The 123,813-nt window shown below is 42.9% G+C and overlaps 1 protein-coding gene across 2 annotated transcripts; it reads left to right on the top strand.

The window, feature by feature from the left end:
* Window positions 1-19,113: 19,113 nt before the first annotated feature.
* On the top strand, window positions 19,114-123,193 carry LOC139226299 (clathrin heavy chain 1). Of its 2 annotated transcripts, XM_070856950.1 has the most exons (34): window positions 19,114-19,222; window positions 19,362-19,557; window positions 59,072-59,279; window positions 65,781-66,049; window positions 66,630-66,791; window positions 67,758-67,871; window positions 69,942-70,115; window positions 76,109-76,306; window positions 76,825-77,025; window positions 79,129-79,281; window positions 81,522-81,644; window positions 83,039-83,176; window positions 84,413-84,577; window positions 84,718-84,898; window positions 86,199-86,362; window positions 90,319-90,444; window positions 90,698-90,840; window positions 91,500-91,734; window positions 92,367-92,489; window positions 93,732-93,877; window positions 95,053-95,236; window positions 95,337-95,529; window positions 96,164-96,321; window positions 97,971-98,135; window positions 102,083-102,190; window positions 102,561-102,728; window positions 102,806-102,955; window positions 103,843-103,974; window positions 105,194-105,304; window positions 105,675-105,845; window positions 110,202-110,423; window positions 113,220-113,240; window positions 120,942-121,017; window positions 122,163-123,193. In XM_070856950.1, the coding sequence occupies exons 2-34, from the start codon at window positions 19,516-19,518 to the stop codon at window positions 122,282-122,284; spliced, it is 5,046 nt and encodes a 1,681-aa protein (XP_070713051.1). In that variant the 5' UTR covers window positions 19,114-19,222; window positions 19,362-19,515; the 3' UTR covers window positions 122,285-123,193. The 2 variants fall into 2 exon arrangements, with proteins under 2 accessions (XP_070713051.1, XP_070713052.1); XM_070856951.1 differs by lacking the exon at window positions 113,220-113,240.
* The last annotated feature ends 620 nt before the right edge of the window (window positions 123,194-123,813 follow it).

The raw sequence follows: 123,813 nt of genomic DNA, 5'->3' as shown, positions 1-123,813 counted from the left end.
ACATTTTTAACTTAAAGAATTGCATTTATGTAGCGCCTTTTATGACTACCGGATCATGAAGTACTTTACAGCCAATGAAGTACTTTTGGAGTGTAGTCACTAGTTGTAGGAAACGCGGCAGCCAACTTGCGCACAGCAAGCTCCCACAAACAGCAATGTGATAATGACCAGATAATCTATTTTACCGACGTTGATTGAGGGATAAATATTGGCCCCAGGTCACTGGGGATAACTCCCCTGCTCTTCTTCAAAATAGTGCCGTGGGATCTTTTACGTCCACCTGAGAGAGCAGACGGGTCCTCGGTTTAACGTCTCATCCAAAAGACGACATCTGATAGTTATCAGCACAATACTCTAAACTATGTATAATTAAGCCCCACGGTCTGGAATTCTCTCCGTTAACCACTCCACCTCTCTTTTCTCCTTTAAAACCTACCTCTTTGACCAAGATTTGGGTCACCAGGCCTAATACCTCCTTGGGTGCTCGGTATCAAATTTTGTTTGAGAACGCACCTGTAAAGCGCCGTGGGATGTTTTACGAACTTAAAGGCACTAGATAAATGCAAGTTATGTCCCTGCAACAATACAAGGTCCTCTCTGCTGTGAGTGTCTGTTCTTGATTCTCCCACAGACTCTATTCCAGTCTAGGCTGGGCTGCCGAGGAGGGGGAGGTGGGTGGGCGGAAGAGAGAGTGGGGAGAGGTGGTGGCGGGGAGAAGGGAAGGGACAGAGTGGAGGTGCGGGGGGGGGAAGGGGAGAGGTGGTGGGAGGGGAAGGGAAGGGAGAGAGTGGGGAGAGGTTGGGGGGGAAGGGACAGGGTGGGAGGGGAGTGGGGAGAGGTCGGGGGGAGGAAAGGAGAGAGTGGGGGGAGGTCGGGGGAAGGGAGAGAGCGGGGGGAGAAGGGAAGGGAGAGTGGGGAGAGGTCGGGGGGGGGGAAGGGAGAGAATGGGGGGAGGTGGTGGCAGGAAGCGACGGTTCTTCACACAGCAATGAAGAGACTATCGGAAGACAAGTCAAACTGCTCCACTCTTGTGCAACTGGTTAGCGGGGCCTGTGCTGGGTGTCGGCCAGTTGCTTGTCCTTTCAGTTGGTGGATTAGTCCTGCCACAGGGTGAGCTAACAAGGTAGGTGAGGAATACAAACAAAGAAATGAAGATTAATGCTGTGGTTCATTCACACACAAATTGAAGCTTGTGCCAGCGGAAGGGTAAATCTATGGTTTGCAAGTATTTAAAATTCCATTGGTGTATTTATTTACGCATGTTAAGCATATTTAGATTGCAAATATTATGTGATCACAAGCATATGCAAAGAGTAGTGTTTTATTTACAAGCCTATTGGGTTTACAGTGTAACGATCAATGTAACTGCACACAGGCGAGAGACCTTGCCTGTATCTGGAGCAGCCAGGCTTGTACAGACCTTTGGAATTGACTCTGAAATGATTTTTTTTTAAAAGACAAAATCCAATCCATAGTAAATCTGGCAGAAATGTGTTGCAACAGCAATCTTTAAAAAAAAAAAGAAAAAAAATTTGACTGCCTCCTTTCATCAGACCAGGGATTGAATGCAACCTGTTCCAGTGTTTTGACTAGTGGCTATAGTTACTTGTAGCCATTGAAGTCTGTCTTAGAACATAAGAATTAGGAACAGGAGTAGACCATCTAGCCCCTTGAGCCTGCTTTGCCATTCAACAAGATCATGGCTGATCTGGCTGTGGACTCGGTTCCACTTACCCGCTCGCTCCCCATAACCCTTAATTCCCTTATTGGTTAAAAATCTATCTATCTGTGATTTGAATACATTCAATGAGCTAGCCTCAACTGCTTCCTTGGGCAGAGAATTCCACAGATTCACAACCCTCTGGGAGAAGAAATTCCTTCTCAACTCGGTTTTAAATTGGCTCCCCCATATTTTGAGGCTGTGCCCCCTAGTTCTAGTCTCCCCGACCAGTGGAAATAACCTCTCTGCCTCTATCTTGTCTAGGCCTTTCATTATTTTAAATGTTTCTATAAGATCACCCCTCATCCTTCTGAACTCCAACGAGTAAAGACCCAGTCTACTCAATCTATCATCACCCTTATCTCCGGAATCAACCTCGTGAATCGTCTCTGTACTCCCTCCAAAGCGAGTATATCCTTCCTTAAGTAAGATGACCAAAACTGCACGCAGTACTCCAGGTGCGGCCTCACCAATACCCTGTACAGTTGCAGCAGGACCTCCCTGCTTTTGTACTCCATCCCTCTCGCAATGAAGGCCAACATTCCATTCGCCTTCCTGATTACCTGCTGCACCTGCAAACTAACTTTTTTTTGGGATTCATTCACAAGGGGCCGGCGCCTCACAACTTGAGCCGCCTCGGGGAAATCCCCTCCGTGCCTTTCAGTTCCGCGCGGAGGGGTTTCCTGTACGGGCTGCTCCTGCACACCCTCAACTTTGCCATCCTCGCCGGCCGTCCGGACACGCCATGGCGTACCATCTAGCCGTCCGGAGGAGGCGGGGGTCCCCGATGGAGGGCACTCTACGCAGGGGTCCTCCCACTATTCATCGGGGACTTGGCCTGGAGGGTGGTGCACGGAGCAGTGCCGTGCAACAAATTTTTAAGCCGGTTCACGGACTCCCAGGCCGCCTGCAATTTCTGCGGTCTGGAGGAGTCCGTGTTCCATGTTTTTATTGAGTGCACGAGGTTGCAGCCCCTGTTCCATTATTTGAAGGGGCTGCTCCTGAAATTCTGGCTGCACTTCAGTCCCACCCTCCTGATCTTTGGGCACCCTGTGCGGAGGGGAGCGGGTAGGTCCGAAGGCCTCCTCGTAGGACTGCTCCTGGGCACAGCCAAGGGTGCCATCAGCCGGTCCAGGCAGCGGGCGGTCGAGGGGGTCGTTCAACCTGACTGCCTGCCTCTCTTCCGCTCTTACATCCGGTCCAGGGTGTCCTTGGAGATGGAGCACGCGGTGTCCACCGGTACGCTCGCGGCCTTCCGCGAGAGGTGGGCACCGGAGGGACTGGAGTGCATCATCACGCCCGGCAACCAAATTCTAATTTGATTTTACGTTTTAAAGTTTAATTTGTTTTAATTGCCGGTGCTTTTAGTGTCCCCTTCCCTTTTATAGGGGGCACCGGAGAAATTGTGATTTTAGTGCCCAAAAAAAAACAAAAAAAAACAAAAAAAGGAAAAAAAGGGCCTTGTAAATGTCTGGTGTGTCACCCAGGTCGGGTGGCACAGTTTAATGTTTATGTTTTGCAGGTAGACTCTAAAAGAGTTTCATTCACAAGGGCCCCCAGGTCCCTCTGCACAGCAGCATGTTGTAATTTCTCCCCATTCAAATAATATTCCCTTTTACTGTTTTTTTTTCCAAGGTGGATGACCTCACATTTTCCGACATTGTATTCCATCTGCCAAACTTTAGCCCATTCGCTTAACCTATCTAAATCTCTTTGCAGCCTCTACACAACCCGCTTTCCCACTAATCTTTGTGTCATCTGCAAATTTTGTTACACTACACTCTGTCCCCTCTTCCAGGTCATCTATGTATATTGTAAACAGTTGTGGTCCCCAGCACCGATCCCTGTGGCACACCACTAACCACCGACTTCCAACCCGAAAAGGACCCATTTATCCCAATTCTCTGCTTTCTGTTAGCCAGCCAATTCTCTATCCATGCTAATACATTTCCTCTGACTCCGCGTACCTTTATCTTCTGCAGTAACCTTTTGTGTAGCACCTTATCGAATGCCTTTTGGAAATCTAAATACACCACATCCATCGGTACACCTTTATCCACCATGCTCATTATATCCTCAAAGAATTCCAGTAAATTAGTTAAACATGATTTCCCCTTCATGAATCCATGTTGCGTCTGCTTGATTGCACTATTTCTATCTAGATGTCCCGCTATTTCTTCCTTAATGATAGCTTCAAGCATTTTCCCCACTACAGATGTTAAACTAACCGGCCTATAGTTGCCTGCCTTTTGTCTGCCCCCTTTTTTCAACAGAGGCGTTACATGTTTCTATGAGCTGCTTTCCAATCCGCTGGTACCTCCCCAGAGTCCAGAGAATTTTGGTAGATTATAACGACTGCATCTGCTATAACTTCCGCCACCTCTTTTAATACCCTGGGATGCATTTCATCAGGACCAGGGGACTTGTCTATCTTGAGTCCCATTAGCCTGTCCAACACTACCCCCCTAGTGATAGTGATTATCTCAAGGTCCTCCCTTCCCACATTCCCGTGACCAGCAATTTTTGGCATGGTTTTTGTGTCTTCCACTGTGAAGACCGAAGCAAAATAATTCTTTAAGGTCTCAGCCATTTCCACATTTCCCATTATTAAATCCCCCTTCTCATCTTCTAAGGGACCAATATTTACTTTAGTCACTCTTTTCCGTTTTATATATCGGTAAAAGCTGTTACTATCTGTTATGGTTTGTGCAAGTTTACTTTCGTAATCTATCTTTCCTTTCTTTATTGCTTTCTTAGTCATTCTTTGCTGTTGTTTAAAATTTTCCCAATCTTCTAGTTTCCCACGAACCTTGGCCACCTTATACGCATTGGTTTTTAATTTGATATTCTCCTTTATTTCCCTGGTTATCCACGGCTGGTTATCCCTTCTCTTACCACCCTTCTTTTTCACTGGAATATATTTTTGTTGAGCACTATGAAAGAGCTCCTTAAAAGTCCTCCACTGTTCCTCAATTGTGCCACCGTTTAGTCTGTGTTTTCAGTCTACTTTAGCCAACTCTGCCCTCATTCCACTGTGGTCCCCTTTGTTTAAGCATAGTACACTCGTTTGAGACACTACTTCCTCACCCTCAATCTGTATTACAAATTCAACCATACTGTGATCACTCATTCCGAGAGGATCTTTTACGAGGAGATTGTTTATTATTCCTGTCTCATTCCACAGGACCAGATCTAAGATAGCTTGCTCCCTTGTAGGTTCTGTAACATACTGTTCTAAGAAACAATCCCGTATGCATTCTATGAATTCTTCCTCAAGGCTACCCTGTGCGATTTGGTTTGACCAATCGATATGTAGGTTAAAATCCCCCATGATTACTGCCGTTCCTTTTTCACATGCCTCCATTATTCCCTTGATTATTGCCCACCCCACCGTGAAGTTATTATTTGGGGGCCTATAAACTACGCCCACCAGTGACTTTTTCCCCTTACTATCTCTAATCTCCACCCACAATGATTCAACATTTTGTTCATTAGAGCCAATATCATCTCTCACAACTGCCCTGATATCATCCTTTATTAACAGAGCTACCCCACCTCATTTCCCTTCTTGTCTATCTTTCCGAATTGTCAGATACCCCTGTATGTTTAATTCCCAGTCTTGGCCACCCTGCAACCACGTTTCTGTAATGGCCACCAAATCATACTCATTTGTAATGATTTGTGCCGTCAACTCATTTACTTTATTTTGAATGCTGCGTGCGTTTAGGTAGTGTTTTAATACTAGTTTTTAAACCATGATTTTTAGTTTTGACCCCTCCTGCAGCCCCTTTATATTCATACATATTGTCCCTTCCTATCACCTTGTGGTTTACACTTACCCCAGTGCTACTCTGCTCTGTTGCCTCCTGCCTTTTGCATTCTTTCTTGGGGTCCTGTTCATCTGAGCTCGCACCCACTCTAACTAGCTCAGAGCCCTCTCCTGGGTTCCAAATACTCCTTGCATTGAGGCACCGAGCTTTCATGCTTGCCTTTTTATTACACTTTGACCCTTTAGAATTTTGCTGTACAGTGGCCCTTTTTGTTTTTTGCCTTGGGTTTCTCTGCCCTCCACTTTTACTCATCTCCTTTCTGTCTTTTGCTTCTGTCTCCATTTTGTTTCCCTCTGTCTCCCTGCATTGGTTCCCATCCCCCTGCCATATTAGTTTAACTCCTCCCCAACAGCACTAGCAAACACTCCCCCTCGGACATTGGTTCTGGTCCTGCCCAGGTGCAGACCATCCGGTTTGTACTGATCCCACCTCCCCCAGAACCGGTTCCAATGCCCCAGGAATTTGAATCCCTCCCTGCTGCACCACTGCTCAAGCCACCTTTTCATCTGAGCTATCCTGCGATTCCTACTCTGACTAGCACGTGGCACTGGTAGCAATCCCGAGATTACTACTTTTGAGGTCCTACGTTTTAATTTAGCTCCTAGCTCCTTAAATTCGTCTCGTAGGACCTCATCCCTTTTTTTTACCTATATCGTTGGTACCAATGTGCACCACGACAACTGGCTGTTCACCTTCCCTTTTCAGAATGTCCTGCACCCGCTCCGAGACATCCTTGACCCTTGCACCAGGGAGGCAACATACCATCCTGGAGTCTCGGTTGCGGCCGCAGAAACGCCTATCTATTCCCCTTACAATGGAATCCCCTGTCACTATCGCTCTCCCACTCTTTTTCCTGCCCTTCTGTGCAGCAGAGCCAGCCACAGTGCCATGAATTTGGCTGCTGTTGCCCTCCCCTGATGAGTCATCCCCCTCAACAGTACTCAAAGCGGTGTATCTGTTTTGCAGGGGGATGACCGCAGGGGACCCCTGCACTACCTTCCTCGCACTGCTCTTCCTGCTGGTCTTCCATTCCCTATCTGGCTTTGGACCCTTCACCTGCGGTAAGACCAACTCGCTACACGTGCTACTCACGCCATTCTCAGCATCGTGGCTGTTCCAGAGTAAATCCACCCTCAGCTCCAATTCTGCAACGCGGACCGTCAGGAGCTGGAGGCGGATACACTTTCCGCACACGTAGTCGTCTGAGTTCCCAAATGGTACAGGAGGAGCATATCACGTGACCGAGCTCTCCTGCCATGACTCAACCCTTAGATGCACTTAAATTGGCAACAACAATGCTAAAGTTAACTCATTGTTATAGAAGAGAAAACAGAAAAACTACTCACCAATCACCAGCCAATCATTTACCCCCTTGGCTGTGACGTCACCTTTCTGTTTCTTTCTACTTTTTTGCCTTCTCCCTGTAGCTGCACAAGCCACGCCTCTCCACGCTCCTCCTGACTGCCGCCGCTTTGGGCCTTTTATAGGTCTCTCGCCGACCCCAGACTCACGCACCTCCGACGCTGCTTATCCTCTTATCGTTTAAGAAACTAACTTCTGTCTTAAATTTATTCAATGACCCAGCCTCCACAGCTCTCTGAGGCAGCGAATTCCACAGATTTACAACCCTTTGAGAGAAGAAATTCCTCCTCCTCTCAGTTTTAAATGGGCGGCCCCTTAAATGGATGGCCCCTTATTCTCAGATTATGCCCTCTCGTTCTAGTCTCCCGTTTCAGAGGAAACATCCTCTCTGCATCCACCTTGTCAAGCCCCCTCATAATCATATACGTTTCGATAAGATCTCCTCACATTCTTCTGAATTCCAATGAGTAGAGGCCCAACCCACTCAACCTTTCCTCATAAGTCAACCCCCTCATCTCCGGAATCAACCGAGTGAACCTTCTCTGAACTGCCTCCAAAGCAAGTATATCCTTTCGTAAATATGGAAACAAAAACTGCACGCAGTATTCCAGGTGTGGCCTCACCAATACCTTGTATAGCTGTAGCAAGACTTTCCTGCTTTTATACTCCATCCCCTTTGCAATAAAGGCTAAGATTCCATTGGACTTCCTGATCACTTGCTATACCTGCATACTAACCTTTTGTGTTTTATGCACAAGTACCCCTAGGTCCTGCTGTACTGCAGCACTTTGCAATTTTTCTCCATTTAAATAATAACTTGCTCTTTGATTTTTTTCTGCCAAAGTGCATGACCTCACACTTTCCAACATTATACTCCATCTGCCAAATTTTTGCCCACTCACTTAGCCTGTCTATGTCCTTGTGCAGATTTTTTTTGTCCTCCCCACACATTGCTTTTCCTCCCATCTTTGTGTCGTCAGCAAACTTGGCTACATTACACTCAGTCCTTTCTTCCAAGTCATTAATATAGATTGTAAATAGTTGGGGTCCCAGCACTGATCCCTGCGGCACCCCACTAGTTACTGATTGCCAACCAGAGAATGAACCATTTATCCCGACTCTCTGTTTTCTGTTAGTTAGCCAATCCTCTATCCATGCTAGTATATTACCCCCAACCTCATGAACTTTTATCTTGTGCAGTAACCTTTTATGTGGCACCTTGTCAAATGCCTTCTTGAAGTCCAAATACACCACATCCACTGGTTCCCCTTTATCCACCCTGCTCGTTGCATCCTCAAAGAATTCCAGCAAATTTGTCAAACATGACTTCCCCTTCATAAATCCATGCTAACTCTGCCTGACTGAATTATGTTTTTCCAAATGTCCTGCTACTGCTTCTTTAATAATGGACTCCAACAGTTTCCCAACCACAGATGTTTGGCTAATTGGTCAATAGTTTCCTGCTTTTTGTCTGCAGGCGGCCTCTGTGGAGAGAGGGTAAAAGGTCATTGCCTTGAAACATTAGCTCGGTTTCTCCACAGGTGCTGATTACTAGACTTTCCATTAACATCTTCTGGGCGATATTTCTGGCGTTCGTGGTTTTGTTATTTTTCGGGATCGCCGGAATATCGGCCATTGTAAAAATTGTTAGCTTCGTTTTTTTAATTTGGGCGTTAGCCGAGCAGTGTGAAATGGGCGATCGCGATTTATTCCATTGTGCAAGGCTGGCATCCATAGCAACGGCCGTTCTGCACATGCGTATTTCTTTTGAGGTGATTATTTTTTCCCCGCGATTCCTGAGGTCAGGGGTCATCTGCACATGCGCAGAACATTTGAAAGAGAGAGTCATGAGAGAAAAGCAAGTGAAAGAAGTGTTGATTTTTTGAAAGCAGAATTATTAAAAAAAACAATGGAGTCAGGATTAAGTGATGTTGGTGAGGTGGTGGAGGTGGGTGAAGGGAGTGATGGGGCAGAGATGGGTGGGAGAAGGCATGCTAAAAGATTTTCTGGAGAGGCAAATGAGTGTTTCCAGCATTCTTGGTTTTTATTTTGGATTTCCAGCATCCGCAGTATTTTACAATCCTAAATCGCTCCATTTCTGAGCTGTGCTGCGACACAGTTGTATGGATGCCAGCACTGATGCCAGCACTGATGCCAGCACTGATGCCAGCACTGTTGGGATTCCAGCTGGTGAGTCACAGCAGGATCTATAAGTGTGCATAGCATCTGAGCGAACGTTCCAGAGGGGGTGGGTGGTCATCAGTCTTTCGGATGAGACATTAAACTGAGGCCCCGCCTGCTCTCTCAGGTGGACGTAAAGGATCCCACGACACTATTTGGAAGAAGAGCAGGGGAGCTATCCCCGGTGTCCTGGGGCAATATTTATCCCTCAATCAACAGCACTTAAACAGATTATCTGCTCATTATCACATTGCTGTTTGTGGGAGCTTGCTGTGCAGAAATTGACTACTACGTTTCCTACATTACAACAGTGACTACACTTCTCAAAAAGCACTTCATTGGCTGTAAAGCGCTTTGGGACGGCATGAGGTGGTGAAAAGCACTATATAAATGCAAATCTTGCTTCTTTCTATTGGACAGCAATCAGGAGTGGGAACCTCCTGGCTGATTTCCCCCTCGCCCAGCACAGGAGTTGTTGGAGTGGGAGATTTACACAGAGTTAATTGAGGGTGGATGGTTTTTCAGCAGGAGAAGATAGGCTGCTGCAGTGGATCAGGGCACCAACATCCTGACTAGGGAGTAATAGACTTTTAAAAATTCGTTCCAAGGATGTGGGCGTCGCTGGCAAGGCTGACATTTATTGCCCATCCCCAACTGCCCTGGAGAAGGTGGTGGTGAGCCGCTTTCTTGCACCGCTGCAGTCCGTGTGCTGAAAGTGCTCCCACAGTGCTGCTAGGGAGGGAGTTCCAGGGTTTTGACCCAGCGATGATGGAGGTGGTGGTGTTCCCATGCACCTGCCACCCTTGTCCTTCTAGGTGGTAGAGGTCGTGAGTTTGGGAGGCCATGCCGAAGAAGCCTTGGCGAGTTGCTGCAGCGCATCTTGTAGGAGGTACACTCCGTAGCCACGGTGCGCCGGTGGTGGAGGGAGAGAATGCTTAATGCTGGTTTGTGTTTGAGATTCTCTCAGCCCGCCTGAGCCAAGCTGCTAATCTTCTGGGAGCGAGGAGAAATTTGCCAGCCGAGTTTCTTGATTGTTGAGTTCCTTCTATTGGACGGATACAGAGGAACAGGTCGGTTCCGAATCCCCTGGAGAACGGTTTGCTCAGGTGGATTGGACGGGGCCCCAAGTCAATCATTTCTAAATCCAATTGTAAAATATATTGGTCCCACGGTTTACAACTCATCATTTCAGAAGTTCCTTCCATCTGAGCAGGTTACCAAAGCAAACATTAGGTGCCGTGAGTGAGGACAAGGGGAGGCTTTTCCCTGCAGTCCGAATAATCTTAGAAGAAAGAGAGAGACCCATATTAGGGCACATATGGGTCACAATACTTAATTCTGGTCTGGTGCAGATCCATACTGGAGAAAACTAAGATTGATTGGAGATTACTCAATGCTGAAGCCATAGCTGCTCCAACGCAGTATCGTACCAAGGGAGTCAGAGATGCCGGTTATTATATCTGTTATGTATTGTCCAAGTACATTAAATGTATAAGTACCATGGTGCGCCCACAGAGGGCGCTGTGGTGGGAGACCTGAAAGTACCTGCAAGACATTCTGGAGTTACACAATAAAGAACTACGGTCACAGCAGTTACTACAAACATCACAATATCCGTAATGTACTTATGTCTACGAGGCAATATGTTGTACTCAAACTGTAGTGACCTTGGTCCTTTATTCCAAACTCCAGTGAGGCACAAGCATGGTGGGCAGCCTTTTATACTGGGCCCTGCCACCAGGGCAGGAAACCCCTGGTCTCCACCAGTTGCACCCTCTTGTGGTGCCAGCATGTATATACACAGTGTAAACCTTATTGAAAGTACATCAGCTAAACAAGTCTCCATCTTATGCAACCACACGGTGATTACACAGAGAGTACATCCATAGTCTGCATATACAACACCATCCTTTGAATGAGACATTAAACTGAGGTCCCTTATGGTGGTTCAGGAGAACATTGAAGATATCATTGTGCTATTTGAAGAAGAGCAGGTTATTCTTCCAGTGTCCTGGCTAACCTTCCTCCTTTCGGATGAGACGTTAAACCGAGGCCCCCTCTGCTCCCTCAGGTGGACATAAAAGATCCCATGGCACTATTTCGAAGAAGAACAGGGGAGTTATCCCCGGTGTCCTGGCAAATATTTATCCCTTAATCAACATAACAAAAAAACAGATTATCTGGTCATTATCACATTGCTGTTTGTGGGAGCTTGCTGTGCGCAAATTGGCTGCCGCGTTTCTCACATTACAACAGTGACTACACTTCAAAAGTACTTCATTGGCTGTAAAGCGTTTGAGACGTCCAGTGGTTGTGAGAGGCGCTATATAATTGCAAGTCTTTCTTTATTAGCACTATAAACTGGAAAATTGAGGGCTATCTAGTGCTTATGCACGTGTTTCCTCCATTTCTGTTAATACCCCCTCCCAAGGTATAAACAAAGGCCAGGAGGCAGAAAGCCAAACTGATTCTACTCACTCCACAGTGGATGCAGATATCGAGGTTTTCTCCCGTCCATGGCTCTTGGACCCACCAGATCTAGGACACCCTCTCGCTCCCAGAAGTGGAGTGAGCTTTGGTACTCAATCCAAACCAGTGTGTCGTGATGGCCTGGCTATTTCACCAAGACAGGCCAGGCTTCTCCAGTCGTACAGCTGGTTAAGGCAGTCACTGTGCCTTACCTACCAGACGTGGCCCAGGTTCAACCTCACAGCAGCTGACCTGAGCTGCGGGAGGGGTAGGACTGTGACATTTGGTCTTGCTGCTCCTGGTTTAGGAAGGGGAACACTGGGCAGGGTTCCCACTCCTGATCACTATTCAGTGACCACCTGAGGGAAATGCTTCTGTGCAAGTGTCGGCTGTGGCTCAGTGGGTCAAGTAGTTGTGGGTTCGAGTCCCACTCCAGAAACTTGAGCACAAAAATGCAGGCCGACACTCCCAGTGCCGTGCTGAAGGGAGTGCTGCACTGCCGGAGCTACCGTCTTTCGGATGAGACGTTAAACCGAGGCCCAGTCTGCTTTCTCGGGTGGACGTAAAAGATCCCGTGGCACTATTTCGAAGAAAAGCTGGGGAATTATTCCCGGTGTCCTGGGCCAATATTTATCCCTCAATCAACATCACTAAAAAACAGATTATCTGGTCATTATCACATTGCTGTTTGTGGGAGCTTGCTGTGCACAAATTGGCTGCTACGTTTCCTACATTACAGCAGTGACTACACTCGAAACGTACTTCATTGGCTGTAAAGCGCTTTGGGATCCCCTGAGGTAGTGAAAGGCGCTATATAAATGCAAGTCTCTTAGCTATTGGGTGAAGACAGGCTTGGGCTTGGCTGCTTTGGTCAAGTGACCTTGAGTGTCCAGGCTTACCCATGAAGAATGGGTAAGGACCTTGTGGAACTGAACCCCCACCCCCCCGCCCCAACAAGGAACCAACAATCTTAGGAAGGAGTGGAGGAAAATTGAAGATAAAAAGACTTAAACCGAATTTGGTTTCGTTGCATAGAACTATCAGATCTGCTTTTAATTCTCGAGTAAAATTTGAACCCAATGCTTTTGTAAAGAAAGGGTTAATCAGACTGTCCTGAAGTCTGCTATTGTTATACTGCTATTGATTTCTTTTTACGTTGTAGTACAGAAGATCATAAGAAATCGGAGCAGGAGTAGGCCAGTCGGCCTCTCGAGCCTGTTCCACCATTCAATAAGATCTTGGCTGATTATTGAACTCAACTCCACTTTCCTGCTCGATCACCATATCCTCGCTTCCCCTAGGGTCCAAAAATCTATCGATCTCAGCCTTGAATATATTCAATGACTCAGCATCCACAACCCTCTGGGGCAGAGAATTCCAAAGATTCACAACCCTCTGAGTGAAGAAATTCCTCCTCATCTCTGTCTTAAATGGCCAACCCCTTATCCTGAGACTGTGCCCCCTGGTTCTAGACTCTCCAGGCCGGGGTAAACAAACTCTCAGCATCTACCCTGTCAATCCCTCTCAGAATCTTGTATGTTTCAATGAGGTCACCTCTCATTCTTCTAAACTCCAGAGAGTATAGGCCCAATCTACTCAATCTCTCATAAGAACATAAGAAATAGGAAAAGGAGTAGGCCATATGGCCCCTCGAGCCTGCTCCGCCATTCGATAAGATCATGGCTGATCTGATCATGGACTCAGCTCCACTTCCCCGCCCGCTCCCCATAACCCTTTATCCCCTTATCGTTTAAGAAACTGTCTATTTCTGTCTTAAATTTATTTAATGTCCCAGCTACCACAGCTCTCTGAGGCAGCGAATTCCACAGATTTACAACCCTCTGAGAGAAGAAATTTTTCCTCATCTCAGTTTTAAATGGATGGCCCCTTATTCTAAGATCATGCCCTCGAGTTCTAGTCTTCCCCATCAGTGGAAACATCCTCTCTGCATCCACCTTGTCAAGCCCCCTCATAATCTTATACGTTTCGATAAGATCACCTCTCTTTTTTTCTGAATTCCAATGAGTAGAGGCCCAACCTACTCAAACTTTCCTCAAAAGTCAACCCCCTCATCCCCGGAATCAACCGAGTGAACCTTCTCTGAACTGCCTCCAAAGCAAGTATATCCTTTCGTAAATATGGAAACAAAAACTGCACGCAGTACTCCAGGTGTGGCCTCACCAATACCTTGTATAGCTGTAGCAAGACTTTCCTGCTTTTATACTCTATCCCCTTTGCAATAAAGGCCAAGATTCCATTGGGCTTCCTGATCACTAGCTGTACCTGCATACTAACCTTTTGTGTTTCATGCACAAGTACCCCATGGTCCCTCTGTAATGTGGCACTTTGCAATCTTTCTCCATTTAAATAATAACTTGCTTTTTGATTTTTTTTCTGCCAAAGTGCATGACCTCACACTTTCCAACATTATACTCCATCTGCCAAATTTTTGCCCACTCACTTAGCCTGTCTCTGTCCTTTTGCAGAAAATTTGTGTCCTCCCCACACATTGCTTTTCCTCCCATCTTTGTATCGTCAGCAAACTTGGCTACATTACACTCAGTCCCTTCTTCCAAGTCGTTTATATAGATTGTAAATAGTTGGGGTAGTTGTCATAGGACAACCATCTCATCCCGGGAATCAATCTGGTGAACCTTTGTTGCACCACCTCTAAGGCAAGTATATCCTTCCTCAGATAAGGAGACCGAGACTGTGCACAGTACTCCAGGTGTGGTCTCAGCAAAGTGCTGTGCCATTGTATAATTGTAGCAAGACTTCCTTATTCTTGTACTCCAGCCCCAGTAAGGTCAGCCAGAGCTGTCAATGCAACGGTTCGATTAGTCACTTCAGTAAACCTGATTAAAAGACACAGGGCTGGATTTTTGGCTTTGATGATTTCGGGGCGGTAATGGCGGTAAAAGTTTGTGTCCGGGATCAGATTACGCCTCAGTAAGTAACATTGGGCAGCTGGGCCCCGGGTCAGGGGGCACAGCGCTAAGGGAGGCGTTGTACTCCTCTATCAGGGCGCTAGGATGGGAAACTCCCGAGCTAAAGAGCCGGGCCGGGAGCGCTCCGAGAGACGCCTGGGGAGAAATTAAAGCTAAAAAAGACCCACAAAAACATTCCCAATACATAGCCCACCGCCACCACAACATAAATCACAAAAAGAATTAAAAGCAAAAACAATCACACTTACCTTAGGACGGTGTTACTCGCCTCTCTGCAGCCGGTTTCGGTTGGACTGCCTGATTTCCCAGGCGGTCACTGCGGGGTGCGCTGCGGGGCGGACGGGTTGGGCGGGAATCAAAAAGCGCGGCGGTGTTGCGACCAGGTGCGTCGCACGCCGGGCGCAGCTGTTCCGGGGGTGCTGCTCTGTGCCGCCGCAAAACCGGCCCTGCAACGAGACCTGGGTGTCATGGTACATCAGTCATTGAAAGTTGGCATGCAGGTACAGCAGATGGTAAAGAAGGCAAATGGCATGTTGGCCTTCATAGCGAGGGGATTTGAGTACAGGGGCAGGGAGGGCTTACTGCAGTTGTACAGGGCCTTGGTGAGGCCACAACTGGAATATTGTGTATAGTTTTTGTCTCCTGATCTGAGGAAGGACATTCTTGCTATTGCGGGAGTGCAGCGAAGGTTCACCAGACTGATTCCCGGGATGGCAGGACTGACATATGAAGAAAGACTGGATCGACTAGACTTATATTCACTGGAATTTAGAAGAATGAGAGGGGATCTCATAGAAACATATAAAATTCTGATGGGTTTAGACAGGTTAGATGCAGGAAGAATGTTCCCGATGTTGGGGAAGTCCAGAGCCAGGGGTCACAGTCTAAGGATAAGGGGTAAGCCATTTAGGACCGAGATGAGGAGAAACTTCTTCACTCAGAGAATTGTGAACCTGTGGAATTCTCTACCACAGAAAGTTGCTGAGGCCAATTCACTAAATATATTCAAAAGGGAGTTAGATGTGGCTCTTACTGCTAAAGGGATCAAGGGGTATAGAGAGAAAGCAGGAATGGAGTACTGAAGTTGCATGATCAGCCATGAACTCATTGAATGGCGGTGCAGGCTCGAAGGGCCGAATGGCCTACTCCTGCACCTATTTTCTATGTTTCTATGTTTCTATGAAACCCCCCCGCGGGGTGCTGGAGGCTGACCGCCCGCCCAGAACACCTCACCGCCGCCATTGCCGCCGCTCCGGGGCGAAAAACGGAGCGCAAAGGGCCAGAAAATCCGCCCCATGTTGTTGAATAACGATTTCAGTTGATAACAAGTGCAGGAAAAACAATTAGATCTGAAAAAGAAAGACATCTGGGTGTGCCTCATCCTCTTTAATTGAGATTTCTGTTGAAGCAGGAGATTGAATGGTACAGAATGCTGCCAAATAAAAGACAGACTTATAATTTACGTTGCACTTGGTGGGATGGCAAATATAGAAGACACAAAATAAGGGAACTGTCTGTGCTGGTCGATGAAAAATAAAGCTTGTTTGGTAAGAAAAATGAAAGTTATTGATCAGAGTTAAACCAATTAAATTCTTATATGGAGTTGTATTTTAATTCAGAATTGTAATTGTAATTCAGAATTGCGCAGATTGTGTAGGGAGTGAGAAAAATGTTTACAAATTGGCTGTTTGTAATGTGTACAGGATTAGTAAAGGCCAAAGTTACTGAGCTCATAGCTGTAACACATCTCAGTCCTTCAACTGCACCAGCAAGGTTCTGTTATACCTACTGCCTTTTAAGTGTATGCTTAAGTACTATTGTATTTGTGCTGTCTACTTAATTGATCCGCCGAATGTTTGTGGCGGAGGAGCGGTGGGAGATCATGGCGGTGGTGTGACAAATAAGTGTAAAGGGGGCCAGAAGAAGGCCCAGGGGCAGCACGGGCCAGCCCACACTGCGATATGTGTGCGCACTAGATAAAGGCCACTGGTGCAGCAGAGCAGGTCTCCAGTCGTCCTGGTTAACCCTTGCCCCTGGATAAAGGCCTGGCTCTGTCAAGCCCGTGTGGTGGCTGGTGTGCAACGGTCACACCACGTTAAAAAAATCCACGCACAGGCATCTTCCACCCTTTCAACTGGAGTTCAGGACTGGAACATCGGGTCCTTCATTGAAACATCTATGAACCCATGTGGAAGCAAGTCATCCTCGTTAGATGAGGTCCTTACTACTAGGGGGATCAAGGGGTATGGCGAGAAAGCAGGAATGGGGTACTGAAGTTGAATGTTCAGCCATGAACTCATTGAATGGCGGTGCAGGCTAGAAGGGCCGAATGGCCTACTCCTGCACCTATTTTCTATGTTTCTATATCTGAGTGACCGCCGATGGTGATGATGATGTATACTTAATAAATCTGTCAAGCGTGATTTTCAATGTTTAGAACCTTATTTACTTTCGGATTAAATTATAAATAAAAACCTCTCCTCTGACACTTTCACAATCTTGTGCAGTCATCCTTTGACTTATGGTTACTGTAGTCCGTTGGTACTTCTACCAAAGTCATTTCTGCTTATTGTTTATATTGCCCTAAATCTGTGCATCTCTAACTCTCATTTTTCCTTTAGGACGCTCCTTAATACCTACCGCTTTGACCAAGCTATAAGCAATCTATCCTAATATCCCATTATGTGGCTCGATGTCAAATTTGTTTGATGACGCTCCTTGGAAGCACTTCGGGATGTTTTACTACATTAAAGGCGCTATATAAATACGTTGCTGTTGTTAGGTTGAACTGATGAAAGGTGGTGAAATATATAAGGATGAACTTGAGAAACCTGGAATTTTAGCAGGCTTATGAAATCTAGTCACTATTGTGACTACAAGTCAACTATATTGCTCTGGTCAGATCACACACTGAGAGCTGGGTTCAGTTCTAGACACCAAGACACAAAGGAGACATTCAAACCCTGGAGATGATGCAGGGACGAGCTAATTAACTGATCCCGAGCAGAAAAGTCGGGGTTATAAGGATTAACCAGCGAAAGTTGAGTTTTTCCAGTCCTGAATGAGCCTAACTTTCCTCCAGTTAAATATTGGGAAAACTGAAGACTATGTCTTCAAACCCCACCACAAACTCCGTTCCCTAGCCACCGATTCCAGCCCCCTCACTGGCCTCTGTCTCAGGCTGAATTAGGCCATTTGCAATCTTGGCATCCTATATGACCCTGACCGCTGCTTCTGACCCCATATCAATCATAGAAATTTATAGCATAGGAGGCCATTCGGCCGATCGTGTCCATCCATATTCTCCCCAACTCAAAGACCACCTGCCCCCACCTCCATGTTACCCATCTCCACCCTGCCTCAGTCCATCTGCTGCTGAAACTCTCATCTATGCTTTTGTTACCTCCAGACTCGACTATTCCAACGCTCTCCTGGCCGGCCTCCCATCTTCCATAAACCTAAAACTCATCCAAAACACTGCAGCGCGTATCCGAACACACACCAAGCCACGTTCACTCATCACCCTTGTGCTCACTGACCTACATTGGTTCCCAGTCCACTAAAGCCTCAATTTTAAAATTCTCATAGTTTTCAAATCCCTCCGAGGTTTCAACTCTCACTATCTCTGAAATCTCCTCCAGTCCCACAACCCACCGAGAATTTTACACGAGATGTTAAACTGAGACTTTGTCTGCCCTCTCAGGTGGGCGTGGAAGATCCCTTGGCTCTATTTGAAGAGCAGGGCAGTTCTCCCAGTTCACCTGGCCAATATTTATCCCTCAACCAACATCACTGAAAAAGATTGTCTGGTCGTTTATCTCATTGCTGTTTGTGGGAGCTTGCTGTGCACAAACTGGCTGCTGCGTTTCCCACATTACAACAGTGACTGCACCCCAAAAGTACCTAATTGGCTGAAAAACATTATTTGAGATACCCCGAGGCTGTGAAAGGCGCTATGCAAATGCAAGTGCTTTCTTTAACAGGTGATAAGACTGGAAGATAAATGCACAAAAATCCATCACCCTATGCAATTTATTTGCAAAGCACTCTTTGGAGGACGTACTTATTTAATAACTGTAACAAAAACATCTTCAAAAGGGTAAATCTGCTAAGAGAGGACATGACAGCCTTTCAACACCCAGCTGCAGCAGCGTCAGCTTCTCAATGAATGAAGCCAACAGGCGGAAGTGGGTCGGGGAGGAGAGGGAGAGGGAGAGAGGAGGGGGGGGAAAGAAACCCGGAAGCCCCGGCGGAAGTGACGTCACATCACGTGCCAATGATGTGGCAGAAAAAAATCCTTCAGCTGAAACCTCCGCCGAACAAAAATAATCCCTCTTCCCCCCCCCCCCCCCCCCTGAGGGAGAGAAAAAAATCAACAACTAAAGCACAACCCAGCCCCTTTGATAAGAAATTAATTTAAAAAGAGGTGTTATTAAAGCAAAGTTGAAAATGGGACAATGGGGAGGGAGGGGGGGGGGGGAAATAATATATATTTTTCCAAGCCTCAGCACTCCCCGCCCCCCAAACTTTCCCTCGGCCTGGACGCCCCTGGCGGCGGATCACCGGCGGGGCGGGCGCGCTGGCTGGTGTAGCGCTCCGCCGGCCCGCTGTTTCCGGCTGTCCGCCATTGCGGGGCTTTCGCTGCGGCTCATTGCTCGGACGGTTTATAAGGCGAGCGGAGGGCGAGCGAAGGTAGCGCCGCCGGAGGACAGGTGAGGATCCGAGGGGAGGGGAGGATTGGCCTTCTAGCCAAGGCTGAGCGCGCGTGTGTTTTGAGAGCATTCTGTCATTGATTTTTGTTGTGAGGTAAAAAAAAAAATGTTTTAATAATTTTTTTTTTCTCACACACAGATCCACAACAACAACACCCCCCCTCCCTCTCGGTTCCTCATCGACGCCGCATTTATTTTGCCCCCCCGCCCCTCCTTTCCACACGCAAGAGCTGACTTCACCCATCCAGCGACCGACAGGTCCCCCCCCCCCCCCCTCCACAACGACTTCGACCATGGCTCAGATTCTGCCCATCCGCTTCCAGGAGCACTTGCAGGTAAAAACATTTGTTTTCAATAAACCCAACAACCTCCTTCCTTCTTCTCCCCCCACCCCCCGAGCCCTCGGCCTAACTTGAGCCCAGCCCTGGGCAAATGTCATCCCCCACCCACACAGGCTGGCTGCAGCCTTTTTCCCCCCCCCCCCCCTAGTGCAAAGGCTTCACTATTTAATCTCTGTCTGCCCAAAATGTCAATTGTTAATCCGGATTTGTCTGTTTTTCCCCCTCTAATCCCTTCATTTTTTTTTTCCTTTTTTAAAAAAAAAATATCTTGCTGAGTTTCTGGGGGAAGATTACACTGTGTATGTTTTTTTTTCCCCCTCTAATCCTTTCAAAATATATATTTACACCCCCCTTCAAAATATATATTTCCCCCCCCGCACTCCAAAATATATTGGGAGTGTTTCTGGAGGAAGGTTCAACCTTGAGTTGCACTGTGGCAGAGTTCCACAATGTCACCCGTATGAGGAAATGTGTTGTGAATGATACCACACACATACATATTTTTTTTTAAACTCTGGCTAATGTTTTATTTCCTCCACCTCACCCCTGGTATAATTGTTCACCTGCCTGGCGGCTGAGGAAGTGCTGACATTGCCATCAGATGGTGTTTATCAGTGGAGTTAGGCGGTGAATATTTTTTTGGCTAATTGCTGGTGCCCATTTAGTTCCCACCCATACATGTTTTTGCAGCTTGATGATGCAAAAGATGTGAAACTGGAATATTTCCCAACAGACTTAAATTACCTGCATACTTTAATCTGTAGTCCACCTTTTCCTGTAACTGAATTGATAGGTGGCAGATTTTTAATCCCTTGTGTTAATTTGCTAATGCCATTATTGGAGTGAAATGACTGCTTTTGATGTGTGATTTAAAAAAAAAATGGTGCCTGCAATGTACTGTTTAAAGATTGTAAATTAACAATGCAGTTGTGTACTTTAAAAGTTTTTTTTAATGAAATTGGTGGACTTTAAACATTTTGAAGAGTTTGTAGTTTTAATGTTGGCTTACATGGTAAATTTTTTATGGATAGGCAGTTTCAATATTGAAATATGAATACTGATGTCTATATTGGAAATCCTTGGTTTGAAATGTTTTAACTTTAAATTGTATGTTGTTTCATGTAGTTGCATTGAGCTCACAATGTCTTGACTCGCCAATAGATGTTGGAGGCATTTCCTTGATCTCCAGTAACCAGGTGTTTATGGCTTGGTTGCTCATCCATTAATTACTTGACTCTAAACTAATCTGTAATTTAGATTTATAAACTGCAAACAATCTTTGAAAACAAAATTTAAGTCAATTTATTCTCATTTACAATGACTACACTTAATATGTAGAGTTGCTGCAACTAAAATCAATTTGTTGGCTTGGTGATACAGAAGTTGTTTGAAGTGTGAAAGCTCATGTCTTGTAGCACTACCTTCATGATCTAGTTTTATGGCATGCATGTAATTTGGAATTGGATTTATCGTGTTGTGAAATTGTCTGTTAACCCTAAAACTGAACTCTTGGTCTTGAGTAGGTGGAAGTGTTTGACATGTCACTTGATATCTGCATTTCACTGAAAATAACCCAATGGGATTTAAAAAAAACTTAATCTACTAACAAAAACACTATAATTCTGAAAGTATACATTCAAACATTAACATGTCTTGTCTGATGCTGACAGACCAGCTATATATTTCAAAAATTTTCTGTTTCTAAAATTGTGAGCCAGTATTTTTTGTAAATGGGTTGCCAGTTGTTTTACCTTGTCACTTGGGGTGCCATTGATCCATTGAGCTGTGATGCTAATAGTTTTGCTTCAATTACAAACTCATAATTCATTGGGCTACCCCCCCACTTTTAATGTCACACTTGTAAGTTTGAGTGTAGGGACACTTCTGAGCTAGGTTCAGAAATGTGGGTGAAAATTACAAATTTTGATCAACTTGCTCTCTGCTATGTAATGTAATTGTGTCCTTTTTAGCAAGAGGTCAAACTCTTACTGCTGAGAACTTTTAGTATGCCAGAGGGGCAGTGATTGCTGGGACTCTCCACTCTTGTATATTGTGTCAGTCCATTAAATTTAAAATGCTGGTGACATTCTTCAAAATTGAGTTAGGAGAGAAACTATGCTGGCTTATTATAAGCTCTTTGGACTTTACGCAACTTTTCACTAGGTCCAAAAGGACATTGAGTGGGGGTGGGTGATAGAGAATTGCAGTCTACTTGGTCAGTTGGATGCGAACTTGCATGCAGCTGTTTTATAGATGACATTAACATGCTGGGACATGCATGCTCTTGTGACCATCCTGTAAGATGGTTGGTGCGGTATTGTTCAACCATTACTGCATGCAGCAAATATGATATATTTAATATGCAAGTACATATAGGGCAGAATCACATAGCATTTTTTTCAGGTTGACTATTTGGTTGCTTTCCAGCTGCAGAAAATTGAAATTTAAAACTAAATCCTCAGTTCGTGAGCTCGAACTGTCTGGTATAGACACATCACTAGGTTGGGATGTTTTAAACCTGTGCAGTTTATGAACTTTATTGCTAATTAGCTATTTCCAAGATGAGGGTGGACAGCCAGTAGCTTGGGGTAGTTCATAGTCCAATGTCTCGTAGCCTCTGCCCAACCCCCACCCCCTGCCACAGTACACCCCACATGCCATACCTTTTCCTGAACTTAAAACTTTAAGGAAGTGTAGTCTAAGTTCAAGTCTCCAGTTTCTAATCTAGTGGCTATCAAACTTTATGAGGAAGACTGACCTCCCTGGCAAAGAAAGCAAGTATCTACAACTGCCTGAATGAAAAACCATAATTACAGAAAATGTTAAAATGCTGCAGCAAACATGCTCACAGGTTGTCAGTTGGAAAAGTTACATCAATGATTCCCCTCGTGGATCCTGGTATGAAAATGTACATAGTATCTGACTAGTCAATTTACTGCCCTCTAGCAGTGTTGGCGTGCAACCAAGCTGTACTACCTGGAGCTTTTAAATTGTGTATATAACTTGAGTCACACTGATCATCATGCAAATCTTGATTTTACACTGAGTAGCCTTTGCTACTGTACTGTAGTACTTCAGATCAGAGCCCAGCACAATGAAGGCTGGGCTTTGACTCTGGGTGCTTTCCAAGTTGATACTGCCAGCTAAAAGGAGAATGCTCTGTTGATCGATAAGCATGTCCAGATTAAGGAAATGTAACTCCAAAGTAATGAAGCAAATCACAGCTATAAGCAGGTGACCTTGGTTCTACCTGTTCAAATCCTTGTTGGGGAAAGTAACTTGCTCGCTCATTTCACACAGTGCAGATCCGTATCTGTTTGCACATTTATAAAACTGCTCCCACATGTTGGATTGGAACTTGAATTTGTTTCGTTCCAATCTTTTCAATTAAACTACAGCCAAGTTGCATGGTTAATTTTGATCATTACAAGGTAGAGAATGCACTCCAACCTACACTCCATCCATGCAAAGAGCAGTAGCCTTTCAAGTGACATGTATTTCTGATGCATCCCTGACTGGTGACAAGCTTGTTAAGTCACATTGTAGCTTGTTGAATCCTGTTGGATCAACTATCCTTTCGGGTACTTTCCTGTATTTACCTGAACTCCATATTGACATGTTTGGTTAAATGTCATTGTACTGTAGCAATTCTTTAAAAAAAATTAAAAATGAAATTGTAACCAGTTGAACTATCTGGTGCATATGGGTGGAGGTAGGAATGCTTGTGTTGAGTAACTCCTCAAGTTGAGTTGTAACTGTTGCTGTTCGGCTGACTAGCATCAAGCAATGAATGGGCTGACTTGTTTTGCAGCTGAACATTGACAAAACCAAAACCATTGTATTTTACCCTGACAAAAAATGTAATCTCCACCCCCTCCTCCTCCCTCCCCCCCCCCCCCCCCCAACTGACACTTGTGCAACTTCATCAACCTGTATCCTGATTGTTCAATCGTCATAGTCACTCATTCTCCAGGACTGCTGACTTTCACCTTTTTTGACAAGATCCCAGTTGAGATTAGTGTGCAGAATTAAAGCTCATGGTATTGGGGGTAATGTATTAATGTGGATGGAGAACTGGTTGGCAGATAGGAAGCAAAAAATAGGAATAAATGGGTCCTTTTTCAGAATGGCAGGCAGTGACTAGTGGGGTACTGCAAGGTTCAGTGCTGGGACCCCAGCAATTTACAATATACATTCAATTCCTTTGTCTATATCATGAATGTAGTATCTCCAAGTTTGCAGATGACACTAAGCTGGGTGGCAATGTAAGCTGTGAGGAGGGTGCTAAGAGGCTGCAGGGTGACTTGGACAGGTTAGGTGAGTGGGCAAATGCATAGCAGATGCAGTATAATGTAGATAAATGAGGTTATCCACTTTGGTGGCAAAAACAGGAAGGCAGAATATTAGAATGTTGACAGATTAGGAAAAAGGGAGGTGCAATGAGACCTGGGTGTCATGGTACATCAGTCATTAAAAGTTGGCATGCAAGGACAGCAGGCAATAAAGGTGGTAAATGGCATGTTGCCTTCATAGCAAGAGGAATTGAGTATAGGAGCAGGGAGGTTTTAATGCAGTTGTACAGAGCCTTGGTGAAGCCCCACCTGGAATATTGTGTACAGTTTTGGTCTCTTAATCTGAGGAAGGACATTCTTGCTATTGAGGGAGTGCAGTGAAGGTTCACCAGACTGATTCCTGGGATGGCAGGACTGACATATGAAAGACTGGATGGACTAGGCTTGTATTCACTGGAATTTAGAAGAATGAGAGGGGATCTCATAGAAACATATAAAATTCTGACAGGTTAGATGCAGGAAGAATGTTCCCGATGTTGGAAGTCCAGAACCAGGGTCAGTCATTTTAAGGGTTAAGCCATTTAGGACTGATGAAGAAAAACTTCTTCACTCAGAATTGTGAACCTGTGGAATTCTCTACCAGAGTTGTTGAGGCCAGTTCATTAGATATATTCAAAAGGGAGTTAGATATGGCCCTTACGACTAAAGGAATCAAGAAGTATGGAGAGAAAGTGGGAATGGGGTACTGAAGTTGCATGATCAGCCATGATATTGAATGGTGGTGCAGGCTCAAAGGGCTGAATGGCCTGCTCCTGCACCTATTTTCTATGTTTCACCTGGAAATATTGTAGCTTGACTGCTGCTTAACCTCCATGTCTGCCAATGTGGCAAATTTAACAATGTGCTCCTCATGGGCTCTTGAGCTCAACATAAACTCATAGCTGTGTAATGTTTACTGACCTCCACTTTGCTTCTATTTGAACCCCAGTGCATTAGCTTTTTTAAAAAAAAACCCTACCTTTTTTTGGAGCTTTCTCCACGCTGGTGATCCTGCCAGCAACCCATTAACCATCATATACTTCTCCCATCCACCATGCTCCTCCCCCCCCCCATATGTTTTGGCTGCATGTGAACTCATCATTTTGTTGCATCACTCCACCAACTTCAGAAACCTTCAACTTGCTACATCCTGGTTCTCCCTAGTTCTGTTTCAGTGTTGTGAAATACCTTGATGTTTTGCTGCACTAGGGGATCTCTAGAAATGGAAGTTGTTTTGTTGCTGCAAACCTGTCTGTTTTGCTCTGGCTGACACACAGCCTGCTGTGTAAGACCAGATGGGATAGTGTTTTTTCCCATCTTCTATCAGCTTCTTAAATTGGCTCTTTAATTGCACCGTCACTTTTTTAAAACCTGTTTTGTGTTGGTTGTGGGGAAAGATGGTTCCTGTTGTGTACAATCCACTAAATCTCTGCAGGTACTTGGAGTGTTTGATACCTTCCATTTTAACTGGATACTAGCTGACAGGGTAACCATGTAAAGATTTGAGTGCCTGGTCACTTGCACCTTGATTGATGTGCCACAGGCAAATTTCACAACCCTGCACTTGCTGTCCTATTAAGTGATGTGACACTCAATGTTGGGTTGTTTGAATTAATTCAGATTTGTAGAGCATGTCTAGTGCTGCAGATTTGTGGTCCCCTGGATTTGATGCCTACAAAAAAATAATTGTAGTGTATTTATATTGAACACATTATTTACTAAGTACAATAGGCTTGTTGGTGAGCTTTCAAATCTATCAAATGAGTAAGCTTTCATGTTAAATTTACTTGGGATGGCTAGCTAATAAAATTGATTTAAATCCTCCCAGAAGCTTAATGTAGCCATCCTATTTGAAAAGCACATAGAATAGTTAGTTATATCTGCAAATTTTCAGCTACCATTCTTTAATCTTGCCTCAGCTCTCATTGAATTGTGGTTGTTACCCCCAAATGTATCTGACGAATCTGATTTGAACCTAGTAAACTAGCTTCTTATCAAACACCCACTTCCGGTAAGTGTCTGGTACAGAAACGGTGGATTTTTAAATGACTAGACTTCCTGTGTTGTAGTTTGAAAGTACAAGTGCAGTATTAATGTTTCCAGCTGTACTTTGTTTTAATTCCTCACTGGCTGTAGTATTTACTGACTAGCTCTTTATATTGGCACTGAGATGCTGCAGCAGTGTTAGTATTTATCTGAAGTTATAGCTGGTTCCCTTGGCAGCTGATGATTTTGGAAATCAAACCATGGCTCTTGAATTGGGATAAACCAAACTGTTTCCTTCATTCTTGTGATGTAAAAGGCACATCAGTACTGTCTTTAAACATGTGCAGATGGGATAATTTTGAGAATCAGCTGCCTGCATAGTGATTTTAATGTCCTGGCTTTCAGCTGCATTGTACAGTATTGGTGCATGTGTTGGACTAATTTTGAACCCACTTTTTTTTTTTTGCTTTCAGGCAGTTGTGTAAATGACTTTTTTTTAATAAAAATTGAGTGGCTTTAGCTCTTGAGCAGTTTTGTACTCTGTGCAAAGGCTTAAAATGGAACTTTGTACTGGGAATGTTTTAGTATTGGAGCCCCTTTTTAAAATTTTTGGAACAAAGCATTTATATAGTGCCTTTCATGACCACTGGACATTTCAAAGTGCTTTACAGCCAATGAAGTCCTTTTTGGAGTCTAATCGTTATGTGGGAAACACAGCAGCCAACTCCCACAAACTGTAATATGATCAGATAATCTGTTTGCGTTGACTGACTGCAAAAGCTTCTAGATATGTAAAGAGAAAAAGATTAGTGAAGACAAATGTAGGTCCCTTGCAGTTGGATTCAGGTGAATTTATAATGGGGAACAAAGATGGCAGACCAATTGAATAAATACTTTCCTTCTGACTTCACGAAGGAAGACACAAATAACCTTCTGGATGTACTAGGGGACAGAGGGTCGAGTGAGAAGGAGGAACTGAAAGATATCCTTATTGGGTGGGAAATTGAAGGACAATAAATCCCCAGGGCCTGATAGTCTGCATCCCAGAGTACTTAAGGAAGTGGCCCTAGAAATAGTGGATGCATTGGTGATTATTTTCCAACAGTCTATCGACTCGATCAGTTCCTATGGACTGGAGGGTAGCTAATGGAACACCACTTTTTTTAAAAAAAGAAGTGAACAGATAATTATATGACAACAGTAGTGGGGAAAATGTTGGAATCAATTATTAAAGATGACATCAGTGTATTTGGAAAGCAGTGATAGGATTGGTCCAAGTCAGCATGGATTTATGAAAGGGAAATCATGCTTGACAAATCTTCTAGAATTTTTTGAGGCTGTAACTAATCTAGTGGATGAGGTGTATTTGGACTTTCAAAAGGCTTTTGACAAGGTCCCACACAAGAGATTGGTGTGCAAAATCAAAGCGCATGATATTGGGGGTAATGTACTGATGTGGATAGAGAACTGGTTGGCAGACAGGAAGCAGAGAGTCAGGATAAACTGGTCCTTTTCAGAATGGCAGGCAGTGACTAATGGGGTGCTGCACAGGGCTCCGTGCTGGGACCCCAGCTGTTTACAATATACATTAATGATTTGGATGAAGGAATTGAGTAATATATCCAAGTTTGCAGATGACACTAAACTGGGTGGTGGTGTGAGGAGGACACTAAGAGGCTGCAGGGTGACTTGGACAAGTTAGGTGAGTGGGCAAATGCATGGCAGATGCAGTATAATGTGGATAAATGTGAGGTTATCCACTTTTGGGGCAAAAACACGCAGGTAGAATATTATCTGTATGGTGGCAGATTAGGAAAAGGGGAGGTGCAATGAGACCTGGGTGTCATGGTTCATCAGTCATTGAAAGTTGGCATGCAGGCAGTGAAGGTGGCAAATGGTATGTTGGCCTTCATAACTAGGGGATTTTAGTATAGGAGCAGGGAGGTCTTGCTGCAGTTGTACAGGGCCTTGGTGAGACCTCACCTGGAATATTCAGTTTTGGTCTCTTAATCCTGAGGAAGGACGTACTTGCTATTGAGGGAGTACAGCAAAGGTTCACTAGCCTTGATTCCAGGGATGGCTGGACTGTCACAAGGAGACTCTAGATCAACTGGGCCTTTATACACTGGTGTTTAGAAGGATGAGGGGATCTCAGAAACATAAGATTCTGACAGGACTGGACAGGTTAGATATGGGAAGAATGTTCCCGATGTTGGGGAAGTCCAGAACCAGGGGACACAGTCTTAGGATAAGAGGTAGGCCTTTCAGGACTGATGAGAAAGTTCTTCACTGAGTTGTTAACCTATGGAATTCCCTGCCGCAGAGAGTTGTTGATGCCAGTTCATTGGATATATTCAAGAGGGAGTTGGATATGGCCCTTATGGCTAAAGGGATCAAGGGGTATGGAAAGAAAGCAGGAAAGGGTTATTGAAGGAATGATCAACCATGATATTGAATGGTGGTGCAGGCTAAAAGGGCCAAATGCACCTATTTTCTATGTTTGTATAAATATTGGCCAGGACTCTAGGGATAACTCCCCTGCACTTCAAAATAGTGCCATGAGATCTTTTATGTCCACCTGAGGGCAGACGGGGCCTCTAACATCCCATCTGAAAGACGGCACCCACAATCTTCTGACTCTGGCGGATGTGCTCTCCACTGGACCACAGCTGACACTGTTGTGCAGAATGGAATGGGCATCTTCTCAATCGGGTTACCTCCTATTAAGTGTGCAAATCATTGCTGATTTTGGGGGTGGTAGGACCTGGGTATTTAGAATAGATGGCCTTTTTCACCAAATTGATCTGAAAAATGCTGAGTAATGTATTCTTGTCTAGTGTGTCCTCCTCTTCTTCTCCTCCTTCCCCCCCCCCCCCCACAGGCTTTCCTTCAAAATAGCTTCTGCAATTGCAAGCTGAGTGGTTTATTTTGCTCTTTGCTCCTGCAGAAAACACAAAGTTTAAGATCCATCCCTTTAAATAAATGGTCAATACACACCCAAATTCTTGGAATAATTACCTATCAGGCTATTAATAGCCAACATTCAGATAGCCCTGACGACCACCAGTTGACCAAAAATACCAAAAGTAGCCATTGGCATGCTTTGTGTGTGTATATTGAGCCTGTTGTACTTGAGTAAAAAGTAGTTTGTGAAATGAGGTCTCTAGGTGAGACTAAGAATCCAACATTTGATGCACTAGTTAGTTCTGGTTTAGACATACCCAAACTAATCAGTATCTGTGTCTCCCTAATTGGCATTGGATGTCTATTCTCAAGAAGCATGTGGCTTTTTGACCACTTTATGGAAGTTCTGAAGTCAAATTAGTTGGTTTATTTAACAGCTGCAAACTGCTGTTTTACAGTAGCAAATTGATCTATCTAAATGACAATAGGTTTTGTAGATTTGAGGGCCTGGTCTTCAAACATTCTCTCAGATGTCTGAACTGCACTGGTGCACTGGAGGTGATGTTGAATCTCCATCAATGTCTGCCTTTGAGGCTCCTGAGATATGGGAAATGGAATTTGGCTACACAAGTGTAGTCTGGCTGTTCTGAGTGGATACTGTAATATAAATCCAACTTGATATAGGTCTCTCTGCACACAGCATGCTGTCCCAGATTATATAATGTACATGATCTCTTCAGCTCATGGGAAGCATGCCAACAGGAGCTGGTTTTTACATTGGGTCTGAAGTATTGATGCCTGAAGAACTGTATTGTCAATGTTAAGTTTGCTCAGGTTGAGTTCATTGACTTGACCTTGTTTGTAATTTGGGCGAGGGGGAAGATTACATTAGTTTGTTATACAATTTTAAAATTGGCTTCATGTGGAGTAGTGCACTAAATTATCATTTGGGGGCCCACTGGAATGTAGTGCCTCCATTTACTTGGTTATCTCCTGGGCCATGTACCTCAAGAGCCTTGGAGTTAGCTTGATTATGTCCATACATGACCTTTCTGAGGATCACTAAATTATTTGAACATTTTTTAACCTCTCTCCCTATATGGGTGTTGACTGACAGCAGCACTAATGCTACCAACCTGGCAAAGATCAACAGGGTCATAAATACACAAATTGCCATTGTAATAACTTTGCTGCAGCTGCACAGTTCTACCAATGATCTTTGACAAAAGCAGCTTGGCACCCTTGATTTTCAAGTAGTGACAAGTGACTCTTTGCTTGGACAAAGTTTTTTTTGAGACGGTCAAGGTCACTTGTCTGTTTCACCCATTTCCCATGGGACAAAAGCTGCTAAGTTACTCTTTGAATACAACTGATAGCACTGTTTAAAGATGAAATAACTCTTGTGGCCTTCTAACAAACTGAATCCACATGCATTTGTTTGTGGACCTCAAACTTTACTCCAGTATTTAAATTTAATGTTGAATTCTACAAATGTACCAAATGGATATCTGTTTAATGTTTTGAGTTGGAAGCGATGAATGACTCCTGTTGTCTGAAAAGCTGAAGATCAAATCTCTAGCTTGCCCCAGATATGAATTTGTGGGATTTGATGCACCATAGTTTCATCACTTGGATTTGTGCCAATTAGTTTCAAATGCCAGACATTGACTGCATCGAAGGGTGTACAACCTGCTCACTCTAACTTGCTTCAATAAGGTTTTGGTGGAGTTACTGAAGTGGTGCTAGATGTCAATGAGGAATGACAGTGTATAAACATAATGCAACTAAATACAATTGCATCAAATTTTATGTAGACATTTCCCAGTTAATGGGGTGAAGAAGACTTGACGCAAGATCAAGTGATGCTGGTACAAGAGTTGGACTTTATTTTTTTTTAAAGCAGCGATTGGGGGACCGACCTGAGTGGGCTAGAATGGCTTCCTCTGTTTGGCTGGAATTGTAAATATCCTTGGTCTGTGTTCAAACAAACGAGACTTCACCTGTGACATATTTTCTTGCCATTAACACTGGCTCCTCCTTGGACAGTATCTTTCCATACAATATAAACTGAACATGGATGTGGGGTGAACTATGGATTTGTATGGGGTCCCTTGCTGTCCTTGTATACTTGCTCCTAATGAACTTGAGGCAAGTCTAATTAATCCAGACCATCCTTAATATAATCTACAAAGTGAAGAGAAATCCTTCTATAGTGTTGGCTTTATTCCTTCACTTAACGGTGTCTCAGCACCATCTTGAGTATTGTGGTAATTTCTTTTAAAACTAGCAGTTTTAGTTTTAATGTGATTTGGGTGACTGGTTTCTTGCTTTTGTGACTTGTTTAGTAACCTCTTTACTGCCAATTTGTACTCATTTAGCACACTTCAGCTAGTAAAACTGACCAAATCAAAGGGCCCAAGTTTCGAGCTGCGCCTAGAACGGCGCAGTCCCGACCTGGCTACAAAGTGCGCCAAAAAAAAAAAAAATCTCCAGATTCTCCACCTCCCTGCATGTCCTCTGGCCTGCAGCGCAGCAGGAGCTGTAGGGGGCGGAGCCAGGTCCCTGCACCGAAAACAGTGCCAGGACCTCTGCACATGCGTGCTACAGTGGGTGCGCAAGCGCAGTAGCTCCAGGCGCCCGAAACTGTGTGAGGGGCCTGAAGCACGCAGCCCCTAGCCCTGGCCCAATGGCCTCACTGGGGCTGTGTGAATAAGGCTCCTCCCACGGCCAGTTCCTGCCGACCCGACTCGACTCCCGCTTTCCGCCTCCGGACCCGACACCGACTCGTGTGGCTCAAGTTACTAGTAGATCTGGGTTCTAGTTTAGGATTTCCTTCCCGTATCCCCAGAGACAAACTGCTTTTTAGACATTCAGGGCAAGCAAATTGAAATGGGGCCAAAACTGCCAATTATTGACTTCAAATGAACTGAGTTATCTGGGCTTTGGCTGGATAGCCAGGGCTTGGTGGTTGTGTGTCTTGGGCTGTAGTTTAGACATCCTTGCTAGAATATGTAACTTTTCTCAAATCTACATGAGGGGCTAAGTCTGGAATGCAGGCATTAGTAAAGTATGGATTTGTGTTCTCGATTACTGGCTGCATTCTATTCAGCCCGATCTCCACTTGAAGGGTTGAGGTGAGTCAGATTTTTGGATCACTGATGTTTTTAAGCAAGTTGAGCTGTTTTTTTTGGAAAACCTCCTGGTGGCTGGTTACCTTGGTTGCCACTAGCTGCAAGAGACTTGCGTATCAGGAACTGGTGTTTCTAGCATCCCACAAAGCAATATAAAGGTGACATGAAGTGTATTTAAGGTAACATCTTAAAGACTGTTTTTGTTCTTGGGCCTTTCTGTACTCTACCTGATCTGTAATGACCATGCTGAACAATTCTCAAATATCTTCCACTGGGATGCCATTTAAGATGGGAAGTAACTTGGCTCGGCTGTTTCAGCAAGGATATTTGTCACTTTGAGATCAAATGTTCCCAGTCAATACAGATGAATTATATTCTATGATTGAAGCTGTTGCACCTGGTATGCTTACTGTTGGTACAAATAACAATTTCTGTACCTCAAACACTTTATAGTTTGGTCTGAAACTCCTGCCTTTTAACTGGTCTATTTGATTTGTTCATACTGTCTTGATCCATGGGTCTAGGAAATGGTTCCAATAGTATATGGGATTTTGGTAGAATCTTGTTTAATTGCAGCTTTTTAACCATAAATTATTGTACTTTAATGCTGTTCTGCAGTTTAGTAACTATCTTGCATGTTGCAAAGGACAGGCAAGAGATTTACTCTTTTCCCTCGGAAGGATGTTATGGGTCTCTTTTTTTTTTAAACATGGGATCAGACCATTTGGCACAACTGGTCTAAGTGCCACATGAGACTCCTCCCACCTTGGTTCCCCTTGCCCCATCAACAAATCCTTCTATTCCTACCTCCATGTATTTGTCTAACTTCCCCTTAAATGCATCTATGCAACTCCTCAACCATTGTTTGGCAGTGTTCTATTCTCGGTGAAGTTTCTCTTGAATTCCTTGTAAGTGACTAGCTTATGTTTGGGCTTTCTCTACAGGGTAGACAAAGTTTCCACATCATGCACTATTGCATAAATAGGTCCCCTGTTCTGTAACAGAGAAAAGATGCAACTCTGCCAGAATTCTTGAATGCAAGTACCTCAACTGCCTACTAATTGCCAAAGCTAAGTCAAAATCCCTACTTCCAAAAAGCCTATTGCCATAATTGCTCATCTATTATTTCAACTGACCACTTGTAGTTTCCATACAAAGGGACGCTTTGGTCCTTGTGGGCAGAGTATCAGTAGATCGGAGATTTGGGTGAATTGTGCATGAATCTTGCCCAAAATGCTGCAATCCTTTAGGCTGTGTATTTGATGTGTGGCTAGATTGTGCATGTACCTGGGTGCAAGTACACAGGAAGTCCAGGCTGTAGTGCAAATTGGTTCTTTGTACTGACTGACCATAGTGAATTGGGATTTGTACATGAAACCATATTGCTTGGTCATTTTTTAACCCCCTCCAGGCCCAGAAGTCAATATATTTGATCAAATGGAAGCATAGATTGGCAGATCTTGTTGGCTTCAGTATGTGGCCTAGCCAATACCTTGCCTTTAAATCATGCACTATTAACTATGTTCCCTTTCAGATATTCTCTAGTGAGCCTACTTTGTTGCAACTTCCATAGATTGGATACTTTAGCTAGATTGTAGAGAACTCCCATGTACAATAAACTTCCCTTTGGTTAGAGGGCAGAGTTAAATTAATGCTGTTTGATGATGCCGATGTGTATTTGTTTTCCAAATATTATGTAAATAGATTGCATGTTAGAGTCTGAGTAGGTCACGAACACTCCTAAAGCTGCACTTGGTAGCAACCCATTTTAAGATTAAAAACTGTGCAAAGAATAGACCAGGCAGGATCTGTAAAAAGACCATGACATTGGTGTGATTCCTTAACTGGTGCACACTTGCAACATCACAACTTGTCTTTTCTTAATCTTGGGGCCCAAGTTTCAGGCCGTGCCTAGAACGGCGCAGCCCCGACCTGGACACCCGTTGCTCACGCCACAGTGTGCCTAAAAAAAAAAAAACTTCCAGATTCTCCAGCTCCCTGCTGGTCCTCTTGAGCCTGGCGCGGCGCAGCAGGAGCTGTAGGGGGCGGAGCTAGGTCCCTGCGCTGAAAACAGTGCTGGGACCTCTGCACATGCGCGCTACAGTGGGCGTGCATGTGCAGTAGCTCCAGGCGCCCGAAACTGTGGGAGGGGCCCGAAGCACGCAGCCCCTAGCCCTGGCCGAATGGCCTCACTGGGGCTGCGTGCATAAGGCTGCCTCCCACGCCCAGCTCCTGCCTCGACTCGACTCTCTTCTGCCCCCGGACCCGACTCTCCCACCTACCCCCGGACCTGACTCCCTGACCCTCCCCGTGCTCCCCACCTGACCCTCCCTCCCCGACCCCCTGATCTCCTCTCCTCCTTGGGTAAGACCAAAACTGTACACAATACTCCAGGTGTGGTCTCACCAGGGCCCTATATAATTGCAGTTACACCATCTTGTAATAAAGGCCAACATATTTGCTTGCTTGTACCTGCATGTTAACTTTCAGTGATTTGTGTACAGAATCAGGTCCCTCTGAATACCATTATTTCCCAATTGCTGGTTTTCTATTTTGACCAGTGGATAACTTTGCATTTCTCCATGTATTCTATTTGCCATGTTCTTGCCCACTCACTTAACCTGTCTATATCCCCATGAAACCTCTTTACATCCTCTTCATAACTTGCATTCCCACATAGCTTTGAATCAGCAAACTTGGATATATTACATTTGTTCCCCTCCAAATCAGTGACCTAAATTGAGTGGCTGAGGTCCAAGCACTAATCCTTGCAGTACCCCACTAGTTAGTCTGTCAACCTGAAAATGACATGTTTGTTCCTATTCTGTTTTGTCTGTTAACCAATTCTCAATCCATGGTGGTACATTCCTTCCTGCCACCACCCCCCCCCCCCAAAAAAAAATCCCATGAGTCTTAATTTTGTTAACTTCTTGTGTGGCACCATCTGAAAATCCAAATGCACCACATCCACTGGCTTCCCCCTTATTTCCAAGTTACAATCTCAAACCGATTTGTCAAATCTGATTTCCCATTTCTAAATCTGTCTCTGCCCAATCCTGTTTTATAAGTGCCATGTCCTTAATAGATACTAGTATTTTCTCTACTACTGATACTGATGGGCTAACTGGTCTAGTTCTGTTTTATCTCCCTCAAATAGTGGGGTTGCATTTGCTACCTTACAATCTGTGGGAACTGTTCTAGAATCTATATAATTTTGGAAGATGACGACCAGTGCATCCACTATCTCTCGCCACTTTTTTTAAAACCATAGGCTTTCTTGGTTCAGTCCAAATAATCTCTACTTTTTTAAATACTAATTTCTTCTCCGTTGGTTCTCCAGTATTTCCAGGAGGTTTTTTTTTTTTGCATCGTCCATGAAGACTGACACAGTAATTGTTTAATTTATCTATTTCCTTATTCCCATTATAATTTCTCCTGTCTCAGCCTGTAAGGGACCCACATTTACTTTTGCTGATTTCCTTTTTTTACTTTTGCATACTGATGGAAGCTGTCTTTTTTTTCTGGGATGTGGATGTTGCTGAAGGCCAGCATTTATTGCCTTCTAAGGTGATGGTGAGCTGCTGCCTTGAACTGCTGCAGTCCTTGTGAAGGTACTCCAGTGTTTGGGAGGGAGTTCCAGGATTTTGACCCAGTGGCAATATATTTCCAAGTCAGGATAGTGTAACTTGAAGGGGAACTTGCAGGTGATGGTCCCATGAACCTGATGCCCTTGTCCTTCTAGGTCATATGTTTGGGAGGCTCTGCTGAAGAAGCCATGGTGAGTTGCTGCAGTGCATCTTGTAGATGGTACACCCTGCAGCCATGGTGTGCCAGTAGTAGAGGGAATGAATATTGAAGGTGGTAGATGGGTTGCCAATCAAGCAGGCTGTTTTGACCTGGATGGTGTCTGGCTTGAGTGTTGTTGCAGCTACACTTATCCAGGCAAGTGGAGAGTGTTCCATCACACTCCTGACTTGTGCATTGTAGATGGTGGAAAGGCTTTGGCGAGTCAGGTGAGACACATGCCACAGAACCCATCATAGGCAGTCTCTTGGAATCAAGACTTGCTTCAACTCTTAAAATGAGTCCTCGGGTGGCTGAACTGTCCAGTACGAGAACCAGTCTCGTCACAGGTGGGGCAGATAGTCGTTGAGGGATGAGGTGGGTGGGACTGGTTTACCACACGCTCTTTCCGCTGCAGAATACCCAGCCTCTGAACTGCTCTTGCTACAGTATTTGTGGCTGTTTCAGTTAAGTTTCTAGTCAATGGTGACCCCCTGGATGTTGGGGGATTCAGCAATGGTAATGCCACTGAATATCAAGGAGGTGGAGAGACTCTCTCTTGTAGGAGATGATTATTGCCAAGTAACATTCATGCCACACCAGCCCAAGCCTGAATGTCATCCAGGTCTTGCTGCATGCGGGCATAGACTGCTTCATTTTCTGAGGAGTTGCGAATGTAACCGAACACAGCAATCATTGCATGGAGAACGTCCCCACTTCTGACCTTGTGGAGGGAAGGTCATTGATGAAGCAGTTGAAGATGGTTGGGTCTATGACACTGCCCTGAGGAACTCCTGCAGTGGTGTCTGGTGCTGGGATCATTGACCTCCAACCACTGCCATCTTCCTTTGTGCTCTGACTCCAGCCAGCGGACCATTTGCCCCCTGATTCCCATTGACTTTAATTTTACTAGGGCATCCTTGATTGCCGCACTGTCAAATGCAGCCTCTGTCAAGGGTAGTCCATCTCATCACCTAGAATTTGGCTCTTTTGTCCATGTTTGGTCCAAGGTTGTGATGAGATCTGGAGCTGAGTGGTCCTGACAGAACCCAAACTGAGCAGGTTATTGGTTAGTAAGTGCCTATCACTTTGCTGAGTGAGTGTAGACTGATGGGGTAGTAATTGGCCGGATTGGATTTATTCTGCTTTTTGGACCAGGCATACCTGGGCAGCTTTCCACATTCAGGTAGATGCCAGTGTTGCAACTGTACTGGAACAGCTTGGCTATAGGTGTGGCTAGTTCTGGAGCACAAGTCTTCAGCACGACAGCCAGGATGTATCCAGTGCACTCGGCTGCGCTTTGTGTGAATCGAATTGGCTGAAGACTGGCTTCTGGGATAGTGGTGACCTCTGGAGGAGGCTGCTACAGATCATCCACTGAGCACTTTTGGCTGAAGATAGTGGCAAGCACTTCAGCCTTGTCTTTTGTACTAGCATGCTGGGCTCTGCCATAATTGAAGATGGGGATATTCATGGAGCAGTTGCTTCCTGTTGAATTATCCACCACCATTCACTACTGGATGTGGCAGGACTGCAGAGCTTTGATCTGATCGGTTGACTGCAGCATCTCTTGGCTCTGTTTAATGCTGTGTCCGTTTAGCATGCATGCTTCCCCAGGTTGGCACCTCCTTTTCAGGTACGCCTGGTGCTGCTCCTGGCATGCTCTTCTGCACGCAAACCAGGGTTGGTCCCTTGGCGTGATGGTAGTGAAGGATATGCTGGCCTGAGGTTACAGCTTGTGCTGGAATACAATGCTGCTGCTCATGGCCCACAGCACCTCATGAATGACCAGTTTGGAGCTGCTAGATCTGTTAATCTATCCCACTTAGCACAGTGGTAGTGCCACACAACACAATGGAGGATGTCTTCAGTGTGAAATTGGGACTTCATCTCCACAATGGCTGCAGTGATCACTGCACAATGCTGTCATGGACAGATGCATCTGCGACGGGTAGATTGGTAAGGACCAGGTAAAGTAAGTTTTTCCCCTTGTGTTGGTTCTCGCCACCTGCTGCAGACGCAGTCTGGCAGCTATGTTCTTCAGGGCTTGGTCAGTAGTGGTGCTACGGAGATACTTTTGGTGATGGATGTTGCAGTCCCTCACTCAGTACATTCTGTGCCCTTGCTACCCTTGGTGCTTCTTAGTGGAGGTGCACTACATCAGCTGAGGGAGGGTGTAATCAGGTTTGTTTGACCTGAAGCCATGAGGCTCCATTGGGTCCAGAGTCATTATTGAAGACTCTGAGCCACTTCCCTCCTGACTGGTATACCAATGTGTCGCCAGCTTGTGTGGGTCTGTCTTGCCAGTGGGACAGGATATAGCCAGTGATTAAGTTTGCGATATTGGCGGAAAGGTATGATTGAGTGACTGTCAGGCTGTTGCTTGACTAGTCTGTGGGACAGCTCTCCCAATTTTGGTACAAATCCCACATGTTGGTGAGGAGGACTTTGCAGGGTTGACTGGGCTGGGTGTGCTAGTGTCATGTCTGAAGCCGATGTCAATGCTGGGTAGTCCATCTGCAACAAACCATGACAAGAAATAAAACCAAAGAGTGGTGTGCTGGCCCATTTCAGAGGGCAGTTGAGTCGAGCACAGTGCTGTGGTTCTGGAGTTATAGGCCAGCCTAGGTGAAGATAGCAGATGTCCTTTCCCAAACAATGGTAGTCTTATAGTCACCACGACTGACATTGGCTTTTATTCTAGGTTTATTTAATAGAATTTAAATAATTCATCTGATTTGAACTCTCGTCTCTGGATTATTAATCCATACCTTGGGATTACTAGTCCCTTAATTAGCCACAATGCTACTGTCCCCTTAAGTACTTTTTGGAATGTAGTCACTAATATGGGAAACATGGCAGCCAACTTGCACATGTCAAGTTCTCTCAAACAGCAATGTGGTGATGACCTGATCTGTTTGTGATGCTGGTTAATGGATAAACATTGGCCAGGACACCAGGGGTAACTCCCCTGCTCTTTGAAATAATGCCCTGGGATTTTTACATCCATCTGAGAGCAGAAGAGGCCTCTGTAACATTTCATCTGAAAGACAGCACCTCCAACTGCAGCTCTCCCAGCACTGCAGTGGAGTGTCAACCTAGATTTGTGCCTTTAAAGTGCTGTAACCTAGAGCTGGTAATTGGGATTAGACTGGGTGACCTTTTGTTGGCAGGCAAAAGTACTGCAGGAATTGAATATGGCCAGGGTGATCTCCTGGACTAGTTTTGATCACCTGGATGGGTCAGGGGAATTTTCCCAGATTTTTTTTCTCCCTAAATTGGGCTAGGTGTTTATCTGGTTTTTGCCCATCCCATGAGATCACATGACTCCAGTTGGAGAATGTTTCAGTTTTAGGGGTGTCACAGTTGTGAGGCAGACTGGTTGGGCTGGGTGCTCTTTGCCTTTCTGTCATTGTTCATGGCTTTATATGTAACCTTCAGGGCTGCTGACCAGGGGTTGTGTGGCTTTGTAGGCCGGCACAGACATGATGAGCCGAAATGGCCTCTTTCTGCGCTGTAAGTTTCTATGTGCTCCAGTCCCTGGACTGGGACGTGAACCCACAACCTTCTGATAGAGGTGTGAGTGCTACTCATTGACACTGGCTCAGTAGGGAGCAGTGTCTTGATAGCTTACACATTCTATTTTCCCTTTCTTTATCCATATCTTGGTCCTCCTTTGCTGAATTCTAAAATCTCCCAGTTCTCTGGCTTGCCACTCTTTTTTTTTTGGCAACATTATAAGCCTCTTCCTTTGATCTAATACTCTAACTTCTCATTAGCCATGGTTGGACCACTTTTTCTGTGGGGTTTTTGTGCCTTAATTTACAGCAAATACACATTCCTTTATGTATTAAATGCTAACCATTACTTGTCTAGTTGTAACTTAATCTAGTTTCCCAATTTACCTTCCCAACTCAAGAACACAAGAAATAGGAACAGGCAATTTGACCCCTTGAGCCTACTCCGCCATTTAAAAAGATCATTGCTGATCCGATCATGGACTCTGCTCCACTTCCCTGACCGCTCCCCATAACCCTTTATTCCCTTGTCACTCAAATCTGTCTCTTTGCCTTAAATATATTCATGACCCAGCCTCCACAGTTCTCTGGGACAGAGAATTCCATAGATTTACAACCCTCTGAAGAAATTCCTCTTTTTTTTTAAATGGGTGGCCCCTTCTACTGAGACTATGCCCCCTAGTTTTAGTTTCCCTTGAGTGGAAATATCCTTTCTGCATGCAACTTGTTGAGCCCTTGTCTTCTGTTTCGATAAGATCACCCCTCATAATGCCAGAGTATAGGCCCAACCTATTCAACCCCCCCCCCCCCCCAAAATCATCTCCAGAATCAACCTAGTGAACTTTCTCTGAACAGCTTCCAATGCAAGTATATCCTTAAATACAGAAACCAAAACTGTACACAGTACTCTAGGTGTGGTCTCACCAATACCCTGTACAATTGTAGCAGGACTTCTCTGCTTTTATACTCTCCCTTGCAATAAAAGGCCAACATTCCATTTGCCTTCCTGATTACTTGCTGTATCTGCATACTAACTTTTTGTGTTTCATGTACAAGGGGCCCCCAGGTCCCTCTTGTACTGAGAAACTGTGCAATTTTTCACCATTTAAATTATAATCTGCTTTTACTTTTTTCTGCCAAAGTGGATAACCTCATTTTCCTACATTAAATTCCATCTGTAAAATTTTTGTCCACTCATTTAGCCTGCCTATATTCCTCTGGATTTTGTCCTCAACTTGCTTTCCCACCCATCTTTGTATCAGCAAACTTGGCTACATTACACTCAGTCCCTTCATCCAAGTCATTAATGTAGATTGTAAATAGTTGAGGACCCAGCACCGATCCCTGTGGCACCCCATGTTACTGTTTGCCAACTGGAAAATGACCAATTTATCCTGCCTCTCTGTTTTCTGTTAGCCAATCTTCAATCCATGCTACTATATTACCCCCAACCCCATGAACTTTTATCTTGTGCAGTAAGTAACTTTATGTGGCACCTTATCAAATGCTTTCTCGAACTCTAAATGCACCACACCCACTGGTTCCCTCTTATCCACCCTGCTCATTATATCAAAGAACTCCAGCAAATTTGTCAAACATATTTTCCCTTTAGTTTTCTGCTTTCTGTCTGCCTCTTTTTTTTTTTAAAAACAGGGGCATTACACTTGCGGTTTTCCAATCCGCTGGGACCTCCCCAGAATGCAGGGAATTTTGGTTAGATTACAACCAATGCATCCACTATCTCAGCAGCCACTTCTTTTAGGACCTTAGATGCAAATCATCAGGACCAGGGAACTTATCTGCCTTTAGTCCCATTATTTTACTAAGTACTATTTCATTAGTGATTGTATTAAGTTCTTCCTTCCCTATAGCTCCTTGATTATCCCCTATTGGGATGTTTTTAGTGTCTTCTATTGTGAAGATCAATACAAAATATTTGTTCACTGTCTCTGCCATTTCCTTGTTCCCCATTATTAATTCCCCAGTCTCAGCTTCTAGGGGACCAACATTTACTTTAGCCACTCTCTTCCTTTATATACCTGTAGAAACTTTTACTATTATATTTCGTGCTAGTCTTCTTAATCTCGCTCCCCTCATTTGTCATTCTTTTGGCTTTTAAGTTTCCCTCTAGTCTTGGCCACATTGTATTCTCATTTTCAATTTGATGCCATCCTTTATTTCCTTAGTTAGCCATGGATGATGATCCCCCTCACAGCCTTTTTCTCATTGGGATGTTTTTGTTACAAAATATCAATATCTTGCCACTGCTTATCAACTGTCCCAGTCCACTTTAGCCAACTCTGCCTTCATATCTTGTAGTTTCTTTTTTTAAATTTAAGCTTCAGACACTAGAGAGCCAACTTTCTCAACCTCCAACTGGATTTGAAATTCAACCATGTTATGGTGACTCATTTCTAGAGGATCTTACGAAGAGATTGTTTATTAATCCTCATTACACAGTACCAGATTTAAGATAGCCTGCTCTCTGGTTCCACAATGTACTGTTCAAGGAAACTATCATGGATATACTCTGAACTCTTCCTCAAGGCTACCCTGGCCAATTTGTTTTGTCCAATCAATATGAAGGTTAAAGTCACCCATGATTATTGTCATTCCTTTTTTACAAGCCTCCATTATTGATTTTATACTCCATCCAACAGTGTAGCTAATGTTGGGGGACCAATAGACTACACCCACCAGCAACTTTTTCCCCTTATTATCTCCACCCAAACTGATTCAACATCTTTATCTTCTGAGCCAATATCATTTCTCTAACAGATATCATTAAGAGCTACCCCACTTCCTTTTCCTTTCTGTCTGTTCTTTCAAATTGTCAAATACCCCTGTTTATTTAGTTCCCAGCCTTGGTTGCCTTGCAACCACATTACTGTAAACAAAAGGAAAAATGTGCCCTGGTTTCAACTGCCATTACATTAATTGACTAAATTTATTCAGCAGGGCAAGGTTTAAGATGTTTACTGTGATTCATTGATATTGTGGGCATTAGACAATACTAGCTGACTTTTGTATTGCAGCTTTTAAACTTGCATTTCCATTGGAATTTGGTTTGGTGTTGGCACATAAATCATGGTCTGTTAAAGTTCTAGAATTTCACATTTCTCAAAGTGAAATTGACTGCCCATGGAAGTGTACCCCAGGCTGTTTCCTGATGGTGGGAGGCAGAAGCTTCCATTTTAGGTGGTGTCATTTGGGAGGAGTACTATAAACTTATTGCACCCAGCCCAACACATTTTTAAAAACTGGAGGTCAGGTAAAATGGAAGATGGTGTGAATCTGCTCATATCTCAAAGGTGATGGTGCTTGCTCTTGTGTAATACAGTGCACCAAAAAAGCATGGCATTAACCTCACTTTGACTGGTCCTGCTTTTGAAATGACCAGCTGGAGAATTGATTAGATTTGCTTTTTTTTCTCCTCCACCCACCTTGCAGTGTGGAATTGCAGGCACAGACATATTTCAAAGCATCACCACTACACTATCCAGTGAGTTTTTGTCTTGTGTAGCTAGTTTAGTAGCTTACTGTTGGGATAGGAGGGAGGCGAAGAGAGAAGACTGTCAGTTTTGGTGTCTCTGCTATTGAGGCCCCAAGTCCTACTATGGAGGCAAACCCAGGGAGGTACTTGTCCAGTAACTGGTATGCTGCAACAAGAGCACAGTCCAGGGTTCAAACCTAGAATCATCTTGGTTTATGACTTCCTCACTAAACTAGGAGCTGAAGGCAACTTTGAGATGAAGAGTTTAGATGTTAAATTACCCTCTTCCCAAAACTGTTAACCAGCCTAAAATTTGCACTGGAGTAAGTGACTTGGCTTCCTGTTGTATTGTTACGGTGCTGCACACAGCAGTTTTGCATCCTTCCTGGAATTCAGAATTTGACTCTAGTCAGCAGAAAGGACTGTACACTTAATGCCAAAGTACCAAATTGTTCTTAGAACTTTGTGCTTTCTGCAAGTAAAGATGCTATCTTTGCAGGAATATTATACTGGGGTTTTAGTTGGAATTTTAGTTTTGTGATCAGATAACCTGTTCTTTTTGGTCAGAGTTGCTGTACTATTTGACTCCTGTGTACTTAACTGTAAACTCTAGGTTTGTTTTAGTTTAAAAGCTTGGCATGACTTTGCTTAAAATACAGTAACTTTTCACTTCTGTTTTTAACAATTGTAAAGATGTAAAAGTTTAAGCCCCCCCCCAAGGCTACATTTACACTTGGTAACTGAGGGAATACTGCATTCAGAAGTGCCATTTTTTGGATGGGGTATTAAACCAAGCTTGCATCTCGATGGAGGGGCATGCAAGAGACCCCATGGCTCTATTTGAAGAGCAAGGATTTAGTGTCCTTGTCAACATCATTCTCCATCACCAAAAATAAAATGTTTTATCAATTTGTGGGACCTTGTCTGACACTAATGCAAAAGTAATTTGTTGACTATAGTATCTTGATGTCCCAAGGATGTGGAGGTGCTACAAAACATTAACACTGCTCGAATAGTGCCATTCACGATCTTGCTACTTCCAATGCAGTCCACTGCCCTGAAACATCACTGTCGTGGTGTCAGGCCTGGCCCCATCCTCTGCCACGGTTAGCCTGGCTGAGCTGAAATTTCCTGAGCCACTCCCAGCGGGAACCTGGAGTCACTGGTGCAAAGTCCCTATGGTTTCGGGATGGGGACACCAGCTCCTGGCATCTTCACAGCTGGGTGAGTGTATAAACAGAGACAAGACTCTGGTGTGAGGGGGTTTGGATAACACATACTGTATATTCATTATACACAATCACCAACAGCGTGGCTGTACTGCAGGGCAAAGTTGTAGAAGAAATGATTAATTAAATTCGCACAGCATTTAAAGATGGTTTGGAAAACTGACATGGATGGATGACGAGACCTGACAAGCTGCTGAGGAAAAGTTCCTATTTTGTAAACTGCAAGAAAATTCAAACCTCTTTAAATCTGTGGCCAGTATGTAGAAATTGTAAAACCTACAGAAATGTTGTCCTATTGTATATTTTGTCGTAATGGCACCATGTCAACTGTTTAACTTTACCTGAATGAAGAAAAGAAACAAGTTTTCATTGAACTTTGCACTTTCACTGTTTTGATGCTGTTCTTGTGTTGCTGGCTGTATGTCCTGCAAATCCCGTGGGAGGACAAGTGTACTAACATCAGTGCCCTCATCCAGGCCAGCATTGACCACACTCTGCTTTGCTGGGCAGGCCACATAGTTTGCATGCCAGACACTAGGCTCCCTAAGCAAGTGCTCGACTTGGAGCTCCTTCATGGCAAACGAGCCAAAAGTGGGCAGTGGAAACATTACAAGCACGTCCTCAAAACCTTCTGTGGTAAAATTACTATATCACTGATACCTGGGAGTCCCTGGCTGAAGACCGCCCTAGGTGGAGAGAGTGCATCCGGAAGGGTGTTGAGCTCTCTGAATCAACGCCACAAGTGTGCAGATGTCGGGTGCAGGCAGCAGAAGGAGCATGTGGCAAATCAGTCCATTCCCCTGACTAATGTCTGTCCCACCAGGTCTGTGGCTCTCATTGAACTGTTCAGCCACCAAAGGACTCTCCTTTAGGAGTGGAAGCAAGTTTTCCTCACTTCCAAGGGACTGCCTATGATCCATGCATTAGCAGCTGGTGATATCCAAAAGCCAAATGCACTGGCCCCAACATTCTGTGCTGCGTTTGACATTCCTGTGGCGCAGAATTGGTGAATCCTGATTTATTGACCTGTGAATTGGTGCAGCATTATCTCCTAGTTTTCAGCTCGCGTTCCTGATCACTGTCTAGGCCTCCTACTTGCCAAGTCCCCACAGAGCTATTTTAAATGTTTGTAAATAAGGGGCAAAGCTTGCAATGCACCAGGGGTAAATTAGAACAGGATATACAAGGTGAAGCCTATTGGGATCAACTGACTGGAAGTCAGGAATCTTTGAGCCTAAAGAGTGCAGAAACTTTTTGACTGAATTACTGGCCTTTGGCTATGAAACCCCGAGGATATTTTTTCCCTCGCCCAGTGATGGGTTCTGAGGACGAGGTATAGGATTCCCAATACGCTTTGTCATTCTAGTGGAGGAAGTGGAGCAGTAGGCAATGGTGGGGGAAAGGAGGCAGAATGAGGAGGATGCACTCTAAGACATTGCCCCCCCCCACCCCCCCAAGGAATTTACAGGTCCTATGCAGACCTTAGTGGGAGGTCAGTTAGAAAATGCGCATCACCAGAGACTATACTGCATGAAGGAGGAAGGTCACAACTGCATGCAAAGTTTATGCCACTCATTTCAGTCAGCCAGTGGGTACAGTGTAATATCAGCCATGGTGCCATTGGGGCATTTGTAATTGACACACTCTCCAGAGAGCTGGGAAATTCATCCAATTTGGCATCACAAAAAGGCAGCAGTAAGATGGGGCCATCCAGTTTTATTGCATTGCTTAATGTCCCAAAGTGCAGGAAGCAGTAGGTGCCATCCATATTGCTTTGTGAATTCCTATAGTTAACCCACTCCACTTGAACAGAAAGGGCGACCACTCTTTGTATGTTGTCACAATTTGGATAATTAAAGAATCCTCCATTACTGCAGGATTTGCTGAAAGTTTGCATGATGCATTCATCCTGCCTGGGAGCTGCGACAGGCTCTCTTTAAACTAATACATGGTGGAGGAGCGGCGAATGATCGTAGCGGAGGTGCAGCAAATGAGGTTGTGGGGCCGAGAAGAATCGAGGGCCTAAGGGCAGCACTGGCCAGCCCGTGCAGCAGAGCAGGTCTTCAGTCGTCCTGGTTAATCCTCTGTCTCTGTCCTCCCCTTAAATGTCAGTGCTTTCTTCAACCATTTCATGTGCAGCAAGTTCCACATTGTCACCAGTTGGTAAACCAATTCCTCTTAAATTCTTTGGTTTTATAAAATTGCATATACTGCAGAATGCATGTATTGGAATATGAAAATGCGACTGGTTAGTCAATCTGAAGTCTCCATGAGCAGCAAGGCTGTCCTAAATGCAGTCACGGGATGTGCATGTAGGTATAAATATTTGATGGTGCAGATTATCTTGCTATGCTCAATACTGCATGCAGTTTTGAAATGGCTGCAGTACTTGATCTCATTTTGGGGTGTAACTACCTTTGCCCCAAATTCCATTACTGGAAATGCAGTACACTTTGAGTATGTTTCTGGTAACTTTAATGACCAGTTTATTTTTACGTCACTTTTTTGGAAGGTGATTGGGAGATGCAATAAAGGAATTGCCCCCTTATTTCATGCAAAAAGTTGGGGGAGGAGATACCTGTCCCATCTGTCATGAAATCTTTTATTGAAGGAATCTGTGCATAAAATCAAACTTTTATACTAGAATTTAAGTGCTATTGTATTTTTAATAAAGTATAGTTAATGAAGTGGATAAATGCAAGATTTTTTGGAGGTGGGCACAGCGTTCTGTTTGACTTGGATATGAAGTTGGTAGCCAACATTGGCTGGCTGGTATTTGATTAACAATAGACCATCAATTTGCTTATTAGAATATGAGCAGTTGTTTTGTAGCATAGGGTATTTTACTTGACTAATCCAGAGGGCTGGCCTAATAGTTCAGAATGACTGTTCAAATCTCTGACAGTTTGAGCATTCAAATGAGTTTGTTTTTTAATTCTGAAAAGCTGGTATCTATCTGCAAATGTGAACATTAAGCTCAGTCAGGTGCAAAAACTAATTTCAGAATGTCCTTTTTTTTAGGGAAGGAAACCTGCCAGCCTTCTGCCTATCTGGCCTTCTGAACTGAACTCAAATAGCCTAGCAAACCATTGTCCAACTGCTGCAGCATTCTAGAATGCCCAATACTTTCTCGGGGCAACTGAGTGTAATTAATGTTGACTTTGCCAGTGACTTTTTTCCCTCCCTTTCCTGCACCCCCCCTTCAAGAATGAAGAAAAAAATTGGGAGTTGTGCAATAGTTAACAAAATACTCATATGCAGCTCAGTTACTGTTACTAATTAACCACTGCTTCAGCCTTGACTACTAATTCAGCACTCTGGTCTGAAGTGTTGGGACCTACATTGATCAGCACCTATTTTTTGTCAAGAATTTTAGTTGCTTTTGAGACTGATCTTATGATTACTGCAGTTTGCTAGTTATACAGATATGACTGATGCATTAATTGGCAAGTTACTCCTTAATTGTGCAGATTGCCTTCTGAGCAAATGTCAAATTAGAGTTTCCAGCTGAATGCAGGCAATTCACTGAGCAATGTCCAGGTCCTTACCAGGTGGTTTTAGAAAATAGCAGGATTGGTCTTTGCAGAATGATCAACTGATCTGAATTAGCAGATACTTCAAACCCCCCCCCCCCCCTCCAACAAATGTGTAATAGCCCTGAAATTTAGCTTCTACAGTTTAACTACCCTTCCCTCTTTTTTTTTGATAACACTCCTGTGAAGCACCATGGGACATTTTATTACATTAAAGGCACTATATAAATTGTGCACTTACTGACAACTTAAGATTTTTCCTGTTGCCTGCTCATCTGCAGTCCAAGTCTCTGGACCATAATCCTCCATCCAACGTTTAGCCTCTTGTCTGCATCTCCTAGTGTAATGGTTGAGATTAAGAACTTTTGGTGAATCCATGCTTCACATTCCTAGCCTACTGCATGAAATGTACTGGAATACCTGCTTACCATGTTGCCCTGCATGTAATCCTTGCAGATTTTTTGTCTCACTCCATTCCACTTTGTTTTAATTGATTGCAGTTTGGTGATTGAAAGCACCTCGAGAGCTCCAACACTTGGTGCCATTGAATGAAATGCAGGTTCAGTAGCTTCTCCCCAGTGTTCAGAGTTGCCAATGTTACCTCCACAGTGGACAGTGTTTAATGAGGGTGTAACTTTGAACCATCCAGTGTTAGTTGTGGATCAAAGTATGTATGGAGACCAGGAAGACATGAAAATTGAAATTGAATTTCCTTTTAGGGTTATCCCACCCCACATTGTTTGCTGATTCCTGAACTGTTGCCAGGTCGGTGGGAATGTGTGCTTTACTGCCCTTTACTCTTTATTTCCCTCAAACTTGCCTGGCTGAAAGAACTCCGCTTTACTGAAATGCCACCAGACTGTCTAAACAGTCTATCCACTTTCCAGTAAAGGAACTGAGAAAATGTAGCTCATTTCCACTATTTGAAAATTTAATCAGTTATGATGGAAAGCAAGTAGAATTGGACATAATGAGGCAGCGTTGGCTTGTTACTTTTGCTGACCAATTAAATGGCTTGCCAAGAGCACACAGCATTTAATCTTGCATGCTAGGATTCCTAGATTAACTTGTTTCTGAAGCCTTTGGTCTTATGACTACTCTCTCCCTCCTGTGTTTAAAGTCAAAACAATCTTTTAAAATTGTTCCAACAGTTATCTAAATGTATTCCAATTTCGTTCTACCTTCTTGAAGGTTACTCATGCTGTGGTATGGTTCTATAAGCATTGGCAGTCTGCCAAGACCTGGCCTTCCTTGCCAAGCCAATATGCGGGTCAGCCATTTGACTGTCAGCACCACAGCTGGGCTTGATCTATCTCTTTCCTGAAGTCCACTTGGATAATGCAGTGGGAATCCTGCTTTGCAACTCACATCCCTGAAATCAACTAACACTCTGTCCCTCTGCAGCTGAAATCTGCCAACTCCTCACACCAGGGATCCAATATGGGAGCTTCTGGGCCTATAGGAAGCACTGGCTTACCCAGTGAGCCATCTGGATGTTCTACACTTGTGCTAGTGGAAATATATTGTAAAAACCATAGGGCAAATGGCAAGTTGGATCCAAAATTGGCTGAAGCAGGAAGCCAAGGGTCATGGCTGGTGGGTGTTTCCAGTGGGGTTCTACAGGGCTCAGTACTAAGTCCCTTGCTTTTTGTGGTGTGTATATAATCAATGATTTAGACTTGGATGTAGGGGGTATGATTAAGAAGTTTGCAGGTACTAAAATAGACTGGTGAATAAGAAAGCTGTAGACTGCAGGAAGATATCCATGAACTGGTCAGATGGGCATAACAGCAGCAAATGGAATTCAATATGGAGAAGTGAGAATGCATTTGGAAGGCTAACCATGCAAGTGAATACACGTTAAATGGTTAGGACACTGAAATGTAGAGGAACAAAGTGACCTTGGAGTGCATGTCCACAGATCCCCTGAAGGTGGCAAGCCAGGTAGATGAGGTGGCTAACAAGACATATGGAATACTTGCCTTAGCTGAGGCAAGAGCAGCAAAGTTATGCTTGAACTGTAACACTGGTTATACCACAGCTGGAGTACTGCATGCAGTTCTGGTCGTCACATTACACAAGATGTGATTGCACGAGAGGGTATAGAGGAGATTTACGAGGCTGTTGCCTAGACTCTAATTTTAGCTAAGGAAAGATTGGATCGGCTGGATTTGTTTTCTTTGGAACAGAGGAGGTTGAGATGTTGAGGTATATAAAATTGAGGGGCCTAGATAGTGGATAGGATGGACCTATTTCTGTTGGCAGAGGGATCAACAACCAGGGGGCATAGATTTAAAGTAATTGGTAGGTTTAATGGGGAAATTTCTTCAGAGGGTGGTGGGGGGGGTCTGGAACTCACTGCCTGAAAGGGTGGTAGAGGCAGAAACCCTCCACATTTAAAGGGTACTTGAAGTGAAGTGCCTTGTAGGTCACGGCAAGAGCTGGAAACCAGGAATTGGCTGGATAGCTTTGTTGGCTGGCGTGGGCCAAAGAGGCGGCCTCCTATGCTGTAAATTTCTGATTCTGGCTGGAGATGATCAATGCTTGTTGTAGAAAAATTCAAACACTCCCAAGTATAACTACCACGCCCAGCTGTTGAAGTTAGGCAAGGTGTGGCTAATATTGCCTTTAAAGGTCATTTCAAACTGAAGGTTTAAGGCAGAAAGTATAAATCTGCTCCTTAATTTCACTGCTTATCAATGTGAATGTTATTGCAATGTTTTATTTCAGTAATTTACTGTGCTGTTAAGCAGAAATGAACTTTCTTGGGAGGGGAGAAGTGGAAGGAAAGAGGCTTGCTTAGTCTCTTTCAAAAATGTCAAGAATTTCCAGTTTCCTTGGGTTGGGATGGTGAGCTATGCAGGAAGTTGGTATTGATGTAGTGTTCAGTTTCACCAGTGGATCAAGGGTGAAGCTACTGAATACCTCCTAACTTAAACTGGGTCACTGTTTAATTATTTACCCAAGGAGCTGGGTTAACTGTCAATCTCCTGATTAACACTTTCTAAAAGAAGCTTAGCTGAAGAAATGAAACTGGCCCATAGCTCTATTTGGACATCATGTATACTAGAGGCTTTTGTTGAGTAGCTACTATTTAACTTCAAGCATCTGTGAATTAATGTCGAATTGAATAGTTGCATGGCCTTTTCATTGGAGTACAGCTGACCAGAAATGGGTAGGCTGTCCCCTTGTCTCATCCACTGAGCATCTAGATCTCGATTTCAATTCAGTGTCACTGGTATCCTAAAGTGAAGATGACACATGGCCACAAGTAATAAAAAAATGTCTTGACTCTTGTTGCTTGTTCAAGCAGTCTACTTCAGTCTGCAATATTACAGCAGTCTTGAGTAAAAGGAATATAATTGCACAGGTGCTTCAGGGAGAGAATGGGGAATTATAGACCTGTTAGCCTGACATTGGTGGTGGGGAAAATGTTGGAATCAATTATTAAAGATGTATTAGCAGTGCATTTGGAAAGCAGTGACTGGATCGGTCCAAGTCGGCGTGGATTTATGAAGGGGAAATCATGCTTGACAAATCTTCTAGAATTTTTTGAGGCTGTAACTAGTAGAGTGGACAATGGAGAACCAGTGGATGTGGTGTATTTGGACTTTCAAAAGGCTTTTCACAGGGTCCCACATGAGATTAGTATGCAATATTAAAGCACATAGTATTGGGGGTAATGTATTGACATGGCTAGAGAACTGGTTAGCAGATGGAATAGAGTAGGAATAAACAGGTCTTTTTCAGAATGGCAGGCAGTGACTAAGACAAAGGTCCTACACCAGCCTGTCCTCGCTGCACAGCACTGCCTCCAAGCATCAAGATCCACAGCGTGGCCCTGGACAACATGGACCATTTCACCTATCTCGGGAGCCTCCTATCAACAAGAGCAGGCATTGATGAGATCCACCAGTGCTGCCTGAGGAAAAAGTGTTTGAAGATCGGGCCCTCAACTGTCACCAAGCTCATGGTTGACAGGGCCGTAGTAATACCCGCCTTCCTCTGGCTCAGACATGGACCATGTCTCCACAAGATCCTGCAAATCCTTTGGAGGACAGACGCACAAACATTAGCGTCCCTGTTCAGGCCAACATCCTCAGCATTGAAGCAGTGATCACACTTGATCAGCTCTGCTGGGCAGGCCACATAGTTTGCATGCCAGACACGAGACTCCCAAAGCAAGCGCTCTACTCTGAACTTGTCCACGGCAAACAAGCCAAAAGCAGGCAGAGGAAACATTATAAGGAGACCCTCAAACCCTCCGTGCGACATCCCCACTGACCCCTGGGAGTTCTTGGCCATATACCACCCTAAGTGGAGGAAGTGCATTCTGGAGGGCACTGAGCTCCTTGAGTATTGTCGCCGAGAGCATGCAGAAATCAAGCGCAGGCAGTGGAAGGAGCGTGTGGCAAACCAGGTGCTCTGCCCACCCTTTCCCTCAACGACTACCTGTCTCACCTGTGACAAACTGTGGTTCTTGTATTGGACTGTACAGCCACCTAAGAACTCCTGCTAAGAATGGAAGCAAGTCTTCCTCGATCCCAAGGGACTGCCTATGACTGCAAAGTTCAGTGCTGGGACCCCAGATATTAATTTTTCATTTAAACACAGGAATTGAATGTAATAGCTCCAAGTTTGCAGATGACACTAAGCTGGGTGGCACTGAGCTGAGGAGGATGCTAAGACTGCAGGGTGACTTGAACAGGTTAGGTGAGTGGGCAAATACATGGCAGATGCAGTATAATGTAGATCAATGTGAGGTTATCCACTTCAATGGTTTAAAAACGAAGGCAGATTATCTGAATAGTGACCGATTAGTTAAAGTGGTGATGCAATGAGACCTTGGTGTCATGGTATCAGTCATTGAAAGTTGGCATGCAGGTACAGCAGGCAGTGAAGAAGGCAAATGACATGTTGGCCTTCGTAGTGAGGATTTGAGTATAGGAGCAGGGAGGTCTTGTACAGTTGTACAGTGCCTTGATGAGGCCACACCTTGAATATTGTGTACCATTTTGGTCGTCTAATCTGAGGAAGGACATTCTTGCTATTGAGGGATGGAAGCAAAGGTTCACCAGACTGATTCCCAGGATGACAGGACAGGGTCGACTAGGCTTGTATTCAGTGGCATTTAGAAGAATGAGGGGATCGCCTAGAAACATATAAAATTCTGATGGGATTGGACAGGTTAGATGCAGGAAGAATGTTCCTGATGTTGGAAGTCCAGAACCAGGGGTCACAGTCTTGGGATAAGGGGTAAGCCAGTTAGGACAGAGATGAGAAACTTGAGTTGTGAGCATGTGGAATTCTCTACGAGTTGTTGAGGCCAGTTCATTAGATATATTCAAAAGGGAGTTAGATGTGGCCCTTGCAGCTAAAAGGATCAAGGTGTATAGAGAGAAAGCATGAATGGGGTACTGAAGTGCATGATCAGCCATGATCGTATTGAATGGTGGTGCAGGCTTGAAGGGCTGAATGGCCTCCACCTATTTTCTATGTTTCAGCTTGGAAATCTCTGCCATTTAGGCAGAAAAATGGCCAAAATAGTTACGTTAAGTGGCTCCTGTGCTGAATTTTTCTCCCCTACCCTTCTAAAGTAGCTTGAGCTAAAAGCTTTGACTAATTGCACCAGAACCACTAGATTAGTGGCTGAATTCATTTACATGGGATGTTTTTGAACTGCTGATTCAAGTTTCTCCTGCAATCGTACCCACCCACTGCCAACTAGTGATCAGCAAAGCCACTTTTATTCCAAGTTTGGCTCATTCACTCAACATCAATATTTAATGCATTGATTGATTGTAAGGATTTTTTTACTTTTACAAAAGTATGTGGCTGTCTCCAGCTTCAGGTCTAACCTCTGCCAAAATAGTGTTTATTGAAGAGGTAGATATTTGGCTGGTTTTGAATGGGCTCCAGAACTGTAGAGCAGTTCGTTTCTGAAAAGGGATTTTGGCAACAGCAGGGTTTGGAGTGCTCATTAATGGCATTCTTGTACTGTGATCTTGCATTAGCCATCTTGAACAGTTCTTTGTGCATCATCCCTAATGTTTTGTGGGTGGTGCAAAATACTAGCCACACTGGGATGTGGGTCCCAATTCTCAAGGTGACCACTTTGCCTCAGTGGCAGCATTTCCAAAAGGTTGGGGTTCAAGCCCCACTCTAGACTAGAGCATTTAATCCAGACTACACCAGTGCAGTACTTTCTGGTGGTCGTTTGGATGAGTTATTAAACCTGACCCTTCAGGTGAAGAACTTCCTCTTTTTGAATAGTGTAGTCTACGATGTCTTGGCTAACTTTTATCCCTCTAATGCCTACATCATCAGGTCATTTGTTCCACTGTGGTTTGTGGGACCTTGCTCTGTGCGTAGTGCTGCATTTCCTACATTACAAAAAAGTACTTCACTGGCTGAAGTGCTTTGGGATGTCCTGAGGCTGTGAAAGGTGCTATACAAAGTTCTTGCTTTCTTGCCTGTGGTGCATGAGCAAGTAATAAACTAGTATACTTGTCTGTCCTAAACATCCAAGTGCTTCATTCATGAGCTACCTTGGGAATGCAACTGACTTGAGCAAAAGATGAATGGTGGTTAGATGCTTCCATCTGGGAACATGTAAAAGATGACTGCTGTAAGACTCGTGTGAAGCTGCACAATTGCTGCTTAATCAGTGGCAGAAGTTCCCTTAAAACTTGGTCTTTCTGTGCAGATCAATTTGCCTTGATGCTGATGGGGACCCTGACCGTCTTTGACTTTGAAATATGGATGCTAGTTGGTGGCTTTGTTTGCCTCTACTGCCTGTCCCTTTGCTCAAAAACCAAAGTGCACAACATTTGAGGCCAGTGATGCAGGCAGAGGACTGGCAATGGGATAACTTTTGGATGGCACAGACAAACATAGAAACATAGAAAATAGGTGCAGAAGTAGACCATTTGGCCCTTTGTGCCTGCACCACCATTCAATAAGATCATGGCTGATCACTCACCTCCATACCCCTTTCCTGTTTTCTCTCCATACCCCTTGATCCCTTTAGCTGTCGGGGCCATATCTAGTTCCCTCTTGAATATATCCAATGAACTGGCATCAACAACTCTAGAGAATTTGAGGTTAACAACGGAGTGAAGTTTCTCCTCATGGTCCTAAATGGCCTTGTGTCCTTTTCATACCGTGAAGGAATGTTGCCATAGGACCACTTCTGGCACCACACTGCAACTGGTCAGAGCAACAGTTATTTGGGCCAGAGTTTGCCTACCCTTAACTGTAATTGGTTCATTGCTTTGAAAGAGCTGGGAGAAAAATCACGCTAAAGTGGAGACCTACATGATGCAGACATTGTTTCAACTTGTCAAAGTTTAGCCTTTAGTATAATTTCCAATATTGAAATTAAAATCTGTCTGCTGTTGTGCATTTGCAAAAGTAGCCTTTTTCTGACCCTTTTACATTAGCAACTTGATTATGCCCTTCCAGGCTTTTGGGACCAGTCAAGTTCAGTATATGGAGTTAACAGTACAGCAAGACATGTCACAAATAAAACAACACAAATAGAAATGGGTCTGAGTGAGCTCCTCTGGCATGTTTGGTACTCAACAGTATATCAAGTATTTGGAATGGTCAGTATGCATCAAGTCAGACTGTCTGAATAATGCAGGCAGGTGGTTAACACAGCATGTCTATCCTCAAGAAGATACAGGATGCCTGTGACTACTTTTGTTAATTCAGCAGTGAGTTTATCAATTTCAGTCAGTCACTTGAGGGCTGTTTACCATCTGAATATTCTGGTGGCTGAGTCGAGCTGACACTGGCTGATTTGTAATGTACACCAGTAATTTTTCAGTATTGCTAACCATGAATAATGTAGTACTCTAAATTACCATCGCTACAAACTGACCAAGAACAGCTTTCATGTGAAACCCAGTTTCAAAATTGATTCAACTTGCCTTGTCTAAATCCAGCTTTCCTTTGCATACTGAGTTTTGTCATGCTTACTGAAACATAAGACAGCAATGTTGTATGAGTCAAGCTTCAGTATAAAACTAGTGACAATCTAATGTCTGAGTGGTTACAGCACTGAAGGAGGCCATTTGGCTACCAAGCCTGTCTGCTCTCTGCAATCGCCTTCAGCTAGTTCTTCTGCCCTTTCCCTATAGCCCTGCATTTTTTTCCTTTTGGGTACTTATCATCCCTTTTGAAAGCCATGATTGAATTGGCTTTCACACCCTTTCAGGCAGTACATTCCAGATCCTAAATACTGAGTTTTTCCTCATGTTGGTTCTTCTGCCAATCACCTTTGAATCCATGTTCCCTGGTTCTTGATCCTTCTGCCAACGGGAGCAGTTTCTCTCTGTCTAGACCGCTCATGGATTTTGAACATCGCCCCTTTGCTTGACGAACAACCCCAGCTTCTCCAGTCTATCCACAGTCCTTCATCCCTGGAACCATTCTTGTAAATCCGTTCTGCAGGATTCCATATGCTTTTATAAACTTTCTCAACCTGCCTTGCCATTGTCAATGATTGGTGCACCCCCCCCCCCCCCCCAAGGTCTCTTCATGCACCCCCTTTAGAATTGTAACCTTTAGTTTTATATTGTCTCTTCCTACCAAAATGTATCACTTGCTCTTTTCTGCATTACATTTTGTCTGCCCATTGAAGTCTCTCTATCCTCCTCACTGTTCATCATACTTCCAAGTTTGATCATCTGCAAATTTTGAAACTGTCCTGTACACTGAAGTCCAAGTCAGATGTATATCTAGAAAAGCTGTGGTCCTAGTACTGACCCCTGGGCATACCACTATGTACCTTCCTCCAGTCTGAAAAACAACCATTCACCACTCTTGTCACTTTGCCAATTTTGTATCCATACTGCCATTGTCCCTTTTATTCCATGGGCTTCAACTTTGTTGACCAGCTATTATGTTGCATTGCATGACACTGGTGTATACAAAAAAAGGAAAATTTGAGTATAGAATTCAGAATGGATTCCCTAATTTAACTGATTCTATATTCAATTGAAATTACACTCTAGTATAGACCTTGTGTGCTGTCTGGGCAATGGTGTGCCAATAGAAAACAGCAGTCTGGTGAACTTTTTCATGTGACCCTGGAAGAATGCCAACTTGCTGTTGAGACTTTCCTAGAATTCCCATTCTACCATCAGATGATTTAGTGCTACAGAATCAAAAGTACAGTTGAATCATTGACTAGTTGATCATGGAATTTTTCTAGTTGATGTCTTGATGTCCCTGGCTAATAGGTTATTTAGTCCTAGTATGTTCCTGATTTTGGTGCTGGTTGAGTTAGACTCTTAATGAATGTAGGCTGATGACCTACAACTGATAGTGGCAATCTTGTTCTTTCCATACATGTAGTTTTGAAAAATTGGGCTTGCTTGCCAATTTGGAACCTTTGCATTTATTTAGATATGCAATGCTGACCTGACTGCTTGCTTGTTTTGGGAATAGGGGTAAAATAGAACACATCATATTTTACTTGGCCATATTGTGGCATCTAGAAGTACAAATATTTGCTGCTTGTTTTCCCCTCCTTTCTCCACCCACCCCATATCCAATTGACATCTAATACAACAGCAAAATACTGCCGATACTGGATCGAAATCAAATAAAAAATGCTGGAGTACTCTGGTTAGGCAGCATCATAACATTTCAGGTTGACGGAAAGTCATCGACTTGAAACGTTAACTGTTTCTTGACGGGGCTTGACCGCGTAGATACAAGGAGGATGTTTTTCCCCTGACTGGGAAGTCTAGAACCAGGGGTCACAGGCTCCGAAATAAGGGGTCGGCCATGTAGGACTGATAAATTTCTTCACTCGGAGGGCGTGAATCTTTGGAATTCTCCACCCGACGGCAGTGGCGGCTCAGTTGTTGAGTAAATTCAAGACGGAGGTCGATAAATTTTTGGATATTGAGGGAATCCAGGGATATGGGGATAATGCAGAATAATGAAATTGAGGTAGATCAGCCAATCTCATTGAACAGGCTCAAGGGGCAAAATGGCCTACTCCTATTTTTGTTTCCCCCCCCCCTCAAATGCTGCCTGGCTACATCATTTTCTTGACATCAGACTGGAGTCAGGTTGTAACTCTACCCATGTCTGTCAATTGTTATCCTACTATGTAAACTGATTTGGTCACTCCATGGGGCAGTCTCCTTGGGATTTAGCTTGTTCAGTTTTAGTACTTATTCTGTTTTGAACTCTACTTCTGGAATGAAGCATTATATTCATGGCAGTAATCACTTATTGGGAAACCAGCTGTCTTAAAACTAGGATGGTGTAATTTGTGTCCAGATTGTTAGACCCTTGTATTTAAAAAAAAAAATAGGATAATCTTAAAATTATAGTAATTAACACTTGCTGTTAAGAATTGTAGTATTTGGATTAGTGATCTAGAATGGAGTATTGATAAAAGTATCTTTGCTTATGACTAGCCAAGGGCATTTCAGTTACAGAATTCACTAAGTATCTGTTACTCCCAACTCCTAATCTGATGTCCAGCTTCCCAGTGCAGTTTTGGGCACCTGCTGCACAGCTTTTGATGAGCACAGTAAATCGCACCCATTTATCACATGATGGGCAGCAGGATGAGCGTTCGTGCAGGATTAAAAATTGGTGGATGCTGAAATACACAAATGACTGAATGTGAACTGAATTGTTTTAAACCTTGGTGCTAGTGTATTTTTGCTACTTTAATCTCTCAGAAGTCCATATAAACTTGACTACATTTTTAGAATGCCCCTTAATTCATAGCATGCTAATTGTATTGTGAATATTTAAAACCCAGAACCAATTCAAATTTTAGTATTGCTGGTTATGATTTAAGTAACTTTTAAATGTTTGCAGTCTTTCACCTAGAGATGATGCCTGTTTTATGCTGTAGTCTTGGCTGATAACCAGAGTTGTATGTAGCAAACTTGTGTACCTTTTCCCTGAATGTTGCTCTTCACTCACTGAGGAGGGGAAAGGGGTTAATTACCTGTGAATAATTTGGATTTTTTTACATACTAAAAATAGCATTCTAGTTGCTTTTTGAAATGTCTTATTTATTGAGATTAAAAATCCACTGATGTAAAATAGCACCTGGGTTTGAGCAGTCATTCCTCTAGGGATGCTCTTCTAGCAGGCAGTCATGGTAGTATTGATAGGCTTGAGGAATGTGCAGAAGTTTAAAATGGAGGTAATTGTCAGCATCCCAGGTAATTCATGTACAAGTATGTGTGCCTGGTGTACTGAGTCAGTCAAACTCTTAAACCCTCCTTCCCTTCAACTCTTGTCTACAAGTTCTCCTACAGACTTTAATAAATTCAAGCATGGTGTAACATCACTTGGTTTACCTTTTTTCTCATTTGTGTAGGGTATCAATGTTGAAAATAAGTTTATTGGAACAATTAGCAGGTTCCCAACTATAAACATGGTCCTTTTTTAAAAAAAAAAAAAAATTTTGATCTCTTGTATAGGACTTGCTTGTAGCGAAGAGCATTTCCTGGATTTAAATTCATGTTTCCACATCTTGCTTGCGCACGTGGTGTAACTTTTTGGCATAGATGCACTTTGAATGCTGACTCATTGAACAAACTTTTTTGTTTCAGCTCCAAAACCTGGGCATTAATCCTGCTAATATAGGGTTCAGCACCCTTACTATGGAATCTGACAAGTTCATCTGCATTCGGGAGAAAGTTGGTGAGCAAGCCCAGGTGGTCATCATTGACATGAATGAGCCCACCAATCCCATTCGCCGTCCAATCTCTGCCGATAGTGCCATTATGAACCCAGCCAGCAAGGTTATCGCATTAAAGGGTAAGTGGGTTATAAATGGTTTGGTGGCAGTTGACTAAAAGGTACTGATTTTAGTTTTGTTGTGTTTGCCAATGGGAAGAGTTTGTCTGCTGTAGTACTGATTGCTGGGCCAGACATTGTGTAGGTTTACAGATGCCTTTTCACATTCCTGTCTTGTTTTGGATTGAACTTTCTTTAGCAGTCTTGAAATACAAGTTTGTGCAGGCTTGTGCCATCATTAGTCTTGTCACTACATTGGCATTATCTGTAAATGACTCCCTTCACACCTATGGGCTTGACTTGTGGCTACAAATGATGGCAAGTGTGCACATTTTAACTTTAAGGTTGTTACCAGTGTTTAGGTGCATAAGACTAACCATGTTTTTTTTGGTGCTGATCTGGAGTTCCCTTGTTTCCTAAAGCCTGGATTTGCAACATGGTAGCTGCATTGCATCATCTTTGCCTGTGCCCATAGGTAACTTGGTGCAAGGGACTGATTTCTAATGGCATATTAGCAGAACACCTTGGTTTTGAGAAATGTAAACTGACATTTGCTCCATTGGTCATGGCAGCAGCACTGTTGCTTGCCAGTGCACATTGAAAAGGATAATTCTGCACTTGGCAAGAGGTCTCCAGCAATGATTGCTCCTCTGACTCCTTCTCCAGAACTGCAGTACCCCCTCGAATCTGTGTTCACTGACTTTGCCCTACATCAGTAGTGCATGTTTGTTTAAACCAAAAACCAAGTTAAAAGGCCACACCTGTGGGCAGTATCAACTGGTGCTCCTAGTCTGCACAGGCTTGTCTCTGATTTTCCTGGGGTGGCTACATTTCAGTAGTCTGTGTGCCAACAGAATTGATGAGCCTATTAGTCACACTGGCTTCTTGGACTGCTTGTACTAGTAAACACTGACTCATTTCAATTCTGATCCTGTGCCATCAGTTACTTAGTATCTCGACTCATGCCATTCTCAAAGCATCCCTTCAATCAGCTGTAATCTGTCACAAGCTGTCTTAAATGCTCAACTTCAATAGGAAATGCTGGTGCAAGTGAATTGAAGAGCAGATAGTACAGAATATTTTTGCAAAACTGATCTTTTAACTCGTCATGTGATTCAGGATCACAGAATATGCATTAGGATTCCATGTCAGGGGTGGGGAAGCTATCCTTACAAGCCACTGAAGTTGGGCATCTTGATGACAAACCAAGAAATATGCCCCCCCACTAGTGAGGGTCTAGTGATCCTTAATGCAGACTCATGATGCACTAATTTTAATTCAGATGGACCTAATTGGGAAGACATTATATAAATCTTTTGACCAACATGAAGCTTGCATGGAACTGATCACATGGTTAGTTGGAACCAATGCTGGTGTTCAGTGCATTGTTCATTGCACCTTGCTCTTGCAATATTAATTGGATCCCAGTTATCCAAATATACTGGATGACTTCAGTTTTTACCCACTTAACTGAAATCCATATTTAACACAAGCTTTGAGTGTAGTTACTTGTAATTGGCTGCAGTGAAGACCACTTACATTTGCTCTTTGGTTTGGGTAACTTTAGAATAAAGCTTGCTGAGCCACTGAAATGTAGCAGGAAATGTACAGTGTCTGGTTCCAGCTGCCTCTAGCTGGTTCAGGTAGAATTGAATGTTTAAATTAATGTAGGCAACTTGCAGAATTTTAAATTTTAGCTAAAGCATTCAGAAACTGTTACAACAGTTTAAATATTTTACTCTGGCATCCAACACATTGGGTTTAGGATGGAGTCTGTTTGTTACATATTGCATCTAGGTCTCATCCCCCTTAAGATACAGTTGCCATGCATCCTTGTGCTTTAATAAGCCAGATGTGGAATTCTCCAGTGACTTCATCCTGGTCAGAAAATTCTGGCTTTTATCACTTGGTCACCTCTGATCTAGCTAAGAATGTACTCCTAACTGTTATTCAACCTCCAATTGATTATGTACCAATGGATAACCTGTAGTTTAAATGAGGTTGGCTTAATATCTGCAGTGAGCTTTAATTGAAAACCAATTGCTACAGTGAATTTTAACTTGAAAGGTGGTTGAAATTATCCAAATTTATCACAGATTTTAGTTTAGTAAAACTGCTCTTTGGTTAGATATTACTGTTGGTGGTTTCTCTTTTTTTTTTTGGTAGTCACCTAAAATTGGATATCTTCCCAGTGTTTAAGCTTGGATTTCAATTACTAATAGATTCACAAGTCCTTGGGGAAAGAAACCTTGCTGTCCTTGCCTGGTCTGGCTTGTACATTACTCCAGTCCCCCACCAATGTGCCTGACACTATTGTAGCACCACCTTGGGCCAACTGGAGTGTGTGTGTATTCCACGCAAGCCTGTGCTTAATGAAGTAAAACTTTAGCTTGTAGATAGTGTCAGACTATGAATTGTGTAGATTGAAAATAGTACCACATGTCCCCAATGCCAAATTCAAGTTCTTAAAACTCTTGTATTGTGAAAGCAAAATGAGGAAAGTGCCATTTCTGCATTTTATTCCTCTGGGTTGTTTGCTTAGTGTTGTGGATTCAGAAATTTGTTGTCATACCTAGTTCCCTGTTTCTCATTAAGGTGCTTTTACATTGCTACAGTGCAATATATTGGTATGTGTATGGTTAGCAGGAATTAAAACAAGACCAGTCTATGTCTATCAGCAATGGCGACACTTTTTTTGTGGGTATTGTGTACTGCCACTGGATTCACTAGTTCTGCTTTTGGCCAGCTAAGTGCGAACTGATTGCCCTGGATTTTGCAGTTGCCGGGAAAGTGACAGCACTTGCCACTGACCATTTATTTAAAAAAAAAATGGCCACAAAGATCTAGTGCTGTCTCTCTGCCATCAATTTCACCGTTCTCATTATGGTGCCATATATAGGGGATCTCTGGCAACCAGGTTGAGCAGCCAATCAGTGAAGAATTCTCAAGACTGCAAGCCTAGAAGCAAAAAGTACTGATTTATCCATCAGGAGATTTAGTGAATTAAAGATTGGGACATGCACAAGAGATTAACAAATGGAGACGCTTGACAATCCACAAGGTGTTTTTCAGGCTAAAGGTTGTTCAGTAACTTACTTGGTATGTTCTAGTTACACCTCATTCAAGGCTTAATGCTTTGAGATTTTTACAGCAAGATTAGAGCAGAAATGTAAATTCACGTCAGTTGATTTCCATCTGCGAGGACTTCAACAGTGCACCCTGTGGAGGAGCGGGAAATCACAATCTCTGTTGGCTCTGGGTTTCCATATTTAACACTCACGTGCAGATGTCAGAAGTTAGTTAGTTAGTTTGTGTAATGAGGCCAAATGCTGAGTTTGTCATTGCATCCACAAATTCTGGGAATTTGTGTCTGACCCCTCAATGGAATTGTCATTATGCTGGTCATGTGCATAAAACCAATTTTCTGTTTGCAACAGATGTCTTGCAGAGTATAGCACAGTGGGAAAGTAAACTGTGGAGACATACATGGGGCTAGTCCCCAACTGCAGAAATAAACTTGGGTTGCAAGTCAAAAGGCACTCATGATATTTGTGCAGCTTACTCTACTTCAGAGGTTCTCGAGCTTTAATCATAGCATGGTTATAGCTCTGAAGGAGGCCTGGCACTCAAAGAGCACTTCAGCTAGTCTCTTTCCCCATAACCCTGTTTTTTCAGGTACTTATCCAATTCCCTTTTGAAAGTCACTTGAATCTGTCTCCACCACCCTTTTGGGCAGTGAATTCCAGATCCTAACCACTAGATGCATACTTTTTCCACATTGCCTTTTGGTTCTTCTGCCATTCACCTTTAAATCTGGTTCTTGACCCTTTCTGCCAATGGGAACATGTTCTCTATCTACTGTCTAGACCCTCATGATTTTGAACACTTTTTTCTCAAATATCTCCTCCACCTTCCCTGCTCTGAGAACAACCCCAGCTTCTCCAGTCTATCCATGTAACTGAAGTCCCTGGAACCATTCTTGTAAATCTTTTCTGCACCCTCTAAGGCCTTCCCACCCTAAAGTGCAGTGCCCAGAATTGGACACAGTTCTCCAGTTGAGACTGAACCACACTTTTTTACATTTTTGGCTGAATTTTTTTATATGCCCAATTTGAACTGCTTTAAAATCCTCATTTACTTTTGTCTTGTACAAAGAATTATGAATGTTAACGGTGTTCTACGTTTTTTGATTTGTTCTTTATGCAGGAAGTGCTGATGTCATTAAGAGCTGGTTTAGAGGAGTTACTGTTCCTGATTGAATTAACAACTGATACCAACACCTAGGTTTCTCTGGTTCAGTAGCTTCCTGTAGCTATTGCCCCTGATATCATCCACTCTAAATGTATAATTGACCCAAATTATTTTTTTAAAGATACATGTGGCACTCACTTTAGGTATGAAATGAAGTCTAGTGACATGCAGTGCCTGATTCATGTGTTAAGTCTGCTGCTGTATGATAGATTATAAAATGCAGTTGGAGATTTAAATCTACAGTACAGGCTACCAAAGGTTAACTTAATTATAAACTTTTGTGACACAATATCTGAAGGAATTTGTTTTACTGATTCAATTACTTTGCATTTTTTTTTACTGCTTTCTTTGTGTATAAGCAGATGGTGAGTTACTTTAAATCTCGTCTCTTGAGACTGGTCCTGTTTATAAAACTAACTGCCTGTTGGGTCTCCAAACCATCTTCATGCTGCATAGTCTTCAGATTCCCATGGCTGAAATGTTAGCTGCTGTAGCTGAGCACTAAACTGTTTGTTTGAAAAAGTTGAAGGGCCGCATATACTGAATCTTCTCATTTAAAAAAAAAACCTGACTAGCTTGGACATTTATTCTATTTGTAAATGCCTTTTAACAAAATCAGTATAGGTAACCACAACACTCAAACCTGAGCCAGCTGCAGTTTCTTTTCACCTGCATAAAGAGGCAAAAAAATATGGCAAGTCCATAAGGCTCAGACTTTTATGCAGATGTGAATCAATATTAAAATGTACACAACTTGAGCAAACTTGTAAAACACTCTGGCTCCAAACAGCTTGGGTAAAGGAGATGGAAATAAAATGGAGGAAAACTGTTGGACATGGCCTTTCTTGGTCATGGCTGGCTATCTCTTCATAGTCTGAAATTTATCTTGAGCTGGACTGTCAACATGCTAAATTCCCACCAACTTGAGACTTTTTGGGTGTTTTGTTTGCATGGGTATGAATTCTAAAACTTGAGGTGGATGAGGGAATGCAAGTTGCACTTATGAACCGGACCAGAACAGAGCCTTGAGCCTGAATTTTGCATCTTGATTGCTATGTAGTGTTGTGTATTACTGGATATTTGGGATGGGAACAAGCACTAAGCAGTTAGATTTTATTTCCCTGTATTTGGGAGCTGCGAGGAATTTCTTTCAGCTTTTCTGACCACAATTGAGTTAATGTGGTGCTTTACTTTTTTGTTGGTCTGGCTCAAATGGGAAAAGGCTGTTTGGCATGGACCAAAGCTTGCCCTTTGTTCTGGTCCCTGTTAAGGGTCTTTAGATGTATAGTGACGAGCTCCCTATAGAATAGGGTTGAGATGTATTTTTGGGAGGAAATGGCAATATTTAATGCTACAAGACTGGTCCAACACAACGTTTCCTTTAGGCTGTGCAGGTCTCAGCTGGTCACGCACAGCCTGGGATTGGCTTTTCTAAAGGTAAATGTCGCACATGTGCAAAACAATGGGCCACGCAGCCCTTTAAATGGGCTGCATGCTGACACAAATGAGCTGTGTGCTGACACGGGACAACATTGGTCTAATCTCATTTCTTCTAACTCTTGAATTGTGGATGAGCTTTAGCCTGAAGAATACAACTTTAAAATGTAATTCAGCAAGACCTTTTGGTATAGGGATTATACTGTCCACAACATTTTCTTGCAAGTGGGAAAATGTTAGCCTTGTGTGCTAGTTGTAGATGTTCCCATCCTTGAGTGCTGTGTTGTTGTGCTCTAGAAATGCATACAGATGAATGTCTCTGGTTCACATTCACATGTAATGCCATTTTGTAAAAGGACATCTTTTACAAAAGCATCAATTTTAGACAGATACTGCATTGCTCTGGATGCCTTTATTATATCTAGCATCAAATAAACAAAGTTGGTCCTGAGATTCTTTTGTCACTTCAACCAGATTGATTTTGACCTTGAAACTAATTAATTTTTAATGTAACTTGTGCCAGTGAGTAACATTTGCTCTGCAGTGGATCAATAATGTACACAAATTGGATTATTAAAATATTTTCATTGAATTGTATGGCATCAGATCTGCTCATCAAAGCTATTAATTCTTACCTGAATGTTGAAGGGAAAACTAGTAAGTTTGCCATTTCTAAAAGGTTACTAACTTGTGGCATTACAATGGAAGTTACTGGCTCACCAACAAAAGGCCTGTGGGGAGGAGTATGGAGAGCTGAATAAAGATTGTAGAGCAACGTGGCAGTATCTGTTTAGTCCTAGTCTTTGGATTAACTATTTGTTCAACTTCCTACAGCTGGGAAAACGCTGCAAATATTTAACATTGAAATGAAAAGTAAGATGAAGGCTCATACCATGGTGGATGATGTCACTTTCTGGAAGTGGATCTCGCTGAACACAATTGCCCTGGTAACTGACACTGCAGTCTATCACTGGAGCATGGAGGGAGAGTCTCAGCCGATGAAGGTCTTTGATAGACACTCCAGTCTAGCAGGCTGCCAGATCATCAATTACCGTACTGATGCCAAGCAGAAGTGGTTACTGCTCATTGGCATCTCTGCCCAGGTATACCAAACTTTCACTACTGTTGTAAATTTGTATTCTGGGAATTCTCTAGATTGGGCACCAAGTTTTTCTTGTCTCCATGTGGATGTTTGCAGAATATGTTGACTAAGTTTGTCCAAGTGTTGGCTTTTAGGGGGTGTGGTGGCCAGGTGTCCCTCAGCATTAAATCTCATTAGTGCTATTTGAATGAATAAATGTTTCTTGGCTGTTTCCTTCATTCAGCAACTGATCTGAACAGTGCTGCACAGAAGGATGCTTTGAGGTGAAATGGTGGTAGAAATAACTGGACCCTGCCAAGATGCTTTTGTATGACTGGACAAATGTACAACAGTTGGTGGTTTGGGGCGCTGACCTTGTGCTTGCTCCTGTTCACCAGAAGTAGCCAAAAAAGTACCTGCATAATTCTCTTTAGAAGCACATTCACTGTTAAAAGCATGTTTTGGTGGCTGAGGCGAGTGTATAGCATTGGGGCTTAAAATGCTCCTTTTGGCATTATTTTTCAAACCGATTGGGGAGAAAAAGCACATTTCAGGAGCTTCGAATTCTCACTTTCCAAATGGAATATTTTTTTATTAAACAGCAAAACCGTGTGGTCGGTGCAATGCAGCTATACTCTCTGGATAGGAAGGTATCTCAGCCGATTGAAGGACATGCAGCAGCCTTTGCACAGTTCAAGATGGAAGGCAATGCAGAGGAGTCAACTTTGTTCTGCTTTGCTGTCAGAGGTCAAGCTGGTGGGAAGGTGAGTCTGCCTTGGTGTCACACATGGTGGTATAGTAGAGCTGTCTACCAGTTCTCTGACAATTGCTGCCCTTCGTTTGAAGGAAGTTTCTAATCTGCTTTGTAACTGCCTTGGCCCTGTTGAGGCTGGCTGCAAATCTATTGGCAGCTAAAGCCAACTTGCCTTTTGGTCTTTAATATTTGCAAGCTTTGCAAATGCCATTGCCAGAGCTCAAGGACGATGCTATGCAGATGTGTCCAAGTACTCGCCCATGCAATACAAAATTCTACTGACCTTTTTTACTTGTTTCCAAACACTTCCCAGTGAAGGTGGCAACTGGTGTTGAAGCAGTTCAGTTTGGTGGTGGGGGGGGGGGGTTGCCATCATGATCTCAGTATGAGATTGGAGAGGAATCTTGGGTGGTAACATTGGCAGTTTTTTCCTATTCCATGCCTAGCAGTCAATTGGTGCATTACTACCTGCAGTCTGCACCAACAAGGTTGATAACCTTTCTGGTTTGTTTAGTTTACTCACTGAACAATTAAAGGGTAGTGTTTAGCTGCCAAGTTGAAGAATGCAGATGACTGCAAAGTTCTACCCAATGGTTTGTCATTTCAGGCCATACTTGAGGCCCAACACCAATGATCTTGCAGGAATGAGGTTGGACAGCTGTAAATCTTGTCTAAAGTAACTTGTGCTGTGACCCCACTCTAGTGTAAATATGGCTTTGTAGTTTGGATAGTTTGATTCCCAACTGAAGTGTGTTTTTAAAAAAAACTTGGATTTCCTTGTCAAGATTAAATACTTGGCTAGACAGCACTTTGTGCATTCTAGATTGGAGTAATGTTTGTTGAGAAATACTGTAATGCACCAAAATGGTTGAATTCCATCTTGCTTGTAGAACAGAGTCCAGTATTTAATGAGTTGATTACTGCTTGGGTGTCCATTGCCTGTATGCATGTTGCTAATTATCTTGTTTCCTTGTAGCTTCACATTATCGAAGTGGGTACTCCTCCGACAGGGAACCAGCCCTTTGCCAAAAAAGCAGTAGATGTCTTTTTCCCACCAGAAGCACAGAATGACTTTCCTGTTGCAATGCAGGTAATTAAAATGTGTACTTTGGAGAAGTTGTATGTAACATTGCCACTTTAATCCTAGTTTCCTCAAGCTAATTGGGTGGGATTCTATATCCTGAGATGATCCGAGCCACCAATGTGTAGGTGCTGGCTTATGGAGCTGATATTCCTGTGTAGTTTTGAAAGTGAATATTTTGTCTGCAGCGGTTTGGGTTAAACGTTTCAGATTTGCTGCAAGCAAAGCAGATAAATGAATATTTAAAATGCCTGCGCCTAATGTTCCCTTGCAGTAGATTTAGAGCGTGTTTGTGTATATTTGCTCAAATGAGCTACTCCGTATGCCAGCTGTGGTATGTCACTAGGTTTAAAGTACCAGGATTTCACCAGTGAGGCTATAACTGGATCAATAGATGTTCATTACCAGGAACCTTGGGTGCTATTATTTAATTTGCATGTACAATGAAACTTGCATTAACGGACACTTAAGACGCAAATAACATAGCAAAATACAAGACACTACACCCCACACTTGCAAATTATGAACTACAGACAGCCTTCAATGCACCAAGCCTATTAAAAACATGACCACATTGGCACACTATGCAATGGATGTTATAAAAATGATTCTTGTGGAATGGGGAGCTCTTTATCCAGAATCTATAGCAGCTGAGAAACTGCTCTATCTCTGGAATTGAATGCTTGCTGGGTTCTATTCCCAGTGATAGTTTGTTTGCTGCTATGGATGCTGGATAAAGAGCTCTGGCAAAAGCAGTTTCTTTCGCAACCCACTGCTGCCTCATGCTGACCTGCATGCACTGACCTCGCCTAGCATCCCGAATCAAAAGCGCATGTGCACAGCAAGAGGGGCTGTCCTTTCCTGCCCCGCAGTGCATCCATACATTCTTCCATTGGCTGCTGGCAGCTCCTCTCCCCAACCTTCCCATTGTCTTTCCCTTGCCTTCTGATGGATCTCTTCTTTGAGGGGCTTTGGCTTTGGGATTGGAAGGTGGGTGGCTGTCCTGGGCGGATCCCTCGCTGCTTTAGTGATGCGCAGGCTTGAGTTCCAGCTATCAGTCAGTCTTCCTACAGACGACTTGCTGCTCGACCAGAAAACTGCAGTTTCACTCCTACACAGTCTCCTCGTTCCCTCACATTTTCTTGATTCATTCTAACACTTGCTTTTGGAAGCTTCAATATACCAGTACAAACTCTTTTCTCCCACTTTTGACCTGTGATTGCTGGTAAGTGGAACTGTAAAATGCAGTTCATGATTAAAGTTGCACTCTGCTCTTGTGTGGTTTGAATTGAACTGGGAATTTAGACTGCAAAACTAGTGATTAGAGCTGAACACTGGTACAGCAGGTTAGGTGCTGACCATCTCATCTGGTTCTTCAAGGTTGTTGTGGAAATCAATACAAAACACAGTCCTCATTTTGAAAATGAGGGCAGTTGATGCCTGACCTGAAGGTGCCCATAATTGACTGGTTTCACTGAGCATGCAGAAAATAGAGCAGAGGCTTTGCAATGGTGCTTGGAAACTAACCACTCTGCAGAGATCTCAAACTCTGTTGGCGCCAATATCTCATTCCATTCATATTGCAAACTAATGTCACTGCAAAACAAACTTTAGCTGTAAAACATTAAAATTACACGAGTACTAACACTCTCTTTGTTGTACAGTAAATTAAACATTTCTCCTTTCCTTCACTCAGTTGAGGAAATGAGGATTGAATTTACTGTCTTGTACCCTGACATTGCATCTGAAATAAGAATATAAACCCAAGTTGGAAATGGAGGACAAAGACTGCATTCGGGAGACTTGGCCTCTTTCACCAATACAGTTCAAGCAATTCTGCTGCAATTTGTTCTCCATTGTGATGGCACAGTTCCTCCAAGATGCTGCATGCAGCAACCTAGCTGGTTTCACCCAACAGATTCTAGTCATTGGGCTATCTTGAAGACCTGAGTTTGATTCTATAGGTGGCAGGTGCTCTAACTTTTCTGTAATAACTGTACAGAAAGCTTTCATAATTCCAATGTTGCCCTAAAGGTGGCAGATCATAAATTTAATGGGCCTTTCTTCTTTCCTGAAAAGATAAGCATAAAGCACGATGTTGTTTTCCTGATCACTAAATATGGATACATCCATCTATACGATTTGGAGACTGGCACCTGTATCTACATGAACAGAATCAGCGGCGAGACTATCTTTGTTACAGCAGGACACGATGCCACGTCTGGAATAATTGGAGTGAATAGAAAGGGCCAGGTAGGAAAATAAATTGTGTAATGAGTTGGAAGTATTTAGTTACTGTTTTGGATTTTATACTTTGAATACATAATGTACTTGAGCTGCTTGCAATGAGAATGTTGAAAAATCAAGGTTCAAGCTCTAAAGACAGTTGCAACTTCACAACAAATTTGCTTTCCAAAATATAGGTTTCTTATGCATTTATTTCTCCTTTAAAGGAGAGGGATTGTGGTGGTTCTCAATTTTCCCCATCCCTGAGATTTGGCATGGCTTTCTTTCCATCCTCTGGACTTGTGGGTGGGATGACTAGCTTTGAGAAATTTTAGGCAACCTATTGAATATAGGGCTGTTGTCCATAGACTAGGATTAACAACCAAATATTCAGGCTATGTTGACTGTACACTTGCATAACCCTGAAATTGTTCATTACATTCTTTAGTACTAATTCAGCACATTGTTTTATAAAGTCTCATGCTATTTGAAGAACTGGCATGGCTACTGCTGATACAGAATCTCCATCAGCCCCACCACCATTTTGTACCCTTGTCAGATTCCGGCCACTCTCTGCCTGAACCAAACTATTGCCAGCCTCTGTCCTATTCAACCTCATCTACAATGACTGCCTATTTCCAGCTCGTGTCCATCTCTGCCCTTACTGTGCCCTATCTGCTACTGATCCAATGTCTGCTTTTCTAGCCAGCCACTCTCCCTCCACCCTCCACTCCATCTCTTCCAGAACTCTACCCATATCCTGTCCTGCTTGTGCATCAAGCCTGCACTTCCTGATCTACATTGGCTTCTGGTCCCACAATGATCACAATTCTCTATATTCTTATAATCCCTTCAACCTTCCATTCCTCACTCTAATCTCCATCCCAATTCTTCCTCTGATTCTGGCCGTGTGCATCTTGCCTCCTTTTGCCCCACCATTAACTGCCTGGGCCCCACACTCTAGAATTCTCTGCTTATTGCCCTCTCCTTTAAAACCCACCTACTGACCAAGCTTTTAGCCACCCCTCCTAATATATCCATGCATCACTGAAGCACCTTGATGGTTTTTCTGTTAAAGGTGCTATATAAATACCATATGCTATAAACTGATGCATAGACCTTTTTGAAGGTTAATAAAACTACAAATCATTTGACGGCTAGCAATTAAGGCTTTTGTCCATTTTAATGTCAAGCTAAACAAGCCTCAATTTTACTTTGCAAAACACAGCTCCTGCTCTGTTCAGACACCAGCTTATTGCTTCATAAATTATAAATTGTACTTCTCCATTTCACTTTAAATGACTGGAAAGTTCTTGGGGTGCTGAGGTAGTGGCGGCTGTAGAATGTGTCTTGGTTGGTTGATATTCACAGAAGCTGTTGTGATCCACACCATATTTTTTGGAATGGTGATCAATTGAGACCAGAACAAATCTGGCTCGTGACATTTCTTTACAATTCTGTACCTTGAAGGGGAAACTCTTGCAAGCTGTGCACAGAGCAGTCTTGTGACCATTGGTAATTTTAAGTATAATTGTATTCAGACAGCAGCATGTTTGTGGGGAAGTGTTATTCAGAGTTAGTTGATCCATCAGACTGGTTGCCAGTTGTAGCAGCATTAAAAATTGATGTGGGAATATGATCTATGCAGCAGCCATTGTATTTGACCAAAGGTCATTCTTCAGGGTAGTGTTCCTTTTTGGCATTGAGAATGGGGAAAGATTAGTTGCTCTTCAAATTAAAACATTTATATAAATTCTGGTCCCTTCTACAAAATATCAGCATACTACTCAACATCTGAAATGTGGCAAGACCTCTTTCCCTTTGCTACCTGTATTTATCCCATCCACAGTGACTGACTTGTGGCCCTGGCAGTAAGCCAGAGCTTCATTTTGCAGAGTAAAATTGGGAAGCCTGTTCAGTTTGACATTACACTGAATGACATGCTAGTTTGGTACTTTTATTTCCTATCCAAAGGAACCCTGAAGAGACTGCCTGCTGATGCATAAACTAGTGAAGATGTTTTAAAGATTAGTCTTGGAGTCTGCAAGATTCTGGGTCGCATCTGCAAACAAACTGCACTGTTTGATTTCCCGGTCAGGAAGTTTGCCTGCAGCATTAAGTTAGCACAGAATTGGATCCAGTTGTAGGAGCAGGGACTGCACCTTAAAGTTTCCTTGAAATTTTAGGGAATGAGGGAATTTTCCAGTCCATGTTAAATTGATAGTCTGATCCATTATGCTTCATGGAATCAGAAATTTACAGCACATGAGGCTAATTTGATCCATCGTCTGTGCCGTAAACCTGTCTAACCTTGGATATCCACATGCTGCTTTTTGATTACAAGAAAACTTGGATAGGTGAAATACCATGTACTGCAAACATTCTCTTTGCATGTAATTCCAACTACATACTTCCTGGGGCATGACCTTGCTCACATATCTATTCACTATCTTTCTTGGTTTGCTCCTAAATGGGGAGCTGCTTCCAGGTCAGCGTACTGCTGCATCAATCTCTGCACTAAATGCATGAGTAACCTAGAATTTCTTCCCACACATGCAAATGGCTGTCTGACTGCATTGCCAGGGTACTGCCATGGTGCATATAATGTCAGAGCTCGATGTTCTAATTTCATCTTTGCAAGTTTAGTTTGGTCATGCAACTCCTTAGCTCATTGTCAATAAGCAATTGTGAATTGAAAGCATATTTGCACTTGAAATTATAAAAATATTTTTTGTCTAGGGGCAAGAATCTGTACTAGCACTGTAGGAGGATGGGTGTTTGCATTGGTTGTTTACAATTTTTCGTGCTTTAGAATTGTTCCATGAATTTTCTTTACATTTTAGAAACCCATACTTCTGAGTCAATGATCAGATCCACCAGTATAAACATAAATGTATGATGTATTTTTGCAATATTCTCTGTACAAACTAATTGCTACTCTTATATCCTTGTGCAAGGAACTCCAGAAACCAGTTAGGATCAAGGCTCCAGTTGGCCATGTTGGTAGATTAGATTAGTATTTGCTTTGCTGCTGTGACAGTGAACCTCCACCTGTGCATTTCCTATCTTCATTTTAGATGGGAAAAGAGCAATATACTAGAGGCAATAGCATAAGATTTTAATTTCAAATTAATATTAACCTAAATTACATAATTTGCTTTAATTAAAAAGGCATCATTGGGAGCCATGGGTATGACAAATCAATGATGCTCATCTTGACCTTTTTTCTGCCCCAAAAAACTGACTCAATCCTCTGATGGACTTCAATCAGGAGTCCAGAAACTAATACTGTTGCTGGCTCATTTCAATGCCTCATTTTGACATATAGAACAAACTTGTCACTAGGGACTAGAATTCTTCCCACTCAACTCTAGCTGTTGGTGTCCTAATAAGTAGGCTGCTCTCATTTGGACAAACTGCACATAGCCAGCTTGCTACTGGCCATTTGCAGGGTTTTAGCTAGCTTAAACTCTGGTCCCTAAACATCTCCTGATCTAACCAACCATCCACATTCCTGTGTTGAGTAAATTGTTTTGCAGCAGTTTGGCACTGATGCAGGCAACCTGGTTACTGCTGATGGCTAGTCAGGTGCAGTTTGAAGAGATTTGGTTACTTCCTTGCACCCACATGGTGGACAGCAGCAACCAGCTGAAGGATCAACACTTATCGTGCAGTTGGCCTTGTTTAATCCGTGCACAGGAGTCACTTCAAATTTAATAAAACTAGAACCGTGTCATTCTTGAGCTATGTAGGGTAATGCTTGCAGGAAAACCTATTGGAATCTGGCACAATGCCTCCTGATTTGGTGATCCGAGGAACTGCTGTGCAAGTGCACATCCATTTCCCGGAACATCCGCTTTATCCCAAGGACGTATATCTCTGTTTATCCAGAGATGTGGAAGCCAAGTCACAAATCCAAATTGCTCCTCTTTAGCCAAGATGTCTTGTCAGCCTGTGTACCAATTCTTGCTCTGGGGAAGCAGCTGGATTTAGCTATGTTGTTGTGAAAAAGCACAAAGCCTAAACACTCCAGAATTAAATTTGCAGTATGCCTTTGGAGATGCATGTTTGTAGAAACTTTGCATTAGAATCATAGAAATTTACAGCACGGAAGGAGGCCATTTCAGCCCATTGTGTCCACGCTGGCTGACCAAGAGCTATCCAGCCTAATCCCACTTCCCAGCTCTTCGTCTGTAACCCTGTAGGTTATGGCACATCCAAGTATCTTTTTAAATATGGTGAGGGTTCCTGCCTCTAATACACACTTTCAGGCAGTGTTCCATGCCACCACCACCCTCGAAATTTCCCCATATCATATCTCAACCCCTCCCAATTATATTAAATCTATGCTCCCTGGTTGTTCCCTCTGCCAAGGGAAACCGGTCCTTTCTATCCAGGCCGCTCATAATTTTATACACCTCAATCAGGTCTCTCCTTAACCACCTCTGTTCCAAAGAAAACAGACCCAGCATCTCCAATCTCATAACCAAAATTCTCCAATCCAGGCAACATTCTTGTAAATCTCCTCTGCACCCTTTCTGGTGCAATCACATCTTTTCTGTAATGTGGTGACCAGAACTGCAGTGCTGCGGCCTAACCAGTTTTATACTGTTCGTGCTTCCTTGCTTTTGTATTCCATGCCTCGACTAAAAGGCAAGTATTCCATATGCCACCTTATCTACCTGGCCTGCTACCTTCAGGGATCTGTGGACCTGCACTCCAAGGTCCCTTTGTTCCTCTACACTTTTCAGTGTCATACCATCTAATGTGTATTCCCTTGCCTTGTTAGACCTCCCCAAATGCATTACCTCAATTATCAAGATTGAATTCCATTTGATACTGTTCTGACCAGTACATTGATATCTTCCTGCAGTCTGAAGCTTTCTTATCAACCACACAGCATATTTTAGTGTCCTCTGCAAACTTAATCATACCCCCACATTTAAGTTCAAGTCATTGATATACTACAAAGCATGGGACCCAGCACTGAGCTCTGCAGAACTCCACTGGAAACAACCTTCCAGTCACAAACATCCATCAACCATTACCCTTTGCTTCCTGCCTCAGCCAATTTTGGATCCAACTTGCCACTTTGCCATGGATCTCATTGGCCTATTACTTTTGTGACCAGTCTGCCATGTGGGAACTTATCAAAAGCTTTGCTAAAATCCATATACACTAAATTATACACACTGCCTTCATCGACCCTCCTGGTTACCACCACCTCAAAATTCAATCGAGTTGGTCATACATGACCTTCCCTTGACCAATCCATGCTGACTGTCCTTGATTGATCCATGTCTTTCCAAATGAAGATTTATCCTGTCCCTCAGGATTTTTTCCAATAATTTCCCCACCAGAGATTAGTTAGGCTTACTGGCCTGTAATTGGTCCATCCTGTTTTTTTAAACAAAGGTACCATACCTGTAGCCAGAGAGGATTGGAAAATGGTCAGTGCTTTGATTTCCTTTTGCTTCTCAGCCTGGGATACATTTCATCTGGGCATGGGGATTTGTCCACTTTCAAAGCTGCTATGGTTTTCATTTGGAGATATAATATTGGATTAGACTAACTTGATCTTATTACCAAGCAATTTCCATGCTATAGTAGCACAAGTGCAACATCCCAAATCCAGAACTCTGAAAACCAGAATTGTCCAAAAACCAGACCTTTTGCACAAAGCTGATGGAGTTGTCTGGAATTATTGTCTGAAAACTGGATATTTTTTAGGCAAAACCTGTCAAATTTGGTTGAGGATTTCAGACAAGGAAAAAAAGTCTGAAATCCATGAAAACCGGAACTGATTTTGGTCCCAAGGATTTTGGAAGTTGTACCTGGATCTCCCTTGTAAGTAAGTTCACAGGTCAACAAAATGGTCTATCTTCTAGTCTGAAGATACTGGTATCATATTCACATGGTTTTCCACATGACGTTTCCAATTGTTTGTACAAAATACTCTGCATTGTATTAAATACTAGCATTTTAGGAAACTTTTATTTAACAGCTGTCTATTATTGCAGGTGCTGTCAGTCTGTGTCGAGGAAGAGAACATCATACCTTACATCACCAATGTGTTACAGAACCCAGACCTTGCTCTGCGCATGGCTGTGCGCAACAACCTGGCTGGGGCGGAGGAACTCTTTGCCCGCAAGTTCAACACACTCTTTGCTCAGGGAAACTATTCAGAGGCAGCAAAAATAGCTGCAAATGCACCAAAGGTAATATGTTATACAGTCCACTTCAAACTGAATGTGGTGGGTGAGAGGGCTGTTGAGGACAAGTACAAACTTTTTTAGTCACCAAGAAATGGATCAAATGTTCAATGATCGGGGTGTATTTGAAATGTTGTGTGTATGATGGGATGATTTGTAGGAAATTAAAGTTGCTTTAATTTTGTGCTCCCAGTTGCTTTCTCCACTTCATGACATTGCTAGAAAATGTAAACTTATAGGTGTGTGTTTTAGTGCAAGTTTATTTTTTTTAATCGACATGAAATGTTGCTAGGAACAACTTTATTGCAGCAGACATTGGCTTTAACTTAATTTAGTTCTTGCTGTAAATGATTCTGAACCATCCTGCCCCCCAAACCCTGGGCTGGAGTAGTCCTGTCTGCTTTGTCAATCCTAATTCATATGTAAGAGCTAAATCTAATTTGGTAACGAGGGGACATTTTTTGACCATTGTCTTAACTACTTTCACTTGCTATAAATTTGATGTGCATCTTTTTTTAAACCAGGGTATCTTGCGCACTCCAGACACAATCCGGCGTTTTCAGAGTGTACCTGCTCAGCCAGGACAGACCTCCCCTCTGCTTCAGTACTTCGGAATCCTGCTTGATCAAGGGCAGCTGAACAAATTTGAGTCTTTGGAACTATGTCGGCCTGTGCTACAGCAGGGCCGCAAGCAGTTGCTTGAGAAGTGGCTAAAAGAAGATAAGGTAATGCTTATTTGACTGATGGAATTCCAATTTGGATTCATCCCAGGCAACAGTCCTTGCACACCGTTGTAGAATAAAATAGTTCAAACTTGCTACATTTGCATAAATATAATGTCCTTGTGCTCAGCTACATGTTATCTCCAGTAGGTATCTTGGCCGATAAGTGAAAGCCAAATTGCGCCCACTCTCTCTGCTATTGAACTGCAGCTTAGTGTTTATGATTTAGGAAAACCTGAATTCCCCTGTTTGTTCTACTTCCAGATATCTAATTATTTGGGTTATGGTTCTTGTTGAAATGGATTGGAATTCAAGTTTTATAGCCATCCAGAGTACCACTAATTTGGGCTTTTCAATATAGTTGGTGTATTTAAATAGTATCCTTATGCTGGAAAGACTGCATGAAATATTGACTGTCTCTAATTGCTTTCAGTCATGCAGTCTCTGGTGTAGTAATCTCTCCTAAAAGCAGGGCAGAGGCTGGGTATGCTAAGCTGCTTGTGCCCTTTTCAAAGCCTCTACAAGGCTGAAGCCAGGACTGATTAAATATTTGCACTCCTGAATGGGTGGAGCCACAACATAAGCATCACCAGGACCAAGCTGTTCACTTGCTCAGCTGAATTTGCTCTCCATTCCCCTCCATCAGCAGACTGGCTGCAGTATGTAATATCTTCAGGGATGCATAACGGCAACTTGCCAAGCTCACTTCACTTCACCTGCCTGCCTCATGACCTCTACCACCAGAGGGCAAATGCAGCAATGTTTGGACCACCATAACTGTCAAATTCCCCTCCCAAGTCACATGATCCTGACTTGGGCATATGTCAATGTTCCCTCCATTGTTGGTTCAAAATCCTGGTATTTCCAACTGAACCATATTGTGGGAGCACAACAAAGGACTAGAATCGTTTAAAGCCCACCACCTTGGCAACAAGGGATGGGCAATAAATGTGACCTTTTCCAGGGTCTCCCTCAAAAGAAAAAGCTGAATCCTTGCCAGGACAACTATTGCAACACTAGTAGGGTAGTTTTGGGCAGGAAGCAGGAGAACTTGAACTTTCAAGGTGAAAGTAACCTAAGTCGAACTCTGCAATAGCTGCTAATAATTGCTTTTGAGTAAAGCAAAATATAAACTATTATGGTGAACCTATTTTTTTTTTGGAAAGAGTGGAATTAAGACTGGATGACTTGGTTTTGTTCTCCCAAGCCCTGGAGAGCAGTTTTTGGCACCAGCTTGTCACCTGGTTTCTCAAATATGACTAACATTTGGCGGAACAGATTGGATTGTAGCCCAATTTGATTGAATCACATCTTCTCTCGGTAACTTCCATTGATGAGATGCCACTCAATGTAGCACTGAAAGTAGCCCAATGCTACAAAGGGTTTGAAATTAATTGCTGCCCCAAAAACCAGCTGGGACACCACCAGATTGAAGTTTATCCAATAGATATGGTAATTTTAACGCAAGTGTGAAAGTATTACACTAATGCGCAAGTCCTCAATGAATCTTGTGTGTTGCTTTCATTTTTCCACACCATTGTTCCTCAAACTCTGGACATGTGTAGGCTCAAAACAAAATGTGGGCTGTGATGTAAATCCCTCCCTTCTGCTTCAATATCCAGTTTACAAGTGTACATTTGGAAACTTCAAACCTTGGTCCACCTGTTCAAAATCTCCAGTTGAACAAATATTAAACCATGCTAATTTTTGCAGCTGGTGCAGGATATTGGGTCTAAGTAACCAACTCCAACTCTTGCCTACAGTGATGTATAAATGCAGATGGGGGATTAGCCTGTCTCTCACCCATATCCCTTTTTTGAGAAGTAGAGTAATTGAAAATTGCTAATCAGTTCCTTTTTATGTACTGAATGAAATTTAAATTGAAGTTTGCTGACTTGTAAATGAACTTTTTTTTTAGCCAAAAGCTGTGGTAAAGTATTTAAAACACCTCCTTCCCTTTCCCAAACCCCCCACACTCTAGTTTCCATGCACCAAGCACCACTGCTGGTTAAGAATGCTCTGCCACTTCTAAAACTAGTCCTGTTTTAAGCAGTAAATGAAAACTGAACCTTTGGTAACTGACTGACTGGATCTGTGTTCCTGTAGCTGGAATGTTCGGAAGAGTTGGGTGATATTGTGAAGTCTGTGGACCCCACACTGGCACTGAGTGTCTACCTGAGGGCAAATGTCCCCAACAAGGTGATCCAGTGTTTTGCTGAAACTGGCCAGTTCCAGAAGATTGTGCTCTATGCTAAGAAAGTAAGTTGCATTTGTTTTTGAACTGTTAGTTTGAGCTTGGACTATTGGGCCAAGTTTTCTCATTTAGAACTTGTTAAATTTTGCTTTCATGTTTTCCTTTTTACTAAGTTATTTTGAATAACCTCATTCATTTGAGTTACTTGCCTGAATGTTTCATTTAATCCATTCACTTGTGGCCCATTTGACTTGCAGAATTCCTCAGTTGTGGGACTCTATTCAGTTCAAAACCCTATCTGTTCTAAAATGTTTTTGCTGTTCAATTTTCATTGGAGCTGTGCACAATTCTTGTGCTCCATAGGAACACACACATAGAAGCAGGAGTAGGCCATACAACCCCCTTGAGTTTGCTCTGCCATTCATTAAAATCATGGCTCATCTATTTCCACTCCACTTTCCTGCCCTAGCCCCATATTTATTTGATAGATTTTGGGACCAAAGGAATACTCATTCTTGAATATACTCAACAACTTGAGCATCCACAGCCATCTGGGGTGGAGAATTCCAAAGATTCACAACCCTGAGTGAAGAAATTTCTCATCTCAGACATAAATGGCTGACTCCTAGTTCTACACTCCAGCTGAGGGAAACAGCTTGATATCTACCCTGTTGCCCTCTGAACTGTCAAATTAATAAGATCACACCTCCTGTAACTTGAATATCAGCCCATTCTACTCAGTCTTTCATGGGACAATGTAGTGAACCTTTGTTGCACCCCTTCTAAAGCAAGTATATTCTTCTTTGATTTAAGGAGATCAAAACTGTACACAATACTCTGGTTGTGGTCTCACCAAAGCCCTAGATAATTGCAGCAAGACTCCAACCACCTTAAACAAAGGCGAGCATACCATACGTGGACCTTGCCCCACCTCATCCCTCTGCATCAACTTTTTCTATTCCTACCAAAGTGGCTAATTTCACATTTCTCCACATTGTACTCCCATCTGCCACCTTTTTTCCTCCACTCGCAACTGGTCTTTATCCCTTTGCAGCATTTTTACATCTTCCTCACAGCTTACTTTCCTACCTATCTCCATATTTCCTACATTGCGCAGTGACTATATTTCAAAAAGTACTTAAATGGCTGAATTACTTTGGGATGAAAGGTGCTATATAAATGCAAGTATCTTTCTAGCTTTGTTACAGTGCACTCTGTCCTCTCGAACATAAATAGGAGTAGGCCCTACAGCCCATCGTGCCTGCTCTGCAATTCAATAAGATGGGATAATACTGGACATCGCCCTCAACTCCCCTTTCCTGCCCGATCTCTATTCCTTGATTTCCCCAATCTGTCATTTTGATGTAGATTGTAAATAGCTGGGGCCCCAGCACTGATCCTTGCAGCATCCTACTAGTTACAACCTGAAAATGTCCCATTTATTCCTACACTAGTTTTATCCATTCATCAAGCAACCTAAGCTAATATGTGGCCACCCCCCCCCCGCCCCTCACACCCCCAAAATCCAATGAACCCTAATCTTTTATAACCGCCTTTTGTGTGCAACCTTATTGAATGTCTTTTGCAAATCACATGCAGAATTCAATGCCTAGATTGTATAGGGATCAGCTGCATGGTATCCACTCTTTGGGCTCAATTTTGGCCAACCCCATTTTTGGCGCACTTACGGAAGTTGTGCTGCTTATGTACGTTCCCAGATGCGCCGGGGGGGGGAAAAAAGTTGGAACTTTGGCCACTGTCTGACCTCTTCGCTGCAGTCGGCAGCGTGGCCAGTCGTTCTGCGCTGGAAAATGTGCGGGCCATCTGCACATATGCAGTGGTGATTCATGATGTCCGCGCATGCGCAGTAGCGCTGAGAGTCTGCAACAGTCCCAATTGTAGGTCTGTCGGTTTGAGTGTGGCGATGTTCTTCCTCCCTCTCGACCGCCTTGTGCTGTTTCTCCTCGCACTGCTGCTATTTTGCCATCTCATTGGTGCTGAATTTACATCATTCCCCCTCAATCTGTTGCTGGGCTCTCAAGTAAAAATTCTCATAACTTTTGCCTCCTTTGGGCTAGGGGCATACAGAAGAGAGTGCTCCTCCCTGCCGGCAATTTCTCAGTTCTCCTGCCCGGCTGTGTGCTGCCTTCATTGAGCTGTAGCAATATGAAGTATCTTTTTGTAGGTACTGAGAATCTGTATTAAAGGAAATTTAGGATGTCTGTATTGAATGCCTGCAAATGTAGGAATGATTGATCCTTGCAATACTTGGTTTATTGCTCATTGAATGATCTGTCCTGTTCAGGTTGGTTACTCTCCAGATTGGATCTTCCTGCTCAGGAACGTGATGAGGGTTGGGCCTGATCAGGGGCTTCAGTTTGCTCAGATGTTGGTTCAGGATGAAGAGCCTCTTGCAGATATCACCCAGGTAAGGGAACTCTTAATTTTGCCTTCACTGAATTTGCAAGTATTTAATTAAAAAAAAAAATTACTAGCAGAAATAAATCTCATTGAAAATACAAACTGTGAAACCACTTGGACAGTTAATTACGACTTGTAATGTTGGAGGTAACAGACGACAGGAATGAATGGCCTTCCTTGTAATGCTGAAACTCTTGTGTTTGAAAACTGTAATTAATTCAAAACATCTGCTCAAATTGCTAGACTGTTTTCTTCAGTTCCATGGTTAATCAGTACATTCTAATTATACACTTTCTTTCCCACCCCCCCAGAAATTCCATTGTAGTTAACTCATCGCCCACTTTAAATCTTTCCTGGTAGACTGTGCAGGGAAGGGAAATGTTCTGTGATTGGGCTGCAGGATGTTCATTGTATAATCAAGAACAATGGAATACTGATCTAGGTCGAGTTAAGCTTTGTGTGAACCTCATTACCTTTAGTGACACGCTTAGTGTCGGGGGGGGGGTACTGATTTTATGCATGGTAACACTGGGGAAACCCAATGCTGCCTCTAGTCCAAGAAAGTGGATACCTTTGGCCAGGAAGGCCCCAGCTTCAATTCATTCCTTTAAGTTGGATCACTTTGGCCACAGTTGGTGTCTATCTTGGGAAAGAGATGGAAGTGTGCAAGGATTGTCACACTCTTGCTGTCTAGTACCCTTGCTGGAAACTGCGTGTACATTTTACATGCATTTGCTTCCATATTGTGCTTCGCTAGAAATCTATATAGTACTTGAGATTTTGATTGTGTAAATGCAGCCTTTTTTTGAGCATGGTGATAACTTTAAAATCAGCAGAAGAACCAGAGGGCGATGAGAATTTAATGCAGCGAGTTATGATCTGGAATGCGCAGCCTGTAAGGGTGGAAGCAGATGAAATAGTAAAATTTTTTTTTCAATGGGGTGTTGGGTATATACTTGAAGGAAAAATGAAAACTTTGCAGGAGAATGGGATTAGAAAGAGCCAACACACTGGGCCAAATGGTGGCCTGTGTATTCTATGAACTTGGATGGGCTTGTCTGATGTTTCCTCAGCTGCCAGCAAATATTTTGCTGAACTTGCATGAAAGGTCCATTTTTTGGATAAGGTTCCAAAGGCATTTTAATGTTTTCAGAAATGGTTGAGTTGCATAAGAGCTGATTGGCCGAAGAAGCACATCCCTTTTCTGGTTTAAAAAATGGCCTTTTTCAATGCATGGCAATGATTGCAAGCAAGTGGGATAAATTACCCTTTTTTTTGGTCCACTCAGAATTTTGACAGTTATGGCAAGTGTTCCATTCTTCAGACACACCACAGCTGGAGTTCAAATCTTTGTTTTTTAAAGCCATTGAATTTCCCTCCTCTGTTCTGGTCTTGTTGCAGATTGTTGATGTGTTCATGGAATACAACCTGATCCAGCAGTGCACTTCCTTCTTGCTGGATGCCCTCAAGAATAACCGTCCATCCGAAGGCCCCCTGCAGACTCGCCTTCTGGAAATGAACCTCATGCATGCTCCTCAGGTACAAGTTGTTTCAGTGCCAGCAAAGTGAAGTTGTTGGTGTGACCTTGCAGGTTGCAGAGACGGACCAGAAGTTGTGAACAGTTTTATACTCTAGGGTGGCAGTGGGGATAAATGTTGCAGATGCTTCCCTGCCAAATATTTGGACAATGTCCACATGCACTTTATCAAATGATCCTGCTGAGTGGATTTAATTACATTTTTGTGGGTAATAAAAGGGCCATGTCTGATTATTTTTAATTGAGAATAAGGTAGTCCACTAATCCTTTGTACAGAGTGGAACTCAATCACTAGGAGTAGTTGAGGCAAATAGCATAGACTAATTTGAGAGAACTAGATGAACACGAGAAAGGAATAGGATATGCTGTTGGGGTCAGATGAAGAGTGGGAGAAGGCTTGCTTGAAGCATAAACCACAGTATGGACCTTTGGGCCAAATGGCCTATGTACATTGTGTGATGTAAATCTACCTCTAATGCTACCCTGGAAAATACCATCTCCCTTCAGTTGCCATTTATTTGCTTAGATTTACCTCATTTTAATTGTTCCCCTTCAAATTCTAAATCTACCCAGGTTTGTTCTTTTAACTCTACTAGCAGCTGTTGTATTTCATGTCTCCAGCTGGTAGCCGCTGCAGTAAATGCTGCTTCCATATGGCTGGCAGTTCTACCCCCTCTGGTGGCTGCATGGATGATGTGCAGTTCAAATCTTTTTTTGGGTTGTTGCATTGCCCAAGATCCAGTTACATTGCTATCAGTTACTCTAGTTCTTTGGATAGTTGGCTGGCTTAAATATCCAGTGAATAATAGTGATTGCTGTCCTCCATATGCTCTTGCATTTCTTCCCCCCCGCCTTCCAAGGCTCCTGTGCCCATGTATCCTATGACTCAATCACTGGTGTCCTGCTGCTAGTCATCTGTGATGCTGATTTGTTAGGCAGGGTTGGCAGCTACCCAGGTGATTGCATCTTCAGATTGCACACTGCCCACTGTTGAAGTCCTTGACATTCACTTGGCCTACTTTATGGCATAAAGCAAGATTTATTTGTATGCTGGTAGTGCTTTGGAGTCTCTTCCTCGTGTCTATGATCTTTTCTCCCTCAAATTAGAGCTCATGCACCCCAAATGCCCTAAATTCTATATTTTAGCAATTTATCTGTTAAGTATCACTTGTCTTTGCTTGTGCAGAGAAGGCCATTCTAGCAGTGTATTAATGAGCATCACTTGCCTTGGTTTGCAGGTTGCAGATGCTATTCTTGGTAACCAGATGTTCACTCACTATGACCGTGCACACATCGCTCAGCTTTGTGAGAAAGCTGGACTGCTGCAAAGAGCCCTGGAACATTACACAGACCTGTATGACATTAAGCGTGCTGTTGTGCACACCCACCTCCTCAATCCTGAGGTCAGTAATGACAGATTTCATCCAGATATGTGTATGCATGTCTGTTTCAGTTACTTAACTGTCTCAGAAAGCCAAGTAAATATTTGCATTTTAAATTCACTTTAAATCTACAATTGCAAACTTTGATCACTCTCCCACAGTGGCTTGTCAATTACTTCGGCTCCTTGTCCGTTGAGGATTCTGTTGAATGTCTGCGTGCCATGCTGTCTGCTAACATCCGTCAGAATCTGCAGATCTGTGTGCAAGTTGCCTCCAAATACCATGAACAACTTGGCACCCAGCAACTGATCGAACTATTTGAGTCTTTCAAGAGCTTTGAAGGTAGATGCAAAGATGTTTGACTTGCGTAGAATTTCATCATGTAACTTTTACTTGGGTGAGGATTTTAAGCCCTGGGTAATTCATAGCTAGTTTGACAGCAGGAATTGAATGGAAGAGTGGGCAGTTGCACTTGCTGCTTTCATCGCCACCTGCATATTCTGTAGGAGATGGAATTGTACTATTGCCAGCATATCTTGTAGTTTGCCTGACTGTTGTGCCAAGGCAATGAATCAGCAGCTATTAGAATGTTTACCAATCATTCTCTGAATTCCTACTATTTGCATTTTTTAGTAATTCTTGGGATGATTGCACAGGAGTTCCTAGCTTGGTGTAAATTGGTGCCCTAGCTGCAATCAGCTAACCTGATCCATGTCATTACTTTGTCACTTCTAAAACACTAAGTAGCCCCCACTAGGATCTAACCTGCCCCCCACTCCCCTGCCCCTGCTCTGCAAGCACATGGTCAACTTGCAGTTCCATTGCTTGCTTCTCCCAACCCAACCTTTCATATGTGCTTGTGTGCCATCTGACTGCTTGTACAGCATTTTTAGATAAGTCACTACTTCCTCAGTTCACCTGAAGTCTTGATCTCTGGCCTTTTGGTGCAAACTCCATAGCCTTCCCTGGTGTCTCAAGCTCAATTTATCTGCAGCCTTGGCCTCCTGTTTGATCCTAACTGAACTTGAAACCCCATATCCTATCCATCACTAAACTAACTGCTTGCTTTCCATCATTGCCTGCCTTTATTACTGTAACAATTGTGTATCTTTGATACTTCTAGACTATTCAAAAATGCCCTGCATAAGTAGTATTCAAAACTCTGCTCCAGGTCCTCCTCATCCATCATCCTTGTCCTTGCTGGCCTACATTAGCTTTGTCTAAATTCTAAACCTTGCACTTTATTTTTTAAAACTGCTGCATTTTTATCTGAAATCTCCAAGCTCTAATTCCCTATGAATGCTCTGTTCCTGATTCTACCCCCTCTGCATCTTTCCCTGCCCTTTCACACCAATGGCAGAAATTCATCTTCAATCTTGAGCTACTTTAAACTTTACATCTCTACCATAGTTTAAAAAAAAATCAGAATCTACCAAGCTTTCAATCATATTTGATTGACTTGGTCTGTTAACAAGTGGTGCCATGGGCTACTAGGTAACTAGGATAAATCTTGACTTAAAATTTTCTTGTCAAGAGCATTCTTAATTCAGGTGGCAAACAAAATGTGGAGTGTTGGTGGCTACCTTGATGATGGGATTCCCTGCTTGTCCCCATATAACCTGTTCTTTGCTTTATTTGCAAGGTCTATTCTACTTTTTGGGCTCCATTGTAAACTTCAGCCAAGATCCAGAAGTCCACTTCAAGTACATTCAGGCTGCCTGCAAAACTGGGCAGATCAAAGAGGTGGAGCGAATCTGTCGTGAGAGCAACTGCTATGACCCAGAACGTGTGAAGAACTTCCTCAAGGTAAAAGCAATTTGAAAACTTTGCTCTCGTGTATACTGTGTACACTTCAAAGGAATTGATACTGTTTAGATTTTACATTGCATTATTTAGCTACTTTGGTCTGGCAATTTATTTTTTGCATGACTGCATACAAGAATTTTATTGGTGGCTGGATTGCAAACTCCAAACAAGTAAGCATAGCAATCTGTGTCCCAAGACTGCCCTCAATCCTTTAAGGAAGCTACTATCTTGTCTTGATTATGCCACAGGACCTGAAGTGCACTTTTTTTTTCCTGTGTTCATCTATTGGCTATTTGCACATAAACCCATTTGAAATTGCTTCTTTGATCACCCATTTCTGAAGCTGTTCTGTGCAGGGTCATCTGGGGTACAAAGGGCACCATGTTCAATACTGTAATTGGACACTACAGTATGTGTCCTAGTCTGGATCAGAGATCCTATCCCAAGTTAGCACTCTACCTGTCCCAAGTTTTGGGCTTCTTTCTGGGATTTGACTGTAAATCCAGCTTGGGCAATTTCAAGCTTCTAAATCTGTTTGTTCAACTTTCTCTCAATCTACTGTTGTCCTGCCGTAAGCACATTGCAATTCCTAAAGGCTTTTAACTTATAATAATGAAATATTATATCTTTCACATCAGGACTGTGACTACAAGCTGCTCATTCTGAACAAGTGGTCTGATAACTGAAGCACCTGAACCTTAAATTGAAGCTAGTCTTGAAATTGTGCATATCTTGATTAGAGTCCACACTAAACTTAACCATAATTTTCACAATATAGCTGACACTAACTTAGTATGTGTAATCGTACATCAATCATTAAACTGCATGCTTCTGATTTGCAGTTGCAAAACTGCTGGTATATGATCCAGTGTAGTTGCTGTTTTTGTTTGGGCTGTATTAAGAATTAATTTGTGTAATTTAAGCCTAAATGTACAGAAAGTTAAATGTTACTGAATCTGAAGTGGCTAGAAAAGTAAATAGCCTTTTTTTAAAAAAAACGACTTAATTGTAGCTGCTTTCTCAACTGTATCTAATGACCCTTAAAGCTTCATGCAATAATACAGCACAGATTAAACTGGGTTTACAGAATTGAGATGGATGTTCCTTCAGTTATTGTGAAATTGAGGAGTAGTTTTATAACCATGTCAAACTTATTCCACTGCTTGTCAGTTTGTATAATGTTGCATTGAGTGACCAGCTCCTGACAGAAGCTATTATCTTTTGTGCTGTTCCTTGTGTCTGGAATGGGCAGGACATGTACCAGGTAAATGTTGCAGCGCAGGTCGCCTTTCCTTTCTCCCTCCCTTGTTTCCACAGACTGTGTCCCTTCTGTATTTGTGCAGGATAGTGCTCTTGGATGTGGGGAGACATTGATGGCAGAATATCCTTTGTGAAGCTGGCTAAAATATGGGTTTACAGAAGATTGCATGTTTTCGATCTCTTAGTTTAATTCTAACTAATTTGCCAGTGAAATATATCTAAACAAACCATGACACAGCTCATTTGTAGTATTTCCAAAGTTTAATGACTGCTCATTGATCAGGGATTCAAATAATGCAGGGCAAGATGTCCAGTTTTATTGCATTGTTTTGACTGAGCTGAATAATGAAATTGTTGGTGAGCTGACCTGCTTGAAGTTCTTTGCCATTGGGTCACAAGCTTGTCTTGATTGTGGCAAAAAATTAGATGTTTGACTTCAAGCTGTAAGCAAAGGTGTTTGGAGGAAACCATTGGAATCTAAATGGAATTTTGACTGCTTGTGTATTTGATCAGCAACCATCTCTGAAATCACACTTTATACATCTATAACTAGACATTTTGCACTTTAAGATTTCATCTGACATGGAGCTAGTACTGCAGTTTTGCTTTCAGATCTTTGGGCTCTTTGCAGCTTCATCCATCATTAATTCTGCTGTTTCAAAGGAGCAAACTTTTACTCTGGCAATCCGGCTGGCACAGAAATCAACCCAGCTCAAGATTCAGGAGCAAATCTGCATTCAATTACTGCAATCATGTTAATATGAAAGTTTGGAATCCATCTTCTGATCTCATACTTTCTAAGTAAAAACTCAAATATAAATGTGAGCTACTGTTGAGTTTACTGAAGTGCAATTTTGAGGCTTTCCTCTGCTGGGGCACAGAGGCCAGTGAACTTGATAGACTGCCTGTAACCCAAGTAACTTGTGGCTTCTTGGTTCACATTGAAAGCTCAGTATCTGACTTTGGGCTGTAGATGCTACAGATTTTATTTTTGCTATTGCATGTCAAGATAGAGGGTTAAATTACTTCCTATTTCCATAAATTGAGTTGCATCTACCTCCAGTTTCTTGTCTCTAGCCAAGAGCATAAGCACACAACTGAACTCTCAGCGACTGCTCTCTTGAGCTTATTGCCAAGTCATGTATCAGATTTAGTGATTGCCATTTTCTTTGGCAGTAGGTGCCCATCACTGCTTAGAGAGCATGGCTAAGACCAGACCTGTGAATGTGGTACTTGTAGATATAAGGTTGTATCCTTGCACAGCTGGAATGCTGAGGGAAAGGGAGTAAGAACAAATGAAAATCTTATTAAATCACTTAACATTTAGCATTTTAAAGGAAGAAATTAAAATTCTGATGTACAATACTTGGTGGTTGATATTCAGAGTCTAATACACCATGGGTGAGTGCATACTGAATTTGCTTACAAACGTGTGAACTCTTAAACAGAGATTAAAATCCCATATATAAATAAATTATACAGCCATGTCTGCTTCCCAATCCCAGAGTGCTATTCCTGCAGTAACTGTAGCTTCTTGAATACCATCACTACTGTAGATGTAGGGTTGTTGTGTTGTGCTCCTAATTGGTTGGGGAGGTGAGGTTTCCACTAAAACCCTGTATGATCAGTATTGGTGAGACATTTTTGGGAGTTCTAGATTAGTATTGAATAGAGAATATTTGTAACCCCAGCTTTGCATCAACCTTAAATTTTCAGTTAAATCTATAGACTTGGTACAAGGGTCTCTAAGCTGTCCCAAGTTTAAGTAGAATCCAGTTTTATAATTGCTGCTTACTCAACCAAAGCAATATTTGTGCCATGTTCTCTAGTATGTTGCATAGCTTGAAAGATTAAGCATTTGGCTTGTGATAATTCAAACCAAATTTGTTTCTAGGCTGAGTAGACTGTTCAAAGATGCTCCCAAGTCTCTGTCCCATTTCCCAGTCGTGTATGTTCAAACTCTGCTTGCATTTAACAGGAACTTAGGTTAAAATCCAGCCCACAGGTGTGTGGTGTACAAGCTGCCAAAGCTCTAGTGAAATCAATATGGACAGCAAGAAAGTTTACATTCATGTAGCCTCTTATTGCATCCCAAAGCCTTTGCACTTTGAGCATTTTGTCATTTCTGTAGGTGCACATAGCAAGAGATTAGTGACTAGTTGATTTGGCTGGGGGGGCTTGTTTTGGGATCTTTTTCACATCTATCTGAACGAGAGGCATGAAATATTGAATTGAGCTTATGGTAAAATGATTACTTGCGTGAAAGGTCAAATACAGATCGACAGTATAAACCTGTCTCCTCTATTCCCCATATGCGCATCTCTAGAGCTGAAAAATCCTCTGCTGTAGATGCATTAAAGACATGGCCACTTTTGCTGCAGTTTTTACTTGATATTTTGCACAATAAAACTTGCTGATTTACTAAGTGATCATTCATCCATTCAAGGATATACTTTGGAGTAAGTTTGTAGAGACAATTTGACTAAATACTTTCTCCCATTTTTCTCAATTTTAAAAAGCAGCAGCATTTCTGTACCATGTTATAAAAGATAATGTAGATTTAAAATCGTGCTTTAGTTCAGCCGTCAAAAGGAGGGGTTGGAATGTTTGTCATTGAAGGAGATTGGTTTATGATGTGTTGACTGTTACATTAGATCTCTGAAGCTACTTGATTTTAAACTTGTTTTATTTTGTAGGAGGCCAAACTGACTGACCAGCTGCCTCTGATTATTGTTTGCGATCGATTTGACTTTGTGCATGACCTGGTGTTGTATCTGTACCGCAACAACCTGCAGAAGTACATTGAGATCTATGTTCAGAAGGTGAGTGAGTTGTGCATGATGGAGGGGGAAATGTTTTTGGTACTGCTAATTATCTAGAGTTGTAACTTGGTCAAATGGTTATCATTAGCTGCGTCGGGGGTGGGTACAGAATTGTTCGAGTCCACAAGCCAAGCTCTTAATTTATTTAACAAGGTTTGAGCAGTTTACCGTATTTTCATTGTCAAATTATCCACTTGCTTTTAATTGTAAAGGGCCTATTGGAACAAGAACGTGACTCTTGTGCTTTGTGTAGGTGAACCCAAGTCGTTTGCCAGTAGTGGTTGGAGGTCTCCTTGATGTAGATTGTTCCGAAGATGTCATTAAGAATCTAATCCTTGTTGTACGTGGCCAGTTCTCCACTGATGAGCTCGTTGCTGAAGTAGAGAAGAGAAACAGGTCTGATTTCAAACCCATTCTATGCCAATGAATGTCTGTCTGTGTGGCCATCTTTTATCAATTTGGCCTAGCTGGTTTGGTGACTATATTTAAATATTGCAGATCCCAATTCACAAATTTGTAGTAGTAGTCAGTAAATAGTAACATTTACTTTCCAAAATAGCATGCTCAATTTCAACTAGGCTACAAAAGGAATTACTCAGCAGATTGGCACTTCTGCAGATGCAAATTTCACTTCTCTTGAGCCTCTGACGATGTAACTTCTGCTTCGTGCTCTAACTAGGCATCTCAACACTCTGCTCATCAATCCCTGGATGAGCAAGTAGGTCATTGCATTGGGGAAATTACAAGTTGTGCTCGAGTGGTATGTTTGATTTAAAAAAAAAAATGGTGATCTCATCAAACAGTTCCTAACCAAGGTATGTGACTGCTGACCTGTTCACACCTCTGGTTCTGTTCTGAAATCTAACTTGGAGGCATCTGATCAGGATTGGCACTTCCTGCCTCCTTTCCCTTGAGAATTTGTGCTAAGCCTCTACATAAATTAGTTCCAATTTTTGGTGTCAAACCAGCCTCCTACCTTTTTTATCTAGTCCTGAATGATGTGGCTTGAGTGCATAGGCTACTGGTTTTTAAACCTCCAAATACTTTGTTGGCAGGCTCAAGTTGCTGCTACCCTGGTTGGAATCTCGAATTCACGAAGGCTGTGAGGAACCTGCCACCCACAATGCACTTGCAAAAATTTACATTGACAGCAACAACAATCCTGAGCGCTTCCTTCGGGAGAATCCATATTATGATAGTCGCGTGGTTGGTAAATACTGCGAGAAGAGAGACCCCCACCTGGCCTGTGTGGCGTATGAGCGTGGCCAGTGTGACCTGGAGCTCATCAATGTGAGTGAAGGGGAAGGTGCTTTGTGTTGATGTATAAAAATGAAATCCAAGTTGAGCTGAGTTTGCACTTGGCTAGCAGCTTTGTCCTGCTCAAACATACTGGTTCTTCACAAATGGCCAGATTCTCCACCATCACGGAATATCTAGCCAGAAGCAATTATGTTTGAAGTACAGTATGTAGATGAGTGTGCCAGCCATTTTGTGCATTGTAAGAGTTTGCTTAAAAACTGATTAGTTCATTTGCTTTTTGGTTGAATGTTGGCCAGGCTGCCTTGAGTGCTCTGCTCTGTGCCATGGGATTATTAAATGTCCTCCTGAAATAGTAGCTCTGACAATGTGGCCCAGCCTCAGTACAGTACTGGAAAATCTGCCTGGATTTACAAGTCTTGGACTCGAACCTACCTTTTTTGAGGCAGTGTGCACCTATTTGAGCTAATGTAATTTAAATGGCTACCAGTATAAATCTCTGTCCATATGCTATAAAATACTCAATTGCCTAGAGAGTTGCATTGTACCTTTTTTATATACTTGAATGATCACTTGAAAATTAAGTGTGTTGACTAAAGGTCTGGATTTAAAAAAAAAAACTTGCTCTGAAATTTTGTCCTTGAGCTTTTTTCTCTCTAACACAGGTGTGCAATGAAAACTCTCTGTTCAAGAGTCTGTCTCGTTACCTAGTCCGCAGGAAAGATCCTGAGCTCTGGGCAAGTGTCCTGCAGGAGACCAACCCTTATAGGAGACCCCTTATTGACCAGGTAAGAACCATTTGATTGTGTGGCATCACATTCAACTATCAAGTTGAGTATTTGCAAGCTTAATCATGTTCTATTGACATTGTCTTGAGCAGTAAACTGAGAACTGCAATCTGAAATTGCATCATCCACCAATCTGTTAATGAGCTATCATTTCAGGAAGGTGGTGAAAACATGAATCTTTTAGCAATGTTATTGGTTCACTCTTTAAGGGTGACCAATTATGGGAAGGGGGAAAAAGAGGAAGAATTGTGATGGACATTTAGTTCATTCTTAGCTGCTGTCGGGTATGATGTTTCCACTGAAGTCTTGTGCAGCTAACGACAATCTTGGTGTAAACCTGCTGGATCTAAAGGCCATCACCATACAAGACCTGGGGTAGCCTTGGTAAATTCAAATTTGCATTGGGAATTCCTGATTCCAAAACTGCTTTTTTAAAAAAAAGAATCTTGCACCCTAGGGTACATGACTGAAATTCTAAGTGACCAGTCTGAAGTTCCACGTCTTCAAAAATGTGCTGCAGCATTGTGTTTAAGGAGTCTTGAATGTTGAGGACCATGGTGTAGGACAATACAGCTGGCGAGTAAATGAGGAAAAACCAGTAATAGTTGGCCAAAGCCAAGGATGTCACCTAAATTACTTTTTTTTCACTGTTTTACTCTGTTAAAAGGATAGCATGCAATCTTTTACATTTTACACTCTTAAATAAATACAGTAACTAACTGCAGATTCTGGTTTTTTTGGAGCTAGATATTAGCCAGCTTCCTTGTGCACAAAACACAGCAATTGCTTATGAGGAAAGGTGCATTGCACTGTAAACTTGCTGTACTATCGACAATCCATTCACCATTTCCCTTCCCTGCTCCACTTTTTTTAAAAAAAGATATTAGGTCTACACTCGGGCTCCCTATACTACATGTGCCCAGATCTTGAGGGAAGGTTGGTCTATATCCAACTGTGTAGCAACTCAAGACTCCTTAAACACAATGCTGCAGCACATTTTTGAAGACCTGGAACTTCAACCTGGTCCAGGAGGTGGTTTCTTCCCTCACTAGAAGCACCTGATCTTAATCTGATTGTGGGTAACTAGTTTTATGTCCATACCATACAATGCAGACTTGAGGTACCAAATGTTTTGAGCTATCCATGTTCTGTATAAAATGGGCATTCTTTCAAGAATTTTTTTGAAATCTGACTTGGGTATAGTGTTAAAGTTCATTGTTCTTAAATGGCATTTTTTTCCAGGTTGTACAGACTGCTCTGTCAGAAACGCAGGATCCTGAGGAGGTTTCTGTTACTGTAAAGGCTTTCATGACTGCTGACCTTCCAAATGAATTAATTGAACTGTTGGAAAAAATTGTCCTGGATAATTCTGTCTTCAGTGAGCACAGGTAGAACAAATCGGTGAAGTGTATCTTTTAATGTGGGCATAACACTCTAATGTCAAACCAAAAAACCATGATCACTTCACAAATTATTGCTGCTGTTGCTTTTGTGATGTGGCATTGGGAGTCATAACTTGGTGTTGTGCTGAAGTTGCTAGTCTTTCCACTGGGATCTATGATCCATGACCTTTTTTAATTAAAAGGATGTTAATAAAATCAGGTTTTCCAACAATGGTCTTCTAACATAAGAACTAGGAGCAGGAGTAGGCCATTTGGCCCCTTTAGCCTGCTCTGCCATTTAATAAGATCATGGCTGATCTGAAGGACTCGGCTCCACTTCCCTGCCCACTCCCCATAACCCTTTATTCCCTTATCACTCAAATCTGCATCTCCACTGTAAATATATGCTGGGGGCTGCATTTTTTTTCCCCCTACTTCAGGGTTCAGTCTACAATCTCACCCTAGGCTCTACTTCCACTTTGCTGGCCTAGTATGCTTGGTCTCAGTCACCAAGCTGTACTGGCTGCCAGGCCATGGAGGCTGGAGATGGGGAGAGCCCTGCCACCTTTATCAATGGAATTGTTCAGGACAGGCAGAGGCCACATCCCCAACCAGCCCATTGGAACCCAAATATGCAGAGACCTGCAGTTGGTGTCTGAAGGATGCTGGGTCTTTGCATTGTGAATTCAGGATAAGAACAGTGATGAACTTGCAGAAGAAACACATTTTCATATTGATGGAATTATATTGCCTAGTTAATTTTGTACTTCAATAGAATTGGGTTTATAATTTTGCTAACTTGTATAATTCTATATATGGGTCACCCTAGAATGTATCTGATTACATTCCTGGATTGTATTATGATTGCTGGTAGGAACACTTTGTTACTGAGTTAGGGATAAGAAAATTAGCCACTAAGTTGATCCTGTAACACTTGCTGTAAATTTTGCTTGCAGGATAAAGGCAAAAATGGGCTTATCTGAATTCTTTCCTGTTTCATCCACTAGCTGTTCAGGGTCCACTTATGAATCCTCACTAGGATGAGGTCCAGCAGAATAAATGGTGTCTATAGAACCATATCTTGACAACCCTTTGTTAACAAAGCACCATTCTAAGCTTGTATTCTCTAGCACTAAATACAATGTACAGAAATTGCAACTTTCTTCTCCCCTCCAACCCAGGAATCTGCAGAACCTGCTAATCCTCACTGCTATTAAAGCTGACCGAACCCGTGTGATGGAGTATATCAATCGTCTGGACAACTATGATGCACCGGACATTGCGAACATTGCTATCAGTAACGAGCTCTTTGAAGAGGCATTTGCCATCTTCAGGAAATTTGATGTGAACACATCTGCAGTGCAGGTCAGATGATGTGTACCACAGCAAATCTTGCATGTTGGTGCCTTAACAGTTCCAAGTGCAGCTAATGGCATTGTTTAACACACAGCACTGTATTCTGTAGGTGCTGATTGAACACATTGGCAATCTGGATCGTGCCTATGAATTTGCTGAAAGATGCAATGAGCCAGCCGTGTGGAGCCAACTTGCTAAAGCGCAACTGCAAAAAGAGATGGTTAAAGAGGCCATTGACTCTTACATCAAGGCAGATGATCCATCATCGTACATGGAGGTTGTCGAAGCAGCCAACAAAAGTGGTAACTTTTTTTTTTCCATGTGTAATGTTTTTCCAACATTGCTCTTCACTGGGCTCTCGTGCAGCTTTTGATTTCAAATTAAGAATACTAATTGATTTATTCCTGGGATGAGACAGAGTAGATTGGGTCTATACTCTAGAGTTACAAAGAATGAGTTGATCTCATTGAAACATAACATTGAGGGCGATTGGGTAGACTTGAGGTGGCTTCCCCTGGCTGGAGTGTCTAGAATTAGGGGGCATAGTGTCTGGGTAAGGGGTCAATCATTTAAGACCACGATGAGAAGGAAGTTCTTTGCTCGGAGGGTTGTGAATCTTTGGAATTCTCTACCCCCAAAGGGCTGTGGATGCTGAATCATAGATTCAATACTGAGATTTTTGAACTCTAGGGGAATCCAGGGATGTGGGTATCTGTTGGGAAAGTGGAATTGAGGTCGAAGAGACCTCATGATATTGAATGGTAGAACAGGTTCAAGGGCCAGTGTATGTTATAAATTCTTAGAGTTGAGTATAAAACTCCTGTATTCATTACAAAACTGAGACATGAGCTTAAGTTTACTTAATTCTGGACTAATAGTAGGTAATGTGAGCAGACTGGTTGCCTCTTGTGCTTATTGTCTTCTGTTTAATTTCAGGTAACTGGGAGGACCTTGTTAAGTACCTGCAGATGGCCAGAAAGAAGGCCCGGGAGTCTTATGTAGAGACTGAACTTATTTTTGCATTGGCAAAAACCAACCGCTTGGCAGAGCTGGAGGAGTTCATCAATGGTCCCAACAATGCTCACATCCAGCAAGTAAGTGTTTTCAATCTAAAGCAGATTTAATCTCTCAAATTAACTCCTAGCAGCTGACCTGCAGTAAAGCCATACTGCATGTGAATCCAGGTTTGAGGTTGAAGTGAAAACCATATAGTATATAGTTGCTGGAGAGGATCAGAGTAGAAACCCAAGCCAGTGATCAATCCCTTCTTCACTCAACACTACAGTCAGAGACCAAGCAACTCTTGGATTAGTGATTGAACCTGCGACCTTTGGTCTGTGTGGGGCAGCTACTTACTGCCTTGACCATCTGAGCCATTGAGACATCTTAGAAGAACATAAATAGGAGCAGGAGAAGGCCATAAGGCCCCTCGAGCCTGCTCTGCCTTTAATATGATTATGGCTGATCTGGTCATGTACTCTGGTCCACTTCCCTGCCCGCTCTTAACCCCTTAATCAGTTAAACTGTCTCTGTCTTAAATTTATTCAATGTCCCAGCTTTCAGTGTTCTGAGGCAGTGAATTCCACAGATCCACAACCCTCAAGAAATTTCTCATCTCAGTTTTAAATGGGACAGCCCCTTATTCTAAGATCATGCCCTCTAGTTCTAGTCTCTCCCACCACTGGAAACATCTTTGCATCCACCTTGTCAAGCCCCCTCATCTTATACGTTCCGATAAGTTCACTTCTCATTCATCTGAATTCCAATGAGTAGAGGCCCAACCTAAACCTTTCCTCATGTTGCCTGGTATCAACCTAGTGAATCTTCTCTGAACTGCCTCCAAAGCAAGTATACCCTTTTGTAAATATGGAAACTAAAACTGCATGCAGTATTCCAGGTGTGGCCTCACCAGTACCCTGTATAACTGTAGCAAGACTTCCCTGCTTTTATACTCCCTACCCCTTTGCAATAAAGGCCATGATTCCATTGGCCTTCCTGATCACTTGCTGTACCTGCATACTATCCTTTTGTTTTTCATGCACAAGTACCCCCAGATCCTGCTATACTGTGGCACTTTGCACTCTTTCTCCATTTAAATAATAACTTGCTGATTTTTTTTCTGCCAAAGTGCATGACCTCACACTTTCCAACATTATACTCCATCTGCCAAATTTTTGCCCACTCACAGCCTGTATGTCCTTTTGCAGATTTTGTCCTCGCACATTGCTTTTCCTCCCATCTTTTGAATCGTCGACAAACTTGGCTACGTTACTCAGTCCCTTCCTCCAAATCGTTAATATAGATGGGATCCCAGCACTGATCCCTGCAGCACCCCACTGGTCATTTGCCAACCAGAGAATAAAGCATTTATCCTGACTGTTTTGTTTGCCAATCCCCTCTCCATGCTAATATATTACCCCAACCCTGTGAACTTTTATCTTGATTACCTCTCCAGTTTAACTGGTCAGTGATTGGATGTAGGTGTCACCTTTCTTCCCCTAGCTTTTGATTTTGGGAATGTTCAGAGCTTGAGATTGGAACCCTAGAAATTAAGTAAATGTTTTATAAGCTATGGGGAAAACTTGCTAACTGTACATTTTCAGAAGTACTGGGAATACTTGTGGGGTTCCAACAGTGAAGTCTCTCCATGACATTGAGTGGGACTGGATGTCAGTGGTATGTGGTCAAGTTCCTATCTGTGCTGTATTGGCTCTGTTCATTAGTCCAAACTTTGTGTTCACAGGTTGGTGATCGCTGCTATGATGAGAAAATGTATGAAGCTGCTAAGCTGCTGTACAACAACGTCTCCAACTTTGGCCGCTTGGCATCGACCCTGGTTCATCTGGGGGAATATCAGGCTGCAGTGGATGGTGCACGCAAAGCAAACAGCACTCGTACTTGGAAAGAGGTGTGTTTTTCTGTGCCCTGCTAGCTTACAAAGTTGCCTTGCTGACTTGTACTTGATAACTTTGTTCTAAAATCAGGACATCTTGATCCCTCCAGTTTGCTAACTTGTCAGTTGTTGGATGTAGGTTGGTCTCCATGATCACTGTCCTGAGGTCAGAAAAGCACTGAGCGGAAGTTGGTTCCCCACAGGCATGCTGGTATCCTAGCTATTTGTGGCAGCTGCTGACTTGTTTTACATGGGATTACATAGCATATACAGTGCAGAAACTGGCCATTTGGCCCAACCAGTCCATGCCAATATTTATGCTTCCCTCAAGCCTCCTCCCATCTTTCCTCATGTAACTACCAGCAGCATCATCATCATAGGCAATCCCTCAGAATCGAGGAAGACTTGCTTCCACTCCTGAAGTGAGTTCTTTGATGGCTGAACAGTCCAATGCAAGAGCCACAGACTCACAGGTGGGACAGACCTTCACTGAGGGAAGGGTTGGGTGGAACTGGTTTGCCATACGCTCCTGCTGCCTGCGCTTGACCTCTTCATGCTCTCGGCGTTGAGATTCAAAGAGCTCAACGCACTCCTAGGTGCACTTTCTCCACCCAGGGCGGTCTTTGGCCAGGGGCTCCCAGGTGTCTGGTGATGTCCCACTTTACCAGGGAGGCTTTGAGGGTGTCCTTGTAATGTTTTCGCTGCCCACCTTTGGCTTGTTTGCTGTGAAGGAGCTCCACATAAAACATGTGGGTGAGGAAGTAGTGTCTCAAATGCGCGTACTATGCTTAAACAAAGGAGACTACAGTGGGATGTGATGGCAGAGTTGGCTAAAGTAGACTGGGAACACTGACTAAACGGTGGCACAATTGAGGAACAGCGGAGGACTTTTAAGGAGCTCTTTCATAGTGCGCAACAAAAATATATTCCAGTGATAAAGAAGGGTGGTAAGAGAAGGGATAACCAGCCATTGATAACCAAGGAAATAAAGGAGTATCAAATTAAAAACCAATGTGTATAAGGTGGCCAAGGTTAGTGGGAAACTAGAAGATTGGGAAAATTTTAAACGACAGCAAAGAATCACTAAGAAAGCAATAAAGAAAGGAAAGATAGATTACGAAAGTAAACTTGCGCAAAACATAAAAACAGATAGTAACAGCTTTTACCAATATATAAAATGGAAAAGAGTGACTAAAGTAAATGTTGGTCCCTTAAAAGATGAGAAGGGGGATTTAATAATGGGAAATGTGGAAAGGGCTGAGACCTTAAACAATTATTTTGCTTCGGTCTTCAGTGGAAGACACAAAAACCATGCCAAAAATTGCTGGTGTGGGAAGGGAGGACCTTGAGACTATCACTAGGGGGGTAGTGCTGGACAGGCTAATGATCTCCAGATAGACAAGTCCCCTGGTCCTGATCAAATGCATCCCAGGGTATTAAGAGATGGTGGAAGTTATAGCAGATGCATTCATTATAATCTACCAAAATTCTCTGGATTTTGGGGAGGTTCCATCAGATTGGAAAGCAGCTAATGTAATGGCCCTTTTTAAGGGGCAGACAAAAGACTGGTTAGTTTAACATCTGTAGTGGGGAAAATGCTTGAAGCTATCATTAAGTAAGAAATAGCAGGACATCTACATAGGAATAGTGCAATCAAGCAGACGCAACATGGATTCATGAAGGGGAAATGATGTTTAACTAATTTACTGAAATTCTTTGAGGATATAACGAGCACGGTGGATAGAGGTGTACTGATGGATGTGATGTATTTAGATTTCCAAAAGGCATTCGATAAGGTGCCACACAAGGTTACTGCAGAAGATAAAGGTACGCGGAGTCAGAGGAAATGTATTAGCATGGATCGAGAATTGGCTGGCTAACAAAGCAGAGAGTCGGGATAAATGGATCCTTTTCGGGTTGGAAATCGGTGGTTAGTGGTGTGCCACAGGGATCGGTGCTGGGACCACAACTGTTTACAATATACATAGATGACCTGGAAGAGGGGACCGAGTGTAGTGTAACAAAATTTGCAGCTGGCAAAGATTAGTGGGAAAGCGGCTTGTGTAGAGGACACAGGCTGCAGAGATTTAGATAGGTTAAGCGAATGGGCTAAAGTTTGGCAGATGGAATACAATGTTGGAAAATGTGAGGTCATCCACCTTTTGGGTGGGGGGGGGAACAGTAAGGGAATATTTGAATGGGAAGAAATTACAACATGCTGCAGTGCAGAGGGACTTGGGGGTCTTTGTGCATGAATCCCAAAAAGTTAGTTTGCAAGTACAGCAGGTAATCAGGAAGGCGAATGGAATGTTGGCCTTCATTGCGAGAGGGATTGAGTACAAAAGCAGGGAGGTTCTGCTGCAACTGTACAGGGTATTGGTGGGGCCGCACCTTGAGTACTGTGTGCAATTTTGATCACCTTACTTAAGGAAGGATATACTAGCTTTGGAGGGGGTACAGAGACTATTCACCAGGCTGATTCTGGAGATGAGGGTTACCTTATGATAGATTGAGTAGACTGGGTCTTTACTCGGAGTTCAGAAGGATGAGGGGTGATCTTATAGAAACATTTAAAATAATGAAAGGGATAGACAAGATGGAGGCAGAGAGATTATTTCCACTGGTCGGGGAGACTAGAACTAGGGGGCACAGCCTCAAAATACAGGGGAGCCAATTTAAAACCGATGAGAAGGAATTTCTTCTCCCAGAGGGCTGTGAATCTGGAATTCTCTGCCCAAGGAAGCAGTTGAGGGTAGCTCATTGAATGTATTCAAATCACAGATTTTTAACCAATAAGGGTTATGGGGAGCGGGCGGGTAAGTGGAGCTGAGTCCACGGCCAGATAAGCCATGATCTTGAGTGGCGGAGCAGGCTCAAGGGGCTAGATGGCCTACTCCTGTTCCTAATTCTTATGTTATGTGGCCTGCCCAGCAAAGCTGATCGATTGTGGTCAGTGCTTCAATGCTGGGGATGTTAGCCTGGACGAGGACACTGATGTTGGTGTGCCTTTCCTCCCAGGGGATTTGCAGGATCTTGCAGAGACATTGTTGGCAATATCTCCAGTAACTTGAGGTGTCTTCTGTATATTGTCCATGCCTCTGATCCATACAGGAGGGTGGGTATTACAGCCCTGTAGACCATGAGCTTGGTGGTAGATTTGAGGGCCTGGTTTTCGAACACTTTTTTTTTTTCTCCCCCCTCGGGCGGCAGAAGGCTGCACTGGAGGCGGTGTTGAATCTCCGTGTCAATGGTCAACAAAAGCAGACATAGGCTCCCAAGGTATGGGAAGTGGTCCATGTTGTCTCGGGCCATACCATGAATCTTGATGACTGGGGGACAGTGCTGTGTGGCGAGGACAGGCTGGTGGAGGACCTTTGTCTTACGGATGTTAAGCGTAAGGCCCATGCTTTCATATGCCTCGGTGAATACATCGACTATATCCTGGAGTTCAGCCTCAATGTGTGACCCTCTATTCCTTTCTGTCGTGCTTATCTAGCTCTCCTTAAAGGCATCTATACTATCCACTTCAACTGTGGAGCGAGTTCCACATTCTTGCCACACTTGGTAAAGGACTGAATTCCTTAGATTTCTTGGTGACTATCTTGTATTGATGGCCTCTGGTTTTGTTCTTCCCCCCCCACATAAGTGGAAACACTCTATACTTTTGTACTCTGAAAACCTTTCATAATTAAAAAAAAAAACTCTTGTCACTTCTCAGCCTTCTGTGCAAGAGAAGTGACCCAGCCTGTTCATCATTTTCATACAAGGTTCAATTACAAAGTGATGAAATTTGAAGTGTCAAGTGACTCCCAAGTATTGTTGCTCTGTCTAGAACATAATTAGTTCAGTTTTCCATAAACAGTATCTAGTGAATCAGTTTAGTTGAAGTTCGAATCTGGACTTGGTTTAAATCCCCTTTCCATGACCTGTATTAATTGTGTGCCTTTTCTCTTGGTTTTCAGGTGTGCTTTGCCTGTGTTGAAGGGAAAGAATTTCGTCTAGCTCAGATGTGTGGCCTCCACATTGTTGTACATGCTGATGAACTGGAGGAACTTATTAACTATTACCAGGTAATGCATGAAATAACCAAGAAAAGTAACTTTGTCAGATGTGGATTGATCATTAGTTTGGTTATAGCTGTTACTATAAAGCGTGTTGGATTGGTATACTTTGTCTCTATTGACTTCATCCAAACTCTTGTGCACTCAGTTGCAAAGTTGCACTGACCATTCACCTCAAGGAAAGTGAAATTGTATACAACTGCTTATTGTACATCACTATTGTATTCAATATGAATGTGTAGAAATAAGCATTTATTGAATATTTTTTAAAAACTGGCCCAACCAGTCTATAGGTTACTGACCTTGTAGTGTATGGATTAAACCTGGTGTAAACTTGTTGCCTGTGTGCTCTAATTTCACAATTGTATCCTGTTCACAGGACCGTGGTTACTTTGAGGAGCTCATCACCATGTTGGAGGCAGCTCTGGGTCTGGAGCGTGCTCATATGGGAATGTTTACTGAACTGGCTATTCTATACTCCAAATACAAACCGCAGAAGATGAGGGAACACCTGGAGCTCTTCTGGTCTAGAGTTAACATTCCCAAGGTAAGCTAACCTTGCCGTCTTGATACAAGAGCACTGTGTATTTGTGTAATATTTACTAACTGGCTGTCATTGCACAGGTGCTGAGAGCTGCAGAGCAGGCTCACCTTTGGGCCGAACTAGTCTTCCTGTATGACAAGTATGAAGAGTATGACAATGCCATCATTACCATGATGAACCACCCAACAGACGCATGGAAGGAGGGACAGTTCAAAGACATCATCACCAAGGTAGACATTTCTTGGCAGCTAGACCAATCTCTGATTTGCCCCAAAGTCAGGGGCAAGTCTATTGAGGACTATTCATTTGAAATCTGAGACTAAACTAATGGAGCTGATGTCAAGCCTCTAGTGCAACTGTTGCAAGAAACATTGGTTTTCTTGTGGTTCTGAGCAAGCTTCTTTGGTACTTTGCAATGTTTCTTTCCCTTTATGCCCTTTGTTTTCAAATGATAACTTGGATTAAATGTAGTTTTTTTTAGAAATTTATCTCTGGTAGTTAACTGTCATGCTGGGATGTACACCAAAACCTTGTCAGTCAAACTTTGATCTTTGGGCAGGCCCTTGAGAATACTGACTGTTCCGATGGTCCCAGTCTTCAAAAGATGTTGGCCTGAAAGCACTGCCCTTCAGATGTAGGATTAGTAATTCAAAATAAAGGGGCAGAGTTAAAATCTGACTGGGGATCTTTAGTACAAAATGTGGAGGGTTTTTAGTGGGTGACACTCCTCCATAGGCAGTCGCTTGGAATCGAGGAAGACTCGCTTCCACTCTTAAAAATGAGTTCTTGGGTGGCTGAACAGTCCAATATGAGCGCCACAGACTGTGGGTGACACTACAGAAGCCATGGACATCTTGTACACGGTGCCACCCAGTGGTTGGAGAAAGGTTTGTCGAAACTGGGAAAAGAGCAAGATACTCTTATGGAAGGTCTGGATGCTAAGTATATAAACCCCTGGGAATTTTATTCCAGTCTTTCTGTAGATTAGTTTTTATTTTTTAAATAAGCTTGCTGCTTGTAGCATTAATATGCTGAAGCCAAGTTTTCTTGGTTTACCTGTTGAAGTAAAGCTTGCTTTTGTAATTGCCTTTTTTAATATCCAATTTAATTTCCTCAGGTGGCCAATGTGGAGCTGTATTACAAAGCAACACAGTTCTATTTGGAATTTAAGCCTTTGTTACTGAACGACCTTCTCATGGTGTTGTCTCCTCGCCTGGACCATACACGTGCTGTGAACTACTTCACCAAGGTACTTGCTGCAAGACTGGGCAATTTTCTCATTACAATACCAATACAAAAAAACTTGTGTGGCTTCATATCAACATCTGTGCTACTACTGGTAAAGTGGCTGCTTTGGTTAAACTAATTGAATCATTTTTTGGGGTAGTAACATTTTTTCTAAGTCAGTAACAACGTTTCCCATAGACACACTATCTGAATTGCAAAATGCTGCAGATACTGGAAATCTGAAATAAAAATGCTGAAAAACCAGCATTTTGTTTTATATTTGAGTTGCTCAATGACTCAAATTAGCCTGTGGCAGAGTTTTGAAATGGAAGTTGCCAACATTGTCAGATTGCAGGGTAAGATATAATGGGCCATTGTGTAACTTGGTATTGCCCCACTGCATTAACCCTCAATTGGATACAGTTCCATGGGTGTTGACCAGTCTTGAGTGAGGTACTGACAAGTGCCAGCATTTGTGACCCCATTGGGGTGTGGTGTCCCAGCCTGATCCTGTCCACTCACCCCAATGTGAATTCTCATTCACTTTACCCTTTCTGATCCAAAGATGCTGGTCTGTTGTAGCACCCAACTCTGGCCAGCCAGCTAACTTGGCACAGATCAGCAATTCAACATGGCACTTTCTGGTCTCATGATTTGTGTACTTGGTGAGTAAACTCACTTGAGCCAGTGGGGGAAGTTATGGGTTCACTTGCTAATATATATTGGGTCTTCTGTTTTCCCTGCCACTAGTACTGAATACAGTGTAATGGAGGTAGCTGAAACTTGGTGGGTAAAGTTGAGTGGCAAAAGTGATGTCCAGGGGACATTGATGCAAGTATGAGACCTGGTTAAATGGGCTTGTCTTTAGTTACTTTGCAAGAAGCTAGGTTAATGTTTTGAAGGTTGATGCAGATCTTGGTGTCTTGCACTGGCTTTGATCAATGCAGTTGCCAAGAACACCAGCAACTGTGTCCCATTACATGGCATTGCCATGGTGACCAATTGGCTACTTGCAGCCCCTTGGATCTTCACTAATAAGGTGATCCTGGATCACTGCCAGAAAACCTTGTTCAGAATTGCATGGTATTCTGATTTTTGTATCAAATGATTTAATCTGGTTTTGAACGGCTGTTTTGTCAAATGTAGAGCACCTATCCCTGTGCCTTGACTGGTCTGTGAAGGAGTACAACTCACTTAAATGATTGGTAGCTGCAAACTTTCAAACTTGTCTTGATTTTCAGGTTAAGCAGCTGAATCTGGTTAAACCCTACCTGCGCTCTGTACAAAGCAACAACAACAAGTCTGTGAATGAATCATTGAATAACCTCTTCATCCAAGAGGAGGACTACCAGGTGGGTGAGGCTGCTGATCGGGATGTGTTCACAAAGCGAGCAGCATTATTGCAACAGTTTACTGTCCTATTTATACCATTATTACTGGGCTGGATACAATGAGCAGATTGAGCTTTACGACCTAGAAAGCTGGCTGAAGAGCAGAAATAATGGAAAGAATTTTTAGGGGGTGTGTAGGGCAACTAACTCGATGTGAGAATTCCTTAAGTGTCTTAACTGTACCCAATTGTGAGTGGAGTTGGTCCTGGTTGATCAGTTCTTACTGTGGATATGATGCAGGTGGATGGGAACAGCCTTTGGTGTGTAGATGTGAGATGCATTTAACTGTCTGGTTATACTGACATTACAAAACTTTATCCTTGTCATTTAGGCTCTTCGCACATCCATAGATGCATATGACAACTTCGATAATATCTCCCTGGCTCAGCGGCTTGAGAAACATGAGCTGATCGAGTTCCGACGAATTGGTGCATATCTGTTCAAGGGCAATAACCGATGGAAGCAAAGCGTGGAACTATGCAAGAAGGACAGGCTGTACAAAGTAATATCTTTTGCTTGTGCTTTAGTGTTCATGTTCACTCAGTGAAAGTGTAGTTGCTTTGGGTATTCAACATCCCTGCACTGCCTTGGCAATCGGGAGTGGCAATCTTGGCTTATTTTGAAGCCACCCCCAGTCTAGAAATACTGAGTCCAATTGTAACAACCCTGGGATTTGTTTTCACACATACTGAATGAACTTTCAAAGTTCTTGTGTGTGTGAGGGAACTTGAACCACAGTTTCGATTGTCATTATTGCTGCTCCTTATTTAGTCCTTTCTGTAGCCAAATGACTACATTTGGCATGCCAATATGTGCTATACTTCATGGAGGCATCAGACTTTTGCTCACAGCAGTCTGGCAAACTCCTATTCAGCTTGCTGCATATGATGGGAATGCAGTGATGGTTAAATGGTTCACATTTACACTTTTCTTGTAGCTTGAGGTCCTAGTTTAATTTCATAGACATAGAAAATAGATGCAGGAGTAGGCCTTTTGATCCTGCACGACCATTTAATAAGATCATGGCTGATCATTCACCTCAGTACCCCTTTCCTGCTTTCTCTCCATACCCCTTGATCCCTTTAGCTGTAATGGCCATATTTAACTTCCTCTTGAATATATTCAAATGAACTGGCATCAACAACTCTCTGCGGTAGGGAATTCCACAGGTTAACAACTGAGTGAAGAAGTTTCTCCATCAGTCTTAAATGGCTTACCCCATATCCTTGGACTATGTCCCCAGTTCTGGACTCTTTTTTTTTTTTTCCCCCCCCCCCCCCCCCCCCCCCCCCCACTAAACATCGGGCACATTCTTCCTGCATCTAATCTAACCTGTCCAGTCCGTCAGAATTTTATGTTTTTATGAGATCCCCTCATCCTTCTAAACTCCAGTGAATACAGTCCCATGTCAGTCCTGCCATCCTGGGAATCAGTCTGATGAACCTTTGCTGCACTCCCTCAATAGCAAGAATGTCCTTCCTCAGATTAGGAGACCAAAACTGAACACCATGTTCAAGGTGTGGCCTCACTAAGGCCCTGTACAACTGCAGTAAGACCTCCCTGCTCCTATACTCAAATCCCCTAGCTATGAAGGCCAACGTACCATTTGCCTTCGTCACCTGCTGTACCTGCATGCCAACTTTCAATGACAGATGTACCATGACACCCAGGTCTCATTGCACTGCCCCTTTTCCTAATCTGCCATTCAGATATTCTGCCTTTGTGTTTTTGCCACCAAAGTGGATAACTTCCCATTTATCCACATTATACTGCATCTGCCATGCATTTGCCCACTCACCTAACCTGTCCAAGCCACACTGAAGCCTCTTGGCATCCTCCTCACAGCTCACACTGCCACCCAGATTAATGTAATCTGCAAACTTGATATTAGTCAATTCCTTCATCTAAATCATTGATTTATATTGTAAAAAGCTGGGGTCCCAGCACTGAGCCCTGCAGCACTCTGCTAGTCACTGCCTGCCATTCTGAAAAAGTCGTTTATCCCAACTCTCTGCTTCCTGTCTGCCAACCAGTTCTCTATCCACATCAGTACATTACCCCCAATGCCATGTGCTTTAATTTTACACACCAATCTCGTGTGGGAGCTTGTCAAAAGCCTTTTGAAAGTCCAAATATGCCACATCCACTGGTTCTCCCTTGTCCACTCTACTTGTTACATCCTCAAAATTCTAGAAGAATTGTCAAGCATGATTTCCCTTTCATAAATCCATGCTGACTTGGACCGATCATGTCACTGCTTTCCAAATGTGTTGCTATTTTATCTTTAATAATTGATTCCAACATTTTCCCCACTACTGTCAGGCTAGCTGGTCTATAATTACCTGTTTTCTTTTCCTCTTTAGTGGTGTTACATTAGCTACCCTCGGTCCATAGGAACTGATCCAGAGTCGATAAACTGTTGGAAAATGATCACCAATGCATCCACTATTTCTAGGGCCACTTGAGTACTCTGCATTCCAATCGGGCCCTGGGGATTTATCTGCCTGCAATCCCATCAATTTCCCTAACACAATTTCACGCCTACAGGATTCCCTTCAGTTCCTCCTCACTAGACCCTTTGTCCCCTAGTATTTCCGGAACGTTATTTGTCTTCCTTTGTGAAGACGGAACCAAAGTATTTGTTCAACTGGTCTGCCGTTTCTTTGTTCCCCATTATAAATTCACCACAATCTGACTGCAAGGGACCTATGTTTGTCTTCACTAATCTTTTTCTCTTCAGATATTTATAGAAGCTTTTGCAGTCAGTTTTTATGTTCAGATGTTAAAATAACTTTAATGCAGATAATGCTAACTTGCTAATGCATTTGGATTCAGAACTAAAATGCAATGGGATTTTGAAATCTTTGCTGGAGGCAAAGTACCGAAGAAATGTAATGGGAGAAAGCATGATGCATGCTTTGGATCACTGGAGCCCTGTTTCTAACCTATAATTTGGATATCAAAACCAAACTATTTTAAAATGTAGTACTAGAAGCTGCAAATACAGCAAAAGATTTGCTTCAGGATAAAGTATTGACTGCAAAAATGCTCCTGTACAAATAATGGAATGGCAGATGACTTGAAGGACCTAGGATGTCTGGACAATGTGCCAAAGCATTTAAAAGATGTACTCTGGCTATACATCCCAGCACTCTTCAGAGGCAATGCAGTGCTCAGATCCCACTTGGAGTTCTAGTCACCATGCCATAAACTGGTCTGACCGTATGAAATGGAGGGGGTGCACAGGAACGCAACAGACAAGTTGTGATCCTAATCCCATGTGGGGATGAACTGTGTAAAACTGGTTAGACTTGGTGGCTTTTCTGTGTGTGAGCTATGCATGTAGAATAACTTGGTATGCATTAATTGGGTGTGCATCTTTGCAGCAATTACTTTAAAGTACTCATTAATTTGTTTCTGGATGTCCTGTTTGGTGGTGGGGTGGGGAGATGGGAGACAGACCAAGCAGGAAACTATAGACCAGTTAGCCCAACATCTGTAGTTGGGAAGATGTTTGAGTCAATTATTAAAGAAGCAGGACATTTGGAAAAGCAAAATTTGGTCAGGTCAGGCAGAGCCAGCATGGATTTATGAAGGGGAAGTCATGTTTGACAAATTTGCTGGAATTCTTTAAGGATGTAATGAACAGGGTGGATCAAGGGGAACCAGTGGATGTGGTGTATTTGGACTTCCAGAAGGCATTTGAGCAGGTGCTGCATAAGATAAGTTCATGGGGTTGGAGATAATATATTGGCATGGATAGAGGATTGGCTGGCTAACAGAACCATCGGAATAAATGGTTCATTCTCGGGTTGGCAATCGGTAACCAGTGGACTGCTGCAAGGCTCAGTGCTGGGACCCCAACTACTTACACTCAGTTCCTCTTTCCAAGATTGTAACATAGCCAAGTTTGCTGACGATACAAAGATGGGAGGAAAAGCAGTGTGAGGAGGGCGCAAAAAGGCTGAGTTGGCAGATGGAGTATAATGTTGGAAAGTGTGAGGTCATGCACTTTGGCAGAAAAAAATAATCAAAGAGCAAGTTATTAAATGGAGAAAGATTGCAAAGTGCTGCAGTACAGTGGGACCTGGGGATACTTGTGCATAAAACACAGTATGCAGGCACAGCAAGGTGATCAGGAAGGCCAATGGAATCTTCCCCTCTATTGCAAAGGGGATGGAGTATAAAAGCAGGGAGGTCTTGCTACAGCTATACAGGGTATTGGTGAGGCCACAACTGGAATACTGCGTGCAGTTTTGGTTTCCATATTTACAAAAGGATATACTTGCTTTGGAGGCAGTTCAGAGAAGGTTCACTAGATTGATTCTGGGGATGAGGGGATTTGACTTATGAGGAAAGGTTGAGTAGGTTGGGCCCCTCATTGGAATTCAGAAGAATGAGGTGATTGAAACATAAGATTGAGGGGGCTTGACAAGGTGGATGCAGAGAATGTTTCCACTGAGGGGACTAGAACTAGAGGGCATAATCTTTAGAATAAGGGGCTGCCCATTTAAAACTGAGATTTCTTAGGGTTGTGGATCTGTGGCATTTGCTGTGGAAGCTGGGACATTGAATAAATTTAAGACCGAAATAGACAGTTTCTTAAAAGATAAGGTTATGGAAGTGGAGTAAAGTCCATGATTAGATCAGCTATGATCGTATTAAATGGTAGAGCAGGCTTGAGGGGCTGTATGGCTTACTGCTATTATGTTCGAGGAGGAAGGTGTGGTTTTAAAATGTATGTATGGAGCCATTGATCCATCTGGGGAATGCAACTAGTCAGTTGGGTTACATGTGTGTGTATCTACCTTCCAGCGCACTTCCAGTTAATTGTGTACTTGCCTTGTTCTGTTTTCAGGATGCTATGCAGTACGCATCGGAGTCCAAGGACACAGAGCTGGCAGAGGAATTGCTGCAGTGGTTCCTCGAGGATGGGAAGAACGAGTGCTTTGCTTCCTGTCTTTTCACTTGTTATGACCTGCTGAGGCCTGATGTTGTGCTCGAGCTCTCTTGGAGGCACAACATCATGGATTTCTCCATGCCATACTTCATCCAGGTGATGAGGGAGTATCTCTCCAAGGTATGTGACCAGAGCACTGAAGCGAGCTTCAAGGAGCTCTATGTAGCTGCAAGGAACGTCTCTGTTTGAGAGTTGGAGATTCTAATCTCCAAGATGCTTGTGAGCTACATGATACTGCAGTTATCAATTGCTTCGAGTTTGAGGTTTTATTGTGGGAGATTCAGCATCTTTTTGAAGTGTACAGTGCACTGGCACAATTGGTAATTTAAAGAGGCAGTGTGTATTTTGACATTCAGAAGTAACTTTAAATGCATCTATTGAGTTTGCTGTTTGAGCTACACTAGCGCTTTAACCTCATGGTTTGAAAGATTGACTGTGCACCATAGACTAGCAGACCTAGTAACATTCCTGCTGAGCATTACTGGATTATTGCTGTCAGCTCATCTACTGAGTCTGTAATGAATCATGTTAGTGATCCCAGATTAAAACATAGTTCTGGCCCTCATGTTCCCTATTCTCCTTTCTTGTATTCTACCCGTTCAGTAACAACTTCCCCCCCCCCCCCCCCCCATCTAATCCTGTTCTTAATCTTATCTGTTTTCTCCTAGCTCCCACAGTCCACTGTGTAGGTGGGGCAAGTTTAGAAAAGCTCTTGGCCATAAGCCAGTATCCATTTGACAGCCCAGATGTTGACCTGGCTGCATCACATGTGTGACCAGGCCAATCAATCAAGTGATGGGTCCTTGAGCATTTACTCCACTGCCTGGAGCCTAATAGAACAGCTGGGTCTTAACCCCCTCTCTCCTGCTTCAAGGGTACTATATAGAAGCCCTTTCATCTCAAATATTGAAGTAGTATTTACACAGTACCATAAATTAAGTGTAATCTAGTTACCTAAAAAGGCTGCTTAGAATGGCTGGGAAAATCCATCACTTTAATCTCCAGTGACTTCATTTGTCTCCTAATTTAAACCTTTTTGGGAATGCAGTGCTGTACCGACTCCTTTTTTATATTTAAACTTGGTCGACTCACGATCGCAATTACTACAGGATTGCAGGTGGACTATCTTGATTTTGAGAAACATTGTGCCAGCTGTTGTCATGAGGCCTGTCCCAGTGAGTGTTCTGCAGCACTGTAATGCTGTTCATGAGCAATGTGATGCTGTGTGGCCAGGGCTCCAGTGACTTGTACCTCTGACATCCACCTGTTGTACCTTTTTTCTTAACCAGTAACTTTGGAGACCCATTAGCTTTTTAATGTCTGCCTACAGAACTAAACTAAACTTTTTTTTTTCTTTGGAAAAAGCAAGTTTGCTGCCAGGGCCCCACTTGCAAATTGTTTTTCTCTGTTCTATTTGGTATTTCAGTGTTCTATTGTTCCCTGCTATTAAGGAGTGATCATTTTACCTGGTAATGCTGAACTAAGTTTGAGTAGCTCAACTAATGACTTGGCTCTCGATCTTGGTGTTTTTTTTGAATGGTCATGACTTAATTATGCACGAGTGTTCAAGAGGGTTCTGTTAATGACATTACTGTAAACTTTCAACTTTACAATTAAGCAGGAGGACTAATTTCCAATTTGTGTATGGAATGGGAGACGGTTTAAAGTGGGTTGCCTCAGCTTTTGATCTGAATTATCGACTGTTTAGACAGTACTAGAAACATTAGTAAATGTTCCCAACCATGGATATGTGATTGAAGACATATTCTGTCTAGAGCATGCTGTACTGTAATAAAACAACTTGGTCTGAGTAACAAAGTTCTCTCGTTTTGAATCGCATCTGATGCTGAGAAGTGGCTGAGATTGTGAGACAGCAAGAAACTGAGGTGGCCAACAAACTTCCTTTTTATCCGGTTCCTTTATCCACACCTGCAGCTCTACTACGTTCACATTGTAATGCCTTATCTAACAACCTTGCATTCCTGGGCCACACTTTTCCTGTGTAGAATTATGATCCTTTAATATGCTTGCAGTGCCTTATTTTGAGATTTAATTGTTTTTTCTGTACCTGTTGCAAGCTACTTTTTTTTTGCTTGCAGATGAATGGCACAATAAAATTGTTGGGTTTGGCGTTGGTTCAGTTCAACTTGCAGCCAGTCTGGAGGAGTGTAAACCTAAATTTCATGTGGCCAGAGTTGGCCAGTTTTAAAGCTGCCCTTGCAAGAAATGGCTAATTGCTATGGGACCAACACCACTTGGTGTTTCCTGTATAGGTCACTGGGCCTTGGGCTAAGCAGGGCTTGCTTTCTTCACTGAAGCAGACACTTGCTAGCTTTGCCCCTTTTTAATCTCACACATAGCTTGAAAGTATTTAATGGTCAGTTTTTCCAAAGTCCATTCCTGTGACTTGGTAGATGTATCTGGATAAGTTGGTTGGTTTGGGAAGAGACTAAACATGGAAGTTTAGAGGTAGTCACTAGATCAGCCATGATCTTTAATTGAGCAGGCTTGAGGGGCTGTGTGGTCTACTCCTAATTCTTTGACCCAAGTTACAACTGTGTGGGACACTGAAGACTTGGAAACTGCACTGCATTTTTTAAAATAGTGTAGTCTGATTTTTAGATTAGACTAAGCTAAAGTAAAGCATATGTCAAAGCTCTCATTTTGCTGAGTTATACTTGTCTTAATTTTATTCTGCCAATATTCATCTGTATATTTGGTGTCCTTCCTGACATTTTGTAGTACACTAAAATGCTGCTATTTACTGTTTTCTTCTTCCCTTCCCTTCCACCTCCTCCCCATTCTGGGTTTTCCTTCCTTGACTTTTTGCTCCTTGTTTTGCTGTTTTCTACCTGCTTTATTGTGCTGGACATGGAGTTTGGATTCTAAGCTGCTACCCTCTGAATTCCCTTGCAGGTTGATGAAATAAAGAAAAAGGTGAAAGTTGACTCATTTTCCATCTTTAGTTCTGGAGACTGAACCTCAGGAAATCTGCATGAATTGTTTCCTCCCCATCTTACACTGCTGCTTTTTAATTCCACTAGATCCACTGCAAATCCTTGCGAGCAGAGTTAGAGCAGTTGAAGTGTTTAGTGAGGACCTTCACAGTGACCTATAAGTCATTGGCAGGCAGCCATATGGTGACTGGTTCACAATCCCTGCCTCTCAGAATTTAAAACTGGACTTGTTTTCACTTTTTAATTTGAAAACTTTCCACTGTGGTATTACACTATTAATGTGAGTATATTGAAGATTGTGATGTAAGATGCAAACCGTCTTGCCTCTTCCAGAGGATTGTGAACCAGCTTATGAACTAGTTCTGTTAATACTTTCTGACGGACACAAGGCAGTTTGAGGGGTTTCGTGATGGGACCTGTCCCACGCACACTTTCTCCTGAAGTTAGTCCCTGTGGTGCCCCATTAACGCTTCAAACTCTGGCTTTGGCCAAGTGGTTCAAGGGCAGGGGAGAGTCCTTTGTCTCCGAGGATGCTCTTCAAATTCAGATCTAGCCACCCACCCCCCCCAAAAAAAAGTTTTCCTCACTTAGAGATGGTCAGAAATCAACTGAGATTTATTATAATCTGAGAAAGTGTCTTTGTGCCATGGCATCGTGGCTCCCTGGGGTGAAAATATTTCCACAGGGACTTTAGGGCAAGTGGGGCAGCAGTGTGTTGTGGGTACAGCCATTGAGTAGCCCCCTCCCAGCCATGAGTGTGTGTGTGTGAAAAACGGGTAACTGAACTGCGGTGTGTTTGTTTAAAACTTGAGCATGTGCAACTCCATTTGCAAGGGGATCACGTTTGAGGCCATGAAGCATCGCTGTTTGGCTGCGTGTGTGCTTTTGAAGAGCCTGTTTGGCAGAACCATCTCGGGGCCCATTTTTTTGCTTCAGTACTTTGCCTCTTTTTCATGCACACAAATGCTAAAATGAAACCTAATCGGCATGTTTTTCTCTATCAAAACTGCAGTTTGCTGGCTGCAGTTTGTGGAAAAGCCTTTGTGCTGCAGTTCCTGTTCTGTATTCTCTACTAACTGCTATTAACGAGGGGTATGTAAAAGAATTTTGAGTTCAAGTTTCATGCAGATCAGTTTAAAACACGCTTTAATTTTATGCAGCACTTTCATCTGTCCCATAATGAGATTCAATGCTTGCAGTTACGCTTGATGCTTCCTCTGGTCTAGTTGCTGTCGGACGTGTACAAAGTGTCCCCTTTGGTCAAGGCCGATGGGCATCCTTGAGGTTCATTGTTGGGGTGGACGTTGCATTTTGGTCACTCGCAGCTAAGTTACTGAATTATTTTTTAGTGGCTTGGTAATTTACAATTAAAACCTTAACTCCAAGAGGGTAACTATTCCAGATGTGTCCTAAATGATTAGGCATGTGAGTGGATAATTTGGTGAAGTCATGTTTCTGGTGCAATAGCTGAATAATTAGCAGCTCCTTTTTGCTGTAGTATGGTGCATTCCTCCTCTGATTCTTGTCCTCACGGTAATACTGGCCTCACGGGAGTGGCCAAGTAAGGACTAAGCTTCCTCCTCACTCTTGGAGGAGAAATTGCCATGCAGTTAGTCATGAACTGGAGAGCAGCATTGGTACTAGTGTCTGCAGTGGAGGCGGGGCCAGAATATCAAGGGACACTTGATGCTCACTAACAAAAGTACTCACTACTTTTTTAAATTCTTTACACTGGGTTTTCCTGGTGCCCCACAATTTAAAGTAAAGGTCTTTAACTAACTACATCTGCTTAATTTCATTTAAACTAATGCAGTTAGCGAACCAGGTGAGCAGGGACAGACTACATTTTAATACCATGTTTCCGAATAGAATTTTTTGGATGTAGGACAAAGGCTGAGATTCCATCTTAATCTATTCAGATGTGATTTCTGAACCAGACATTTATACTATAATCTTTGTCTTAGAAACCAAGTTGGGTTGTCATGAAGTAAGTTGCTTAGAAAGCTGTAATCCAGGGCTTGTTTTGCAGTACTGTTCAGACTAAACTGCCTTGTATACTGGACAGAGTAAATGGTGAGAGCTAACTAAAATGTCCCCCCACATTTCCCTTCTACTGGTCTGCTCCTGGAGGGCTGTTGGTTGTGAAGATGGCAGTGTAACTTAGCCTCCCACTGAAAAGCAACTGTGCTTGTGACTTGGTTTTGTGTAAACCCACTTTTTTTTCCTCTTCAAACTCTACAGCTTGTTTCATTGACAAATTCTTGTAGTGAATGAAAAACTCCCTCCAAGATGATCAATATTTTTCACTGTGTAGAATATCACCGGTGGAGGTGTGCAGGTAAACATAAGAACATAATTAGGAACAGGAGTAGACCATCTAGCCCCTCGAGCCTGCTCTGCCATTCAACATGATCTGGCTGTGGACTCAGCTCCACTTACCTGCCCGCTCCCCGTAATTCCCTCATTGGTTAAATATCTATCTGTGATTTGAATACATTCAATGAGCTAGCCTCAACTGCTTCCTTGGGCAGAGAATTCCAGATTCACAACCCTCTGGGAGAAGAAATTCCTTCTCGACTGTTTTAAATTGGCTCCCCTGTATTTTGAGGCTGTGCCCCCTAGTTCTCGTCTCCCCGACCAGTGGAAACAACCTCTCTGCCTCTATCTAGTCTATCCCCTTCATTATTTTAAATGTTTCTATAAGATCACCCCTCATCCTTCTGAACTCCAATGAGTAAAGACCCAGTCTACTCAATCTATCATCATAAGGTAACCCCCTCATCTCTGGAATCAGCCTAGTGAATTGTCTCTGTACCCCCTCCAAAGCTAGTATATCCTTAAGAAAGGTGACCAAAACTGCACTCAGTACTCCAGGTGCAGCCTCACCAATACCCTGTACAGTTGCAGCAGGACCTCCCTGCTTTTGTACTCTATCCCCCTCGCTATCTGCCGAAGTCTCCATTTATGCCTGTTTCTAATGAATTGTGGTTCCATCCTATGCACCAGTGCTATGTTCATTCTAACTAAAGTGGCAGTAGCCATGGGGTCCATTTTGGGGCTTTCATCTGCACTCTGTCCAAAAGCACCATTTCCAGGACCACCAGTAGCATTCAGCTTTTGTATAAACCTCTACTTAACCTGAACTTGAAGATCACTGTTACCTGTGTTCTTTGTTTTCCCCATTGAGTAAACTTGGTTCCTTCATTAATCTCTAGTTGTATTTGTTTTGGAGTCTCTAAGCACATTCCTGAAGATCCACCCCAAATAGAAACTCAGATCTTCAGACAGAACTTATCGGCATGAAGTACATAAACCATTCACCCTTTTTGTACTCTGTTCTCTAGGATTCGGTGATTAAACTGGTTCATAACTGTTTTAAAAACCTGTTTTGGTCTTGGTAATTTCATTAAATGGCCTGAACACAGTTGAATTTCAAATACTCTGGCAAATGTTTGAGGACAGTTAAAGCATTAACCCCATAAACACCAACACAACTCACAACTTGTGCTACAGGATATAATGTTCATACAAACTTGCTTTGGTTTTTTCAACTAATGGTATTTACCAGTCCCTCGAGTGTAAAAATGGTTGGCTTTTAAAATGGCTGCAGTAGAGTTCCAGTGTAGAGGCTGGTTGAGAATAATTTGAAGGTTTTGTGGGTACATGGGTTTATTTCCATTTGTTGATTCGGTGGCAGACTCTTGCTTTTCACAAGTGACTAGTATGGTGAAGACTCCTTTTTTTCAAAAAGGAATGGGTTAAGTTTGGACAGGGAAGAATAAGGGGGAAAACTGTAGGGAATGGAGTTGAGTTGCTGGGGCCCCTGCAGGCAGGATGAGCAAACGGTCTTTATACAAGTCTCTTGTTTTGTTCATAAACTGGTTGCTGCTTAAAAGCCCCAGTGTTGTCTCATGCCACTAGCTTCATTTGATTACAGCTTGTTCTGAATCTGCCCTCTTGATTTCTCTGCATACCTCTGACTAATACAGTAATATCTGTTAATAACCAGCATGGGGGCAGGAGACCATTCAATGGATCAAGTCCAAGGTGCAAATATTGCATGCAACAGTTAATCGTCAGCATTTCTATATCCTGTGTTGATCTAAGCTCTCCTCTTACTAACCAGCTTAAACCTTTGCATAGGGACATTTGAAATCATTTTGTGTATATATAATGAGCTTCATTTTAACACTACTTTTGAGGATTACGCAGCTCTTTTATGGCTCAGTGAGTAACTATGTTCCAGGTTCAAAGCTCCCCTGTCTGTTGGCAGGTGCACTACAACTAGTCTTGGCCACCCCACAGTGAGGGGGTCAGTAGGCCTGGACACTTGCTCCCAATGGCTGGTCAGTGAACCCTGTTGGAAGTGAGCACAGACTTCAGAATGGGGCTTTGCTGTAATGATCACACTTGCTGTTTGGCTTGTATGTGAATGGTCACCGGCATGACTACCAGAGGGTAATAAAACTATGCTCCAGCAAAAAGGGGGGAGGGGGGGAGGGGCAAAAGAGGGAGAAGAAAAGAGAAAGAAATGTGAACTTGAGCCTTAATAAAGCTTAATTAGAAAGTTTCAAGAAAGAATGATCAGCTTTGTTGTCCAAACATAGCAACTGGAGTCGATCTGGTTGCTCCATCTGGAGGGAAAAGCACAAAGCAAATTTCAAAAGGGGGTTTTCTTATCTATTGCAGGAACATTTAAACTACAATTCAGCTCAAGTTTTTCCTTTTGGGAATATAAAGTTCATTTTTACTCCAGTCCTTTTTTTGAATTCGTACAGAGCATCCTTGCTGCATGATGCAGTAGTTTAACCTGGGCCCCACAACGGAACGTGTTTACACAATGGTATTGAGCTTTTATTTCTATCTGAGATTGCTGGGGATGTGGAATATGATAAAATGGGTTCTATTGCTGCCTCACTAGGCATTGTTTTGAGGTATTGGCTAGCTAAATGTAAATTAAAAGCTCCAACTTGTGCTATTTACCATAGCCTCTCTGCATTGGGGGGGGGGGGGGGGGAAAGAAATGCTACAAACTGGGAAATGTTGACCTTGTAGATACTTTCCTGTGACTGCAATTGAATATTCACTTGTCTCTAGCTGACTTGTTCCCCAGTTCATCTGCAACAAGATTTAAAAACCATTTTAACTCAGTGACTGGCCCTCTTGGTATTCAACAAGGCAGAAACATGAGGCTTCCATACCCAGACTATCTCTTTGCTTGAATTGAAAGCAGTAGGTGCTTGGTGTATGAAAGTCACTGATCTGCTGCAGCTCTGGCATCTGACTCTGTCCCCAATCCAGAGGGCACTCGCATCTTGGTTAGTTGGAAACTTCTCCATCAAATACAAGTATTAAAGTTGCACAAACAGTTTCCCTCCCTCCTGCTTCTATAGATATGTGAAGAGAAAGATTGGTGAAGACTCTAGCAGTTAGAATCAGGTGAATTCATAATGGGGAACAAGGAAATGGCAGACCAATTGAACAAACACTTTGGTTCTGTCTTCACTAAGGAAGACATGAATAACCTCCCAAAAATACTAGGACCAAAGGGTCTAGTGAGGAGGAACTGAGGGAAATTCTTTAGTCAGGAAATGGTGTTGGGGAAATTGAAGGCTGATAAATCCTCAGGGCCTGATGGTCTGCATCCTAGAGTACTTGAGGAAGTGGCCCTAGAAATAGTAGATGCATTGGTGTCATTTTCCAACATTCCATGGACTCTGGTTCAGTTCCTATGGATTGGAGAGTAGCTAATGTCTCCTCACTTTTTAAAAGGAGGGAGAGAAGAAAAAAACAGGGAATTATAGACCGGTTAGCCTGACATCGGTAGTGGGGGAAAATGCTGGAATCAATTAAAGATATAATAGCACATTTGGAAAGCAGTGACATGATCGGTCCAAGTCAGCATGGATTTATGAAAGGGAAATCCTGCTTGACAAATCTTCTAGAATTTTTTGAAGATGTAACTAGTAGAGTGGACAAGGAAGAATAAGTGGATGTGGTGTATTTGGACTTTCAAAAGGCTTTTGACAAGGTCCCACATGAGATTAGTGTGCAAAATTAAGGCACATGGGATTGGGGGTAATGTATTGATGTGGATAGAGAACTGGTTGGCAGACAGGAAGCAAAGCGTAGGAATAAACGGGTCCTTTTCAGAATGGCAGGCAGTGACTAGTGGGGTACCGCAAGGTTCAGTGCTGGGACCCCAGCTATTTACAATATACATTAATGATTTAGACAAAGGAATTTAATGTAATATTTCCAAGTTTACAGATGACACTAAGCTGGGTGGCAGTGTGAGCTGTGAGGATGCTGCCAAGAGGCTGCAGGGTGACTTGGACAGGTTAGGTGAGTGGGCAAATGCCTGGCAGATGCAGTATAATGTAGATAAATGTGGTTATCCACTTTAGTGGCAAAAACAGGAAGGCAGATTATTATCTGAATGGTGACATTAGTAAACAGGGAGGTGCAACAAGACCTGGGTGTCATGGTACATCAGTCATTGAAAGTAGGCATGTAGGTACAGCAGGCACTAAAAGCAAATGACATGTTTGCCTTAGAGAAGATTTGAGTATCGGAGCAGGGAGGTCTTGCTGTAGTTGTGCGGGGCCTTGGTGAGACCACACCTTGCAGTTTTGGTCTCCTAATCTGAGGAAGGACATTCTTGCTATTGAGGGAGTGCAGCGAAGGTTCACCAGACTGATTCACAGGGTGGCAGGACTGACATGAAAAACTGGACTGACATGAGCAGAGACTGGATCAACTGGGCCTTTATACACTGGAATTTAGAAGAATGAGAGGGGATTTCATAGAAACAGATAAAATTCTGACTGGATTGGACAGGTTAGATGCAGGCAGAATGTTCCCAATGTTGGAAGTCCAGAACCATGGGTCACGGTCTAGAGATGAGGAGTAATCCATATAGGACCAAGATGAGAAACTTTTTCACCCAGAGAATTGTGAACCTATGAAATTTGCTACCACAAAGTTGAGTCCAGTTCATTTGATATATTCAAAAGGGAGTTAGATGTGGCCCTTACGGCTAAGGGGATCGGGGGTATGGAGAGAAGGCAGGAGTGAGGTACGGAAGTTGCATGATCAGTCATAATGATTGGTGCAGGCTCGAATGGCCTACTCCTGTACCTATTTTCTATGTTTTTCCCCTTCCCCTTCCCCCTCCTTTCCCTTGTTCCCCCTCCTTTCCCCCACTTCCTCCCCCTCCACACCTGGAAAAAATCTGAAATCAGCAAGTGGCCCTTCCTTTTTGCCACTGATGCCTTCGGTGGAGGTTTAAATATACATCCCAAAGTCTGGCATGTTGGTGCTGCAATAATTCACTCTTGAAGTGCCAGTGACTTTCCTTCTGATGGTTAGAACACTTGCCCAGTAATTGTAGAGCAGGAGGCAGCATTCTAGGCTTCTCAAACAGCACTTTCTAAAAGGAATAATCACTCCAGAAATTGAGCAGTGAACTAAACTAATCAGCTTTGCCATACATTAGACAGAAAAAAAGTGTGTTAGTAGTTCACGTTGCTCACTGCAATCCATTGAATGGTCACTCGTCCCCTGTTTTGGAATTCTCTTAACAATTTTAAGCAAATGTAAGGCTTTTCCTTGTGACGTTCAGCAGAAGCAAATCTCTCCATTGGGAGACAAGTGACTGGGAATTATTTGGGTTTTTCAGGTGGACAAGTTGGACGTGTCTGAATCGCTGAGGAAAGAGGAGGAGCAGGCCACGGAGACGACGCCAATAGTTTATGGTCTGTAAATTGCTTTACAGTCGAGTACACACTTTTGTGGACTCTTAATTGCTGCTTTGTAAATGGGTAAAAATGAAGGTACAGAAATGTAATGGGATTTTTCAGCAAATTGAGCACTGCTAAAACATTCACATTTGATGCACAAAGTCTGGATCGTTATGAACATAAAAGATACTGGATCAGAAACTCGCTGATCTGAGATCAAAAGCTCTGGTCCTCGTCTTAAATGCTGATGTGTGTAAGTGTAAGCAGCCTATCTGACTGACTTGGACTGTGAGCACAAGTGAAAAGTCTGATGCTGGAGATAACAAACCTCCCTCCTCCTTCTCCCCTCCACCAGCCCCCCCCCCCCCCCCACACACACACACACAACTGCAGAGGGCTGACTGTCACTACACTGGTTCAGCACAATGCATGTGAAACATGGCATTGAGTAAATAGCTGTGGTCTTTGGAGAATTTGTAACTACTCTGGGTTTTCAGTTCAGATTGATCAAGCTTGAAAATTTGCTCGCTCCCATAACACTGTTTTTAACTAAAATCCTAGTGACATTGGTTTTGCATTCTGGGTCTCCTGCATGTCATTAAAAGATCACCCACACCATCCACTGCAGTGTTGCTGATATTTAGGGCACTCATCTATTGCCCAATGGTTTTGATATCTGATTGCTCCCACCACTCATGACCAACCTGTCATCAGTACTTAACCCAGTATACAAGTGAAAATGCTCTTTATGCAAGCCCATTGAACTGCTGGATGTTTGACGGTACAAATGGGCACCATAGGAACATTTTTCTCAACTATTGCACTTTCACCTACTGATTCATCCAACATGTTGAAGCAACCTAAATATTGTAACTGTTTAATGGTTAAATTATAAATGGCTGATCTCCACAGGATGCAATGGTTTAGCTGGAGCGGGGGTAAATCTTTGGCAAGTAGTGTTAGCGGAGATGTGACTGGGTAGTTTTGCTTGCTACCCAGTGTATTTATACACACTTTCCTGCAACTAAATGGCTGATCTACAGAAGAATGGACTTTTTAAGGTTTCTTAAAGTTCTTGTGCTTCAAACGGTGGCCACTGTAAATGGTCCCCTCAATATAACCTTAAGCTGCACTAACTACTTTTTTGTTCTCCTGTGCAGGTCAGTCGCAGCTAATGTTGACAGCTGGACCCAGTGTAAGCATCCCTCCACAGGCTGCCTATGGCTACAGTTACGGTGCCCAACCATATGCTCAGCCTGGCACCTATGGGTACAGTATGTAAGGCGATAGATCCCAGTTACCCACCTGCTCAGCATCTGCCAGTTTCCCTCCACCTCGCAACAGGGAAGAGAAAGTAAAGCTCTTTATATTGTGTCATGAAGGACTTCCGTCTTTTTGTTTTGTTTTTCTAGTTCTACATGTTTGGATCACAGCTATCTAACTCATCTCTCACATTCCATGTTAATTAGATTGTGATTTTTTTTTGGAAGGGGAATGGTTGTCGCATTTAAAGCTCTTGGTGCGAGCTCATGTCCTACAAAAGTCTGTTGTAAAGAATTTGATTTGCACTCTAGTGAGACAATACTTTGTATCCCCCAACTGTCTGAGCAGCTTGTGGGCTGTATAAAAAAAAATTAATAAAAATAAAGCCGTAAATCTCATTGTATTCATAAAAGTTATCATAGAAGTTGAGTACAGGACTTGGCTGCTTACCTGTAAGATGTTGATGAGCAACAAAGGAAACACTAATCACAGTGCACCCAACACCATGATCTGAAAGTTGGAAATTGAGTATTTCTGTAAAGTTTCATTTTTTTTTTTTTTTGAAGACATACAAAAAGTTCACCTGACTCATTGATTTAAAACTTGGACTTTTCCTGATCTATGCAGGCTCTGTTTAAAACCATGTAGAGGTTTTTAAAGTTTCTACTGCACCATTCACTCCCTCATGGTTAAGGATGGCCTCTTTGTGCTAACATACAGTGCTGATGTGGGACCATTGTTTTGACAAACTCCCTGAACCCAGTCTGTGTTTCCAACCCTGTGCTAAGGTCTTGCGTTTGCTGGATATTGTGGTGTGTTAGGTCACTGTCTTTGAGTGTACAGAATAAAGAATTAAACTGTCCTGTCAGTTTTGTGCAATTTGAAAGCTGATTGGAAATAAAGTAACAGGACTATGGATCTCTGCAGATTTGTGTGTGGTTGTGCTTTCTTTCTTCCTTTTGTGCCCATTCTAGTTCACTTTAATTCTTTTGACTGGGCTCACGACTGTTTCCTCTGGGATGGGTAGGGGTGTAACTCAGAAGCTTAGAGTCCTTGTAATAAACTGGATGAAGATCAGTTCACAAACTGAACACATATTTTAGTTGTGTATCTAAGCTCTATATATTGAATCAGTAGCTCTAACCTAGTATCCTTATCTGCTCTCCAATTATTTCTCATTAGATTTTTTTTTAAATATAGTTTTAAGGATGTATAAGCAGCTGTGCATGTATTGTCTGCACTTAAACCTGGAAATGTGCTTCCTCCGAGGGTAAAAACCTGCATCTCCATGAGTACCCAAGATCTCGTGTAGATGGAGGACCCATTCTGAACTGATGTATTTAACACATCCCTCACTGGGATACAAATCACTCACTTTCTAGTTGTTTGACTTGAAGCTATGTGATCTGGCTGGGATACAGTTCCTTGGGCAGTGGGTCCCAGGCTTTTAGTGCTGAAACTCCACTAGGGACAGTAGAAGTCAAGATTTAGGGGTCCGTGTACAGATCACTAAAATGTAGCTGTCCCCTACAAAAAAATAATCAAAGG

Source organism: Pristiophorus japonicus, chromosome 16, assembly GCF_044704955.1.
Source record: "Pristiophorus japonicus isolate sPriJap1 chromosome 16, sPriJap1.hap1, whole genome shotgun sequence".
Classification (NCBI taxonomy): Eukaryota; Metazoa; Chordata; class Chondrichthyes; family Pristiophoridae; genus Pristiophorus; species Pristiophorus japonicus.
This window is presented reverse-complemented; position numbering and strand designations above follow the sequence as displayed.

Bases quoted from the DNA above. Each gene is read 5' to 3' on its own strand.
- LOC139226299 (XM_070856950.1), top strand. From the start codon at position 19,516: ATGGCTCAGATTCTGCCCATCCGCTTCCAGGAGCACTTGCAG. The intron at 77,026-79,128 runs GTAATGCTTATT...GTGTTCCTGTAG, and splicing joins AGTGGCTAAAAGAAGATAAG to CTGGAATGTTCGGAAGAGTT. The intron at 92,490-93,731 runs GTAAGAACCATT...ATTTTTTTCCAG, and splicing joins GGAGACCCCTTATTGACCAG to GTTGTACAGACTGCTCTGTC.